The sequence below is a fragment of the Tenrec ecaudatus genome, chromosome Y (assembly GCF_050624435.1).
Source record: "Tenrec ecaudatus isolate mTenEca1 chromosome Y, mTenEca1.hap1, whole genome shotgun sequence".
NCBI classification, from domain to species: domain Eukaryota; kingdom Metazoa; phylum Chordata; class Mammalia; order Afrosoricida; family Tenrecidae; genus Tenrec; species Tenrec ecaudatus.
Window position 1 is genome coordinate 17,323,714 of NC_134549.1, and position 144,179 is coordinate 17,467,892.

The window sequence follows — 144,179 nt, forward strand, 5'->3', positions numbered from 1 at the left end:
AAATGTAAAAAAAAAAGGCATCTGTGAAGAATCTGGCATCAGAATTGGAGGAAGGTGTAAGCAACCACTGGCACTACTTTGCTGCTGAATATGAGAGTTTTGAAGCCCTTGCGGATGAACATGGAGGATTGGAGCCTTACGCATCTATTGATTACAATTCAATATAAATAAAACCAAAGTTCTCACAAACTGTTGAGAAGGATGTCATCCGTCGTGGCACCACATTCAATGCTCATGGCAGTCAAGAGAGAAAATGACTCATTGCACAAGAACCCCCTAAAGTTTGGGAAAGTAAAGATGTTCCTTTGAACACTGAAGTACACCTGACCGGAGTTAACACACTGGGGACGGATCTCTGGTTTCTTGTGTTTAAAGCCATCTGTTATGGCCGGATCACGAGATAACTCGTGATTTCTACATGCTGTCTTCAGATGCCATCTGCTTGGATTTATTTTAACTATTTGGTCTGTTTAGGTGTTTACATCAGTAGTGAATGTATCAGACTCCATTGTCTTAATTTTTTTGTTTATTTAGCATTTTAGTGCATTTTTGTTAAATACTCTTTGTTTGAATTATTTAGCAAGGAGCTGTGCACCTATCATGATCAAAACTCGGTGAAATGTAAGACATCACCTAAATCGCTCAAGTGGTCTCCCGTTACACAAAAAGACATGAAGAAATTCTTAGCTGTAATTCTTCTAATTTTTCAAAGTGATATAGATTATGTTGATTATTCTTACAAGAAGTTTATAATTTCATGAATATTATAGTTCATAAAAGTAATTTGCATTGCAAAATATTGTTTCACAATGTGAGGTTTTATATTCAAAAACTGAAAGTTATAAATAAATATGACAAAAAGTTGTTGAGATGTGAACCCATTTAAGGTTTAATGCAAAAAAAAACCCAACACTCTAACAGCCAAAAAAATACATGACCACTTGGACAAGGTGGTAAAAAAAATATCCGGTGTTTAATGTGTTAACATATTTTCAATTTTCTCATGTACTTGGAAAGTTGGACATTGAAGGAGGAAGAGTTTGAGTGAAGAAAGATAAATGGATACATTTGATCTCTGCTGTCAGTGAAAAATAATGAAGGTGTCATGCAACGACAATAGAAGAAACAATTTTATATTAAAAGAATTGCAGCAAGAATGTTCCTTAGAGACCAGGATGGTGACACTTCATCTTTCATACTTTGGATGTGTTAGAAGGAGGGACCCTGGAGAATGACATCATGCTTGTTCAAGAGCAGGTGCAGTAAAAAAAGTAGGACCTGAATGAGATAAATTAACACAATGGCTGCTACTAGTTAGAGTGCAATTCCCATAGTTGGCAGTTTTAATACATGAGCAGCTCCTTGGGAGAAAGGCTGGGTTTTCTACTCCCATAAAGAGTTACCGTCTTGGGAACCCACAGGACGTGGTATGAGTCCGCATTGGCTGGTTGGCAGGGAGTTTAGCCTTTGTTTTTCCCAAATTGCGTAGCTCATCTTCTGATGATGTTACTCCATTCTTCATAATATATCTGTTCAGTGGTTCATCCCTCTGAGTTGGACAATTTCTTCATCATCTTATGTGAGTCTGGAAGCTGACCTGAAACCCAGCATTGAAAGTTGAGTTACTGCTTCTTGTGATTCATTCTGTCTTTAACATTTTTTGGAAGGAGGGTATACTGATCTGCTTTGATGTGCCATATTACCTCTCCATCCATTCCTGACTGCTTCAGTTTCTCTGTGTTCTCTCCAAAAGTCTTTGTTGGTTGGTTGTTTACTATCCTTCTGTACTCTTGCCCATCAACTTTCCTATCTTCCTCCCGTGGTAAAAACCATCCAATTGTTGGTGTTCAAACCTAAAAACACATTAGGCTCTCCTTCAGGCCCTATTGAATGAAAGATTGAAGTACTTTATCCATCTATCAGGGAATAATTTTTCATCCATATGATATATGTGAGTTGCGTCTGTTAATGTACAGTTATTTAGCTAAACATATCGATAGCCATTGGTGTTGTTAGATACTTTGTCCTACTACAGGCAACGCTTTATGAAAATCCTTGGAAAGATCTGTTTAGACATTTTAACTTTGGCTTAGTTATTTAACTATTAGGTGTGGGAAACAAGGATTTCTCCCAAATTGTCTCCCCCAAATATATTCCAAACTCAGCTGCTTGCGAATGACTATACACCTGGAGGTCATCAAAAGTAGATCAGGGGTCATTCTCCCTGAGAGCTATCAGCCATCTAGAGCAAGCAGTCACCACTGTTTATCCCAGAACAAGTAGGGCCCACTCCCTTCTGATAAGGAGAGTATTTGTCTGTTTCCTTGTAGGAGACCCCAGAGAGGTAAAACCCACCCAAGGATTACCAAGGTTAGGCCGTCATCAGGAATCTAGGATCCACCCATCTTGTCACATGTTTACCCCTAGACCTTCCCATTCCTATGGGCACACCCCTAGCTCAGCCCCTTCCTGTCATGCTCATGCCTGTCATACGTCCCCTTCCTATGATGTGCGTGCCTGTTGTACTGCCCCTTCTTGTGATGTGTGGTTACCTGTAATCAGGATCCCCTAAGGAGATATAACCGTTGTTTAGAAATAAAGTTGAGGCTCTCTCCTGCTCTCGTGACGCAGGCTAACTCCACGAGGACCACCAAGCGGGGCTGAGGTGAGCATGCTACCATTAATTGTGTCAGACTCCATTATTCTAATCTCTCCTCTATCTCTCATGTTCTCTATGACTTTACTATAATCTTTACTTATTATCGCTTTACAATTGCGCCTCCCAGACCTGTGATGATTTGTGGGGGAACCTCCTCTCCCCACAGATGGCGCCCATCACGTGTGGCCTTGTAGGAAAAGAACTCTTTTGAGTTATATCCCGTGTAACAATTGTACGGCCTCATCGGACAGAGAGGGTGAATCGGGAAAACTTTTTTTCAGTTTTTTTTTAAGTGTGTTTTTATTCTGAGTGATAAATGGGTCAGGCAAATCGCAAGGATACAGAGTATGATATCACGCTTTGCCACCTCTTGAAGAAACAAAATGTAGCGGTAACAAATAGAGAATGAAAGGGTTTCTTCAATTGGTAAAGAAATTTAATCCTTCTTTTCAGGAGTCAGGGACCTTTGATATGGAGATCTGGGACAAGGTAGCCATTAACTTAAGAAAAGCTCCCGGGGCAGGACAGAGCATACCCATGGAGACCTGGGTTCTGTGAGTGCAGATTAAAGCAGTGTTGGAGCCGCTGCAGGGTGAGAGAGTAAAAGAGAGCAAGTCCAGCAGAGCAATGAGAAGCCTCTAAGCGACACAGACTTAAATCAGGTGAGAAGCAGGCAGAATGAGTATCAGACAGATGAGAAGATGTAAAACGGAGCTGAGAAAACGAAGTCTGAATCAGAAGGCGATATAAGACTGGAAGCATCTGTGTCAACACCAGAGTATAGCGCAGGGAATCACAATATTATCAAGCAAGTCAGTGCCAGAGGGAAAGATGAGATTAGATCCAAAAAAAAGGCAAGTGGAGAGATTCAACGTAGAAGGTGAGGTTCGGGAAGCAAAAAGCAAAGAGGCAGGTGTTGGAAGGCACCTTTGCTCTCATAGGTAGAGAAGAGCATAGTCCAGGAAGCAGATTCAGAATTTAGAGTGGCTTATCCCATGAGAGTTATAGACAGGGAGTCCGACGAGCAGTACCCAAAAGGGATTCACAGTGTTCCCTACAGGGAGCAGGGTACGCCATTAGATCATTTTGGAATATGCAGGAATGTAGAGACAGATGAGTACAAGGGCAACCTCATGGCAGCTGCCCTGGCAAATTACACCAGGCCTAAAAGAAAATGCTTTAGCCTTAGGAAGACAGGTCATCTTCAAAGAGAGTGCAGACAGCAAAGGCCCTTCAACCTGACCGTGAAAATCAAACAGAGCATGGCCCCGGGCCACCGCATTTGGGTTTAAAAGTATCCAGACTTTGCACCCCTTGTAGGAAGGGAACGCACTGGGCGAGTTAATGTCGCGCTCAAGATTCAGCAATAAAGGATTGTCATCAGCAAATGCTTCCCAGCAGAGAAAATAGAGGAAGGAGCCTGATACAGAGCCCGCCCACCAGAGCTCGGAAGGCAAGGTGTCTGCCTACAGGAAAGGGAAATCTTACAAAGAAACTACAGGTGTCACCCCGCCTCACTGCAGGAGACCAGACCTAACCAAGTAAAGGCTCAGAAACTCTCACAGCAGTTTGCTGATTCTACTATTAAGAGAGTAATACAGTTTTTATCAGGAAGTTTTAACCTAAGTACTCAAGGAATTAAAAATAATACTGGAGTTGGTCAGACTTGTAAGGAAAAGCCTAAAGCTGTGATTAAATGAGGAATTCTTAAGAGCGATAATTGGGGTGCGCTACCTAAAAGAACTATGGGATGTTTATTAGGAAAATCCAACCTAAATTCTCAAGGTGTTGCTGGAATTATTGATCAAGATTGTGAAGAAATTAAAGCAGTGATGAAATCTGATATACCATGGTTTATAAAAAAGGAAGATTGGCCCGGCTATCAAAAGAGATAGTGTGTGGAGTCTTAAAGGCTTGAAGATAAACAAGTGGCCATCTACCTGAGAAGCAACAAAGCCCACATGGAAGAACACACCAGCCTGTATGATCACGTGGTCCCGAAGGGATCAGTTATCAGGCATCAAAGAACAAAAAGTCATATCATTGGTTGCACACCATGATATGATCGCCGAGGACAAACGAGTGCATAAGCAAATGTGGCGAAGAAAGCTGATGGTGCCCGGCTATCAAAAGAGATAGTGTCTGGGGTCTTAAAGGCTTGAAGGTGAACAAGCGGCCATCTAGCTCAGAAGCAAAAAAAGCCCACATGGAAGAAGCAAACCAGCCTGTGCGATCACGAGGTGCCAAAGGGACCAGGTATAAGGCACCATCATCATAAAAAAAAAAATGTTACCATAGTGAATGAAGGGGGAAGTGCAGAGTGGAGACCCAAAGCCCATTTGTCAGTCACTGGAGATCCCCTCACAAAGGGGTCTAGGGGAAGAGATGAGTCAGAATGTGATGTAGCACCGATGAAGAATACAGCTTTCCCCCAGATCCTGGGTGTTTCTTCCCCACCCAGCTACCATGATCTGAATTCTACCTTGCAAGTCTGGATAGAGCAGAGGATGTACACTGGTGCAGATAGGAGCTGGAGGCACAGGGAATCCAGGGTGGATGATACCTTCAGGACCAGGGTTGTGAGGGGGAGATACTGGGAGAGTAGAGGGTGAGTGGTTTGGAAAGGGGGAACTGATTACAAGGATCCACATGTGACCTCCTCCCTGGGGGATGGACAACAGAGAAGTGGGTGAAGGGAGACGCTGGATAGGGCAAGATACGACAAAATAATAATCTATAAATTATCAAGGGCTCATGAGGGAGGGGGGAGCGGAGAGGGAGGGGAAAAAAGAGGACCTGATGCAAAGGGCTTAAGTGGAGAGCAAATGCTGTGAAAATGATGAGGGCAAAGAATGTACAGATGTGGTTTATACAATAGATGTATGTATATGTATGGATTGTGATAAGAGTTGTATAAGCCCCTAATAAAATGTTTGTTTTTAAAATAAAGGAAGATTGATTAGGACAATTTTTACTTCCTTGCATTTCTAGAGTTAAAAGTTACAACTGTCAGGAAACAGTACTTGAGAAGTCTGACCACCCTTTAAATCAAGGGGTCTTTTGGAATTCTGTTGTGGGGAAACAACAGCGCCCCCACCTGGAATTAGAAATTGAAGGGGAAAGGTTTTTAAGTTTGGATATGGGGTCATTTCTTTACGGCAATCGGAGGGCCAGAGACCCGCCCATTACCTTCCTCTAAATCCAATATAGAGGGAATGAGAGAAGTTAACCAGATCAGAATATTGCAAGAAGGTAAAATCATACACTGTAGAGCCGGTAACCTTATTGGTAAGCTTGGAGAAAAAATGTCTGTTTGGTAAGTTACTTCAAGAACAGTTGAACGAATTTGTTAAGAATTGTTTAAGTCATTCAAAGTATGGTAAGAAGTTCTCCCAATTAGTCAGCTCTCTTCATTCGCTGAGAGCTGAAATTTACATAACAATGAAGGCTATCTAACTAATAGTTTTACTGATTCAAAACCTAGCAAGGTAACTGAGACTGCTAGCAATGCTTTAATATTTACATGGTTAAAACAGAAGGGGGAGAAGAGGAATTTTATGTATGATGAATTTCATTTGGTCAATTTAACCCCCCAAATTTTGTCCTTACTAAAAGATTGTAACAAAATTAGGGCAGAGAAACACATTTTCACTTTTACAGAGAAAATTGACCCTAAGAAAACCCAAGATGATGGAAACCGTGTTTGGGATCCAGGTCCATTTGTCACCTGGAGAAAGGGCTATGCATTTAAGTTTCTGCAGAATAAAGCTGATGGACTCCCCTTAGAAGGACACAATCACATTCGGAGAAAGACAGACATGAAGGGCACAAGGGAACCACAAAAGCTTAATCATAATTCCTTTTTCAGGTTAATGACACCCAAAAGGGAAGGGTTATTTGTTTATGTTTTTACAGGCAAAGGAGATAGGTGGATTCATCTTCAGTCAGTAAGGCCCAGAAGAAATGAGGGACGAGGATCTTGTGACGTGACCCCGTCCTGCTTAACCAAAATGTCGAGAAGACCTCATAGATTCCTGAGAGTGGTGATTGCTGTCTCTTGAGATATTTCTTCCATCGTTGATGCTAAGGGGCACTCTGGGACTCTATCAAAGCTGAACATTTTATACAATAGTGACTGGCCTATTACTACAAACTGTTGCTTTGCTGAAAGATCAAGATTTTGGACTTTTCAATGCTACAATGTGATTGGAATGTAACTGATTTCTGTGTAATTCCTTACCTATATAATGTAACATTGCATCACTGGGATTGGATTTGGAAACATTTGAAAGGGTTTAAGAGAAACATTTCATTAGATGTTGATCCGTTTAAGAAGGATATTTTCTATACATTCAAAGACAAGATTGAGGCGTCGCCTGGCTCTGATGTGATTAAGCAGTTGGTGAATGGCATGGAAGGGTTGGACCCGAGAGCTTGGGAGCAAAGTATCTCACACAGCTTAAGTTCCGGTCTGACTGTGCTTTTTTATCATCATAATTGTGATGCTTGCAGTCTCCTGTCGCTTCTATAGGAAGCTGAGAGATATGAAGAGAGACCATGTTGCCTCCGTGACTCTATTGAATCTTAAATGTAATGCAGAGAGGGGAAATGTGGGATACCAGCACCAAGGGAAATAGAACTGGGACTTATTCCCTGACTGGTACAGAGGAAATCTGGAAGACTTGTATTCCATGGCGGGAAGACCGCCACTCTGGTAGTTGGAGATATAGTCTGAGTACATTTTCCTGAGATAGGCTACCATTTCCAGTTTCTCCCTTCAAGCTGTGCTGCCTTAAGGTAAGGAAATGGTTGTGATTCATTCTAAAGAAGCAGACATTCCTATTTGCTCGCTTTCTTCCTGCCGCGGCATCCAGGCCCTCTCATACCTTCCTCCAATAGCAGATGGACATACAGGGGGACTTTATCCTCCATGCCTGGATAAAAAATGATTGCTATAAGCCTGAATTTTTGGCTGTATTAATTGGATCATGAAGTTTTTCCTTGACAGCTTTCAAAGTATAAAAAATAACCATGTAGCCACTGTGGGTCTTTTGAATTTTTTGTATAAAACAAAAGGGGGAATCTTGGGAAACAAGGATTTCTCCCAAGTTATATCCCCCAAATAGATGCCAACCTTAACTGCTTGAGAATGACTATACACTTGGAGGTCATCAGGAGTAGATCAGGGGTCATTCTTCCTAAGGGATATGAGCCATCTAGAGCAAGCAGACACCACTGTTTATCCCACAACAAGTAGGGCCCACTCCCTTCTGATAAGGACAGTAGTTGTCTGTGTCCTTGTAGGAGACCCCAGAGAGATCAAACCCGCCCAAGGATGACCAAGGTTAGGATGCCATCATGAATCTAGGGTCCGCCCATCTTGTCACATGTTTACCCCTAGACCTTCCCATTCCTATCGACACACCCCTAGCTCACCCCCTTCCTGTCACGCTTATGCCTGCCATACATCTCCTTCCTAAGATGTGTCTGCCTATTGTACTGCCCCTTCCTGTGATGTGTGGTTACCTGTAATCACGCACCCCCCCCCTTAAGGAGATAAAACCATTGTTTAGAAATAAAGTTGAGGCTCTCTCCTGCTCTTGTGGCCCGGGCTCACCCCACGAGGACCACCAAGCGGGGCTGAGATGAGCATGCTACCATGAATTCGGTTATAATCTTTACTTATTATCCCTGTACAATTGTGCCTATTGGACCTGTGATGATTTGTTGAGGACCCTCCTCTCTCCGCAATTAGGTGAGTCAGGGAGTCCACAATTCTGAATTTTTTGTAGTTTCAAGGGCATTGGTAATTATCTGAATTATTAATTGGCTAAGAGTTTTGTATAGTTTAAATGGCTAGTCTCATAGCAACCCTTTGGTTGATCGATCTTCTGAGATACTCAAGTCTTAGTTCTAGATTGGACGTTATCCCAAACCTCTCTGAATCTGTTCAAGTACAGAGTATGAATGATTAATTGATCATAATGCTTAAAGTTATTGCTGCAATTTATGGTCCATTGCAAGAATATGGTTAGCTCTGACTGAATTCAACAATAAAGAGTTGTGCTTCATACTTTGAGGTCATGAAGAAAGTTGTTTATCACATTTTGCTTTAATAGCAATTGTGACGTGGTGGGGACAAACAAGTATCGCAAGAGTAATAGAAATGAATGTTTGGAATTCTGAAAATTAATGTACAAACATCACCTCACAGCTACAATGACAAGATTTAGATCCTTTGAAATATTTTCCACACAATTATCTATTTTCTAAGTACCTTGAAATTTCCAGGTGAGGAAAGGGTAAAATTCCTGACAGCAAGTTGTCTGTTGGTCTTCCATGTTGTCACAATGTGAAGCCGGGCTCGGACTGCCTTATGCTAACTTTGCAAGGATGATTGTAATGGAGAAAGCCTTGGCAGAAATCATGTCTTCATGCAGAAAAAATGTCAAGTAATTTAGTGTTCCGCTTAAAATGGATAAAGTTTCAATATAGCAGAAATCAACCAGCTAAAGATTTGTGGTAGACCTCCAATAAATATTAGTTAATAGAGACTCCGAATCGATCACTCCTCTGGTTAGATACATATTAACAGAGAAGAAAACATTAAATACTATGAAACACATTTTTTTTCACAGCGGTCAAAAAAAGTAAACCAATATTGACAAAATTAAAATCATATTCTTCTTTGACCTCCCTTTGGCTCCTGGAGGCTTCAGCCCTTCGTGATTGTACTATACAAAGGATGGAGGGGCAGCAGTCTCTGTCGTAGCGTGAACAGTTCTCCCCTTGGTTAAAATGAGCAGGAAATGCGGAGGTTCTCAGAAGTGAGGGTACAAATGTAAACAGCTGGCTTTACTCGCAATAATGCGTGCCGAATGTGGTAAGCTCAATGTGCTCATATCAGGAACGATAAAGGGCTTTCCTGATGAAACCCACTGACAGACCTACTTCCTTTCCAGGATTGTCATTTGCTCACTGCCTTGTAAAAATCACATTGTTCACAGAGAGAACAACATGGCTGGCCCCACTATGAGAGATGATGCCCCTCAGTGACTAAGGGCAATACAGGGGACAGCACCGGAGACACAGTGTGGGAATTGCACCTGACCTGATCCCACCACACCGAGGCAAAGCACTGGGGGAGTGCAACGGAACAGCAAGGGAATGGAGAGGCAAGGTCCCCAGGGAATGCTGAAAGTGGACTTTGGGGCCAGGGCGTGGTGCCCCAACAGACTGGACTGGAAAATGCTCCTAAAGGCCAGCAAACGATCCCTGAACTAACTACAAGCTTTTCTCTTGGGAGAAAAAAAAAACAACCACATTGTTCTAAGTCCGGGGGTACTAACCTATTAAATAGTATCATGATATGTGTTCTCTTTCCAATCGGATATGCAGATTTTGTAGTGTCACCTGAGCGTCCACAGAGAGCCAATTTCTTCTAATAAATCTATGCTACAGCCTCTGGGGCCCCACTGGTGTAGGAGTCTATAGTTGCACTTAGATCTGCATGGAAACTCCCGCAGCAGACAGACTGAACTTTCTGTGCCCATACACAGTTGCCATTTGAGAAACTCACAGGAGATCGCTTTGAGTCAGTATTGACACAATGGCCACTAGTGACGTTGAGACCCCTGCAAGCCAGGTAATTAGGAAGACAGCTGCTTAGCCAAGTAGCTGGAAAAAATACATATTTCTGCTCATTGGAATGAAAGATGGCCTGACCAAATGCTCAAATGACAGAGTGTCAGCGATAGTGCATGCAAGTGACATTTTGCTGAAGATGACCCGACAGTGGTTGTAGCAGTTCATAGGCAGGGAGCTGCCAGAGGTTCAGGCCGGATTCAGAAGAGGATGCAGCACCAAGGGATAACATTACATATGTCAGATGGACCTTGACTTCAAGAAAAAGGTATTTACTTGTTCATCATCGACTAGGTCAAGGCATTCGAAAAATGTAGAAAACCTTGGGAAAGATGGGAACTCCTGAACAAATGATTGTCAAGTTACCTCCCTGAAGGCACTCAGTTGCCAGACTACAGGTAAGCTCTGCTCCCTGCTTCGATGGACAATGAGCTACTTCTCCCTAAAGGCTTGGCACCATCAGCTTGGTCCCTGTAGGTGGAGTTCAGACCCTATTGATTATGGTTTCTATGGAGATCCAGAGAACAGATCAAACTAATTCAGTGACATCCAAAGTTAGGCTGCCACCCTGAATCTAGGATGCCCTTCTTGTCACATGGATACCCCCAATCCCTTCTCTTCCTATTGCGTGTATATCCTTAGATTGTCCCCCTCCCATTGCTGTATAACCTATAGTTCAACCTCTTCCTGCGACATATGTCTTTATCTGTAATTAGGGGCCTTACACTACCCACAAAAATATATAGGCTTGGGTTAGCAATAAAGAGCTCTCTCTCAGGCTCCCCTAATGGCCTTTCTTGGGTTCCCTTTCTCCTCTTCCATTCTAGCTCCCCATTTCCCTTCTCCCTTGTCCTCCTTCCTCTCCCCCTATCTCCACATGGACCACCAATTGGAGCTGAGGTGAGCATGCTACCTTGAAATGTGTCTGACTCTATTATTTCAATCTCTCTTTTGTCTCTCATGCTCTCTATAACTTTACTATAATCTTTATATATATTACCATACAATTGTGCCTATCAAACCTGGGATTAGTGGTGGGAGGCCGGCCTTCCCCCAAAAGGAGGTCCTTATGTCTGGCAATAAGCTGCTGGAGTTGGGCATTACTAATTTGAGAATAATTTCTGGAAGCAGTATCACTTCATGAAAGATTTTCAAGAATTCTAACCCCATACTTTTTCCCAATCAAAGGTTTTCTTGTTCTCTGTAGCCAACACATCATTACAGGGTATGCAAAGAGGGGTTTTGACGTCTTCGTTATTAGAATTAAATCCATATTGCAAAAGTTCTTTGACATATTTTTCTTTTCTTGTTGATACTATTTCACTACAACCTGGTAGATACGATTCTACACCACTGCCATCGGGATTCTTACATCTTCTGTTTATATTTTACCACTTATCCCAAACAGGAAAAAATTTTGTCCTATGATATAGATAAATACAGCTCATTATTTCTCAAAGAAACAACCCCAAAACCTTCTTATGAGAAAGCCCTGGCAAGGTCAGCAGTTCCAAACACCTGCAAGGTCAGCAGTTCCAAACACCCAGCCACCACTCATGAGAAGACTCAGCTTCCCACTCCCAGGAAGAGTTACAGGCTGGCAAACCCACAGGGACAGTTCTACCCTCTCCTGCAGGGTCACCATGAGTTGGCATTAACTGGATGGAAGTGAGTTTGTTATTTTGATTTTCTTGGTTTAGGATGAAGTTACATTCCTTTAGCCTAATTTAAAAAATTACTTTTCACACTCTAGTACACTGGTTCTCAACCTTCCTACTGCTGCGACACTTTTGTACAGTTCCTCGTGTTGTGGTGACCCGCCCCAACCATAAAATTTAAAAAAAATTTTTTTTCCTTAAAAGAATTTCATTTTATTGAGGGCTCTTACAGTTCTTTTTAAAAAAAATCATTTTATTAGGGACTCATACAATGCCTATCACAACTCAGATTTACATCAATTGTGTAAAGCACATTTGTACATTCATTGCCCTCATCATTCTCAGAACATTTGCTCTCCACTTAAGTCCCTGGCATCAGCTCCTCATTTTCCCCCTCCCTCCCCGCTCCCCACTCCTTCATGAATCCTTGATAATTTATAAATTATTATTTTGTCATATCTTACACTGTTTCATGTCTCCCTTCACCCACATTTCTGTTGTCCGTACCCCAGGGAGGAGGTTATATGTAGATCCTTGTAATCAGTTCCCCTTTCTATCCTACCCTCCCAGTATTTCCACTCTCACCACTGGTCCTGAAGGGATCATCCACCCTGGATTCCCTGTGTTACCAGTTCATATCTGTACCAGTGTACGTCCTCTTGTCTAACCAGATATGTAAGGTAGAATTGGGATCATGATAGCGCTGGTGGATGGAGGGGAAGGAAGCATTTAGGAACTAGAGGAGAGGTGTATGTTTCATCTTTGCTACAATGCACCCTGAGTGGCTCGTCTTCTCCCTGCCATAAAATTATTTTTGGTGATACTTCATCACTGTCATTTTGCTACTGGTATGAATCGGGTGACCCTTGCGAAAGGGTTGTTAGACCACCAAAGGGGTTGCCACCCACAGGATGAGAAATGCAGTTCTATTATATATGTAGCCAGGATAGGGAAGAGGTTTATGAAATTATTATTGCGTGGTCATTCTTACATAAATTGAGTCAATCAAAAAGTCACGAAAGAACAAACACAATGTCACCAAACAGATTTTTATAAATGTATTCTAAGAACGTAGGAAAAGATACAACGGCACAAAATTGTATTTCTATTGGCACCTCGTACCTCTATAACTATCAATTCCAAGAGAATTTCAAGAAGGCCTAATAGACAAATATGATATGCCTTCTCTACACATGTTATAGTGGATAGTAAAAAAACAGTGTTTTATTAAAAAAGAAATGTTTTGTTATTCATTCTAGAGAACGAAAACTTTCCCATGTAATGGGGCAGAAAAACCCAAGGTTTATTGATTATCATTAAAAAATTTTACTAACAGCTGAAATTTCCATGATTTGGGGCATGGGATATAGTTACATTTCTACCTAAAGATTCTTCACTCCTAAAAACATTGTCTTTGACATCTTACTTCTACCTTCCAAAAATGCCTGCCCTTCTGCCACTATGAACCCCCTCAGAAGCACACACGCACACACATAGTTTTAAAACATTTCCTTTTAAACGTGTCCTATGCCTTGCAACGTGGGAGAAAGAGGGGGATTTCTCAGAGGTTGGCAACACAGATACGGAACACAGATAGAATTTAGCCAGGAAGGTGAAGTTGAGAAAGATTTTATTGAAGCAGGTAAAGAACTCCCGGGAGGGAGGGGAGAGCAGAGAAAGGGACAGGGGCATAAGCCGGTGTGCGGTTCCAAGACTCAATGAGTTAGATCAGGGAAGTCGCAGCTTGTGGGTGAGGTGGCGGGAGATATATAGGGCTCGAGCTAAGGAAGTATATATTGACAGAGGAATGGAAATTTTTATTGCGTGTATCTGCAGGGCTTTGAGTCAGGATGCCACCCGTGGGAAGTCATCTTGTTTGAAAACCTGCTCTCTGTAGTGCTGGAGAAGGGGCTACACAAACCCAGCCTGGAGAGATAAGCTCTTTGGGGTGTTGATGCAGGAGCTGCATAGTTCAATAGGTAGCCCATCCTCCAGAGAGGCAGGAAACAGGGACTTTGAGGTTTCATCTTCCTGAGGAGGTGGGGGCTGCCCATTCCAGACACAGCCCAACCAATTTCTACTTCCATAGAGTGAAGGTCTTGGAAACCCACAGGGGCAGTTCAATCCTTTCAGTATGAGTCCACGTCGATGCTTTGGCAGTGAGTTAGGTTTGGTTTATGTCTCTCAAAGGGATTCCTGATGGCACTGTCTTTAGGTTTGGGGCTGTTAACTGCCAACTGTCAGCTGTCCATACCCACCATCTCTTCTTCAGCAGACTAGGTCGTCTGTTTCTGCAAAGTTGTACAGTTTTGGTTGTTCTCCATTGGAATTGCCTGGATGGCAATGAATATGGTTTTCATTGGTTTAAGTTTTACACAAGTATTGACAAATTATTATTATTATATGTTTTTTATTATGATCTGTTTTGCATAATTAGGAATAGAACAAAGACAAAGATTAGCAACAAATCAATGGGAAAGACTTTAAAAAATGTTTTAATTTACAACCAACCTTTCTTTATCATTCTCTCACGTGGCTATCTTTATATTTTGTGGTTGTATAAAATCTGTACTGGTTGTTGAATTTCTTTTTCTTGTTAATAAAGGCTTCATTCTGACTGACTTAAAATAAAAAATACATTGAGCCCAATGGAAACAGAACTTTAAATTTGGGGAAATTCAGCTGTAAATCTAAGGAACCTTGGCCAAGAATGCTCCCTTATAAAATGATACACAATCTTTTTTCTTTTTAAAAAAATTTTTTACATACACAATTTTTTGTAAAAGGTTAAGCCAGGGTTGGTGGAACTAACTACCACAGCAGGAAAGCATTAGGTATCTGGGATGGGTTTCTCCACTTCCTGCTTCTCAATGCGAAAAGAATTCACGTGGCAGAAGTACTTTTGTACACCCAAGTAGCTTTTAGGAGGGACAGGGAAGGTACGGGTAATACAGTCTCAGTTAGTACACCCTATCCCTGGAAAACATGCAAGGTAGCATGGTGGGGGCCGTGAGAGACTTTGTGATAGAAAGTGGACACTGTAGGGGGCGGAGCACGTGGAAAAATAGTCTGTAAGAGAAGGTCGGGAGGAGCCAAGCCTGGCAGGAAGCCACAGCACGTGAGGGGGTCTCCTGCGACCCTTGGCCTCGCAGGGAGCTACCCCCATTCCCCCTTTTTTTCTCCCAAATCCCTGAGTGGCGCCACCCTCGGGCCTGAGCCCGGCACTGCACTGCTCCCTCTGACTTTCAATGCTCCACACTCCCAGGTCAGAGCCTCCATGGCTTCTTTTTTCCCTCCTCACCTCCCCCATCCCCCAGCTGCTTCCATTTCCTTAAGGAAGCTTTTTTTATCAGTCTCCCTCCCCTACACCATAGAGGCATGCGAGCGGGCCTGGCAGGCAGCCGACTTTTCCAAGAAATAACTCCACCAAGATGTCCAGTGACAGGCTAAGGTCGGAAGACAAGAGTCCAAGCACCCGCAGTGGAAGTTCGGTTGCAGACCAGCGAGACCCAGTCGCTCTGGAGCCTGAAGAACAAGAAGAAAGAAAACCTTCTGCCACCCAGCGGAAGGACAACGCCAGCTCTCCAGCAAAACCACTGCTAAGTTATCCACTTGTGCTGCAAGAATCCAGAAGGAGCTCTCTGAAATACCTCTTGATTCTCCTCCCAACTGCAGTGCTGGGCCTAAAGGGGATACTATTTACGTATGAATGGACATCAGCTACACTTGGCCCACCAGGTGTGTTTTTTCTGGATGTCACATTTTCATCAGATTATCCGTTTAAGCCACCAAAGGTTAGTTTCCGCACCAGAATCTATCACTGCAACATCAACAGTCAGGGAGTCATCTGTTTGGACATCCTTAAAGATAGCGGGAGTCCTGCTTTGACTATTTCAAAGGTTTTGCTGTCTATTTGTTCTCTTTTGGCAGACTGCATCCCTGCAGATCCTCTGGTTGGAAGCATAGCCACTCAGTATTTGACCAACAGAGCAGAACATGACAGAACAGCCAGACAGTGGACCAAGAGATATGCAACATAATTCACATAATTTGTATGCAGTGTGAAGGAGCAGAAGGCATCTTCTCACTGCACTGCAATTCTTTATAGCCTTTACAATACGGACTTCTGTGTATATGTTATACTGATTCTACTCTCGGCTTTTATCCTTCGGAGACTGGGAGACTCCCAAAAAAGGTAAATGCTATCAAGAGTAAAACTCTGTAGCTGTAGAATAGTTATGTTTAAAATGCCTGCTTGCAAGTCTTGCTTCTTTGGGATATCAAATGTATTTTGTGATGTACTAAGGATGCTGGTCCTGAAGTCTACCAAATATTATAGTGCATTTTAGCCTAATTCATTATCTGTATGAAGTTATAAAAGTAGCTGTAGATGGTTAGGAATTATGTCATTTGTATTAAACCAGATCTATTTCTGAGTTTGTGGTATATGCTGTTGTGAAAATGTTTTACCTTCTACCTTTGACAGTTTGTAATGAGAGGATTTCCTTTTACCCTTTGTAGCTCAGAGAGCACCTGATGTATCATCTCAGACACAATAAACATGCTCCTGAAGAAAGGAGGTGTGCTGGAACGGAAAAGAGCTCTGGAGCTCAAAGAGAACGAGAGAGTCTGGGGGTAGAGGGAGAGAAAGCAAGCTACACAAAGCTTCCATAACTGGAAAGGGGCCGAGCTTGTGCACAAGCCCACCCCAGGAGCAATCCCACCCTCTGAACTGAAAAAGGGAGCTTGCCAGTACTGGGTCTCTGTTTTTAACCCCTCCTACTCCCACTTGAGGGGAGGTGTGGTTGAGGGTATTGGCCTTTCTTACTTACTGGCTAAGTGGTTTCTAGTGAGCTAGCCCAGGTTGACCTTCATCAGCATGCCTAGATGACCTTCATCTTCACCTGGGTGACCTTAGTCTGTACATGTCCAGCTTTGATTCCTGCCCAACTTTCATCCTTTTCTGTAAGAGATTAAGCCAGGATTGATGGACATAACCATCACAGTAGAAAAACCATCAGTGTAGCTTAAAAGAAGACAGAAAAAGGAGAGAAAGATATCTCACTATTGGAATTGAACAGGCAGCAAATAGGCCAAGGGGGTTTATTGGAATGGGGACAGGCAGCAAATTAGAGGCCAAGAGTGTCACTGCAGTTGTCCTTCAATGTCTAAGTATATAAATAAATGTGCCCTAAGACTGACGGTATTGGATTACCTCTACCTTGCCCGGGCTGGCAGGCAACCTAATTAAGGACAAAAGGGGGGTTGTCGACCTAATGCCTGCATGGGACCTAACAACAGAGCGGTTGCAGGGAAATCAGGCATCCATTGGACACCTATGTGCAAACCCAGAATTGGGCATGTGCAAACTAAGCCCCTATTGCAGATGAAACCTAAGCCTAAAGCTACAACCTAGCCACCTGACATCAGATAGGTGAGTCTAACTCAGCCAATGAAGTCAGTCAACTCCCTCAACCACGCCTCCCCCAGTCCGTGGGGCGGGATGGAACAAAGGCAGCGAGCACAGCCCTGCACGCCTGCTGAGTCTCGCTTCCTCTCCTTCTGGCGGCTGCACGCGTTCTTGCCCCCCGGGAATTCCCAGTTCCTCCTTTGGGGATCTCACACATTCTATGTGGTTTTCCGCGCTATGTGGGTCTGCTGCTCGGCCTGGCACGCTTTCCAGAAGCAGCGTGTATCCTTTTGAGGCTGTAATACCTGAATCTTTACCTTTCGCGCACAAAAACTCACTTGGATTACAAACGTGCTGCTGCGTGAATTCTTTCAGCGCCAGGAAGCCCAGAACCCAGGTAAGCCAATCCCCAAAGCAAACACAGGCAGCTCAGGGAAGGGCAGCCTCTTTTTAGGTCTTGCTTTCAGGAGATGTCCATCCTGGGGACAGTACTGGGCGTGTACACTCCAGCCCTGTAAACTGTGCTCTCAATGGCTGGCGTGAAAGTTCTTGGCGAAATCTTTTAAGTCTTCCATCTGACATCATGTTTGTATCGCACGTATGGGCCTGTTCCTCTATAGTCCCACGTGGAACCGCCATGTAATATTCTGCCACCATTCCTGAATTCGTGCCGGTTTGCTTGGCCATGCCGTGTGTAAGCAGCGTCCCGACTATAATCCCTGGACGCCTTGTGACCGCAGGTTATGGCCTTCCCTCGTCGTGGGGATGCGTCTGTGTTGTGGGCTTTTTTTGGGGTCACTTTAAAGCTCTTAATGCTCCCCTTAAATTACTTGTTAGCCTGGAGCGTTTCTTGCACTCCCTAAAATGATTGAGAATGCCTTCCCGGTGGGAGCTCAGGTGGGCCACATTGTGAAGGAAAGCGGGAAGCAGGATTAGCCCCATTAAAGGGCTGAGCTGGGCCTTCTGCATGTGAAAGGACTTGGCAAAGCCTTGTTCAATGGCCAACTTCGCAGCACAATGATTGGAGATTCGGGTCATTAGCAGTTTGGAGCCTGCGGTGTGATCCCCGTCATCCGTCCCTGAAATCCGCGCTGCAGTTTCCCGTCGCGGTAAAGACGAGTCGGAATCCACGGGATGGCTGCGAGTTGAGTTCTGAGGCATCAAGAGTCAAACACCGGAACCGGAAGTGCGCGTGCGTTTCCGGCCTGGCGTGACCCCTGCTCCTGGCTCTCGCTTCCGCTTCCCGGGCATCCCGCGTGTTGCGCGGCCGCCATGCGCTGCGCCGAGGAGCCGGGATGGAGCAGCGCGTCTTCGTGCGGCCGCAGTTCGGGGCGCGCCCCCGGCCTGTGTGCTTGAGTGTCGTCATCGCTCGCGGTGCTGATTCAGGGGGGACTGGGGGGGCTGCAGGCACCGAGCCCCCTTTTATTCACCGTCGTGGGCGCCGGGCGGGCGGCCTTTGCGCGGGAACCGGCGTGTTGCAACTACGCAGCCTGTTGGTGCATCGGGCGCAGCGAGGACAGGCGGGAGCGCTTGTCCAGGGCAATGATTTAAATGAAGATTCGGATCATCCGTTTTGCTTTGCTGCCTGCATGGCTGTGCAGGGCGCCGAAGGTGTGAAGCATGACGTAGTATTTCCATTGGGGAAGATGAGTTTGCACCCCGAGACGGCAGGGATCCCAGGATCAGGAATATACCTCACCTGTCGGGTCAGCAGTGATCGAGGCAGAAGAAGCAAAATGTGGGTCGTGCAACTGAGAAGTGGATGGTAGCAAGTCATTCCGACCTGTGCACCCTCGTGCCCGGGGATTTGTGAAGGCCTCGTTGCTTTTCCAGGGAAGCAAGGAAAGATCTCAGAACCGTGGACATAGGACTCATCCTGGAAAGCTAGCTTTTTGTTTCGTTTTTGTAAAGACTTGCTAGGGGAAGGATATTTACATCAAGCAGCTTGAAAGCATCTGCTGGTTTATAGGCACAACGACACATACCTGAGCTTGATTGCTGGTGTCGGCAGTGTTCACACAGGGAGGTCACCACCACGACGCTCTGGTGTTGAATGCTATGTGTGTGTTGTGTCCAACGTCTTTCTCGTTCCCAGTGGCTCCTATGTCACCTTCATTGTCAGTCTCAATGGCAGTACTTCTTGAAAATCGACTTGGCATCTGTTCCTCAAGTATTGAACCATTCAAATATGGCTAAATCTTTCTTTGATTCTAGCCGACTTCTCCACCTTCATAATGCCTCTCCTTGTTTTTGTGTATCTTGAACCTGAACTCGAATTGTGTGCTCAGTCTTTCAAAACCTTACTGGGAAATTTTCGGGTGTGGATTACCATCTCAAAAAACACACTCTTTTGGGAAATAATTCTGCCCTTTTGGGAAAGTGCAAGGCCACGCAGCTGTGGGCTGTGGGAAAAATTTGGACTAGAAAGGAACGCAAGAACCAGGTGAAAGGAACCTCTTGGACCAGGAGTGCAGAACCAGCGTGCAGAGTGGACTGCAAAGAATCCTTAATATTGGCCAAAGCTGGCTTGTGGTTTCTGTTCACTCCCCCTAATAAACCTCCATCCTTGTGAGGATCCTGATTTGTCTGGTCATTGCGCTGATCATGCAACCCCGTAGACTGGAGGAGTGTTGAACAACTGGTGTCAGAAAAGTCAAGAGCAGGTTGGAGTGTGTGTGTGTGTATGTCTCACCTCTGCTTTGTGGCAATTCACCATTGTGAAAGTGTGAAGGGTGTGCAGCCAAAGGTCAGGTGTGCTCTGCAGTGTTTGCACACATCCACTAGGTAGGGTTGTGAGAGCCCAGAATTGGAGGGGGCTAGGGTGGGACTAATGTAGAGTTAGGAGGGGGTGAAGGGAGACATTGGACAGGGCAAGATATGACAAAATAATAATTTATGAATTATCAAGAATTCATCAGGGAGAGGGAAGGAATTGGAAAATGAGCTAATGCCAGGGGCTTATGTGGAGAGCAAATATTTTGAGAATTAGGGCAATGAATGTACAAATGTTCTGTACACAATTGATGTATGCATGGTTTGTGATAAGAGTTGTATGTGACCTAATAAAATGACTTAAAAAACAATTTAAATGGAATATAGAGGGCTAAGGAAAAAAACTGGGAAAGAAACGTTTTAAAATGTGGGAATTTCTCTCTTTTGAAGGACCCTCAATTTCCCATATATTTTAATAAAATTGTACAATAATTTTATAGCATAAGAATCAAAATGTGCTACTATATCATTCAGGCAATAACATTTCTTTGGTATTATGAAATGCCATTCTTATAAGAGACAATACATATGCATACTATACCTCTAGGTGCATATACGTTTTAAATGTAAGTTTTACCAAACTCATTGCCATCAGGTTAGCGACCGCAATGTGGGTTTCTGGGATTATAACTTTGTAGGAAGGGAATAAGCCTAGTCTTTTCCCGAGGACTTGCTGGATTTCCAACTACAGACCATGTGGATCACAGCCCAACATGGAAACCTACACCTCATTTGGGAATCCTGGATAACATTCAGTATTCTTAACATGTGTTGCGGTGAGACAGTGGGCCCCTAACTACAAGGTTTGTACTTCAAAGCCATCTTCCTTTCTGTGAGAGAAAGACAAGTCATTCAACTCCTATAAAGACTTCCTCAGTAGGCAATCCACAGCGGCAGTTTTGTCCTGTCTGACAGCATCTCTGTAAGTTGGAATTGCCTGGATAGCAGTATGTTGGCTTTGATTTAAAGCTGATACCTTGGTCATGCAAAGCAGGATCTGCTTACAGCACATACACACACACCCACACACACACACTATTAAACATTTGAGGTACAAACAAGGCGGCTGATGAACTTCATGGGGAAAAATTGAACAAAAACATAATGGAATGTTTCCGTAAAGTTATTAAACCACGTGCTACAGTGATTCATAATATCTAATGGTTGCTATTTTTTTGTGAATCAAAGACTGCTAATGATGATGCTCATTAAAGATTACTAGTAGATAAAAAAATTAAGTAAGACAAGTATTTAAAAACATCTCCAGAATGACGAGGGCAACAAATGTACAAATGTGCTTGACACGATGGATGGATGGATTGTGGTAAGAGTTGTACGAGACCTCAATAAAATGATTGAAAGAAAATTATCTCCAGTTTCAAAATAGGTTCATTTTTCTTTTTAAACATTTTATCAGGGGCTCATACAACTCTTTTTTAAAATTTTTAATTTTTATTTAATTTTATTTTTTTACAACTCTTATCACAATCCATAAATACATCAATTGTATAAAGCACATCTGTACATTCTTTGCCCTAATCATTTTCACAGCATTTGCTCTCCACTTAAGCCCTTTGTATCAGGTCCTCTTTTTTTCCCCCTCCCTCCCTGCTCTCCCTCCCTCATGAGCCCTCGATAATTTGTAGATTGTTATTTTGTCATATTTTGCCCTATCCGGAGTCTCCCTTCCCCCCCTTCTCTGCCATCCGTTTCCCAGGGAGGAGGTCACATGTGGATCCTTGTAATCAGTTCTCCCTTTCCAACCCACTCACCCTCCACTCTCCTAGCCTCGCCCCTCACACCCTTGGTCCTGAAGGTATCATCCACCCTGGATTCCCTGTGTCTCCAGCCCTCATATGTACCAGTGTACAGCCTCTGTCCTATCCAGCCCTGCAAGGTAGAATTCGGATCATGGTAGTTGGGGGGAGGAAGCATTTAGGAACTAGAGGAAAGCTGTGTTCTTCATCGGTACTACATCACATCCTGACTGACCCATCTCCTCCCCTTGACCCCTCTGTGACGGGATCTCCAGTGACTGACAAATGGGCTTTGTGTCTCCACTCTGCACTTCCCCCCTTCATTCACTGTGGTAAGATTATTTTATTGTTGTTCTGATGATGCCTTATACCTGATCCCTTCAACACCTCGTGGTCGCACAGACTGGTGTGCTTTCAAAATAGGGTTTTTTTTTTTTTTTTCAAAATAGGGTTTTATGAGAAACATTAAGCACAATCTGGGAGACTATTAGAGAGACTCAGCGATATAGGACACAAAACACAAGCAGCAATCAAATAGGAAAAGTGACCTCAGTTTCGAAAATATTGCTAACACCAGGAAGCATGCACTGCCCTCGGGTCATTGTGGCAAAGTGGAAAAAAAAAAAAGCAAAGTTGTGTGCTGAAGCCAAAATACACGTTGCAAGATGGCCAATGTAAGTGTGATTTTCTTCATATAATGCAAGGCTTTGAAACGAGATTACTTTTCCGGTGTGTCTCAACACAGCAGGTCCTACTATATCCACTGTCTGTCCTAAAATCGTTCCCAGTTTCTCAAGAAATACAATTGTGTACAGGTGATAGGCTGCACAATGAAAAAAAAAGAGAGAGAGCGGTGAACACTTCCCTGGGACTAAGCCACTGCGAGTCTTCCATTTCAGGGCTTCTGCATATGAACACAGGACCCCTGGTGATGGCTGTCATCTGCATAGTCAGCCGCTTAAAACCACCGGTGATAGCTCCATGGGAGAGAGACTGGGCTTTCTAGTCCCACGAAGTTACAGTCTCGGAAACCCATAGGGGGTTGCTAAAAGTCAGTGTTGACTTGATGGCAGGGAGTTTGGTTCGGGTTTTGAAAATGAAGAGACACGTTTACTGTCGTAATCTCAAAGTAAGACGTTCACACCACCAAGGAACAAATCTCTAAGTCACTTGTAAGGAGCCTGGAAGACGCTAAATCTGTAGTTGGAACACTGTGATGCTCCAGGTTTTTAATCCCTACAACCCCTTTCTTGTGGCTCTTCCAGCCCATTTCCACTAGCCCTGGCATTGGGGGAAGACAACCCACATTTTGCCCCCTAATCTACCCACCTTTCATAAACACCGTGGGAAAGTGTAGAGGCATTCCTCACGGTAATTACACACACAAGGACTAGGTGTGTTGCACTTACAGGCGACGGGGCTAGGTCTTTTGAGTGTGAGCAATGTGGGGAAGCCCTTAGTCATTCTGCACAGCGGGGGTGGGGTGGGGGGCTCCCTCTGTGCTAGGCTGCACCCTTCCGTCCTTAGCATTCTACACTGTAAACGAGGTCCTAGTTTTTTTTCTAAAAAGGATAAGGCTACAATTCAGGATGTCGACTAATACTGGAACTGCTCTTTGAGATTATTGCAGGAGGAATTGTGGCACTTCCAGGGGAGAGGTCGTAAAGATCAGAGGGGAGAGAAACCATTTACCTTGAGCCCCAGAAGTGAAAGCTTGGAGTCAGCTCTAAGGGGAAGCAGGATGGAAAGAATAGGAACAGAGAGATGAGATTGTCTTTAAGGAAGCCTACTGTGTTTCAGATTTATTTATTTTTTGTTCATTTCTTAACAGAGGGAATTCAGTTCCGGAGGCCCAGATTTATCAAAAGCTCAGGGAGTGGGATTCCATGAGATGAAAAGGAGGTAGAACAATTCTTAAAGTGGAAGGAAGGTGCACTGTAAAATAAACAGGACCATACCAGGGACACCCCTATTATAATGTGAGCGGGAAAAAAAAAGTTTTATTGCCGCAAAGTTGAAAGAATCCACTTCCTGTCATGAAAAATGAAGACTGTTCACTGTGTTCATGCATATTCTGAGCCTTCTGGTTGTTGCTTTGAGCTTGAAGCTGAAAAACCTATTGCAGGTTTTTTTAAATGTTTGTATAGCAGGTCTCAGTCTAGTGCATTGACAGGGAGTCCAGTTCTGTCAGGAATTCCCTGACTGAATCCAGGACTACCATCTTTAACATCCGTACAACCTTTGTAGGCATTTCCTCCTCTCACTGGTGTGTGGAGCAAACAGTTTGTCTTCCTCTGCTGAAATGCTCTGCTCCTACTTTTATCCCTCTTCCCGAAGTGGCCTCATGAGCTTCCAGACAAGATTGCCCTTGACTCCCAGATTTTGCAGCAATGAAATGGGCTGCAGGGATGTTGGTATTATATGTGGGAGAGAACTGGTAGGCATTTTTAGGGTACCACCTGGTGCTGTGGGCATGTGATTGATCAGTAATGGGAGAGCTTAAAATATGGGCCAAGGACCAGAGCCACAGATGAATCCTGCATTCCTGCTCTTTGTGATGTGTTCTTTGATTTTTCCATAGGTGGCTTTAAGATTCGGATGTGTGGGTGCACCTTTCTTAGGGGACTCGGAGTTACCTCCATATAGGTTTCTGAGATCAACCTTAGAGTGTCCGAGACTTCAAATCTTTACAGGGGAAGAGACCATCTTCTTTCTCCCCCTTGGGGCTGGTGTTTCAAGGCTGCCATGCTGTCCTTGTTTCTGCTGTTGGTCACCTGATGACGTGATTTTGTGAAGGATGTGTGGACTTATGTCTGCTGAGGCGAGCCGTGGTGATTGACGTACAGTTGCTTTTGACATCTAACGTGGTAGCTGATGTGACTCCCTTGTAGTGTGTCCTGCCTCAGCTGTGGGCTTTCTCACTGCCCTGCATTTGTCTGTCAATGAACCAGGCACAATGCCTGAGGAAAATGTGGGACTCCCATATTCACCAAACCAAAACCACACCACCGTCCAATCAATTCCTATTCCTGTTCATCGCAAACCTGCAGGGCAGCACAGAGCTGCTCTGGTGGCTCTCTGAGGCTGTGACTCTGGATGGAGGCGGAAAGAATCCTCTTTCTCCCAGGGTTTCTCACGGTTGACCTTGTGGATTTCAGTCTGACTGGTAACCCTGCACCACCTGGACTCCTGATCGAATGCATAGAAATATGTAATTTTCTAAAAGATTACACTGTGCATCAGATGGATCCCTGTCACCTCCTCATACCCTAGACTCGAAGACAGTGTGAGCCCAGTGGCCCTGGGGTTGCCAGTGTATGTGGGGGGCTTGCTCCTTCCGTGGTCGTTCACTAGGAAGCACCACGGGCTGAAGGAAAATCTGCCTTGATGGGACGTGAGGATCTACCTGTCGGCTCTTACCTCCATTTTCAAACAGTGGTAGACGCTAAAGATAAGTAAGACAGCGACTAATCAGTCAAACTTTCAGAGATTGTTTCCAGTGTTGGAAGTATCTGGGGTCTCAGTTAGAAGGTGGGGGTCTCAGTAATAAATGAATGTAGGCAAGAGGGGAGGCTGTTGGCTATACTCGACAGGTGACCTTGGTAGAAGACCGAGTTTGTGTCAGATGCTCTGAATTCTCAATATCCTTGAGGGCGGATGGCCTCAAACTTTATTCCTGTTCACATGGGATACTTGAAACTTTTCCCCGAATTGTTATGATTAATAATTACATTGGGAGGCTCTTATATATCTTATAACAATCCACAGTTCAGTTGTATGAAGCACACTAATGTGTATGTTGCCCTCCTCATTCTCCAAACATTTGCTTTCTGTTTGAGCCCCTGGTATCACCTCTTCCCTTTCCCTTATCTCCCCCACCCTCGTGATCCCTTGATCATTTATGTATTGTTATTGATGTTTTGTATCTCATTCTCCATTGTCTCCCTTCCTCCACGTTTCTGTTGGAGAGCATACCTGACACCTTGCTGATCCGGAACCTGTGTGATGTTTCAGGACTGGGAGCTCATGGAGGCTGTGACTCTGGTCTTTAACCAGGAAGAGTGGGCTTTGCTGAATCTTGCTCCGTGGAAACTCAGAAACCTGGCCTCAGTTACTAAGAATGCTATCAGCTGCGTGTGTGAATGCCTTTGTTTCAGGAAAAGATGTTCATAGACTTTTTTTTTTTTCAGTCTTTGGTCTGAGTAACAGCGAATTTTTTAATAAAACAGGCATTGTCACTTGGTCAGCAGAGCTGAGTTGTGCTGGTTTCAGGAAGAACTTAAAACTACATATAAAGCGAACTTTCACTTGTTTTCTGATTAAAAATCTTGAGGGGCTCGACGTGTTCCGACTATTAGGAGTAACCCCCTCCAAAAAATGTGGGGTTTTTCCTCCCAAAAGCTATGTATTTTATTTAAGTCTTTTTAAAAAAATATAAAATGACTTTATCATTAGGTTTTTGGAGCAGGTTATACCTTGATTCTTTGCTTCACGGGATGAAAAAATTCACGCTGAAGCACACTTGTGAACCAATTTGGTTTTTGAAGGACAGGACAAGCTTCAGGTGTTACGGTATCAATAGGGGTACACTCTATTTCTGGACAGTGTGCCAAGGCCTGCTGATGCTGCCTGGCATTCACCACTGGCCACGAGACAGCCACGTGGGAAACAACACCCACACGTGTGGAACTTGGCGGGGGGGGGAATCTTGGGAAACCAGACACCCAAGAACCCTAGAGACTAAGAAGCTAAGGGCCCTGACTGGGCCTGGAGCGGGTGCATGGGAGCCCCAGCAGGGGAAGGAGACCCTCACCTTCACCTGCCTCTGACCAGGAGCAGGGTCAGAGAGAGAGGCCTTCCCACAGCCAAGCTATTTCAAACCTCTGGTTGGGGAGGCGTCATTGAAGGTGTTGGTTGACCCCCATTGTCTGAGGTGGGCCCACCTGTGTGGTATAACTAAGGTGGGTGTGTCCAGGGTGTTGGGTTTACCTGGCTCTAGGGGGCTTTTGTCTGTGCATGCTCAGTGTGGGGTCTGCATAGGTGTTGAATGGTTTGCCTGATTTCTTCCCAGCCTCCTCTATGGGGACTTTGGGAGGCAGGGAAGGGACATTCTCTCCTCCCCCCCCCCTCCCCGCGTCCCTAAATCCTGCTGCCTAACACTTAACACCTTCAAGGTCCTCTCAGCTATGCATAGTACACCTGTCAAGTCTGTGGTTCCATTCATGGGAACCTTTCTCAAACTCGTCTGGCTGGATGGCTGGATGCCCCTCCCTTGTTCTCCTTCACCTCTTCTGTGTTGTCCAAACGCTGTCCTTTCACGTCCCTCTTCATGGGAGGAAAGAACAAGAAGTCATAGGGTGCGAGGTCAGGTGAATCAGGTGCGGCCAAGAGAGGCATGCTGTTCGTAGTGCCAAAAACTGGGCTCCCTGAGACGGCAGCATGGCCAGGGGCATTGTTGAAATGCGAAAACCAATCCCCTGTCTGCCCCAAACCAGGCCTTTTTTATCACACACTATTGGGCCACCTTTTCAGAGCCTCTGAATCAGCAGTTCTCAGCTTGTGGGTCGTGAACTCTGTGGGGGTCGAATGACCTTTCACAGGGTCGCCCAATTCATAGCAGTAGCAAAATGACAGGGATGACGTAGCAGCAAAAATAATTTTATGGTTGGGGGTCACCACAGCATGAGGAACGGTGTGCAAGGTCTTGGCATTGGGAAGGTTGGGAACCACTGCCTTGGGAGCTCAGGGATAAGAAAACTGGGCAGGGGGGAAAGTGCCCCGCGCTCCAGGTGATGGGCTCCCAAGTGTGAAAACATTTTAAATGGCCAAATATGTGAACACAGTGTTTCAGTGAAGGCTCAGATCATGAAGATTTTGTTTTTCTTCAAGTTATCTTTCACTACTAAGTCTACGTTTCATTTCACATTCACATTATCCGTGAATCAGAATCCATCAGATGTCAGTGAGAGCTAGTGAGGAATTAAAAGAAAAAACACAAAAAAATCAGTTCCGGTGGGAGAGCTTTAGTCTATAAAGTGAATATGTGTGGAGAGCAAATGCTTTGAAAATGAGGCCAAGGAATGTACAGATGTGCTTTATACAGTTGATGTCTGTATATGTATGGATTGTGATAAGAGTTGTATGAACCCCTAATAAAATGTTTTTTAAAAAGTGAATATGTGGGTGAGGTTCAGATAAGAAATGAACTGTTGAATCCCATGGATCCAAGTTTAAGCACTCTGCGTTCCTGGAAATGTAACCCAGGTGCATCATACAGAATCCAGAATGGAAACGGAAGTCTGTCTTTGTTCCCTCCTCCAGTGGGGTGCAGTTCCGGTTTCAGTGTCTGCAGGGAGCCAGCTCTCCCATGTGGTGTCCCCACCCCCGCAGAGTCCTCTGGACTCAGCGAGGGGCAGGTTGTCCCATGGCGATGGTGGATGTGAGGATTCGCATCATGAGTTTAGATAGCTGCCTGTGTGGGGGGCGCGTCGGGTGTGGACAATGAAGTCATAGTACATCAATTGGGGAAAATGAGTTTGCTGAACCCGAGGCAGCAGGAACCCTGGGCGAGCTCTGCTTCCCCGCAGGTCAGCGATGACGGGTAGAGGAGACAGTACATGAGGCGTACTCCGAGGGAACCCCAATTGAGAAGTCAATGGCAGCATGTCGTTCAGAACCCTGCTTCCTACTGGCTGGGGTGTTATGGAGGTCAGGGGACATCCACCAACGGACATCAATTAACTTCCATGCTGTAAACGAGTTATGTAAATGACCACCCTTGTCGAATGGTGTTGGGCAGGACCTTCTGTACAATATCAGGAAGACAGTGCGGAGGCCTAGCCGGGGAGGTAGGTGGTGGGTGAGGAAGAGAGCTGGAGGGTGGGGTGTAAATGGCTCTAAGGCAGTGGTTCTCAATCTTCCTAATGCCATGACCCTCTCATACAGTTCCTCATGTTGTGACCTGCCACACGCACCCATAAGAATATTTTCTTTCCTCCTTTATAACTGTAATTTTGCTACTGTTATGAATCTGGCAGCCCCTGGTTATTGGAACCCCAAAGGGGTCTTGACCCACGGGTTTAGAACCGCTGTTCGAAGGGCATCCACTGACAGCAGATAAACTCCCTGATTCACAGGCCGGACAGAGCAGGGGCTGCTTCTCTGACGGTAATGTCAGTGTGGATAAGACAGCGTCTTGTGAAAAGTGGATTTAGATGCAGGAGGCCCAGGGTGAAGTTTCACACCTTACAGAGTAAACAAGCTCATACACTATAGAGAGTAGGGCTGGAAATCTGTTTGGGAACGGATAGTGGAACTACTTTTTGAGATTATTACAAAAGGAGTTACGTCGTTTATAGGAGAGACCTAGGTGTAAAGACAAGATGAGAGGGAAAAAACATTTGCTGAGACCCAGGAATGAAAGCCTTGGAGTTAATTGAAGCTTACTATTTATCAGAGCTTTTCTTCATTGATAGATGATCAGAGTTTTCAGAAGACCCTCCCAGATTTCTCAGAAAGCTTAGGGAACCGGGTGCCATGGTAGGAAAAACAGACAGAAAAACCCTTGAAGCGGGAGAAAGAAATGTGAGTTGCAAAGTAAGCAAGAAATTATCAGTAAGGTCCCCGTGATAATGTTTGATTGAAAGAACGTTTCATGGCAGCGAAGGTGAAGGAATTTAACTTCCTGTGATGAAAAATGAGACTGTACCGTTTACTCTGCATACTGGAGCATGGTTTGACAATTATATACATACCCTCTGCTTGAAGCTAAAAACCTATCACTCCTTTTTTAAACTGTTTGTTGTTGTTATGTCTTGATTGCAGGTTTCAGTGTTGTGCATTGACGAGGAAGACACACCAGTGAGCTAGGGACCCAGGATTACCATCTTGTACATCCATACAAACTTTGGAAGGATTTGAACCCCTCTCACTGGTGTGGGGACCAAACCTATGTCATCATCCTCTGCTGGAGTGCTCTGCTTCTATTCCAATCCCTCCTCCTGAAGTGACCTCATGAGCTTAAAGCCGAGATTGCCCTTGACTCCCAGATTTTGCAAGAAGGATATGGTGAGTTCTGTAGGTAACGGGGATGTTGGTCCCCTCAGTGGGAGAGAACCGTTAGGCTTTCCCCCTTTTATGGGGGGTGGGGAAGCGGGAACTTCAGTGTCCTGTGGGCTTAAATCTTGACTGGAATAGAGATGATCATCTTTCTCCCTCAATGGGACTTGTGAGTTTCAAAGAACAGCATGTGGCCCTTGACTGTGCTTTTTTCTAGGGGGGGGGGGGCATCTGTCCCCTTCCCCTAACCCCTCGCACTGGCAAGGAACTCACCTCAGCAACCCCCCACCTCCACCTGCTGTCCCAAATCGCTGCCGGGGGCCCAGGGGCTCTGCAGGTGAAAAGGGGCAACTGGGCCCCCAGCGAGGGAGGCCAAGTGTCTCCCTGGTTCACAGCCACTCACCCTGGTGACTCAGAGAGCCATGGCTTCCTCTTCCCCAGGCAGGAATTCCGAGGGAAAACGCAGAAGGCGGCAGCCCCAGGCACGTTGGGGACCAGAAGCGCCTATGGAGGGTGTGTGGGATGATGTTTGTGGAAGTCCTTGTGACTCATTAGCTTACAATTGCTTTTTAAATTTGAAGTGGGGAGCTCAGGGGGTTCTCTAGTTACTGTATGTCCCGTCTCAACCGTGCACTTTCTCACTGCTCTACATTTGTCTCTCTGTGAACAAGACACACAGATGAGAAAAAAATAGACGCTTCCCGTGTAAATCTAAACAAAACCAACACTACCATGTCATCTATTGCTGCAAACCTGTAGGGCTCTCGTGGGTTTTTGAGATTATGACTCTTTTTGGAAGGAGAAATCCTCATCGTTCTTCCGTGGGGCTGCTGGTGATTTCTCACTGTTGACCTTGTGGATTTCAGCCCAATTAGTAAACAGTGCAGTACAGGGATTCAGCAAATGTATAGAAATACGCAATTTCCCCAAAGATATTTTTCATCAGCTGGATCTCTGTCACCTTATCCCCTAGACTGGAAGAAAGTATGAGCACCCTGGGCCTTGGGTTGCCTGTTGGTGCCAGGGGAGGACCTTGGTCCTTCCTTAGTTTTTAGGAACAACAATGATGGACTGAAGAAAACCCTGCCGTTCTGCATGCATAGGAAGGGGGGGAGGTGTCTAAATGGTTGGCTTTTATCTGTTTCACACAGTGCTAGACTCTAAAGACATTTAAGGCAGTAGTTGTAATCGCTCAAACTGTAAGAGTGTTTCCATGTGGTGGAAGACTGAGACAAGGCGGGGTCTCAGTAAGAAAGTGAACTTAGGGAGGAGATTCCGCTGTTGGCTGTACTCCAGGTGACCTTGGTAGAAGACAGAGGCTTGGAATTTATGCTCTGAATTCCCAATATCTGCGAGGCTGATGGCCTCAAACTTTATTCCTGTTCATACTGGATACCTGACACCTTGCTGATCCAGACTCTGATGTTTCAGGACTGGGAGCTCATTGAGGCCGTGGCTGTGGTCTTTGGCCAGGAAGAGTGGGCGATGCTGGATCTTGCTCAGCGGAAACTCTACAGAGATGTGATGGAGGAAACTCTGAGAAACCTGGCCACCGTAGGTAAGAAGGCCATCTACATCGTGTGTGTGTGTGTGTGTGTGTGTGTGTGTGTGTGTGTGTGTGTGTGTGAGAGAGAGAGAATACTGAAAGAAAATATTTCCAAGGCTTCAGTATTTGCTCCAAAGAACAGACTGTATCCTTTAATAAAACACACATCTCCAGTGGGTCTGTGGAGCTCATATATCCTGGTTTCATGATTATAAAACTAGGTAGAAAATGAGGTATCAGCTGTTTTGTGATTAAACACCTTAAAACCTCCCAGTTCTCCAACGGGAGATTGTCTGCAAGGCTCCTTTCCAGTGATTCCAAGATTTGTTCCTTGGTAGTTCCGAGGTTTATTTTTTTAATATTTGTTTTATGATTATGACAGTAAATTTATCTTCGGTTCATATTCCAAATCACATCCACTGCCTTCAAGGCAATACTGACCTTTGCCTGCCATCTGTGTGTATCTGAGACTGTAACTGTTAATGGGATGAGGAAGCCCAGTCTTTGTCCCACGGGGCTACTGGTGGTTGTAAATTGCTGACTATGCAAATCCGTCCAGAGTATAAACACTCCACCACTGGGGGCTCCTTTGTTGTGTTAGAAGCCCTCAAATGGAAGATAGTGGCTTAGTCCCAGGGAACTGGTCACTCCTCTCAGTTTCAAGATGTACCAGGTCCCTTCTACACTATTGTATTCATTGAGAAACAGCCGCCAACAGTGGATGTAGGATTCACGTAGGAACACTATGTTGAGACACACCAGAAAGCTAATATGGTGTGAGAGACTTGTATTATGTGAAGAAAATTACACTTAAATTGAACATCTTGAAAGTATTTTGGGGGGAATAAAAAGAAATTATTTTGGTTTCAGGGTACAACTTTTTCATATTTTACTTTACCAAAATAATTGGATTCTAGTATGTGATTCCTGATGTTAGCAATGTTTTCTCAGCTGGGGGTCACTTGGCATCTTGCTCCAATTTGATTATTACTTGTATCTTGTGTAATAAATATACGTACATTTTATTTAGTTATTTATTATTTTTTAATTAAATATTTTATTAGGGACTCATACAACTCTTATCACAATCCATACATATACATACATCAATTGTATAAAGATATGTACGTTTTTAAATATTGTTTTTTAACATTATTTTATTGGGGATCATACAACTCTTATCACATCCATCCGTACATCCTTGCATCAAGTACGTTTGTACATTTGTTGCCATCATCATTCTCAAAACATTTGCTTTCTACTTCCGTCACTGGAATCAGCTCCTCATTCTTTTCTTCTACCTCCACGCTCTCCCCTTCCTCCCGAACCCTTGATAATTTATAAATTATTATCACTTTGTCATATCTTACACTGTCTGAAATCGCCCTTCATCCACTTTTCTGCTGTCCATCCCCAAGGGAGGATTTTATATTTAGATCCTGGTAATCGGTTCCCCCTTTCCACCCAACCTCAACCATGTCCTGTATTTTTCCATTTCTTCTAATGGCAATGTTTTATGTCACCATCCCTCTTGATCTACTGGATGAATTTTATATCATGTTAGCTTCAGAGCTGTCACTAAAATGCTGCCACAGTGAACGTAGCTATATTTTTCTTTGCTCGTAACAAGTCTCCCTGCTCTTGACTCCTTCTTGTTTTATATGATGAATGACTCAGTCTGTCAGAGCCTTAATGGAGGGGAAATGCTCTCTACTGAACATCTAATGCTGCGGTTCATGAAGAGTGAGACCTGGTCCTCCATTTTAGCTGAAATCTTTGCGTCACGAGTCAGTAAAGACCGGCATGAAAACCAGCGCGTAAATTTGAGGTGAGTTGTGTTTCAGTCAAAGAAGCAAGCAGTGGCCCAGGAGAAGCTCTTTTTTTATATATAACATTTTATTAGGGGCTCATACAACTCCTATCACAATCCACACATATACATACATCAGTTGTACAAAGCACATCCGTACATCCCTTGCCCCAATCACTCTCAAAGCATTTGCTCTCCACCCAATCCCTCCACATCAGATCCTCCTTTTTTTTCCTCCTCCCTCCCCGCTCCCCCCAGGAGAAGCTCTTTAAAAGTATTGTGACAGGTGTTGGAATCCGCTTCAGTATATTCCCATCTGAGAGCATCTCTCAAGTCTCTGTGTAATGGCACAGGAATGGTCCATGTACAGAGGGCAGCATGGGCATTGCAGGACAACCCAAAGTGTTTCCATCATATTTGGTCGTAGAAGAAATACTTAGCAGTGTCTCACTCAAAATTGGCCATCGTCTACACCTCCTTTAATGAGTGCCAACCTCACAGTGCTGTAATTAATCAGTTTCCTTCTTCTGCCCCGTGTGTTTCAATAGCCATATTCAATTGCTATCCTCAGCAATAAAAATATATAAGATATCTATATATGTATATACACACCATATTGAATGAAGGGGTAAGTGCAGAGTGGAGACCCAAGGCCCAAGTGTCGGCCAATGGAGATCCCCTCATAGAGGGGTTTAGGAGAGGAGATGGGTTAATTAGGGTGCGAGGTAGTACCGATGAAGAACACAGCTTTCCCCCAGATCCTGGATGCTTCCTCCCCCCAACTACCATGATCCGAATTCTACCTTGCAGGGCTGGATAGGACAGAGGCTGTACACTGGTACATATGAGGGTTGGAGGTACAGGGAATCCAGGGTGGATGATACCTTCAGGACCAAGGGTGTGAGGGACGATGCTGGGAGAGTGGAGGGTGAGTGGGTTGGAAAGGGGGAACTGATTACAAGGATCCACATGTGACCTCTTCCCTGGGAGAGGGACAGCAGAGAAGGGGGGAAGGGAGACTCCGGATAGGGCAAGATATGACAAAATAACGAGGTATAAATTACCAAGGGCACATGAGGGAGGGGGGAAAGGGGAGGGAGGGGAAAAAAAAGAGGACCTGATGCAAAGGGCTTAAGTGGAGAGCAAATGCCTTGAGAATGATTGGGGCAGGGAATGTATGGATGTGCTTTATACAATTGATGTATGTATATGTATGGATGGTGATAAGAGTTGTTTGAGTCCCTAATAAAATGTAAAAGAAGAAAAGAGAAAAAAATGATTAGGGCAAAGACTGTACAGATGTGCTTTATACAATTGATGTATGTATATGTGTGGACTGTGATAAGAGTTGTATGAGCCCCTAATAAAACATTTAAAACAAAAAAACAAAAACAAAAAAATATATATAAGATATGAACTGGATTGATTTTAATGTACACAGGTATACACACACCTCTAACTCTGTGGTTGTGTATGTAAACCTAGCTGTTACCTGTGTTTATGTAATTTTCATTATAGTACATTTAAAACATGGGAGTGGGAAACACAGTGTTGGAAACATGTTTCACGTTGACAGAATTCGTAAGAGAACCAAGTAGAAAACATATGTTTTCATCTAAGAAGCATGCAAGTTCACTGTGTTAGTTAATTTTGAATAAGGCACACAATGTAAGCCTAACATCGCTCTGCTTCCCCAGGGCTCTGAAAGCACGGAAACACTGTGAAAGCAACGAAGGTGATCTGTGGGGGAAAACCTCCAGCCAGACTCCAAATCTTCCTTTGATGCAAAGGAGTTTTCAGGAAGGAAATCCACTTCAGGGGCGTGAGTGTGGGAAGGCCTGCATGGAGGAGGCATCACGTGATCATGACATCAGGTCTCACGCAGGATGCAGCGTCTGTGAGGGCTCGGAATGGAAAGAAGCTTGTAGTTGTGGCTCTGACCTGACCACCCCTCCGAGCACTCTTCCAGGACAGGAAAGCTGCCGTCAAAAGGACCCTGGAAACGATTTCCGTTTGGCAACCCTCCAGAATCCTATGGGAGCGCACCCTGTTGAGAGAGTCTATCCGTGTTCCCAATCTGAGAAAGATTTCTGTGGTTTCAAAGCCGTTTGGGATCCTGTGAGCGGTCCTAAGTGTGATCCTAGGAAAACTTCTCATTCCTGTAGTGCTCGTACATCTTTAATCTCACAGGAAACGTTTCCTAGTTTAGATAAATATGCGTGTAAAGAATGTGGGAAAGACTTGCCGCGTGCTTCGACCCACCAAGAACATATGCGAACTCACAAGGGAGACGAGGATTCTGAAAAGAAGGGGTGTGGGGAGGTCTTTGCTCAGTCCTCACACCCCACCAGACTTGCAACACTCCACAGTGGAGAGAGGCCTCATGGGTGTCCGGAATGTGGGGAATCTTTCACTCAGTCCTCCTCACTGACCGCTCACAGAAGAATTCACACTGGGGAGAGGCCTTATGAACGCAAGGAAGGTGGGCAACACTTGTCATCTCCCCAGTGTAGATTACAGAAGCGCATTCACAGGGGAAAGGGCAATTACGACTGTAAGGAGTGTGGGAAGGCCTTCGGTAGCCCCTCCCACCTCATCAAACATGCAAGAATTCACAGTGGAGAGAGGCCTTATGGGTGTCCGGAATGTGGCAAAACCTTTACTCAGTCGTCTGCACTGAATGCTCACAGAAAAATCCACTCTGGGCAGAGGCCTTATGAATGTAAGGAATGTGGGAAACACTTGTCATCTTCCCAGTTTAGATTACACAAGCGCATTCACAGGGGAGAGGGCAATTACGACTGCAAGGAGTGTGGGAAGGTCTTCGTTAACCCCTCCCACCTCATCAGACATGCAAGAATGCACAGTGGGGAGAGGCCTTATGAGTGTCCGGAATGTGGCAAAGCCTTCAATCAATCTTCAATACTGATTACTCACAGAAAAACTCACAGCGGGGAGAAGCCTTTTCACTGTAAAGAATGTGGGAAGCGCTTCTCATTGTCTGCCTCCCTCAGAGTACATATGCGAATTCACAAGGGAGAGAGGAATTACGAATGTGAGGAGTGTGGGAAGGCGTTCACTCAGTCTTCACACCTCATCAGGCATGCAAGAGTTCACAGTGGGGAGAGGCCTTATGAATGTACGCAATGTGGAAAAAGCTTTTCCCAGAGCTCAGGCCTGAGTACGCATCGAAGAACTCACAGTGTGGAGAGGCCTTTTGAGTGTAAGGCGTGTGGGAAAGGCTTCAAATTACCTGTGACTCTCAGAACACATATGCGAACTCACTCACAAGGGGAGGGAAGAATTATAAATGCCAGCAATGTGGGGATCCCTTCACTCAATCCACACACCTCATCCGACATCCGGGACTCCACAGTGGGAGAGGCTTTATGAATCAAGGAATGTGGGAAGGCCTGTCTACTCATCCCTCACCGCACACATTCACGAGTTCATAGTGGAGAGAAGACTTACGAATGTAGGGAAGTTGGTGTTTTCTCTACAAAACTCAGTTGTGATCGGAAACATTACTGTTGGGAAGCCTATACAGGCACACAACACTTTCCGCTGAGATCAATGGAACGTTAATCCGGGGAAATGAGTTGCATGCATGAGTTACTTTGGTAATGTGCTTAGCAGCCCACCGTGTAGCCAATACACCGGCGAAGGAATGTTACGCATTACCTAGGATTTCCCAATGGGATGTAGGGGTTAAAGGCTGGGCTGTGGTCCACATGGTCTGCAGTTCAAAAACAGCAGTTTCTCCTCAGGAGATTGTGTGTTCTGCTTGTAAACAGTTATTGATGCAGAAACACAAGAGTCAGCATTGACTAGGTGGCAGAGTTTGGTTACAATATGCAAAATGTAAACTTTCAATGATACTGTGATGAATACTGCACTGTATTTTCTTTTTTTAGAAAACATTTTATTAGGGACTCATACAACTCTTATCACAGTTCATACATACACATACATCAATTGTATAAAGCACATCCATACATTCCCTGCCCCAATCATTCTCAAGGCATTTGCTCTCCACTTAAGCCCCTTGCATCAGGTCCTCTTTCTTTCCCCCTCCCTCCCCCCTCTTTTTTTTTTGTACTGTATTTTCTGTCATAAAAAATAATATGTACATCTAAAGCTAAAGTGTGTTTATGTTGTATTTTGTATCAGAATGACATTTCATAAGCTAAATAAATGTTTCAAATCCATAATACTTAAATATGATTGTATTGGTATGTCAATGATACGAGTGCTTCTTAAACATTTCTGTGCCATAAACATACCATACAATTGGATGGAAATCAATGAGAAGTTATTTGCATGTTGTTGAAATATACAATGAGAAATTCCCTGTTATCTAAATACCATTTTTTCATTGCCGAGTATATCCATATTTTACTAAATGTTTTTAATAGCAGCTTTATATATTACAAGCTTACAAAAGAAATATGGGATACTCTCCTCAGTGCCAGAATAAAGCCAATGTTGCAATGAATTGAGTCACCTGGTTTTGTTCTCAAGAACCTGAAAGTTCACCCTCCCCATTATAGATCATATTGCCCTCCCTACTTGCACCCTCAAATCCTGCATTCTCATGTATTTCTTATTGAGAGGGAATCAATAATCTCAAGTGAAGCCAAGCAGCTCTTATTTCCTGGATGTGTGAAGCATATCTGAGCGTCTTTGGCTACACAAGGGAAGAGTGATCACTTCACACTGGGCCACAGACAACTGTCAGAAGGCGGAGGTGAGACATGCCCACACACTGACCACTCTGAACTTGCTCTGACACCACTTGTACAACACTTGTCCTGTCTGCTGGGTTTGTAATGACCAGAAAAATTCAGGATACTCACAAGTATGGAGGTTATCAGAGTGGTTACTAGTCACCACAAGCCAGGCAGAAAATATCTAAGAGTATATTTTCAGTCTACAACAGTGCCTCTCAGTCAGCAGCCAAATCGCTCTCTCTCTAGGACTCAGCCCATCCACCATATGTTCCCTTTATCTCTCGTCTCCACAGGCTAGAAAGCCCAAGCACGGTCTTTGATAAAATAAGCTGTGATTGATGGAAAAATGGAACATTTCACTGTCCGCAGCCTCAAGAAGAGGAAAAAATTGGAGTATGTTAGATTCCCCAAAGTCAGCATCTGATCAAGACAAATTTGTAGGAGATGACTGACCATTAGGGAAATGGTTTTTGCACCAAGAGAAGTTGACTGAAGGCTCCTGGCAGAGGAGACATCCAGGGCCGCGTAGTGATGAGAAAAGTTTTGAGTCCTCAGCATAGAAAACAGCTCCTCAGGCCAGCAGTGGATGATCCAAGGATGTCTGGTTTAAAAGACATCGGATGTATTACACAGTGCCGAGCACAGGAGACTTGTTAACTTATTAGAGATCCTTTTTCTATGTCACTCAGATATTGTCTCCACTGATAAGTCCTGCCCTTTGTCCCCACGGGACGAGTCAGCAATCCTATTTGGCCATCTGATTTGAAGACATCGATATTTGTGCCTGTTCCAAAGAGAGAGTAGAAAACGATCTGTTCAAGTAATCGGACAGTATCATCCATATCACATGCAAGTAGCATTTTACTGAAGATCATCCCACAGTGGTTGCAGCAGTACAGCACATGGAGCTGCCAGAGGCTCTGGACTCATTCGGAAGAGGACGTGGAAAAAGGACTATGATTTCTGATGCCAGATGGAATTTGGATAAAAGTGGAGAATATCAGACAGATGTAAATGCTTTCCCCTGTGGATCATATCAAACTATGGGTAGACTTCAAAGGAATGGGGGTTCCAGAACACTCTGTTGTGCTCATGCTGAACCTGTACATGAATCAAGAGGCAGTTGTACAAACAGAACAAGGGACGACTGACTGCTTTAAATCTGTGTCAGCGTGGTCATCCTCTCCCTATATGCTGAGCACAATTAAAAACAAAAAAATTGTCTTTTGTGAAGAGGAATCCGGAATGAGAATTGGAGGAAGGTGTATCAACCACTGTCCATATACAAATGGCATTATCTTGCTGCTGAATATGAGGAAGATGTGAAGTACTTACGGATCAAGATTAAGGATTGGAGCCTCATGCATCTATTGATTACAATTCAGTGTAAATAAAACAAAAATTCTCATACACGGACCAGTAGGAAGCTTAATGATAAATGGAGAGTAAAAAGTTGTCATCCTGTGTGAACCACAATCTGTTCATGGAAGCAGCAGTCAAGAGAGAAAATGACTCAGTGCATTAGGAAAAGCAGGGATGCTCCTTGGAGCACACAGGTACCCCTGACTTATGTTAGCATATTTTGAATTTCCTCATGGACTTGGAAAGTTGGACACTGAATGAGGAAGAGTTGGAATGAATAAAGATAAATGGATACATTTGATCTCTGCTGTTTAGGAAAAATAATGACGGTGTCATGCAATGACAATAGAAGCAACAATTTTGTATTAAAAGAATTGCAACAAGAATGCTCCTTAGAGACCAGGATGGTGACACTTCATCTTATGTACTTGGACGTGTTATCAGGAGGGACCAGGCCCTGGAGATCACCATCATGCTTGCTCAATGACTTGATGCAGTATGAAATGTAGGAAAAATGAACAAGATGAATTAAAACTCTGTTACTGGTTGGACTGCAATTTCCATGGTCGGCAGTTTGAAACCACCAGCAGCTCCTTGGGAGGAAGACTGGATTTTCTACTCCCATTAACAATTACCTTCTTGGGAACCCAGAGGGCGTGATTATGAGTCAGTATTGACAGATTGGCATGGTGTTTAGCCTTTGTTTTTCCCCAGCTAAGTAGCTCATCTGACAGTGTTCCTCTACTATTCATAATATATCTGTTTAGTGGCTCTTCCCTCTGATTTGGACCGTCAATTTCTTCTTGATCTTATGTGAGTCTGGAAGCTGACCTGAAACCCAGTCAACACAGGTGACTGCTGGCAATGGAAACACCAGTGGCGTAGCTTCCAGCATCGCAACCAACCGCAAATCACCACCTGGGAAGGTCTTTACCATTCATCCTTTGTGGTTCAGAATTTCTGTACATGGGAATGGCAGGTGCACAGGGCCTCCTTAATTCCTGGCTCTTCACTCATATTTTATCCCTTTTGGGATGTTCCTAGGACTTGGGGGTCACTTGTGTAATCTCATTTATATACTTTGACAAAAGATTCACCCTTATCCTGCAGATTTTGTCTTGCTTCATTCACATAACTACAATAACCTTTCATTTACGTCATAGAGCTAAGGATGCGCAAGACATGATAGCTATACTAGATCACCTATTGAAGAATACTCCCAATTCCTAAAAAGTATGGAAAATTCTACCCTGTCCTGTAGGGTCAAGATGAGTCGGCATGGGCTCTGTGGCAGAGTGGTTTGGTTTCAGTTTGGCAGATGGGGTCCTGATGGCACCGTGACACGGTGTTGGACTGTTAGCTGCAGGCCAGCTGTGCAAACCCACCAGCACTTCCTCAGAACAAAGATTAGGTTGTCTATTTCTGTAAAGTTGGGCAGACTGGGTTGCTGTACATTGGAATTTCCTGGATGCCAGTGAATATGATTTTCATTGGTTGAAGTTACACTTCCTTAAGGGGATGTCCAGCTGCCTACAGATGGACTTTGAGTCCCCATTCTGCACTGCCCCCCATTCACAATGATTTTTTTTGTAATTTGATGCCTGATATCTGATCCCTTCAACACCTCGTAATCACACAGGATGGTGTGTTTCCATGTGGGCTTGGTTGTTTCCGAGCTAGATGGCAGCTGTTTACCCCCAAGCCTTTCAGACTCCAGACGCTATATCTTTTGATTCCCGGGCACCATCAGCTTTCTTCACCACATTTGCTTATGCACCTGCTTTGTCTTCAGCGATCAAGTCGGGAAGGTGAGCATCGTGGAATGCCAGTTTAATAGAGCAAAGTATTCTTGTATTGAGGGAGTATTTGAGTAGAGGCCCAATGTCCACTTGCTGCCTTTAATAGTAAACCTACAAATATATCACATAAATGTATTTCCCCATCCTCATTTATAAATATATTTACATATGTACTTGCCTGTATTTAGACCTCTATAAATGCCCTTTGTCTCCTCGTCCTTTCCTCTACTTCCTTTTACTTTCCTCTTGCCCCACGGTCATGCTCAGCCTTCATTTGCATTAAAGTAATACCTCTCGGTTACATTACCCTTGATCAAGCTCGGCCAGGGCTCCTACACTCTCCTCACCACCGATGTTGGATCGCTTGTTCCCTTGTCCCTGGGTTTGTTAACACCAGTTCCTTTCTCCCCACCTCCTCTCTCCCAGGTCCCCCCCGAACTGTCAGTACCATTGTTTTGTCTTCCAGATTGTTCATCCAACACATCTTATTTAGACAGATCTGTGGAGATAATAGCACACACGCACACACACGCACACACGCGCACACACGCACACACGCACACACACACGCACACACAAACAGAGCAAACCCAAGCAACAAAAGAAAACAAAACATGAACAACCAAAAGCCAATGATAAAAACAACAAGAACAACTATGAAAAGTCTGTACTTAGTTCAAGGTCTGTTTGTTGCCCTTCAGGAGTGTTTTCTGGTTGAGTCTGATGGGGTGCCACGCCCTGGCCCCAAAGTCTGTTTTGGGTATTCCTTGGGGACTTCGTTGCTGTCTTCCACTTCTGTTCTGCTGCATTCCCTTGGTATGTTGCCTCAGTGTGGTGGGATCAGATCGGGCGCAGTTCCCACACTGTGTCCCCAGTGTTGTCCCCTGTAAGGTTATGGATCAGTGAGGGATGTCCTGTCTTCTAGTGGGGCCGGCCTATGGGCCTCTCTGTGCTTGGCCGCTCTGATTGGGAATATCGTCGTCGTCAAGGCTTGGAGGGCCAGGATGTGCTCCGGTCTCTCTTCCTCCCCTTGATTTGCTGCCATGTGCTCTGATCAGACGTGTCCCTCTCCCTGCGCTGCAGCTTCAGCGCTGTCCTCTGACATAAATTCTTCTGAGGGGAGGGGCAGGTGTCCACGTAGCTGGGATTGGGGTGGGCCCCTCAAGATCTGTTTGTAAGAGGACCTGATGCAAGGGGCTTAAGTGGAGAGCAAATGCCTTGAGAATGATTGGGGCAGGGAATGTATGGATGTGCTTTATACAATTGATGTATGTATATGTATGGATTGTGATAAGAGTTGTATGAGTCCCTAATAAAATGTAAAAGAAGAAAAGAGAAAAAAATGATTAGGGCAAAGACTGTACAGATGTGCTTTATACAAGTTATGTATGTATATATATGAACTGTGAAAAGAATTGTATGAGCCCCAATAAATTGTTAAAATTAAAAAAAAATTAAAAATTTTCAGAAAATAAAAAAAAAAGATCTGTTTGTATTTGTGACTGTCATTTCATTTTATATGTGTGTGTTGTGTAGTTGAATGCGTATTGTGTTTATTTATTTTTTTCTTCCAGGATGTTTGTTCCTCTTAATTGTGGCCCACAGTTTTCTTTTTTCTTTTTCATTTATGGTTTTATTTAGCAAAAATAAAACTCGAAAATGGGCCATCTACTCATTTTCTTCACTGCGCAGCCTGGCGTTGGGATTGGTGACTCTGATGGCCAGCTGGGCTGCTCTTTCTACAATGGCTTTGCGATTCTTGGAGGAAACGTGAGCAATCTCTGCACAACACGACTTGTTGCACATCAGCAGCACTTCCAGCTCCTTGACGTTGTGGACCAGAAACTTGCGGAAGCCACTAGGCAGCATGTGCTTGGTTTTCTTGTTGCTCCTGTAACCAATGTTGGGCATCAAGATCTGGCCATTGAATCTTCTCCGAACCCTGTTGTCAATGCCTCTAGGCTTGCGCCAGTTGTGCTTAATCTTGACATAGCGGTCGGACTGGTGCCGGATGAACTTCTTGGTCCTCTTTTTTACAATTTTAGGCTTCACCAAGGGTCTGAGGGCAGCCATGATGCCGGTGGGAGATGGCTGCCTCCTCCGTAGGCAGCCGTGGCCCACAGTTTTCTCAAGCGCTTCTCGTTGCAGTTGGAATCTGTAGGTTGGTTTTCTAGCTCACTAATTTGCGTTTCCATCTCTTTATTTCCATTTCTCTGTTCCATCTCTTTACTTCTGTTTATAGCGTTGTGCTGTTCCTTTATAGTATTATTTAATTCTGCTTCTGTAGTGTTCGATTTCTGTGTTTCTGTTTGGCGTTTTTTCTAGTGAGGTTACTAGCTTCTCTATTGTTTCACTATTTCACTCGTATTTTTTCTTGAACTGTCACACGAGTGCATCTTCATTCTTTTAAATTCGTTCTTCTTCTTCTTCTGGTAAATCCATAGCCTGTTCAGTTTCAGGCATTACATTTAGGTTTGGGTGGTATTGTGATTTGTGTTTTTCTTGTGTGTGTTCACTGATATCTTGTGTGTTTCCTTGACCTCTTGGAGTCGCTATTAGCCGTGTTAAGGGAGATGGTGTGATGTGGGAGGGTTAAGTGCTGCAGTAGAGGGTGGTGGACAGTTTTCATTAAGTATCTGAGTGTGGGGAATGTTAGATGAAGCGTTCGGTCAACAATGAGAAACTGAGAGGAAGTGTTAGGGGACGGAAAGAGGAAGGAAAATGGGGCAAAAAGAAGGGATTAGATTATTTTTAAATGCCTGATTGCAATAATGGAGGAGTTAGTGGGGACTAATATGTGATTTAAAATTTTCTTAAATGTAACAGTAGTGTCAACTATTGGTTTTATGAGGATGAGAAAGAAATAATTGATTTGATGAGAAGAACAGGGAAACTTCATATTGCGACAAAATACCACGTTGGATGCTTAGATCTAAGAAAGGAAAATTGGAGGAAAGGACAGAGATGAGAATTTTAAAATTAATTTTTTGGAAAATGATAGTAGAGTAAGATGCAGGACAGATGTTAATGTATCTTAGTTTGGGCACTAAGCTTTGTCTAGGAGCTTTGTCTCTGTTGTGGGTATAACTTCTGAGTTGATGGTTGTTTTGTTTATTTTTATTTTTAAATAGTTTCATTAGGGGCTCATAGAACTCTTATCACAATTCATAATACATCAATTGTGTAAAGCACATTTGTACATTCATTGTCCTCATTCTCAAAACATTTGCTCTCCACCTAAGTCCCAGGTATGAGCTTCTCATTTTTCCTCTCCCTCTCTGCTCCCCACTCCCTCGTGAACCCTTGATAATTTATAAATTATTATTTTGTCATATCTTGCCCTGTCCAATGTCTCCCCTCACCCACTCTTCTGTTGTCCATCCCCCAGGGAGGAGGTTATATGTAGATCCCTGTAATTGGGTCCCCCTTTCCACCCCACCCACCCTCAAACCTCCCACTATCACCACTCTCACCACTGGTCCTGAAGGGATCATCTGCCCTGGATTCCCTGTGTTTCCAGCTCCTATCTGCTCCAGTTGACATCCTCTGGTCTAGCCAGATTAGTAAGGTGGAATTGGGATCATGATAGTGGGGGAGGAGGAAGTGTTAAGGCTTAATAGAATAAAATGCTTTGTCTTACGTTAGTCCATTTTGAAAAGCTTAAGGGCCATCCCCCATTCTAAGAGAGGTGTGTTATTTTAGAAAAGCAAGTCACTGTGACCTTGCTTATATTCCCTTGTAAATGTGAGCAAGAAGTTTTGCAAGAACATCTGGTCCAAGATAAGCTGAGCAGGACGTGCTGAACTAGCCACATCCCTGTTATCTTGTGTAAACACCCTTTCCCATTCCTTGCTCTACACCCTCGCCTTGCTGGTTTTAAGTGTAAAAAGGGAGAGAAAAATTTTGCCGGACGCTTCAGCTTTGGACCCTGTGTGGCCATGCTGTAGCCCCAATCCGGATTTGTCTTTTTGTAATAAAGTTTTGCTTTGTTACTTTGCAGCTGCTTGTGGGTCAGTGGTCTATGTTGGGCGTGACTCCGTAACAGGAAGCATTTAGGAACTAGAAGAAAGTTGTTATGTTTCATCATTGCTACATCACACCTTGACTGGCTCATCTCCTCCACAAGACCCTTCTGTAAGGGGATGTCCAGTGACCTACAAATGGGCTTTGGGTCCCCACTCCTGACGCTCCCCCTCATTCACTATGATATGATATTTTTTTTGGTCTTTGATGCCTGGTCCCTGATCCCTTCAGCACCTCATGATCACTCAGGCTGGTGTGCTTCTTCCATGTGGGTTTTGTTGCTTCTGAGCTAGATGTCCGCTTGTTTACCTTCAAACTTTTAAGACCCCAGACGCTATTATATCTTTGGTTAGCAGCCAGGCACCATCAGTTTTCTTCACCATATTTACTTATTCACCCGCATCACAGAATGCCAATTTAATAGAAGAAAGTGTTCTTGCATTGAGGGAGTACTTGAGTAGAGGCCCAATGTCCATCTGCTGCCTTAATAATAAATCTACAAATATATGCACATAGATCTATTTCCCCATCCTCATATATAAATATATTTACATATGGACATGCCTGTATTTAGACCTCTATAAATGCCCTTTGCCTCCTAGCTCTTTCCTCTATTTCGGTTGGCTTTCCTCTTGTCCCACCATCATGCTCAGTTTTCATTTGGGTTTCAGTAATTCCTCTTGGCTACATTAACTTTGATCGCGCCCTACCAGGCCTCCTACACCCTGCTCACCACCGATTTGGATCACTTGTTGTTACCTTGTCCCTGGGTTTGTTAACACCACTTCCTTTCCCCCCACCTCCCCCTCTCCCATGTCCCCCCATAACTGTTGGTCCTGTTGTTTTCTCCTCTAGAATTTTCATCCAGCCCATCTTATTTAGACAGACCTGCGGACATAATAACATGCACAAAAACAAGATAGAGCAAAACCAAGGAACATTATACAACAAAATAACAACAAACCAATGACAGAAAAACAAACAAAACACAACAAGAAAGAAAAGCTTGTAGTTAGTTCAAGGATTGTTTGTTGGCTTTTAGGAGTGTTTTCCAGTCCAGTCTGTTGGGGCACCAAGCTGTGGCCCCAAAGTCCACCTTCAACATTCCCTGGGGACCTCACTGCTCCATTCTCTTGCTGTTCTGTTGCACCCTCTTAGTGTTTTGCCTACGTGTGGCGGGATCCGATTGGGCACAATGCCCACACATGTCTCCACTGTTGTCCCCTGTAGGGCTATGGGTCAGTGAGGGACATCATGTCTCAATGTGCCCGGCCATGTAGTCCTCTCTGTGGACTGGCTGCTCTAATGGGGAACATCATCCTCACAGCCTAGTGAACCAAGATGTGCTCCACTCTCTCCTCCTCCCGCTTCATCTGCTCCCGTGTGCTCTGATCAGACATGTCCCTCTCCTGGACCTACAGATTCAATGCTGTGCTTTGAAATAAATTCTTCTGGAGGGAGGGGAGTTGATGGTTGTTAAGAGACTAGAAAACAAATGAGAGTAAAAAAATAAAGTTATTTGTCTATATCTATCATCTATCTACCTACCTATCTATCTGTCTATCTATCTATGTATCATCTATCATCTATCTATCTTCATATCTATCTATCTATGTATCTATCTGTCTATCTATCTATCTATGTACCTATCTGTCTATCTATCTATCTATCATCTATCTACATATCCATCTATCATCTATCTATCAATCTATGTATCTATCTATCTATGCATCTATCTATGTACCTATCTGTCTATCTATCCATCAATCAATTTATGTATCTACCTATCTATCTACCTACCTATCTATCTATATATCATCTATCTATCTATCTATGTAGCTATCATCTATCTATGTATCTATCTATCTATGTATCTATCTATCTATCTATCTATCTATGTATCTATCTATCTATCTATGTATCTATCTATCTATCTATGTATGTATGTATCTATCTATCTATCTATCTATCTATCTATCTATCTATCTATCTATCATCTATCTATCTATCTATCCATCTATCTATCTATCTATCTACATATCTATCTATCTATCTATGTATCTATCTATCTATGTAGCTATCATCTATCTATGTATCTATCTATCTATCTATCTAACTAATCTATTCTCCCCTGTCCTTAGGCATACCTACAAATGAGAATGTCCTAATTGAAGATGCATCGTGAGAATAGTGCTAATCTGTGTTTTAAAGATGGGGAGGGTCTAGAAGATATAAAATAGAGCAACAAAAAAGCAGCAAAAAGAGGAGCTTGGTCCCACACCTTGGTCTGGCAGAGAGCAGGGCTCTTTTAAGCAATTCAAGACAGTTTGATGGTTCAATACCTTCTGACAGTGTAGGGTGTCAGAGTCGACTTGAGACTAAGTCTAGGTGAATTAGTTTGGTGTCTGACAAGGCTCAGGGTCCTGTATTCTTGTTACTTAAGTTGAGAGACTATAGACGTCTGGTGAAATAGATCAGAGGGAACAGGATTCAAACTTTTGGATAGTGGGGCTTTCCAACTGGGGATTGAGGATTGGGGGCTTAACCTACCACCTACCTATGTGGCCTAGGAGGGCTGGATAAAGCAATTCCCTACTCAGAAGACTGGTGGCTTATGTGAGAGGCTTGGGGTACTCACCAGGGGCTGGTGTTCCAGAACAGCTTAGTGTGTACCCCTTGAACAGGCTCTGGGCCCATAGGCTCCCAGTATCTGTCTGAAGCCTAAACCCCCTGCCTGTGCTGCAATTTCTACTTATTTGTTATGCTAACATTTTGGTAATGAACCAGGTGTGTGTTAGCTGGAAGTTTAAAGAGAGGTTTAAAATGTTAAAAATATAACAAACTTCCCACCCAGAAGAATTGATTTCAGAGGACAGCACTGAAGCTGCAGCTCAGGGAGAGGGACACACATGGCAGCAAATGAAGGGGGAGGAAGAGAAAGTCGAGCACATCCTGGCCCACCAAGCCTTGAGGATGATATCCCAGCACAGAGAGGACCATATGGCCGCCCCACTAGGAGACAGGGCATCCCTCACTGACCCATAACCTTACAGGGGACAACACTGGGGACACAGGTGTGAGAATTACGCCTGATCTGACTCCCTGCACCAAGGCAAAGTACTGAGGGCGTGCAACAGAAGAGCAAGTGGAACAGAGCAACGGAGTCCACAGGGAATACCAAAAATAGATTTTGGGGACAGGGTGTGGCACCCATCAGACTTGACCAGAAAACACTCCTTCAGTTATCTACAGGCTTTTCTTGGTTTTGTTTTGTTTTGCTGTTTTGTTTTGCTGTCTTGTTTTTATGTCTATTATCTCTGCAGGTCTGCCTAAATAAGGTAGGCTGGATGAACAATCCAACAGTTCTGGGGGACACCGGAGAAGGGAAAGTTTGAGGAAAGGAAGTGGTGTTAGCAAACCTAGGGACAAAGGAACAACAAGTGATCCAAATCCGTGATGAGGTGGGTGTGGGAGGCCTAGTAGGGCGTGATCAAGAGTGATATAAGAATTACTGAAACCCAAATGAACTGAGCATGATAGTGGGACAAGAGGAAAGTCAACGGAGATAAAGGAAAGAGCTAGGAGGCAAAGGGCATTTATAGAGGTCTAAATACAGGCATGTCCATATGTAAATATATTTATATATGAGGATGGGGAAATAGATCTATGTGCATATACTTATAGGTTTATTATTAAGGTAGCAGATGAACATTGGGCCTCTACTCAAGTACTCCCCCAATGCAAGAATACTTTCTTCTATTAAACTGGCATTCCATGATGCTCACCTTCCCGACATTATTGCTGAAGACAAAGCAGGTGAATAAGCAAATGTGGTGAAGAAAGCTGATGCAGCCCATCTATCAAAAGATATAGTGTCTGGGTTCTTAAAGGCTTGCAGGTAAAAAAGTGGCCAGCTAGGTCAGAAGCAACAAAACCCACGTGGATGTTAGCGAGCGTGACCCTCACCCAGACCACTCACTGAAACAGATGGAAACAGTAAAGCTTTATTTAGACAGAGTCGAATCTGGGCCCTCACCAGCAACTGAGGCAGGCTCAGTCTGTAAGGCGAGAGCCCCGAACAGCTTCAAAGGGAAGTTATTATACATCCTTGTGGGGCGTCTTGCCAAGCTAGGGGAGGGGGACGGCAAGTTCTTGTGTGAAACTGGCAAAGCATTCTCAGAAAAGTGAAACAAAACAGTTTTTAAGTCTAACAAAGCAAGTTCTACATTTAAGATCAGTTTGTCCCCAGTGGTCTGCCAAACGATACTGTAGGTAGGCTAGGCTGCTTCTTGGAGCGTAAACATCCTGGGCTGGGCTACACCTGTTTCAGGCTTCAATTTAAAAATGTTTCCATTTCTGACTGGGCAGTGAGCTGCCTGTTACTGTTACAGGGCACAGTGTCACAATGGAAGGACACCAGCCTGTGTGATCATGATGTGTCGAAGGGATCAGGTATCAGACATCAAAGAACAAAAAAAATCAAATCCTTGTGAATTAGAGGGAGTACAGATTGGGGACCCAAGGCCCACCTGTAGGCAACTGGACATAACCTTACAGAAGGGTTGCGGGGAGGAGACGAGCCAGTCAGGTTGCAGTGTAGCAATGATGAAACATACAGCTTTCCTCTAGTTCCTAAAATCCACCCCCACCACCACCCCACTGTCAGGGGAAGCCAGCCCCTAACACATCATTACGGGTCTGGTAGGCGCAATTGTACAGCGATAATAAGTAAAGATCATAGTAAAGTTATAGAGAGCTTGAGAGATAGAAGTGAAGTATTGACATAAATGGGAGTCAGACACAACTCATGGTGGCATGCTCACCTCTGCCCCACTAGATGGTCCAAGTGGAGGGAGAGAGAGAGAGATCTTTAATCTTAGCCCAGGCTTTTTATCTTCTTCAGGGATATGCAAGCCCCCTAATTACAGGTGAGGACATACGTCACAGGAAGGGGTTGTCTTATAGGTAATACGGTAATCAAAAGGGGTGGTCTAGGGACATACACGCAACAGGAAGGGGAGGGATTGTGACAAGATGGGATTGTGACAAGATGGGCGGACCCTAGCTTCAAGATGAAGGCCTAACCTTGATCATCCTTGGGCGGGTTTGACCTTGCTGGGGTCTCCTACAAGGAAACAGACAACTACTCTCCTTATCAGAAGGGAGTGGGCCCTACTTGTTGTGGGATAAACAGTGGTGACTGCTAGCTCTAGATGGTTGATAGCTCTCAGGGAGAATAACCCCTGACCTACTTCTGATGACCTCCAAGTATAGTCATTCCCAAGCGGCTGTCTGGCATATATTTGGGGGAGACAGCTTGGGAGAAATCCTTCTGTATCCCACACCCCACCTCACTATCATGATCCCAATTCTACCTTAAAAATCTGGCTAGACCAGAGCATCCTCTTTATACAATTGATGTATGTATATGTATGGATTGTGATAAGAATTGTATGAGCCCCTAATAAAACGTTAAAAAAAAATTTCTATGTATAACTTCCTCCCTGGGGGAAGGACAACAGAAAAGTGGGTGAAGGGAGACGTCAGACAGTGTAAGATATGACAAAACAATAATAATTTATAAGTTATCAAGTTTTCATGAGGGAGGAGAGAGCGGGAAAAAAATGAGCTGAAACCAACGGCTGAAATGGAAAGTAAATATTTTGAGAATTTTGTGAGAGCAACAAATGTACCAATGTGCTTGATATGCAATGGATGAATATATGGATTTTGATATGAGTTGTATGGGCCCCCCAATAAAATAATGTTTCAAAAACAAGCAAAATAAAGTCTCCCTCACAGTTTCCGATAATCCCTTACACTTGAATAGTTTGGAATTTCATCTTAAGCCATCCCTGACAGTCCTATAAGGAACCAGGGGATTTTTATATTTCCTCGTAGTTAGGGATGGGTTTTGAAAGGAATATATATATATATATATATATATATATATATATATATAATCCTTTTAAAGAGTATACTAAGAAACACTGACTTATTGAATGTGTGCTTTGTGTTAAACACTGTGTTATCCATCTGGAGTATAATAATCCATAAGATGAATGCTCTTCCTACTGGGATGCAAGTAATAAATTCGTGCTTGAATGAATGGATGAAAACCAAAGGCCAAAGCCACAGCTCAAACGAATCAACATTTTCCTCTGACATAATACTCCTCCCATTTGAAAGAGATAATAGTAGTACTGAACTCCTAGACTTGTAGTGAGAATATAAAATTTGTCACAGCGACTGGCACATAGATACATTTTTAAAAAGTCACTTATGGAGCTTTTGATATTAGAAATGAAGTGCTTAGAATTATAAAATTGTTGTAATTTGATGAACTGTAAGCAAGGTTTATTTGAGGCACAGATGTCTTTAGATTTTCAATGTATCTTTATGTATTGTTTATTATCCATGAACACTATCTTCACATATTGCTTAGACTAGTTAGCTGAATCCTTCAGTTATATGGTGTATGTTTTTGCACATTAATACATGTGGTGTTTTTCTATCAAACAGGCCATAGGCTTGGCTCTTGAAGTGAAATTACCTTTAGAAACTTAAATCTATAATATATATGTACATAAACTGTGGGAAACAGAAATATTTCTCCCAAATTGTCTCCCCCAAATATATGTTAGACTTAGGACAGTGTTTGCAGCTATGACAAATTATTGTCAAGTTACTTCCCTTTAGGCAGTCAGCTGCCAGACTACTGTCTAGTCCCGCCCGGGGTAGACCTGCTCCCTGCTGCTAAGGACAATGGGCTACTTGTCCCTAAAGGATTGCAGCCATCCATTTGGTTTCTGTAGGTGGAGTTCACACCCACCTGATAATGGTCTCTATAGTGCCACCAGGGAACAGGCAAACCGGCTCAGTGATTTCAAAAGTTAGGCTGCCATCCAGAATCTAGGATCCGCCCATCTTGCCACATGTGTACCCCTAATACCTCTTCTTCCTATTGTGTGTACACCCCTAGATCACCCCCTCCCATTACTGTATTAGCGATAGCACAACCCTTTCCTGTGACATATGTTTTCACCTGTAATTAGTGGGCTTGCAAGTCCCCAGAGAATATAAAAGTCTTGGTTAGCATTAAATATCTCTCTCCATGTGGACCACCAAGTGAGGCTGAGGTGAGCATTGCTCCCTTGAATTGTGTCTGACTCCATTATTTCTCTTTCACTTCTATGTCTCATGCTCTCTATGACTTTGCTATAATCCTTACTTATTATCGCTGTACAATTGTGCCTACAGGATCCGTGATAATGTGTTAGGGGCTGGATTACCCTGGCAGTAGACAAAAAGAGATATTTCTCTGAATCTGATTGATCCCAAAGAAACAAGTACAGACCCACAAAGAATGGATACCCATTTTTCTTAGGAAAGGCAAAAATGAGGTATGGTGTGTAGTGGTACCAATTGCATCATCTGCATGGTAAAAAAATATGTTAGCTTTTTATAAAATAAACTATTTTACACTGATCATAATAGTAGCAATAATAAGCACCATTCATTAAGCAAAATTTAAAAAATTAAAGCCTTCAAATTAGCTGTACCTCAGGGAAGCTGGATCCTTTTGCCAATTTGGGCTGGAGCTCCCAGGCTTGTGTAAAGAGTTGGTTTATTCACTATTTATGCCTGCTCTTTCTGATGGAGGTGGTGACCAAGTGGGGGAAGAGGAATGGGTTCTATACGTGACCCCCCACCCCCCAGGTAGACTATTGGAGAGGAATGAAGCCTACTCAGCAGGTAGTTTGATGTTACAGTTTCTATTTGCATTGTTATGCTAATGATTTGTGAATGGACTAGGTGTGTTTTGGGTGCTACCCAGGGAATTTTAAAAAATGCCTTTCCATCTAACTGAAAAACAACAAAAGCCCACATAGAAAATGCACACCAGCCTGTGAGCTGACAAGGCATCCAAGGGATCAGGTGTCAGGCACCAACGACCAAAAATTTTTTTAAAAATCAGCATTGTGAATGAGGGGGTGTGCAGAGTGGGGACCCAGGGCCCATCTGGGGGAAATTGGACATCCCCTTGCAGAAGGGCTGTGGGGAGGGGACGAGCCAATTAGAGTGGAGTGTAGCAACGATGAAACATACAATTTTCCTCTAGTTCTTAAATCCTTCTTCCTCCCCCCCCACTATCATGATCCCAATTCTACCTTATGTATCTGGCTGGACCAGAGGATGTACACTGGCACAGATAGGAACTGGAAATACAGGGAATCCAGGACAGATGAACCCCTCAGGATCAGTGGTGAGAGTAGCAATATTGGGAGGGTGGAGGGAGGGTGAGGGAGAAAGGGGAAACAGATGACAAGGTCTACATGTAACCTCCTCCCTGGAGGACGGACAGCGGAGAACGGGGTGAGGGAGACGTCGGATGGTGTAAGATGTGATAAAATAATTATTTACAAATTATCAAGGGTTCAGTGTGAGGGGGAGCTGGGAGGGAGGTGAAAAATGAGCTGATACCAAGGGCTTAAGTAGAAAGTAGGTGTTTTGAGAATGATGATGGCAACATACGTACGAATGTGCTAGACACAAATGAAGTATGTAAGGATTGTAATAAGTTGTATGAGCCCCCAATAAAATTATTTTAAAAAATGTCTTTGAATATCCATGTTTTACTAAGCTTTGGGTTTTGTTTTTTTGGGGTATGTCTTAAAATCCAGGGCTATGCCAAACTATACTTCAGGAAAAAGGGGATTACTTTTTCATCGTGGGGCTGGCACTCACTGGGATTAGGTTTACCATTTATGTCCATCCCAGGCTCCCCTGTAGATTTATCCCCATGCAGCTCAGTAGGCTATGGACAACATAGACAGATATTTGGTGAGACAGCTATTAAAAAAAATCCTGTTCATACCAAAAGAAGCAGACTTTGAAGGCTCATAGGAGAGGAGACATGCAAGGGGCAGTGAGGAGAAAAGTACTTCCTCGTCAACATATGATCAATAAAAAAGGCTCTTAAAACAACACTGAATAATCCAAAAGTGACATCTGTTTAAAAGAAATGACATGAAAAAAAAAAGAAATGGCATGTTTTAGCACAGTTCCCATCCACGAGACTTGTTAATTTACAGATCTTTTTCCTTGGTGTGGTAGTTACATCATCTGGTGTTCACTTGTGAGGGCGTGGTGTCATTCAGGTGGCATCTTGATGAACTCATTTGGAGATATACACACTGGAGGCCAGATACACAGACTCCCTGCGAGAGCCAAATAGAGATGCACACAAGTGCTGAGATGCTTCTACCACCATTGGATCCACAAGACTTTCTATCCACTGGCCTAGCATTTTACTTCCTCCATTCGACATCATTGCATGTGCTGTGTGAATCTGAAGAAGAATTTATAGACTAGTATCGACTAGATATCAGATGTATGAACTTGACCTGGATGGGGTTGGGATGTTTTCTCACTATTCAATTGCTCTTTTATATAAAGCTCTTTCTTATACACATATGAGTGTCTATGAATTTGTTTCTCTAGTCCACCCAGGCTAACATACTAATGCCACTCAAATATTGTCTCATCCACTGTGAAACCCGTTCTCCATCCCCAAGCAACAAGTCACCAATCCTCTGACCAACTGACTGGAAGAAAATCTATATTGGTACCGCTTCCAAAGAAAGATGGCAACAGGATGTGCAAGTTATAGGACAATGTCAGTATCACATGTGAGTAAAATTTTACTGAAGCTCATTCAACAATGGCTGCAGCACGACACTGGCATTGAGCTACCAGCAGTTCAAGGGGATGTGGAACAAGGGGCATAATTGCTCATGCCAGATGGATTCTGGATGAAAGCTGAGAAGACCACATAGATGTTTACTTGTGTTTCATTGACTATGCAAATGCATTCAACTGTAGATCATAACAACCTGGATGGCATTGAGAAGAAGGTGATTCCTGAACACCTCATGGTGCTCATGCCAAAGCTGTACATGGACTAAGAGGCAGTTGTGTAAACAGAGAAGGGAATTACTGCATGGCTTAAAACCAAGAAAGATTCGTTTGAAGAAAGAATAACAAATTAACCTTAAATAAAGAAAAGCCAAACCAACTGCCATCAAGGTGATTCTAATTCTTAGGGACTATAGAAGACAGAGTATAGTTTCCATTGGGTCTCTGTACCTGTAAATCTTAACAGGAGCAGGTGTTTGTTCTACTGATTGGCTGGTAGGTTTGAACTGCTGTCATGGTATCACTATTGTGCCGCTAAAACTCAAAAGCATAGAGCACAGAAATTAGAAGATAGCAAGCCATCGCATGATTGGAAGTCAGAAGTTGGTACATTATAATAGCAAATGAAATTGGTAAACCCTTTTAGAGATGAATCACATAAAGTAATGCGACAAGTAGAGTCCTTGCTCTCACAATCTAGATTTTTTACAATCTAGCTTATTTCTTTAGGACATAAAAAAATAATGCATTCGTCTATTTGTATTATGATTTGGTGCTTTTGGATATAAACCATTTTCTATTCCCAGCACCCTACCTGCTGGCCTGGCACACAGGAGCAATTTTCCGTTTGCACTTCCAACTACATTATTACCTTCCTATGGGAACAAAGGGACTCAGATGATACATACACCCGCAATAATTTACTTTGCCAAGAAAGGATTTCCTGTAGCATTGTGTGGTTACAATGAATCACATTACATTGTGCTAATTTCTTTCTGGGCAGCACAGGAAGGAGCTGTTTGTCTGCACCATGCCCGTATGCTGGGAGGTACTTTGATGAGGCACCTTTTCCTTGTCCTTATTTTGAGTGTGGTAAAGTGGTTATGCATTGGGTTGCGAGCCCCATGGTCAGAAGTTCGAAACCGCCAGCAGCTCTTTGGGAGAACAACTGGGTTTTCTACTCCTATAAACAGTCGTCTTTGGAACCCTCCGGGGACCCTGTTAGGCAGCATTAGCTCGACGGCCATGAGTTTGGTCTTTGTTTAGTCCAACACGGGGAGTTCGTGTTCTAGCAATGTTCCTCTCGTATTAATAATATTTTCAGGGGTTCATCCCTCTGAGTTGGACAATTTCTTCGCGATCTTACGTGAGCCTGGAAGCTGACCTGACACCCAGTCAACACAGGTGAACTTGCCGGCATTGGAAACACAAGTGGAGTCGTTTGCAGCATCGCACCAACCTGGGAAAGTGTTTGCCTCCCATCTTCCTTTGGGGTTAGGAATTTCTCTGCTTGGGTGCAAAAGGCCCACTTTATTCCTGGCTCTTATTTATTGCTTTTGGGATGCTCCTGGGATTTGGGGTGACACTTGTTTAGTCTTGTTTATACATCTGTGACTGACGATAATCATTCCTAAGACTGGAGTATGTATCTCTCGCGCCTTCGAAGAAAGCCTTTTCTTTTTCTTGAGCTCGGAGAGCAGCCAAACCGTGGGAAGCAACCTGGAAGTAGAACCGGGACGGGAACCAGCGAACCCCACGGACACAAGTTGAAGCGCTCCGCGTTCGCCGACGGAGGGGTTTCCGCGGTGCACCGCCGAGCGGCGAAACCGGAACCGGAAGTGCGCGTCTCCGCGCCGTCGCCGGCCTCCGGCTTTCCTCCCGGCTGCGTCTGAGGTGGGCTGCCGGCTCCGTGTCTGCTTTCCCGCGGCCGCCCAGGGTGCTGCTGTCCACGCCGGCGGGCCACCGTGCGGCCACTCTTCACGGCGCAGCGGCGGGGGGCCGGGTATGGAGACCGGCGCGGGGCGGGGCGGGGCCTGAGGGGTGGGGGTGGTGTGTGTCCGTCCGCGCGGCTGTGGAGGCCTCCAGAGGGGCCGGGTGACGTCAGAGCACCTCAAGTGGGGGCCTGGAGTTTGCTCCCCCCGCGGCGGCGCGAACTCGTCCTCGCTTTACGTCCACGAGGCTTGGGGCCGAGGAGGCCGTTTGTGGGGCGTGCTTGGGGCGAACCCCACTTGCGAAGCCCACGGCCGCACGCCGCTCAGACCGTTCTCCCCGACGGCCGCGCTGCACGAGTTTTCCAAACGGCCGCCCTGAGGAGCGCGGCGCGTGAGGCGCGTGAGGCGCGTGAGGCGCATGAGGCGCGTGAGGCGCATGAGGCGCGTGAGGAAGCGGCCGCGACCTGGGACGAGGAGGTCGGTCCAAAGGGCACCGATAAGCACCTGGGCTGCTTGATTTGCATCCGACTACCTGAGGCTCTTCTGGACTTTGACTCCGGAGGCCTAGGCTGAGTCCTAAGATCCTGCCTTGTAAACGAGCCCCTAGGATTTTTCGTTGTTTGTTTTTTTCCTGGAAAGACTAAGGCGACCATTCAGGACGTCGCCTAAGAGTGGAAGGGCTTTCCGACATTCCTACGAAAGGAATTGTGGAACTTACAGGGGAGACGTTGTAACGATCAGGGGAGAGAGAACCCGTTTACCTGGGGACCCAGAAGTGCGAGCTGAGGCGTCATCTTCTTTTATTTTTTAAAAATGAAGTTAAGACAGGTTTTATTAAGGCAAGGAAAACCCCCCGGGAGAATTCCGCACCTAAAGAGCTAGGTTCAAGGCGTCTTCTTTAAGGGGAAGCAGGATGGAAAGAAATGGGAACAGAGGCACCACATTGGCCCTAAGGAAGCGCACTGTGTTTCAGATTTGTTTTTATTTTTCATTGATTTATTACCACAGGGGAAATATGGTTCACGAAACCTTCCCAGATGTTTCCAAAAGCTCGGGGAGTGGAATTCCATGAGGTGAAAAGGAGGGAGAGCAAGTCTTAAAGCGGAAGGAAGGTGCACTGTAAAATAAACAAGACCATAATCAGGGACACCCCTTTATATTGTGAGTGAGAAAAAGTTTTATTGCCGCAAAATTGAAGGGATTTTACTTCCTGTAACGAAAAACGAAGACTGGTGTGTGCACTCCATATAGAGGAGAATATTCTGAGCCAAATATAAACACCGTCTGGTTGTTGCCCTGAGCTTGAAGCTGAAAACCTATCCCTCCATCATTTTTCAATTCTGTGTGTGTTTTTTTTTTTGATGTTTGTATTACAGGTCTCAGGGTTGTGCATTGACAGAGTCCAGTTCAGTCGGCTGGGGATCCAGGACCACCATCTTTTACATCCATAAACTTTGTAAGGATTTGCACCTCTCACGGGAGTGTGGAGCAAACATAGCTCCTCTTCCTCTGCTGAAGTGCTCTGCGTCCACTCCCGTTCCTCTTCCTGAAAAGGTCTCGTGACCTTGCAGACAAGATTACCCACGACCTCCAGGTTTTGTAACAACGAAATGGTGAGTTCTGCGGGCAGCAGGATGTTGGTATTGTACGTGGGCGAGAACTGACGGGCACTTTTAAGAGACCAAACGGCGCTGTGGGCATGTGATTGCTCAATGCTGGCAGAGCTTGAAAAATGAGCCCAGGACCAGAGCCCCAGGAGGAAGCCTATGATCCTGCCCTTTGTGATTTCTCTGATTTTCCATAGGTGGCTTTAAGATTGGGATGCCTGGGTGCACTCTTTTTAGGTGACTCAGAGGTGCCTCCTTGTGGTTTTTTTGATACCGACCCTGGAGTCTCCGAGACTTTAAATCTTTTTTTTTTTTAACTCCTCCCCCTACTGCCCTCTACTCAAGACTTTAAATCTTTGCAGGGGAAGAGACCATCGTCTTTCTCCCTCATGGGGCTGGTGTTTCAAGGTTGTCATGCTGTCTTTGTTTCTGCCGTTGGTCACGTGATGACGTGTTTTGTGAAGGGTGTGTGGTCTTATGTCTGCTGAGGCGAGCCGTGGTGATTAATTGGTGTACAGTTGCTTTTGACATCTGACGTGGTAGCTGATGTGACTCCCTTGTAGTGTGTCCTGCCTCAGCTGTGGGCTTTCTCACTGCCCTGCATTTGTCTGTCAATGAACCAGGCACAATGCCTGAGGAAAATGTGGGACTCCCATATTCACCAAACCAAAACCACAGCACCATCAAATCAATTCCTATTCCTGTTCATCGCAAACCTGCAGGGCAGCACAGAGCTGCTCTGGTGGCTCTCTGAGGCTGTGACTCTGGATGGAGGCAGAAAGCCTCCTCTTTCTCCCAGGGTTTCTCACGGTTGACCTTGTGGATTTCAGTCTGACTGGTAACCCTGCACCACCTGGACTCCTGATCGAATGCATGGAAATATGTAATTTTCTAGAAGATTACACTGTTTGCATCAGATGGATCCCTGTCACTTCCTCATACCTAGACTCAAAGACAGTGTGAGCCCGGTGGCCCTGGGGTTGCCAGTGTATGTGGGGGGTGGGGGCTTGCTCCTTCCATGGTCCTTCACTAGGAAGCACCACGGGCTGAAGGAAAATCTGCCTTGATGGGAAGCGAGGATCTACCTCCATTTTCAAACTGTGGTAGACGCTAAAGACAAGTAAGACAGCGGCTAATCAGTCAAACTTTCAGAGATTGTTTCCATGTCTCTGAGGCAAGGTGGGGTCTCAGTAAGAACGTGAATGTAGGGAGGAGCTGAGGCTGTGGGCTTGGCTCCCAGGTGACCTTGGTAGAAGACAGAGGCATGTGTCTGAGGCTATGAATTCTCAGGATCCTCAAGGACTGTTGGCCTCAAACTGTATTCGTATGCACATAGGATACCTGATACTTAAAAAAAATTTTAATCCTTATATTGGGGACCTCTTACAGATCTCACAAGAATCCATAATTCATTTGGGTCAAGCACCCTTATACATATGTTGCCATCGTCATTTCCAAAACATTTTCTTTCTACTTGAGCCCTTGGTATCACTTCTTCTGTTTCCCCTCATCTCCCCACCCTCCCGCCCTGATGAACCCTTGATCAGTTATGTATTATTGTTGCTGTTTTGTATCGTCCACCGTCTCCCTTCCCCCACATTTCTGGTCTTTGTCCCCTCGGGGTGTGGGGAGCATGCCTGTTACCTTGCTGATCCAGCCGTGTGTGATGTTTCAGGACTGGGAGCTCATTGAGGCCGTGGCTGTGGTCTTTACCCAGGAAGAGTGGGCGATGCTGGATCTTTCTCAGCGGAAACTCTACAAGGAAGTGATGGTGGAGACTCTGAGAAACCTGGACTTCGTTGGTAAGAATGGCATCGACTGTGTGTCTGTGTGTGAGTGAATATCTTTGGTTCAGGAAAATATGTTTGCAGACTTCGCTTCAGTGTTTGGTCTGAAGAACAGAGTGCTTCTTTTAATTAAACAGGCCTGGTCACTTGGTCTGGGCAGCTGAGTTATCCTGCTTTCACCGTAAACGTAAAACTATATTTAAAACTGAGCTTTCACTTGTTTTGTGATTAAAAATCTTTAGGATCTTGAAGTCTTCCAACTATTAGGAGACTGCTCCCTCCGCAAAAAAAATAGACAACCCCCCCCAAAAAAAAGCTATATATTTAAATTTTTTTTTGAAAACAAACTTATCATTAGGTTTCTGGAGCGAGTTATACCACGGACCTTTGCGTCACAGGATGAAAGAATTCACGCTGAAGCACACTTGCGATCCAACGGAGGTTTTATGAAGGACAGGACAAGCTTCGGGTGTTACAGCGTCCATGGGGGTACACGCTGTTCTGGACAGCGTGCCAAGGCCTGCTGATGCTGCCTGGCATTCACCACTGGCCACGAGACAGCCACGTGGGAAACAACACCCACACGTGTAGAACTTGGGGGGGGGAATCTTGGGAAACCAGACACCCAAGAACCCTAGAGACTAAGAAGCTAAGGGCCCTGACTGGGCCTGGAGCGGGTGCATGGGAGCCCCAGCAGGGGAAGGAGACCCTCACCTTCACCTGCCTCTGACCAGGAGCAGGGTCAGAGAGAGAGGCCTTCCCACAGCCAAGCTATTTCAAACCTCTGGTTGGGGAGGCGTCATTGAAGGTTTTGGTTGACCCCCATTGTCTGAGGTGGGCCCACCTGTGTGGTATAACTAAGGTGGGTGTGTCCAGGGTGTTGGGTTTACCTGGCTCTAGGGGGCTTTTGTCTGTGCATGCTCAGTGTGGGGTCTGCATAGGTGTTGAATGGTTTGCCTGATTTCGTCCCAGCCTCCTCTATGGGGCCTTTGGGAGGCAGGTAAGGGACATCCCCCCCCCCCACGTCCCTAAATCCTGCTGCCTAACACTTAACACCTTCAAGGTCCTCTCAGCTATGCGTAGTACATCTGTCATCTGCGATTGCATTCATGGGAACCTTTCTCAAACTCATCTGACTGGATGGCTGGATGCCCCTCCCTCGTTTTTCTCTTCACCTCTTCTGTGTTGTCCGAACGCCGTCCTTTCCTGTGTTCATTCAGGGAGAGAACAAGAAGCTGCAGGGACCGTGGTCAGGTGATTCAGGTGCATGGGCCCAGAGGAGAGGCATGCTGGTTTTTGCCCAAAACTGGCGCACTGAGATGGCAGCGTGAGCCCAGGCATTGCCGGTGTGGCAAAGCCAGTCAGGCCTTTTTTGTCACGTACTTTTTGGCCATCTTGTCAGAACTTCTTAACAGAAAGCTTACCGTATATACTCGAATACAAGCCGACCTGAGTATAAGCCGAGGAACCTAATGATTACCTGGGAAACCAGAAAAACTGATTGACTCGAGGATAAGATTAGGGTGGGAAATGCAGGGTGTGAATTAACACACAGACCAGAGGGGAGAGACGGAGCGCAGTCACAGACACATGCTTACCAGTTCAGCTGCCAGCGTCAGTGAGTCACTACCTGGTGCTCCTGGGAATTGGAGCCGTACATGTCATAGGACAGCTCTGATTGGTTAGATGTGAGTAAACAAACATTCAAAGCCCTGCAGTGTCAGCAGGGCTTTGAATGAACGGTGGAGGAACGGCAATTACCCGCGAGATGTTAAACCTCACTGGGGTACCGCTGACCCGTGTGAAAGCCGAACCCCGGTTTTTCAGCATGTTTTTTGTGCTGAAAAACTCGGCTTATACACGAGTATATAGACAATATAACCTGTTGGAAAGAACTCGAAACGCGCTAATCTCAATCAACATTTCATTTTTTGAAATGAGGAAACCACTCGTACCCTTGCGTTTTCCCAAGAGCACTGCCCGGGTAAGGTGTTGTCAGCATCAGCAAACCGCTTTATGGGGCTTTTAGCTGGAGCAGAGACAAGCTTTCACAGCCCCATGCTGTTCTCTCTAACAGTCATCAGAAAGAACAAGGTTCGAAGGCAACTCCTGTTACTGAACATGCTCTGTGTCCAGAGAGAACCTTCCCAGGCAGGGCCGCTGGATGGACTCACTCTCAGCTAGATGCTGGATGCTCACCTGGGGGGGAAATGCAGGGTAGCTTTTTCCTGTGTTTATATGTGGGGCTGGGAGGGGCGCTTGAATATCGTGTCTTCTAGGCTCCTTTTAGATGACTTAGAATTGTTCCTTGGTCGTTTGAAATTCTTATTTTACTGTACGTTTATGATGGTACATTTGTCTTCTGTTCATATTCAAAACCAATGCCAACCTCCCTCCCATCAAGTCAATGCTGACCTTTAGGGACCCCCTGTGTGTTTTTAAAAATTTTTATTTTAATGCTCATCTTACTGGGGGCTCATACAACTCATTACAATCTATCCATCCATCATCCTTCCATCATCCATCCATCCATCATCCATCATCCATCCACCATCCATCCACCTTCCATCCATCCATCATCCATCCATCATCCACCATCATCCATCCATCATCCATCCATCATCCATCCATCATCCATCCATCATCCATCCATCATCCATCATCCATCCATCCATCATCCATCCATCCATCATCCATCCATCATCCATCATCCATCCATCATCCATCATACATCATCCATCATCCATCCATGGTGTCAAGCACATTCGTACATTTGTTGCCATCATCATTCTCAGAACATTTTCCTTCTACTTGAGCCCTTGGTATCAGCCCCTCATTGTTTTTCCCTTCTCTCCCCTGCCCTCCCTACCTCCCGAACTCTTGATAATTTATAAGTTAATATTATTTCATGTCTTGCACTGACCGATGTCTCCCGTTACCCACTTTTCTGTTGTCCATCTCCCTGGGAGGGGGCTATCGGTAGATCATTGTGATCGGTTGCCCCTTTCTCCCCCCACCTTTCCCTTACCCTCCTGGAATGCCTACTCCAGGGTTTATCTGTCCTGGATCCTTGTGTTTCCAGTTCTTATCTGGACCATGTACATGCTCTAGTCGCCCAGATTTGTAAGGTGGAATCAGGGTCCTAATAGTAGGGGGGGGGGGAGCATTAAAGAACTAGAGGAAAGTAGTATGTTTTATCGATGCCCCCTGTGGGCTTACCAGACTGTAACGGTTGATAAGATGAGAGCCCAGTCTTTCTCCCACCGAGCTGCCTGTGTTCATCGTGCCGACTGTGGGCCTCACAGCCAAGCGTGTAACTGATCTACCACCAGGGCCCCTCGGTCTGTAGTCAGAGGGCCTGAGGTGGAAGACGGTGGCTTAGTCTCAGGGAAGTGTTCACAGGTCTCCCTTCCGTGGTGTGCAGCTTGTCACTTCTATCCAATGTATTTCTTGGGAAGCCAGGAGCGACCTCGGGACAGTGCGTATTGGCTTCGCACAGGACCACGATGCGGAGACAAACTAGAAAGCTAATGTTGTTGGAAAGACTTGCGTCGGTGGAGAGAATTGCATTTAAATCAGCCATCTTGAAGGAATATTTGCAGCGCAGCTCGACATATTTCACGTTCTCTCTCCTGGTTGTGGGGGGGCCCCCACGACTAATCGCGGGTTCGATAGGTGCAGTTGTACGGTTGAGAGAGATAAAGAGTAAACTAAAGTCATCGAGAGCAGGAGAGACAGACGAGAGCTTGAAGTAAAGAATCGGACACGTTTCATGGCAGCTCGATAGGTTGTACAGCAACGAGCAGGGGCCAATCTAGGGACATGCATGCAATAGGAAGGGGAGCGAATTGGGGGCACAAGATGGGCGGATCCTAGATTCAGGATGGCAGCCTAACTTTGGATGTCACTGAGCCGGTTTGACCTGTTTTCTGGGTCTCCATAGAAACATCAGTTGGGTGTAAACCCCACCTACAGGGACCAGACTGGTGGCCTTAAGCCTTTAGGGGGAAGAAGCCCATTGTCCTTAACAGCAGGGAGTGGGCCCTACCTGTGTTGGGATGGACAGTCTGAAGGCTGAACGCATCTGACCGCCCACCATGTGCTGGCAAACAGCCTCTGATGTTTGGCGTATCTTTGGGGGAGACAAAGCTGGGGAAAGGTCTCTTTACAATCCCACCTTTCCTCCTCTTGTTTTATAGATAACATTTAAAAGATCCACGGGGGCAAAGTGGTTATTTTATATACATTGAAAGCTGTCAAGGGAAATTTAAGGCCCAAAGTAATATAGGCCCAAATTCAGGCTTCTAGCAAATAATTTGAAATCAGACACCGGGGATAACGGTCCCCTGTGCCCACCTGCTGTTGGAGGAAGGCATGAGAGGGGCTGGATGCCGCGATGGGAAGAGATCGAGCCAATAGAATGTCCACTTCTCTCGAGTTTAAGCTGTCGGCCCCACAGCATCGTCTATGTGCCTATAAGAGGCAACCTCAGATCAGCCCCAAATAGGAGGATAAAGTGGGGAACAGTACCTTAAGGATGGGCTTAAGAGTTACCTACAAGTCCTAAGGGTGCAGGTCCCCCTCCTAGCCGGCCAGGCCTCTCAGGGCTCGCCCTTAAACACGCTCTTCCCGTCTCTGCTCCCCACAGCGTTTGCTTGACGCACGGAGTTCAAAAGGGCTGTAGAGGCCGCGTGATTGTCCTTTACGCGCCTCCGCTTTCTACAGAATCAACATGTGACTGGGAGCATGAAGACGACGATGAAAGGCCACACGGTCAGACTGGAACTTAAGCTCTGAAGTGCTTTGGGCCCAAGCACATGGTATCCAGCCTCCTTCTGTGTCATCCACCATTTGTTTAATCACTCTGCTTGTGGAATGCCTTAAATCCACCCTTGAAAGTGTAGAAAATAGCCTCTTAGCTGAATCACACCTAATGGAATATTTCCCTTAAAACCCTTGTAAATGTCTCCTCATCAGATCCCAATCGTGCAGTGTCTTATTACGTGGGTAAGGGGTTGTACAGTAATCAGCTAAGTTCCAGTCACATTGTAGCGCTAATTGACAAGTCCAAGATCTTGATCTTTCAACAATGGGATAGGTTGTTGTATAAAATATTCAGTGTTCCTTAGACAGCACCAGCCGTGGAAGAAATATCTCAGCAGTCAGCGATCGCCATTCTCAGGCATCTGTGAGGTCTTCTTGACGTTTTTATTTGTTTGTTTGTGTTTTCTTCCTCTTGATTTTTGGATAAACTCAGCAGCAGGACAGGGTCCGCTTCCCTCCTTTCTTCTGGGCCTTGCTGGCTGAAGAGAAATCCACTGGTCTCCTTTGTGAAAATATAAACAAATAGCCCCTCCCTTCGGCGCGTCAGCAACCTGGAAAAAGAACGGCTAAGATTGTGTGGTTTCTTCATCTTCGTCTTTCTCCCAACGTGATTGCATCCTTCCAAGGGGGTCCCTCAGCTGCATTCTGCAAAAACATAAATCTGTAGCCCTTTCTCCAAGTGATCAATCGGCCTGGGTTTCCGTCTTCCTGGGACTTCTTAGGATCAGCTTTATGTGTAGAAGTGAAAATGTGTCCTGATTTTGTTACAAACTTTTAATAAGGAGAAAAAATTGTTGGTTAAAATGACTAAACGAACTTTGTCACATGCAAGATTCCTCTTCTGCCCCTTCTGTTAACAATGCAGATGTGAGAGCACTGCATTTCAATAAGGTTACAGGCTCAATTAAGCCAGATTGATCTTTAAGCTCTTTACATGGTAGGATTTCACCTTCCTGCAATGCTCTGATCTGCTTAATTTCTCTCATTCCTCCCAAGCTGGATTCAGAGGAAGTTAATGGAGGGTCTTAGGCCCCGGTGATTGCCCTAAGGAAATGACCCCATATCCAGGGTTTCAAAACCTTTTCCCTCCAATTTCTAATTCCATGTGGGGGCACTGTCGTTTCCCCCCAACAGCATTCCTAAAGACCCCTTGATTCAAGATAGCGTGGTCAGACTTCTTAAGAACTCTTTCCTGATAGGTATAAATTTTTCCTCTGGGAATGCAAGGAAGCAGAAATTGCCTTGAGCGATCTTCCTTCATCCTGATTCATAATTCCAGCAGCAATGTGAACACCTTGAGGATTTAGATTAGACTTTCCTAGTAAATGCCCCATAGTTCTTTTAGGTAACTGACCCCGATTTCCGCTCTTAATAATTTCAAATTTTATTGCAGTTTCTGGCTTTCCTTCACACCTCTGAATACCTCCAGTATCAATTTGAATTCCTTGAGTACTTAGGTTAAGTCTTCCTGATAGAAAATCTATTATTCTTTCAGTAAGAGGTTCCTGCTTTTTAGAATCAGCAAACTGCTGTGAGGGCTTCTGAGCCTTGGTCGGTCAAACTTATGCAGCGAGAACAGAGGCTGGGCTTTTGCCAGTTGGGTTAGGTCTGGTCTCCTGCTGCGAGGCTGGCTGATACCTGCAGTCTCTCTCTACGATCTTCCTTGCTCCTGCAGGCGGACACCTTGCTTTCCATGCTTTGCTGGGCGGGGTCTGTACCAAGCTCCTTCCTCTATTTTCCTTCTGGGAAGGGGTTGCTAATGGCAGCCCTTTATGGCTGCATCTTGAGTGACATTGACTCGGCCAATCACTTCCTTTCCTGCAGCAGGGGCAAAGTCCGCAACTCTGGGCTTGGCCCATGCTCTGGTGCAGGCCACAGCTCGCTCTTTGCAGCCAGACTGATTGGCCTGCGCTCCTTACATTCTCTTTGAAGATGACCTGTCTTTCTGCAACTAAAGCACCTTCTTCTAGGTCTGGTGTAATTTGCCAAGGCAGCTGCCATGAGGTTTGCCTTGTCTTCATCTGTCTCCACACTCCTGCAGATTCTGGGATAATCTAACAGGCTGCCCTGTTCCCTGTAGGGATGCAAGGCATTTTTACAGTGCTTGTTAGAGAATTCATAAGATAGCGTATGCACTAGGTCTCTTACCGCCTGGACGTTTTTTACACATTTAGAAATCGAGTCTTCCAGTCGGGATGCAAAGTCAGCTTAGGATTCATCATTCTGCTGTCTTACAGCTGTGTAACTTGGCTTTCTCTCTTCTCATGGAATGAATTAACGTTTTCCAGGCCCTTAAGCAGACCTCATGGTGTCAGAACCCAGGTCCAGACTCTAACCGGAACTTACTAGGGGAACAGGAGGACATCTCCCACTCCGAACCCGACTAGTGACCTCTGGCACGTCCGCCTCGGTTGTATTCTGGTCTTAATTAACGGCGTCACTGAGAAACCTGTCTGGACAGGACAGAAGTTTAGAAAAACTTTTACTTTAAGGTTGGTTCATGAGTTCGCGGCAGGGCCCGTGCTTTCAATTTCAGACCCCGGATGAGCCCCCAGATGTTGGATTGGGGAAGGGAACACAAGCTCACCTTGGGCGCACGGAAGAGTTATGACCAGTTGAGATGCAAAAACGGCAAAGGGAGTTTATTTGCTAGCTCGAGCTAGGGCTTCCCTCCCTCCACTGCCCAGCGGGGACCCAGCGTCCAAAAGGGAATCAGCCCTGAGTTCTTTGTTCCCTGGGCTTTTATGGGGCCAGGGACCAGGGGCAGTCCAGTGTTGCTGCTCTTTAAACTTATTGGAGAAAACTTCTGGTGTTAGCGTTGTCCAGTGGTGGTTGGTGAACAGTTTAGCGCATGTTTTCTTGACTGGTCAATTGGGGGTGGTGGTCGCTGCCCCCTACTGGTCAGTCTGGACAGGTGATGCCTTCTCTGCTAGAATTGCCTCAGTGCCCAGAAATCTGAAATTAGAGCTTAAGCCTGCCCCAGACTTTGTTTTTATACAACCCGTCATGGTGCTGGTGCTGGCAGTTGCAAACCAGGGCCCCACAATGACTGTTCTGTTGTCTGTTCAGTAAACTGTAGCTGGGCCTCAACTGCGATATAATTCTCATCCCCTAGCAGTCGATGAATTCCTGTGTCCCATCCTCAACATTCCTGCCGAGCTTGTGAATGGGCTGTAAACTCCTACCACACATTGTATTGTAAAAACACTGAAGAATAAAAACACGCTTGTGCCAGGGCTTGGATCCAGGCTCAGACTGCCCTAAAGCCCTCATGCTAATTACATAATGTGAGTCTGGGCCATGATCATTGACTGCCCGCTTGAGGTCTTTCAGCAACTCAAAGGAAAGGGCACTGTGAATTCCTTGTGGGTGTTTCCCGTAAGGCTGTCTGTTAGTAGCTTTAAGAAGATAAGACATTCTAAATTCTACATCTCCCTCTGTAATCCCCCTTTCTACCCTTGAAAGTAAAGGCGCGTTCCTATAATTCCACCTCTTTGCTTCTGATCTCTGAGCTGGTCTTCTCCACCTGTATGTCTTTTTTTTAACAATTTATTGGGGCTCATACAATTCTTATCACAGTTCATACATATACATACATCAATTGTATAAAGCACATCTGTACAGTCTTTGCCCTAATCATTTTTTTCTCCTCTTTTCTTTTTTTACATTTTATTAGGGACTCATACAACTCTTATCACCATCCATACATATACATACATCAATTGTATAAAGCACATCCATACATTCCCTGCCCCAATCATTCTCAAGGCATTTGCTCTCCACTTAAGCCGTTTGCATCATGGTCTCTTTTTTTTCCCCTCTCTCTCCCCTTTCCCCCCTCCCTCATGTGCCCTTGGTAATTTATACATCGTTATTTTGTCGTATCTTGCCCTATTCGGGGTCTCCCTTCCCCCCTTCTCTGCTGTCCATCTCCCAGGGAAGAGGTCACATGTGGCTCCTTGTAATCAGTTCCCCCTTTCCAACCCACTCACCCTCCACTCTCCCAGCATCGTCCCTCACGCCCTTGGTCCTGAAGGTATCATCCACCCTGGATTCCCTGTACCTCCAACCCTCATATGTACCAGTGTACAGCCTCTGTCCTATCCAGCCCTGCAAGGTAGAATTCGGATCATGGTAGTTGGGGGGAGGAAGCATCCAGGATCTGGGGGAAAGCTGTGCCTCACACCCTAATTAACCCATCTCCTCTCCTAAGCCCCTCTATGAGGGGATCTCCATTGGCCGACACTTGGGCCTTGGGTCTCCACTCTGCACTTCCCCCTTCATTTAATATGATATATATATACATATATATACATACATATATACATATACACATATGTACACATACATACACACACATATCTTTTTTTTTTTTTTTGCATGATGCCTTATATCTGGTCCCTTGGGCACCTCGTGATCGCACTGGCCGGTGTGCTTCTTCCATGTGGGCTTATTTGCTTCTGAGCGAGATGGCCGCTTGTTCACCTTCAAGCCTTTAAGACCCCAGACACTATCTCTTTTGATAGCCGGGCACCATCAGCTCTCTTCACCACATTTGCTTATGCACCCATTTGTCTTCAGCGATCCTATCATGGAGGTGTGCAGTCAATGATATGATTTTTTGTTCTTTGATGCCTGGTAACTGATCCCTTCGGGACCACTCGATCACACAGGCTGGTGTGTTCTTCCATGTGGACTTTGTTGCTTCTGAGCTAGATGGCCGCTTGTTTATCTTCAAGCCTTTAAGACCCCAGTCACTATCTCTTTTGATAGCCGGGCACCATCAGCTTTCTTCACCACATTTACTTGTTCACCCACTTTGGCTCCAGCCGTTGTGTCGGGAGAGTGAGCATCATAGAGTTCCAATTTAATAAAAGAAGGTATTCATGCATTGAGGGAGTGTTTGAGTAGAGGCCCAAGGTCCTTCCGCCACCTTAATACTTGACCTATAAATATAGACACATAGATCTATTTCCCCATCCTCCTATATATATTTGCATGTACATGTCTTTGTCTAGACCTCCATGAATGCCCTTTGACTCCTAGCTCTTTCCTCCATCTCCCTTGACTTTCCTCCTGCCCTACTACCATGCTTCATCGCCACCTGGGCTAGAGTATACCTCTTCTCTAAGCAACCTTACCCTTGATCATTTCCCACCAGGCCTGCCACTCCCCCTTCTCTACCATTTGGGGTCCCATGTTTTTCCACCTGTATGTCTTGAAGCTCCACTTCCTGAACTTCATCTTCTGTGTTAGCTCTCCTAGTTTGCATTTCTTTGGAGCTCATCTCTCCACCTCCAGCACTGGCTTGCTTGCTTGTGTTACAATCTCTAGTCCTTCTTACACTCAATTCCAGCAGGGGAGCAGATGCTTTTACTATATCCCCTTCTGACTCAGACTTAGGTTTTTCAGCTCTGCCTAAAATCTTCTCATCTGCCTGAAACCCATTCTGATTGCTTCTCACCTGATTTAAGTTTGGGTATCCTAGATGCTTCTCACTGCTCTGCTGGTCTTGTTCCTTTGCTTTCCCACCTTTGAAAGCAAGGGAGCTTCCTGGGGTTCTTGAATAGCCTCGATTTGAGTCTTGGAATGCACTCTCTCTAGTACTTTATCACCTTTAAGCCTTTAGAGGCTGCAGTCCCCCGAGGGCATGTAGGCTTTGGCCATAAGGTTTCCTTCAGAATCAGAGGCCTTGCAGAACAAGTCAGTCCCTGCTTCTTCACTCTTTTCTAAGGTTTCATGACGGAAATCAGCTCATTCACAGTGCTTTTGCTTGCTTTTCTAGATTTGAATAGATACAAGACTTCTGACTGCACTGATAATCCTCATTCTCTTCCTCCTGCCAAGGTTTTAAAACTAGCTTCACTTGAACCCACAGAGACCACGTCTCCTTGGGGATACGCTCCCCATCTCTGTGTGCTTCCTTTAAGTTTACAATGACTTCCTCCCAAGTCTCTAGATGGAAAGTGCTTTCCTCTGGGAACCGTGGATTATACCTTTTTACTACTTTTAGAAAACATTGCATCTTTTTCTTCGTTACTCTTACACCCTGTCTTTTCAGTAAGTAGATGAGCATAGTACCATACATTTCAGGTTGACTTTTACCTTGCCCCATTGTCCTCTTTAAAATACTCATTCACTGTTTCCACTACTTTTCTGCCAAGCCCCACACCGGATCCTCACTTGACACAATTTTCCGATTTGCCCTGCCTTCCAGTGGGGCCGTACAATTGTTACACGGGGTATGACTCAAGTGATCTTTTCCTACTGCCTCGCAATGGGCTCCATTTGTGGGGGGAGGGGAGACCAGCCTCATGACTAATTGCAGGTTTGATAGGCGCAATTGTACCGCTGAGATAAATAAAGATTATAATAAAGTCAAAGAGCGTGAGAGATAGAAGAAAAATTGAAATAGAGTCAGACACATTTCCTGGTAGCATGCTCACCTCAGCCCCACGTGGTGGTCGACGTGGAGATGGGAGACCAGACGGCAGGAGAGAGGGGGAGGGGAAGGAAGACAAGGGAAAGGGAACGGGAGCCAGGAGGGGGGAGAGCACCAGGATGAGGGAGGCGAGGGAAAGAGCTATTTATTGCTAACCAAGGCTTATGTATCTTTGGGGGGTGTCCACACCCCCTAACTTCAGGTAAAGACATTCTTCACTGGAAGGGGTTGCACTATAACTTATGCAACAATGGGGGGTACACTCTAGGACTATACACTCAATAGGAAGGGGAGCGATTGGGGTACACATGTGACACGATAGGCGGATCCCAGATTCAGGATGGCAGCCTAACTTTGGATGTCACTGAGCTGGTTTGACCTGTTTTCTGGGTCTCCATAGAAACCACTATCAGTAGGGTGTGAACCCCACCTACAGCGACCAGACTGATGGCCACAGGCTTTTAGGGAGAAGTAGCCCATTGTCCTTAACAGCAGGGAGTGGGACCTACCTGTACTAGGACCAGACAGTCTGAAGGCAGAATACATCTGACCTCCCACCATGTGCTGGCAAATAGCCTCTGATGTTTGGCACATCTTTGGGGGAGACTAGGCTGGGGAAAGTCTCTATAATTCTACACCTGGTGGCCTCTCTTTTCATCACCATCCCTCAGTCCTCACGGTAGGACTTTAGATCTCTTGCTAAAGTGCTTCAGCGGTGACTGGCTATATTTTTGTTTGCTCACAGCAGGTCTCCTCCTCATAATTCCTTCCCTTTTTGTTTCACACAGCGAAGTACTCGGATTTTCCAAACCTTAATGAAGAGAAAATACAATCTACTGAACATATAATGCTACGGTTCATGAAGAGTGACATCTGGTCCTCCATGTTTGCTGAAAGCTCCGAATCTCACATCAGTAAAGATCCGCATGGAAACCGGGGGCTACAGTTGAGGTGAGTGTGTTTCATTCGGAGAAGCCAGCAGTGCCAGAGGAGAAGCTCTTCCAAAGTATCATGACATTGAAGTAGTCTTCAGATACGGGAATCATTCACATAGAGAAGGGCAACATACACTTCCCACAGAACCCAATATGTTAACATTAGACCTCACCCCTGAAGAAGCCATGAGCACACGAGCTCACACACAATTGGGCATCGTCTACACCTCCTTTAATGAATGTAAACCTTCACAGCCCTGTCTCCAGTTTAGCAAAGACAAACGCTTAATAGTTGTGAACCGATTCATAGCCTGATACATAGTCACTTATAGACATGTGTATACACTTAGCTCTGACATGTGTTTCTATGATTTTCGTTATAAAACTTTTCCAAAATGGGATGGTATTGAAATCATAATTTCACTTTGGCCGAATTCGCAAAAACACGTAATAGAAAATGAGATTTTTTTTTTCTTTTAAAAGACAAAATAGTCTGGAAGCCATGCCAGTTAACTGCGTTTGGTAATTTTGAAGAAGTAACACAATGCCAACAGCAGATTGTGGTTTTTTTTTTAAACAGGGCTCTGAATGGTCAGAGACACTGTGAAGGTAATAAAGGTCATCAGTGTGGAGTCGCCTCCAGGCAGTTGCACAGAAGTTTTTCTGAAGGAAATCCAGTTTGGTGGTGTGAGTTTGGGAAAGCCTTCGAGGATCACTCATCGTATGGTCATCTCAGGTCTCACGCTGGATGCAGTATCTGTGACTGCAAGAAATGTGAAGAAACCTGTGACGCTAACCTGCCCTCTCCTCTGGGAACTATTTCAGGACAGAAACCCTGTAGTAAAAAGGTACCAGGCAAGGAGTTCCATCTGGCAACCCTCAAGAATCCTCTGAGCACACACGCCGTTGAGAAACTCCATCCGTTTTCCAAATCTGAGAAGGAATTATGTAGTTTCTCGACCTTTTGGGATCCTGTGAGCAGCCCTACGTGCGATCCCAAGAAACAGTCTAGTTCCTGTAGTGCTCTTTCATCCCCAGCCTCACACGAAACGTTTCCTAGCTCTGGTAAACATATGTGTAAGGAATGTGGGAAAGACTTCCCACTTTCTTCAAAGCTCAGAGAACATATGCAAACTCACCAGGAAGAGGGGGATTATAAATGTCAGGAATGTGGGAAAACCTTCCCTCAGTCCTCACAGCTCATCAGACACGCCAGAGTCCACAGTGGGGAGAGGTCTTATGAGTGTAGGGAATGTGGGAAAGCCTTTCCCAGGTCATCAACCCTCAATCAACACATTCTAGTTCACCGAGGAGAGAGGAACTATAAATGTGGGGAATGTGGCAGAGCCTTTGCCTGGTACTCAAACCTCATCAGGCACGGGAGACTGCACAGTGGCGAGAGACCGTATGAATGTAAGGAATGTGGCGTAGCCTTTCAGCACTGTTCCCATCTCACCAGACACATGAAAAGCCACCATGGACACAAGCCTTTTGAATGTCAGGAGTGTGGGAAAACCTTTAAGTATTCTTCATATCTCACTATGCACCTAAATATCCACAATGGACGGAAGCCTTATGAATGTAAGGAATGTGGGAAAGCCTTTGCTCATTTGTCAACACTCATTAGTCACAGAAGAATTCACAGTGGGGAGAGGCCCTATGAATGTGAGGAATGTGACAAAGCCTTTGCTCGGCCCTCGGGGCTGGCTATTCATAGAAGAATTCACAGTGGAGAGAGGCCTTTTAAATGTGAGGAATGCGGGAAAACTTTTTCTTGGTCTTCAACACTCACTAATCATAGGAGAACGCACAGTAGGGAGCGGTCTTACAAATGTAAGGATTGTGGCAAAGCCTTTGCTCAGCCCTCAGGACTGAGTAGTCATAGAAGAATTCACAGTGGAGAGAGGCCTTTTGAATGTGAGGAATGTGGAAGAACCTTTTCTGCGTCCTCCAAACTCACCCGTCATCAAAAAGCTCACAGTGTAGCCAAGCCTTACGAATGTAAACACTGTGGGAAAGCCTATAAGCATTCCTCCGACTTAACTCTGCACACCATGGCTCACACAGGAGAGCGTCCGTATGTATGCAAGGACTGCGGGAAGACCTTCAGGTGGCCTTCATGCCTGGTCGTACACAAAAGAATTCATAGTGGAGGGAAGCCTTAGGTACGTGAGGAATGTGGGAAAGCCTTTGTCACGGCACTAGTGCATTTAGAAATCATATTGCGTAGTAGGTCCGTCGAGTGTCAGCAGTGTGGGAAGGCCTTAGCTGTTCTTCACATCCTCACGCATTGAAACTCAAGACTGCAGGCTGTTGTGTGTCCAAAGTAAGCTGGTTGATCCTTATTGCTGTTTCTGAAAGTGTGTAAAAACACTGCTAGAAAACAAAAACCAAAGGGGTAAGGTAATTGGAGCTACAGTGTGTCTACCAGAGAAATGATTTTTTTTATGTTAAGCACATTACGATCTTTCTCAGTGTGTGTTGCTTTCTTATTCAAAGATTCAACATAACACAAGGTTTGTGGGATGTATCCTTTTTTCTAAAATTTATTTTTTTGGAATGTATCCTTTGAGGTGTTTTATTTCCTCAATGAAAATTACACAAACTTAAAAAAACAACAGAAAAGAGAAAATTACACAAACTGTTTTTGCTTCTTACCATTATGCTGACTTATCCATTTAACCAGATAAATATAGATCCCAATTCATTTTCTTCTAAGCCTTCAAATCTCAAAATTTTCTTTGTTGGGCACCTATCTAGAGATACACATCAGTTTGGCCCCAAGGTAAATTGAATATTCATCCCACAAAAACCGCTAAGAATAGAAGAACAAAGGAAACTTAGCAACCAATCAAGGTGATAGAATAAAATTTCTCCCCAATTCACTACTTAGCTTCCTTTATCAATCATGTCTTCTCTATATTTTGCTATCATATAAAATATGTACTATTTGTTGAGCCTGCTCCTTTCCTATTTTTAAAAAAATAAAGACTTCATCCTGGCTGATTTTAAAAAATGTGTCCAAAATTGAAATAGAACTTGACATTTTTCTCAAGCAGAAAATGGTGATGGCAACTATGGTGGTTATATAATCTGTTGTCCATTTCAGAAAATTAAGAGCGAAGGGGGTGGAGTTTAGCCTGCCATTTAGGTGGCAGCTTGATGATGTCATTTGGCGGCACTAAGGAGATAAATAGCTTTCTGCAGGTGGGGCACACGCTCAGTCTATAAGACATTCTTTTGACAAGCCACATGGAGAAGGGGTGATGGCAGCCAGAGCCTTGGAGCTAGAGAAGCCATGTGGAGACAGACCGCTGTCAGCTCAGAGATGCTTACACTGTGTCTGGATCCACAATACTTTCCCACCCACTGGCCTGTGATCATCCTGCATTCAGCATCATTTCATGTATGGACTGTGATAAGAGATGTAAGAACCCCCAATGAAATGATTGAAAATAAACTTAAAAGTTTTGGAAAACTCAGTTGTAAATCCAAGGATATTTGGCATATAGAATCTTCACCAAAAGAATGGTGCACAATCTTTGTAAGAGACCGGACCAGGATTGACTTAACTAATCAATTATCTCAGCAGGAAAACCATTGGGGTAGCTTATAAGGAGACAGAAAGAAGGACTGTTGAAATTCAACAGGCAGGAAACAGGCCAAGGGAGTTATATTGTCCTTCAAGAAAGGACATCAGATTCTGAGCACACTGTTAATCCTAAGGCTATTGTTGACGGAGAGTCCCAACTGATAGCCCCAAGTCCATGTATAGAGTCCGGAAATAACTTAAGCTTCTACTGACTTCCTTCTGGTCAGTAACCAACTATGTAAATAAGTTTGCACTCAGGCTGACTGATTTAGAGAGTGGATTACCTCTACCTCACCAACCATCACTGAGATGTGCAGAGCCTGTTAAGGTCATGCCTGGGTGTGTCCATGATGGGTATTATGTATGTAGACATGCCCTCTCAGTTGTGATTTGGTTGAAAAGCCCTGGACAAATCTTATAAACATCATGTATGTAGCCCACCCTTGTCCCTTTCCCACTCCAGGACCCCACGTAGAAAGCCTCACTGAGCTTAAGAGTCTCACAGCCCTGGTTTATATCCGAGTTTCACATTCTGAGTTATTGCTCCTTAAGCGAAAAGCACCTAGACCGGTGCTGTGTTTATCTAGCCATGAACTCTGTTGGATGGTGGTGTTCTTAAGAACAACGTGTCTGCTTTAAGACATCTCGAGCTAATAATGCATTGTAGCTATGCAGGCAGGAGGCAAAGCAAAAGTTGTAAGTGGTTTGCACAAAGGATGGGTTTATAAATGTATTCCTATTAATTTGGTCCAAATGTTCAAACAGACATAATTGTAGCAGTGCTTGTACACGTGTGCACACGGCCAACAACACACAACACAATAAACACATAATCCACACATGACACATCAATAGAACAAACTATACATATATTTATACATGATGTGGCAATCTATGTGTATATATATGTATAGGTTTAGTATTAAGGTAGCAGATGGACATTGGGCGTCTAGTCAAGTAGTTCCTTGCAAGAACACCTTGTTCTAAACTGGCATTCCATGATGCTCACCTTCCCTACATGATCGCTGAACTGGTGAATATGCAAATGTAAAAAATGTTGATGGTGCCCGGCTATCAAGAGATATGGCACCTGGGGTCTTAAAAGCTTGAAGGTAAACAAGCCACCATCTGGCTCAAAAGCAACAAAGCCCACGTGGGAGAAGCACACCAGCCTGTGTGATCACAAGGTGTCAATAGGATCAGGTATCAGGCATCAAAAATGTCATTGTGCAGAGTGGGGACCCAAAGTCCGTCTGTAGGCAACATTCCTTTACAGAAGGGTCGCAGGGAGGAGATGAGCCAGTCTTTGTACTATAGCATTGATGAAACCTGTAACTTTCCTCTAGTTCTTTAATGATCCCCCCCACTATCATGATCCCAGTTCTACCTTACAAATCCAGCCAGACCAGAGGATGTACACTGGTATAGATCAGAGCTGTAATACAGGAAATCTAGGACAGATAAACCCCTCAGGACCAATAATGAGAGAAGAGATACCAGGAGGGTAAGGGGAAGGTTGGGAAGAAAGGGGAAACTGATCACAATGATGTACACATAGCGGTTATGTCATAACCCCCTCCCTGGGAGACAGACAACAGAAAAGGGTGAAGGGAGACATCAGACAGTGTAAGACATTAAAAAGAAAATTTATAAATTATCAAAGATGAGGGAGGGAGGGTAGGGGAGGTGAGGAAAAATGTGGAGCTAAAACCAAGGGCTCAAGTAGAAAGAAAATTTTGAGAATGATGATGGCAGCAAATGTACAAATGTGCTCGACACAAATGGATGTATGTATGGATTGTGATAAGAGTTGTACAAACCACCAATAAAATTATTTTTAAAAAGAAAGAAAAGCACACCAAAACTAAAACCAAAAAAGCAACCACATACCACACAGAGAACGCTTTACACACATGACATACACACACACTACACATGCACACCACACGAAACATTCATAAGCACAAAACACATAACCAATGCACACAGCATACACCACAGAACACACAGAAGATACACGCACCACACACAAAAAACAGGCATTCACAACACACCATATCCCACACAAAAACATACAACATATACATCACACCAACAGCCCCACATGTACTACACAAAAAATACAAATACCACATACACAAAAACACATTCACAATAATCAACACATACACATCAAATAACACAACACATAGCAAACACAAAACACGACACAGATGACACATACACCACACAAAACAGACATTGGCACAAGAAAAACAATACAAACAACACCACACATACACAACACACAGCACATACATCACAATAGTCAAAGAAAACACACAACACACTCAACACTGAGAAAACCTATTGCACACACAACAAACAAAACACTCAGGAAACACACTACACAGAACGCACACATACCAAGTACCCACAGCACACACAGAAGACTCAGAGAACACACTGCCCACAACACACACCAAACATACAACACACACCAAACTCACACTCACACTTCATTCTCAACACACATACACAGCACACTTCCATAATACTCAACACACAACAGACACCACAAACACAACATGCACTACGCACATATATAACATATCACGCAACACTCAGAAAATGCTACAAGCACAACACACACCCCACCTCAATCACACAACACACACACCATATGGAACCCAAACAAAACAGTACACACACCCCTCTCACAGAGGGGTTTAGGAGAGGAGATGGGTTAATTAGGGTGTGAGGTAGCACTGATGAAGAACACAGCTTTCCCCCCAGATCCTGGATGCTTCCTCCCCCCAACTACCATGATCCGAATGCTACCTTGCAGGGCTGGATAGGACAGAGGCTGTACACTGGTGCATATGAGGGTTGGAGGTACAGGGAATCCAGGGTGGATGATACCTTCAGGACCAAGGGTTTGAGGGGCGATGCTGGGAGAGCGTAGGGTGAGTGGGTTGGAAAGGGGGGACTGATTACAAGGATCCACATGTGACCTCTTCCCTGGGAGAGGGACAGCAGAGAAGGGGGGCAAGGGAGACTCTGGATAGGGCAAGATATGACAAAATAACAATGTATAAATTATCAAGGGCTCATGAGGGAGAGGGGAGTGGGGAGGGAGGGGGGGGGGGAAGAGGACCTGATGCAAAGGGCTTAAGTGGAGAGCAAATGCTTTGAGAATGATTGGGGCAGGGAATGTGCGGATGTGCTTTATACAATTGATGTCTGTATATGTATGGATGGTGATAAGAGTTGTATGAGTCCCTAATAAAATGTTTAATAAAAAAGAGAAAGAAACCACTACACACAACACACTCCCACCACACACACAACATAGACAACTCACAATACATATTACAACACAAACTACACACAAACACACAACACATGCACAACCAATCAAATCACACACAAGGACAACACACACACCCAGAACACACTCAAGACAGAACACATACCACACACTCAGAAAACACAACACTCATACCATACACAACATAACAGCCAACACAATACACACAGCACAGATATACCATGAAAACAACACACCACCCCGATGACATAGAACACACAACGCATAAAACATCACGCAACACACACTACACACCTAAACATAACATACTACACACAGAACACAACACAATGACACCACACACCATACACACAGCATATATACACCACACAACACACATACAGAAAACATACACAATATGCGTCACACTCTCACAACAAACACACAACACATACACAACATAACACACCACACAAAACACACTGCAAACATACACAGCATAACAGCATATACATGCAAAGCACAGTTCCATGATTCTCAACACACAACATACACACCACAAGCACAACACACCACACAAACACATACAACATAAACAACACACATACACAGCACACTTTCATGACACACAAGACACAGAATACTCACAACACTCCACAAGCACACAGCACATAAAACACACTACACACAGACAACACACACTATACACTCACCTCACAAAACACACACCATTTTGACACCACTCACCAGACTTATACACAACACAGAACATACCCACAAGACACACAACACAAAGGACTCACAGAACACACATCAAATACAACACACTATACAACACATAGCATATAATACAACTCACAACACAAAACACAACATACACATCACACAACCCACGCCACATAGAATACTCAAAACACACACATAGCACATGACACACACAATATAACAAAACACACACCACAGAAAACACAAAACTCATATACACCACAAAGAGCACATGCACACCACAAACGTGATACATACAACACACATATACAGAACACTTTGACAACACACACCACAAACCACACGAACAACACGCATATGCACAAAACACAAGCAAGACACATGCAGTACATGCAACACATACACAATACACACACCATGCACCCAATGCACACGTCAGAGATAACCCACATACAAAACCTCAGACAGCACTCATTCCCCAGAACACATACACACTACATACAGAAAACACACAAAAAACAACACACCAAACACATCATATAACATGCACAACAGACAACACACACACAACACAATATGTTGGACGTTGAGACCACTGCAAGCCATGTAATTAGGAAGACGGCTGCTTAGCCAAGTGGCTGGAAACGATACATATTTCTGCTCATTGAAGTGAAAGATGGCCGGACCAAATGCTCAAATGACAGAGTGTCAGCGATAGTGAAATTTTGCTGAAGATGACCCGACGGTGTTTGCAGCAGTCCATAGACAGGGAGCTGCCAGAGGTTCTGCCCAATTCAGAAGAGGACACGGGACAAGGGATAACATTACATATGTCAGATGGACCTGGAATTAAATTAGGTAACAAGAGAAAGGTGTTTACTTGTTCATCATCGACTAGGTCAAGGCATTCGACTGTGTGGGTCATAACAAACTATGGAAAACCTTGGGAAATGTGGGAAACAGAAAGATTTATTCCAAGTCATCTCCACCAAATATGTTAGACTTGGGACACTGCCTGCATTGAATGGTAATCTATTGTCAAGTTATCTCCCTGAAGACTCCAGCCACCCAGAGCAAGCAGACACCATTGTTTCTCCCACAGTAAGTAGGGCTCACTCCCTACTGTGAGGGTCAGTGGATTGCTTCCCCTGCGGGCTTAGGCTAAATAAAGTTTCCAGCTCTAGGACAATCAAGGTTAAGCTGCCATCATGAATCTAGGATCTGCCCATCTTGTCACATATGTACCTTTAATCCCTCCTCTTCCTATAGCGTTGATACCCCTAGATAATCCCCCTCATTACTGTAGTACCTATAGCACAACCCCTCCCTGTGATGTATGTCTCCACCTGTAATTCGGGGCCTTGCACGTCCCCAGAGAATTTATAAGCCTTGGTTAGTAATAAATCTCCTCTCCACGTCGACCACCAAGTGAGGCTGAGGTGAGCATGCTACTATGAAATGTATCTGACTCTATTTTTAAATCTCTCATATTTTCTTTTTTGGTTGATTTTTGGGTTTTTAAAAATCATTTTACTGGGGGTTCATTCAATTCATCCCAATCCACACATACATCAGTTGTGTAAAAGCACATTTGCACATTCATTGCCCTCATCCTTCTCAAAACATGTGCTCTCAACTTAAGCCCTTGGTATCAGCTCATTTCTCCCCTCTCCCTTCTCGCTCCCATATCCCTCATGAATATCTCATATTTTCTATGACTTCAATCTCTATTTATTATCACCATACAAGTGTGCCTGCCAGACCTGTGATAATTTGTTAGGGGCTCTCTCCCCTGACAGGGAAAGATGGGAACTCCAGAACACTTCATTGTTTCCTGCTCCTGAAGAACTTATGGCTCAAGAGGCAATTGTGTGAACAGAACAAGGGAATACCGAGGCGTTTAAAATCAGGAGAGGTGTGTGTCAGGGTGGTTGCAACATTTCACCGTTCTTGTTCACTCTGCATGCTGAACAAATCATCAGAGAAACAGGATTATGTGAAGAAGAATGAGGCATCGGGATCGGAGGAAGGCTTGTTAACAACCTGCAGTATGCAGATGACCCAACCTTGCCTCCTGAACATCGGGAGGAGTTGAGACACTTGCTATTGAAAATCAAGGATGACAGCATCAGTGTGGATTACAATTCAATGTAAAGAAGATCACAATCGTCACAACTGGTGTGTCCTTGCTGGAGATTAGCATACTGGGGATAGTACTGTGTGTGCATAGTCAGGTTATGACTCCCTTTGGTTGAAATACCCTGGATAAATCTTAAATGTCTTCTGTCTAACATTATGTATGTATCCCACGCATGGGCCTGTAGTATCACATGTTACTGCAATGTAATGTTCTGACACCAGTCATCGATCTGTGACAGCTTCCTTTGTCCATGTCTTATGTAAGTAGTGTCCCAAATGTGATTCCTGGGACACCATTTTACCACATGCGAATGCCCTCCCTCATCCTGATGATGTGTCTGTTTTGGAGTTGCCTTTGTCACTTTAAAGACTCTTAATGCTCTCCTTAAATTATTTATAAGGTTGGCACAGCTCTTGTACCCTAAAATAAGGAAGAACGCCTTCCCTGTAGGAGCTCAGAAACTGGTCACACTGTGCAAAGGAAACCAGGAAGCAGAAGTGACCTCATTAAAAAGAGTTGAGCTCATATGAAAGGATTGGTAAACATTTTTCAATGGCCAAATATGGAAACACAACGACTTAAGGGGAGATTCAGATCATTAGCATTTTATAGCCTTCATTACTGAAATCTGCATTTCAGTTCATTATCATATTAAAGGTGTGTCAGAATCCATTGGATGGCAGTGAATGAGTTCTGAAGCCTTTAGTAAAAAGCAGATCTGCTGGGAAAGCATTTGTCCTTAGCCGAAATATGGAGAGTTCAGCATTGGATAAGAAGGGGACTTTGGAGGGGAAAATGAGGGGCTGATGCCAGGGGCTTAGGTGGAGAGCAAATGTTTTGAGAATGATGAGGGCAATGAATGTACAAGTGTCCTTTACACAATTGATGTATGTATGGATTGTGATAAGAGTTGTATGAGCCCCCAATAAAATGATGTTTAAATACTTCAAAAAAAAAGATGGCGTGACACAGTGGCTGCATCAATGGAATAAAACAAGGAAAAAAGAAGGGAACTTTGGAACATCATGGGCACAAGTTCAAGTAGTAGGCGTTCCCGAACGGACACCTTTCCCAGATGCACCATGAGTCAAAACCAGAACCGGAAGTGCGCGTGCGTTTCCGCCCTGGCGTGACCCCTGCTCCTGGCTGTGGAGGTTCCTTTTCCAGGTGTCCGCGGGGAGCGCGCTCTCCCCGTGTTGCGCGTCCCGGGGGCTCCAGGGTGGAGACGCGCCCCCGTGTGTGTGCTTGAGTGTTGTCATCGCTCGCGGTGCTGATTCAGGGGGGACTGGGGGCTGCAGGCACCGAGCCCCCTTTTATTCACCGTCGTGGGCGCCGGGCGGGCGGCCTTTGCGCGGGAACCGGCGTGTTGCAATTACGCAGCCTGTTGGTGCATCGGGCGCAGCGAGGACAGGCGGGAGCGCTTGTCCAGGGCAATGATTTAAATGAAGATTCGGATCATCCGTTTTGCTTTGCTGCCTGCATGGCTGTGTAGGGCGCCTAAGGTGTGAAGCATGACGTAGTATTTCCATTGGGGAAGATGAGTTTGCACCCCGAGACGGCAGGGATCCCAGGATCAGGAATATACCTCACCTCTCAGGTCAGCAGTGATCGAGGCAGAAGAAGCAAAATGTGGGTCGTGCAACTGAGAAGTGAATGGTAGCAAGTCATTCCGACCTGTGCACCCTCGTGCCCAGGGTTTTATGGAGGACAGCACCCCGAGGGCCATAAATCAACCCCTGTGCTGCAAAGGAGTTGAATGATGTTGGGCAGGACCCTCTGAACACGATCAGGAAGACAGTGAGGAGCCCTGGCCGTGGAGGTAGGTGGTGGAAGAGGAAGCTAGTGGGAGGATGAGATGTAGATGGTTCTCTGCTGAATTCACTTCTCCTTTCACAGGCAGGACATATCAGGGGATGCTTCTCTGCAGGGGGTGTTTGGGTGGATTACCCAGGATCCTCTGAAAGGTGGAGTTTGATTCAGGAGGCCTAGGGTGAGACTTCAGATTCTACATTGTAAGCATCTCCTTCCTAGATTTTTCTGAACAGAATTAAGGCCCGGGTTTAGCATGTGAATTAATACTGAAATGCTTTTTCGAGATAATTGCAAAAGAAATTAGGGCTCTCACAGTGTACATTGGAGTAAATATCAGTGAGAGAGGAAACTGAGAGAGGTCAGAAATGAAAGCCCATGAGTCGGCTAGAGGGCAGCAGGCTGGAAAGAAATGGGAAGGCAGCCAGTTAAAGAAAGCTTAGTACTTTTCAGATTTCTTTCTTCATTGATCTCAAGAGTGAAGTATTGTTCAAGAGTCCCACCCCGGGAGCCAGAGGCCACGGTATCAAAAAGGAAGTGGAGGAACCCTTGAAGCGGAAGAAGGAAATGTACATTGCAAAACAAACATGAAAATATCAATGCTATCCCTATTATAATGTGAATCAAAGGAAGTTGTCTTGCAGCAAGGTTGAAGGAATTCAACTCCCTGTAATGAAAAATGAAGACGGCGGAGAATATCTTGACCCATATGTAAATACTCTCTGGTCGTAGGCCTGAGGTTGGAGCTGAAAACCTATCACTCCTTCCTTTTTCAACATTGTTTTATTTGGCGGGGAGGGGGGCGCGTGGGGGCGGCAGGATAAAAGACTTTTAAAATTGTTTTATTTCTGGTAAACCGAATTAAAGAACTAAACACGGCCACGTCTTGAGCCAGACTCACAATGATTGTGAGGCTTCAGCCCTTTGTCACAGCTACTGTGTAAGTCCGTCTCCTAGAGGTTCTCTCTCTCTTTTTCCCCCCCTCAATTATGAAGCAGAATGTCCTTTTCCAGGGAATGGTTATCGTCCATGGCAATAACACGTTCAAAGTACATAAGGGGAAGTCTAGTCATCGTTAGTTCTAAAGAAGAGTTTGGCTGTGCTTCTTCCAAGACAAATTCGTTTGTTTTTCTGGCCAGCCACAGCATTTTCGATATTTTTAAAAGTTATTTTATTTGGGAACTCGTATAGCATTCCATGCATCAATTGTATCAAACATATTTATACATACATTACCAGCAATGATTTTGGTTGTAATGTTTCTATGACTGGTCTAATTGTGCATGGACAAGGCATCCTGTACAGTCAGCTGGTGATCCAGAGCTACCATCTTGTACATCCAAACAGCCATAGGAAGGATTTCTAGTGCTCTCACTGGTGTGTGGACCAAACGTAATTCATTGTCCTCTGCTTCTGTTTCCATCCCGCTTCCTGAAGTGGCCTGTGTTTAGAGACGAAATATCGCTTGACCCCCAGTTTCTGGAACAAGGAACTGGTGAGTTCTACAAGCAACAGGGATGTTCATACCATAAGTTGGAGAGACCTGATTGACTTGTTTTGTGGGACAAGTGTGCTGTGGGCATGTGGTTTGTCAATAAAGTTAAAGGGTGAATAGTGGGCCAAGGATCCGAGCCCCATGAGGAATCCTAAGGCCCTGCTCTCTGTTATTTGGTCCTTTTACATGGGTCACTTGAAGTTTGGATGCCTCCGTTCACCTACCTTAGGTGACTCGTAGGAAGCTCTGTTTTTCTGTACCTTCCCTAGAGTTTCCGAGACCTTAAATCTTTACTGGAGTAGAGAACATTTTTCTCCCTCTGTGTGACTGGCACATTCACGGAAAGGCATGCTGTCCTTGATTCTGCTGTTGATGACATCATGGCATGACTGTGCTTTTGTGAAGGGTGTGTGGGCTTGTTTGTGGAGGCGAGACATCATGAAGACATTCCCTATGGTTCCTTTTTGACATTTGAAGTGGTGGGCTGATGTGTTTCTCTTGTTGGAGTGTTTCCTGTCTCAACTGTGGACTTACTCTCTGCACTCTATTTGTCTCTCAATGATGAAGACACAGAGGATGAGGATAGCTATTTAGGGAACTCATATAGAAAGCAAAACAAATTAACAAGAGTCAATTCCTATTCCTGTTAACAGCAAACCTGCGGAGCAGAGTAGAACTGCTCTATTGGGTTTCTGAGACTGTAACTCTTTATTGAAGTGGGACACCTCATCTTTCTCCTGTGAATCCCATGGTCAGTGCTAACTGTTGACCTGGTGGATTTCAGTCCAACCGGTAACGTAACACGACAATGCCAGAACTCCTTAACAAATGTATAGAAATACATAATTTTCCAAAAGCGAATTCCTTTTTTTCACAAGATGAATCCCTGTCACCTCCTCATTCCCTAGGCTTTATAGGCACGCTGGCCCTTGGGTTTTCTGTGGGTGGGAGACCTAGGTCCTTGCGTGGTTGCCAGGAACTCCCATGGGCCAAAGGAATGCCTGCTGTTCTGCTTTGATAGGAAGGGATGTTCTACACGGTTGTCTTTCAGCTCTTTTCAAACTGGTGTAGATGATAAACAGAAGACAGCCATCGTATTCAGTCGAACTGAAGAGATTGTTTCCATGTGTAGCGTGTCTTTTATACAAGGCTTCCTAAGTAAGGAGGAGAATTTACAGAATAGATGAGGCTGTCGGGTACACTCAAGCAGTGCAGTGACCTTGGTGGAAGACCTACCCTTGGGTCAGGTGCTTTGAATTCTCAGTATTCTCAGGACCATCGCTGCAAACTTTGTTCCTGTTCACATTGGATACCTGTTACCTTGCTGATCCGGAATGGGTGTGATGTTTCAGGACTGGGAGCTCATTGAGGCTGTGGCTGTGGTCTTTAGGCAGGAAGAGTGAGCGTTGCTGGATCTTCCTCAGCAGAAACTTTACAGAGAGGTGATGGAGGAAACTCTGGGAAAGCTGGCCTCAGTAGGTAAGAATGCCTTTGATATCATGTGTGTGTTTGAATACCTTTGAGCCTGCTTCAGGATAATCTTTTCATAGACTTTGCTTCAGTATTTTGTCTGAAGAACAGACTGAAGTTTTTAGTATAACAGGCTTAGTCACTTGGTCTGTGCATGAATTCAAAAGGATTACCTTGAACTCTTGTTTGTTTTGTGACTAAAACAGATTCAGCAGGTGTCTTAATTATCAGTATTGTCTTCAAACATCAGTTCAAGAAACTTAAGAGACAAGCGGTTTGGGTTTTTTGTAGGCTTCTTTGTTGATGGCAGAATTGAAGTGCTGTCGTTAATTTATCACTTCTTTGTCTTCTGACGTGTACAGAATTGGCTCAATGACAGAACTGTTCATGCTGTCATGTCTTCCCTCATGTCCTTTATGTGTCCCATGCCAGTCTGCCTCGTTGCTTTTCCAGAGAAGCAAGGAAAGATCTTAGGACTGTGGACATAAGACTCATCCAGGACCATTGTTGAGGGACACACCTTGAAAGCTAGTTTTTTTTTAAAGACTTGCTAGGGGAAGTGCATTTAAATCAGGCAGCTTGAAAGTATCTGTTGGTTTGCGGGAACAATGTCACAGACGCCTGAGCTTGATTTGTACTGTCGGCAGTGCTCACACAGTGAGGTCACCAAGATCCTCTTCATGTTGGAAGGCTATGTGCGTGTTGTGGCCAGTGTCTTTCTCGTTCCCAATGGCTCCTATGTCGTCACCTTCATTCTCAGTCTCAATGGAAGTACTTCCTTAAAAATCAGCTTGGCATCTATTCCTGAAGTATTTAACCATTCAAATATGGCTAATTCTTTCTTTGTTCCTAGCAGACTTCATAATGCCTCTTCTTGTTTTTAATATATTGAACCTGAACTCAAATGATGGGTTCAGTTTTTCAAAACCTTAATGGAAGAGAAATACTGTCTAGGGATCATATGATGCTGCGATTCATGAAGAATGATACCTGTTCCTCCGTTTTAACTGAAAGCTCCCAATGGCAAGTCAGTACAGATCAGCGTGAAAACCAGAAGCATTTGGGGTGAGTGCCATTCTAAGAAGGAAACTGTCTCAAGATTTATCTTGATATGTCATGATATGAAAACAAATGCGTACATTCATGTGCACATACCAGCCCTGGGAACCCCTCTGCAATGGAGTAAGAATTGTTAATGTAAATGAATGGCAGTGTAGACCTTCCATAGCAGCTAAACTTGTTTCCCCATAGATTTGACCCCAGAAGAAAAAGTCCATACTGTCTTACTCAAAATTGGCTATCATCTGCACCTCCTTCAATAAGTGTCACCTATTTAGACCTTTCAGTGATCAGATTTCTTCATTGGTCCAGGATGGTTCCAAGCTGTGTGCAGTCCTGCCCTCGTTTGCTTCAGAAATGGCTCTGTAGTTGTCGAACCAATGCAAGATCTGGACGTAGGCTAATATGTATTCATATGTGTACACATATTTACATATAACTACATGTGTTAGTGTTTGTACAGCTGGCTGTAACATGTGGTTATACATAATTTTCATCATACAACATTTAAAAAAATGCGAGTCATGTTTAATATTGGAAACATATTTTACTTTGCAGTTATTATCAAAAAGTCACACCTTGAGTCGCAAATGAGACGTTTCTTGTGAAATACATGCCGTTTGGGGGCCAACTCTCTGTAAATAGAGTGTGTTTGGTAATTTTGCCTGTCACGCGATTCCAACAGCGTCTTGACTCTTTTCTTACAGGGCTTCGAAAGAACAGAAGCGCGTTGAACGTCATGAAGGCCACCACCGTGGGCAGACCATCGACCAGATTCCAACACCGACTGTGAGACAAAGCAGTTTACCTGAAGGAAATGTACTGCCGTGCTGTGCATGTGGAAAAACCTTCGTGGGCTACCCTTCATCTCCTCACCCCGTCAGATCCCACGCAGGATGTCCTATCTGTGAGGCTAAGAACTGCGCCCACACCCGTCATTGTCATTCCAACCTGACCACTGCCCTGAGAACTGACAAGAACAAAAGCCTTTCATGAGCGACCTGAGATGCAATTGTGTTTGCCATCCCTCAAAAATCCTCTGAGAGGATGCACTAGGGAGACATGTTACGGAGGTCACATATGTAGGAGAGAGTTCTGTGGCTTCTCATCCTGTTGGAAACCTGCGAGAGGTCCTAAGCGTGACTGTTGGGCACATTCTAAGTCCCATAGTCTTTGTTCATCCTTAATCCTACATAAAACATTTCACACATCTCTGATAAACATCATGCGAGTCGGGAATGTGGGAAAGACTTCTCGTTTTATTCATCCTACGGAGGACATACAAGGCTCTGCAGTGGAGAGAGGCCTGATGAATGTAAGTAATGTGGAAGAATGGGGGGGGGTTGTTTGTTTGTTTAATCTTCATTGTGCCAGGCGTGCATAGCCTTCGTAGGGAGAAGGACAGCACGCTCGTTTAAAAACTGCTTTTATGAAGGTAGAATTGGGATCATGATATTGGGGGGAGGAAGCATTTAAGAACTATAGGAACATTGCTTATTTCATCATTATCTGGCTAGACAAAAAGATGTACACTGGTACAGATAGCAACTGGAAACATGGGGAATCCAGGACATATGATGCCTTCAGGACCAGTCGTGAGAGTGGTGATACCGGGAGGGTGGTGGGAAGGTGGGGTAGAAAGGGGGAACCGATTACAAGGATCTACATATAACCCCCTCCTTGGGGGATGGACAACAGAAAAGTGGGTGAAGGGAGACATCGGACAGTGTAAGACATGACAAAATAATAATTTATAAATTATCAAGGGTTCATGAGGGAGGGGGGAGTGAGGAGGGAGGGGGGAAATGGGCAGCTGATATCAAGGGCTCAAGTAGAGAGCAAATATTTTGAGAATGATGATGGCAACAAATGTACAAATGTGCTTGACACAATGGATTGTGATAAGAATTTCATAAGCTCCCAATAAGATGATTTAAAACAATTGCTACCAGAAAAAAAAAAGATTTTAATGGATTACAAATATATAGTGGAGCATCTCTTGTGAAAATAAGGAACAAAGCATTCCCCTTTGGGGGGTCCAACGATCCTTTCACCTAGTTGGCGCCGTAATTGTGTCTTTAGGAGCCCATTCCATCGTTCTATAAAGTCGGTAGCTTCAGGATGATGAGGAACATGACACGGCCAGTGGATTCCATGGGAATGGGCCCATTGCCACACTGTATTTGCTGTAAAGTGAGTTCCTTGATCTGAAGCAATGCTATGTGGGATGCCATGCCGGTGGATGAGGCATTCTGTGTGTCCACGAATAGTAGTTTTGGCAGAAGCATCACGTGCAGGGAAGGCAAATCCATATCCAGAGTAGGTGTCTATTCCAGTAAGAACAAAACGCTGTCCCCTCCATGATGGAAGTGGTCCTATGTAATCAACCTGCCACCAAGTTGCTGGTTGATCTCCTCGAGGAATTGTCCCATATCTTGGACTTAATGTTGGTTTCTGTTGCTGGCAAATGGGACACTCAGCAGTGGCAGTGGCCAAATCAGCCTTGGTGAGTGGAAGTCCATGTTGCTGTGCCCATGCATAATCTCCATCCCTGCAGCCATGTCCACTTTGTTCATGTGCCCATTGGGTGATAACAGGGGTGGCAGAGGAAAGAGGAGGACCAGTCTCCACAGCGCGTGTCATCTTATCCACTTGATTATTAAAGTCCTCCTCTTCAGAGGTAATCCTTTGGTGAGCGTTCACGTGAGATACAATTAACTTTACTTTCTTGGCCCATTCAGAGAGGTCCATCCACATACCTCTTCCCCACACCTCCTTGTCACCAATTTTCCAATCATGGTCCTTTCAATTCCCTGACCATCCAGCCAAGCCATTAGCCACAGCCCATGAATCAGTATAGTCTCACATCTGGCCATTTTTCCTTATATGCAAACTGAACGGCCAGATGCACTGCTCAAAGTTCTGCCCATTGGGGAGATTTCCCTTCACCACTGTCCTTTAGGGAGATCCCAGAAAGGGGCTGTAGTGCTGCTGCTGTCCACTTACGAGTGGCACCTGCATATCGTGCAGAGCCATCGTAAACCAAGCATGACTTTTTGGTCTTCACTTAAAGTATGGTAAGGAACTCCCCAGGAGGCCATAGGTGCAGACTGAGAGAAAGGAGGCAATGTGACAGGAGTGGAGACTGTTGGCATTTGGGCCACTTCTTCATGTAGCTTACTTGTCCATTCAGGTCCTACTTTAACAATGGAGTGTTGCAGCACACGTCCAACTTTATGATTCCGTGGGTCAGACAATACCCAGTTCATGATAGGTAATTCAGGCCTCGTGGTGACTTGGTGGCCCATGGTGAGGCGTTCAGTCTCCACCAAGGCCCAGTAACAGGCCAACAGCTGTTTTTCAAAGGGGGAGTAGTTGTTTGCAGAGGATGGCAAGACTTTACTCCAAAATCCCAATGGTCTATGCTGTGATTCACCAATAGGGGTCTCTATCCACAACTGACACCTCTAGCACCATTGGGTCAGCTGGATCATATGGTCCCAGTGGCAAAGCAGCTTGCACGGCAGCCTGAACTTGTTGAAGAGCCTTTTCTTGTTCTGGGCCCACTCAAAAATGGAGGCTTTTCATGTCACTTGATAAATAGCTTCAAGTAGAATACCCAAGTGAGGGATATGTTGCCTCCAAAATCCGAAGAGGCCCACTAGGCGTTGTGCCTCCACTAGGCGTTGTGCCTCTTTTTTGGTCGTTGGGGGCACCAAATGCAATAGCTTATCCTTTACTTTAGTAGGAATATATCGACATGCCCCACACCACTGGACCCCTAGAAATTTTACTGAGTTAGAGGGTACCTGAATCTTCATTGGGTTAATTTCCCAACCTCTTGTACACAGATATTGTACCAATGAATCTAGAGTCTTTGAAACATCCTCCTTAGTGGGTCCAATCAGCATAATGTCATCAATATAATGGACCAGTGTGACATTTTGTGGAATAGACAGGTGATCAAGGTCACTTTGGACTAAATTATGGCACAGAGCAGAAGAGTTGATGTACCCCTGGGGGAGCGTTATGAAAGTATATTGTTGCCCCTGCCAGGTGAAGGCAAACTGCTTCTGGTGGTCCTTCGAGACTGGTATGGAGAAGAAGGCATTAGCCAGATCGATAGCTGCATACCATGTACCAGGAGAAGTATTAATTTGCTCAAGCAATGTAATCACATCTGGAATGGCAGCAACAATTGGAGTCACCACCACCACTGTCAATCTCCAGGATCCATCTGTCTTCTTTACAGGCCAAATAGGTGAGTTAAATGGGGATGTAGTAGGAATCACCACCCCTGCATCTTTCAAGTCTTTGATGGTAGCACTGATTTCTGCAATCCCACCAGGAAAGCGGTATTGCTTTTGGTTTACTATTTTCCTAGGTAATGGCAATTCTAATGGTGTCCACTTGGCCTTTCCTACCATGATAGCCCTTATTCCACATTTTAGGGATCCGATATGGGGGTTCTGCCAGTTACTAAGTATGTCTATTCCAATGATGCATTCTGGAACTGGGGAAATAACTACAGGATGGGTCTGGGGGTCCACTGGACCCACAGTGAGGCGTACCTGAGCTAAAAGTCCATTGATAATTTAACCTCCATAAGCCCCCACTCTGACTGGTGGACCTTTGAAACACTTTGGGTCTCCTGAAACTAGTGTCAGTTCTGAGCCAGTGTCCAGTAATCCCTGAAAAGTTTGATTATTTCCTTTCCCCCAATGAACACTTGTGAAAGGCCGCAGGTCCCTTTGGGGTTGGCTTGAAGAAAAACTAACAGTATAGACCTTCAGTGATGTAACAGGGTCCTCCTTCAAAGGGACCTGGCCTCCCCCTCATTCAAGTGGTTGTGGATCTGTAAACTGACTCAGGGCTGGGAATTGATTGAGCGATCTTGATGGTCTATTCTGCTGTTCACCCGATCTACCATTCTTCTGTCTGTATAGATCACGTAAATATTTAGTAGGTTTCCCATCTATTTCATTCCTAGGGATACCGTGGCTAAGTAGCCAGTGCCATAATTCCACATGACAGGTTGATTTGATTACCATGGAAACCTTGTTGTATATCATAACCACGCCTACCCTGTCTTTGTTGATTCAGTACTGACACCTGCCCTCTACCATTACAGGGACCAATCAGCCCCATTGTGGGCAAATGTTAGAGTTTGCTTAGGGCAGTGCCCACTGTTAATCCTGGTGCACATAAAATAGCAATTACAGGAGTCTTAAGAGATACTGGGTCCTACTTCACAAACTTGTTCCTTATGGTTGTGGTAAAGGGTATGTCCTCAGGACACCCCCTTTTTGGGTCTATGGGAATATCCTGATAGATCCATTCCAACATACCAATTTCTCTAAGCTTTTGGATGCCTTCCTCTACAGTGTACAAAGGTAGGTCAGGTACTTCAAGTTGGTCTAATGTAGGCCACTGGCAGTCCATGCTTCAGCGAACCAACCGAATAAAGAATTGGATCCTCTCGTAGCCTCTCTTGCAGAGACATTGAAAGAAGAGTCTGTGCTTAGGGGTCCCATATCCAGAAACTCAGACCGGTCTAATATTACATTTTGTGCACCAGTATCCCACACCCTTAGTAACCATTCCCAGGGATATTCCCCAGGCTTCTGCTCGTACGTATTTGAAAACTCGAGCAGATCTTTAAGAGTATAGCGTTTCTTCTTGGGTAATTTTCTTAACCTCACCTTTTGGAGCTTTCTGAGCCTTAATTTTAGTGACAGGTCTAGCAAAAATAATGGGTGGTGAGGGTATTTCTTGGGTGCTCTCAGCAATACCTTGTAAGGAATCTCCCTCAGGCAATGCTACCGATGCAGCCCCACCTGGCATATCAACTTGAATAGTTAGGCTAATCCGTTCAGGTGTGGATTGAGAAATAATACTTTCATCTGGGAGGGGTTGATCTATTGACTGGGGTGGGTCAATTTTTTCTAAGGGCTCAATATCCTCCTCTTCTGAATCATCAGCCCACAAGTTCCCATCCAATGTTTCAGGGTCCCAACTTTTTCCAATCCATGCCCTCACTTTGGTATCAGACACTGCTCTAGATCTGCAATTCAGCTGCCATTGTAATTCAGCCACTCACATGATGAGACTCTGGTCCTGGTTTTCAGCAATATCAGCTCTTTTACTAGAGGAGAGAAGGCTCTCCTTTGTAGCACAGATGGAAGTTTTCAAATTTGTTATTCTGCACCTGAGGCGTGCTTCTGAGGCTCTGAGACCATCCCTCTCCTTAATCACACTTTCCATTGTAAGAAGGACCAGCCAACCAGCTTCCCTATACTTGTCATCCTGACAAAACTCCTGGAAAATTTCAAACATACGATCACTCAGTCTCTCCTTTAACCAGCACCCCATCTATCGGTGTTGCCCCTGTAGGGATTATCTTTGCTATTTCACACCATGGATTAGTAAGAATAGCAGACTTATCCATGCTTTGAGGTGTTGAAATAGCATTATTTATACAGATAGATATAGAACACAAGAAATGAACAGTTAAATTATAATTCACTCCCATGTGAGAGTTGTGAGACACTAGCAGTCCTTCTAGACTCAAGAGCTGCCAGGTCGTCCTCTGCAGTGAGAATTTGGGCTATCTGAGCGCAGGCAGCAAACAGCAAGGCAGGTCACCAGCAGTCAGTCCCCACCTCAAGAGATGTAAATTCTAATTGTGTGGCAAAGCAGGTCTTGAAGGAACTTCAAATTATAGCAACACCGTGCACACGTAGTGTAGGTTGCAAATAAAGGCACAGAAAAAGCAAAAGGTTGCAAATAAAGGCACAGAAAAAGCAAGGCAGTTGCACACTGGTCTGACGATCAAATAGCAAGAGGCAAGCAAGGCAAGGCGCATTGAGCCATTCATCTCTCTGCCCTTCACTTAATCCCACATGTGTTTATGGGCCAGGCTGGCATAATAAACTAACATCAAGTACTGAGCATCTGGCAGCTCCATGTGTTGTACTGCTGCAACCACTGTTGGATTATCTTCAGTAAAATGTTACTGGCATGCGATATGGATGATACTGTGTGATAACTGGTACATATCGCTTTGTTTGGAATGGGCACAAATATCGATGTGTTCTCATCAGTTGGCCAAGTAAGATTGGTGACTCGTCCGTTTTGTGTGGATGCAGGGCAGGACTTGGCAGTGGAGACAATATCTGAGGGGCATTGAAAAAGGATCACGCAGACACTTGGGGCAGCGCCTTTTCTGACCGCCTCGGGCTGAGTTGCTGCGCGTGTACACATCAGGAGAGGAGGTGTCCATGGTTGGCAGTCACCTCCTGCGTAAAGCCCTGCTGGGTGCAGTCAGTGTGAAGGAACAAAATGAGTGCAGGTCCTTGGGCACCGCTGCCCACCCTTGACGAAATGACCAGGCTGGAGCGCAGCTACCACCGCTCACTCATTTCCAAAATTCCAGGGGATCTCTTGGCTAGAGGAGAAATATGTGCGTCCCCAGAGCTGGTAGGTGAGTGTGGGCAGCAGGGAGGCGGCCACACCCTGACGCTCCTCAGCAGTTTGTCCTCCACAAAGCCCGACCTTGCTGCACATGCCGCTCCCTCCTAGAGACAACCCTCCCCCCTTTTGTTCCTGGCTCCTGGCCAACTTGCTTCCCCTAGGCCGCACCCCGCCCCCAAGCCGGAGGCACAACCCGCCCCATTCCCGTCCCCGGTGCCCCAACCCCACCCACCCCACCCAGATACCCCTCCCCCAGCCCGACCCCACCCTTTGCCCCTCGAGCGGTTACTGCTCCCCAAGTGCATTGTGGGCGCACGGCCCCTGGATCCTTTATAAGTCGACCTCCGGCAGGGCCTGGTGGGACGGAAACGCTCCACCAGCTTCACTGCGGCCTCGTCGCTCGGCGGAGCCCCACGGCCTGACCGCCTCTCCCCTCAGCGCGTCGGGAGCCCCACGGCCTGACCGCCTTCCCCTCAGCGCGTCGGGAGCCCCATGGCCTGACCGCCTCTCCCCTCAGCGCGTCGGGAGCCGGCAGCAGCGGCGGCTGCGCAGGACTTTTCGTGCGTCCGCGGAAGGATCCCCGTCGCTGAAGGATCTCCGACCCGGAAGGTGTGTGCGCGGCGCGGGGAAGGCTCAGGACTTGTCGTGCGTCTGCGGAAGGATCTCCGTCCCGGAAGGATCTCCGTCGCGGAAGGATCTCCGAGCCGGAAGGTGTGTGCGGAGAAGGCTCAGGCCTTGTCGTGCGTCGGCGGAAGGATCTCCGTCGCGGAAGGATCTCCGTCGCGGAAGGATCTCCGAGCCGGAAGGTGTGTGCGCGGTGCAGAGAAGGCTCAGGACTTGTCGTGCGTCGGCGGAAGGATCTCCATCCCGGAAGGTGTGTACGCAGCCCAGGGAAGGCGCAGGACTTGTCGTGGGTCTGCGGAAGGATCTCCGTCGCTGAAGGATCTCCGTCGCGGAAGGATCCCCGTCGCGGAAGGATCCCCGTCGCGGAAGGATCTCCGTTCCGGAAGGTGTGTGCGCGGCGGCCGGTTCCCGCACTCCGTCCCTCAGCCTCGAAGGCCCCGCGCGCCGGGCTCGCTCCTCACGCGACGCCGTCCGCCCTTCCCGGCGCGGGACGCTGCGGGCGCACAGCGGGCGGGCGCCGAGGCGAGGCCGAGACCGGGGCGCCAGCGGGCGCGCGGCGGGGTCGGAGCGGCGGATCCCACAGGCCGCGCTCGAGCAGGGACAGCGGGCGGCGGCGGCGGCTCGATGTCGTTAAGCGAGATGACCCGCAGGGCGCCGGCGTCCCGAGGCGGCGGCCCCTTGGACAACCGCGCGGGCGGGGAGAACTCGGCGTGGCCTCACGAGCCCCAGGCGCCAGCCCCCCAGCAGCTCCGCGGACGGGGGCCCGACGAGGACGGGGGGTTGCAGGGCCCTGCACCCCAAGACCCGGAGGCCTGCACGCGGGCGGCCGCCCCCCAGGAAACCGAGGAGTCGTTGCTCCCTCAGGACGTGAGTGGACCCGCCTCGCTGGGCGGCGGCGGCGGCGCGGGGGGCCCCCTGCGAGCGGAAAGGAGCCGTCGGGCTCTGGCCTTCCGAGCGGGCCGCGGGGCTCTCGGCAACCACGGCCGTGTCCGCGGGCGCCCGGAGACCGCGGCGTGGCCCCCGAGGCATCGCGATGGGCGAGGGCCGGCGGCCGCGGACCTGCAGCTGGACGCGCTGGAGGGGCCGGAGCTGCTGCAGGACGGCGCGCCCCAGAGCGGCGACAGCACGGAGCACGAGCAGGGCGCGCGCCCGGGCGACGGCGATGGACGCGACGAGGTGGCCGGCAGCGTCGTGGGAGCCGTCCAAGGAGAGACTGTCCAGCCCTTCCCGCTGGCGCGACCCAAGTCCCTCATGCAGAGGCCGAGCTGCTCCTTCCAGAGTTCCTGGCTCCGAGACTTCCCCTGGCTGCGCTACTCCAAGGACACTGGCCTTATGTCGTGCGGCTGGTGCCGGAAGACCCCCGAGGACGGGGGACGCGAGGACCGTCCCCCAGTGGGGCAGGATCAGCTTTCGCGAGGGACCCGCTACTACAAGAAAACGCTCCTCCAGAGGCACCAGGTCTCCAGCGAGCACAGCGCCAACGCCCAGGAGTCGGCGATGCCGTCAGAGGACGCGCTGAGCCACGTGAAGAGTGAGCCAGAGGAGAGTTCCTATTGCTACCGACTCCTTCAACAACTGAATGAACAGAGGAAGAAAGGTATTCTTTGCGATGTCAGCATTGTGGTGAGTGGGCACATCTTCCAAGCTCATAAGAACATCCTGGTCGCAGGCAGCCGTTTCTTTAAGAGGTTATATTGCCCTTCAAACAACGAAAGCCCTAACCCAAGCAACACTACCCATTTAGATATTGCTGCAGCTGCAGGTTTTTCTGCCATCTTGGACTTCTTGTATTCTGGTAACCTGGTGCTCTCCAGCCAAACTGTCATCGAAGTCATGGCAGTGGCCAGCTATCTTCAAATGAGCGAAGTTGTTCAAACTTGCCGGAATTTCATGGAAGATGCCTTAAATGTCAGCCTGAAGTCGAAAGCCCCAGAGTGTGTCGTTGTGGACTATAATAATAGAAAACGAATTCACCCAGATGGTCCGCCTTCATCACGGGATCCCAAAATTGCCTGTTTGGAGGCAACACGGAACTTTACCAACTTGAAAAGTGACATAAAAATGGAAAATGATGGTTGTCATGTCAACGAGGGCCAAATAGATAACTACCAAATGAGCGTCAGTAATTGGGTCCAGGATGGCTCTCCTGAACTGGCTGAAAGTGAATCTCAAAGTCAAACAAAAGTATTTATTTGGAATGATATGGGCTCCCAGGGAATTCAGGAGACTGGCAAAACGAGGAGGAAAACCCAGACTGCAAAGCCATTTCATTTTAATGAACCACCTAATAATGAGACAAATTTAGATGATTGCTCAGTGATGCAGCCACCTGTTGCTTATACAGAAGAAGGTTTGTCGTTCATCAAGGTAAAACAGGAGTTGGAAGGGGCTCTGCTCTCAGGGCCAGATTGTGACAGGAATTTGAATGCACCTTCGTTGGTTGAAGCTGGTTCTAGTCAAGAAATAATTGATGCTGGTACTTCACAGGAAATCAAGTATGTGTTGGTGCCTGGCCCTTCAGGTGAATTCAAGGATGGATTGATACTGAGTACTTCAAATGATTTTAAATATGGACTGATACCGGGTGCGCCAAATGATTTCAAGTATGGATTATTGCCAGAATTTCGGCCAAAACAAGAGACCTGGGAAAATGGTGAATCACCTGCAACCATGGACAAGTTACAATGTCCTCACTGTAGCTATGTAGCCAAATACAGGCGGACACTAAAAAGGCACGTGCTCATTCACACTGGGGTGAGGTCATTTAGCTGTGACATTTGCGGAAAGCTGTTTACTCGAAGAGAACATGTAAAAAGACATTCCGTGGTGCATAGAAAGGATAAAAAATACAAGTGTATGATGTGTAAGAAGATCTTCGTGTTGGCAGCCAGTGTTGGAATAAGACATGGATCTCGACGCTATGGTGTTTGCGCAGACTGTGCAGATAAATCACAACCAGGAAGGCAGGAAGGCGTAGATCAGGGACAGGATGCAGATTTCTCACGGGATAAAGAAAATGAAGTAGGAGAAGCTGATGAAGTGCTGATTGATGGAGGAAATCAGAATGATCCATCTCGATGGGATGAGCCAGGAGATGTTTGTATGTCTCCAGATGATTAACTGACCTACTGTACTCGCGGATGCTGCATTTGGACAAAATATGAATCAACATACAGTTGATTCAACATACAAATACAGTTCCTCATGGGGTGGTGACCTTAACCATAAAATTATTTTTGTTGCTACTTCATCATTGTAATTTTGTGCCATGAATCATTTCAATATCTGATAGGCAGGATGTATTTTCATTGTTATAAATTGAACACAATTAAAGCATAATGCTTAATCAAAAAACAATATGGAAGTATAAATTGTGAAATATTTGTGTTTTCTGATGGTCTCAGGTCACTTGTGAAAGCATGGTTTGACCTCCTAAGGGGTCGAAACCTACAGGTTGAGAACAGCTGTCCTGCCGGGAATGCTTTGTTCCTTATCTTACCATGCAAGAGATACTCCAATCTATTTAAAAAACTCCAGTGACATTCTTTAATGTGAAAAAGACAACAGAAAACCGAGACACATCATTAGCATAAGATGGGACATATGGTCAAAATGTACCTCAAGGAGGAGATGAGCCAGTCGGTGCAGTATAGCACCGATGAAACACACAAACTTCCTCTAGTTCTTTAATGCTCCACCCCTTCTACCACGGCCTCACTTACATGATCCATATTCTATCTTACAATTCTGGCTAGAGCAGAACATGTATAGTGGTAGAGATAAGTACTTGCCATACAGGGAATTCAGTACAGATAACCCCCTCAGGATCAATAAGGAGAGCAGTAAAACTAGGAGGGTATGGATGGGGGCAGGGAGTAAGGGGGAATTGATCACATTGATGGACTTAGGATCCATCAGATATGGGATGTACAGCAGGAAAGTGGGGGAAAGGAGATAGCAGTTGGTGTAAGACATGAAAAAAGAATAATTTATCAATTAGCAAGGGAACTTGGGGAAGGCAAACTGCGGGAGGGATGGGGAAAAAGGAGGAACTGGTTCCAGGGGCTCAATTAGTATGAAAATGTTTTGTAGATGATGATGACAACACATGTACAGATGTGTTTTACACAATGGATATATGTAAGAACCCCCAATACAAATTTTTGAAAAGGAAATAAAATGATGCCTCATTTTGCGTCACATCAGGACACCAGTTACAATAGGTAACTAGATTTAGGGCTTAGTAAGGTTGTCTTCCCAGTGAGTGCCAAGACCCATGTAGGCAGGAATTGGACACCAATAGGAAAATTTAGAACTGAGCATGCTCAGTCACATTGTCCCTGGTATAATTGGCACACCCACTTTAGGTACCAGTAGATGAAATCACACAGGTGAGTCAAACTCAGGCAATGGAGTGAACCAACATCTTCAACTATACCTCCCTACCCAGAGGTATTTAATTCCTAGGCTGCAAGAAAGCCAGGTCTCTTTTCAATCTGCCTAAGGAGGGCCTCTATCATGCACGGGCCCCTTGCGCCCACTCCTGGACTACTCGGAGCCCACCTTCTCTTAGTTTCTTGGACTCTTGGTCCCCTGTGTATTCTCCAGTTACACACGCGTGGGTGTTCTTTTCCATGTGGTTTTTCATGTCCTGTTGTCAGCCCTAGTGTGACCATACAGGCTTGGCACACTTTCCAGGATCGTGCGTATCCTTTTCAAATTGTAAACTGGAGAACTTAAGATGGCCGACCGGGGGACCCACATACTCTGAGAGCCCTTACAAACAAAGTGGGTTTGGTGTCCAGGTAACTGAATGGTAGGAGTCTGGTGAGTGAAATAACCCCCTGGGACAGCACCCCAACCCCACCCAACAGATTTGTCCTAGGCTGGGGCCTCGGTGAAACAGGACCAGACTCGTGGGTCATCTATGGTCACTAGGCTGCCGCCATCACCTACACCAGCTGACCACTCACAGGACCCCACTAGAAGAGAAGCTTTCCTTTCCCGCGGTTCCCCTCCCCCCTCGAGGCAGCGATCTGCCCTTGGGCCCGCACCCCTCCCTGCATTCATCCAAGCTCCGGGAAACAGACCTGTGGGTTACCTGGCGACCCCCACGGGGGACCATACACCACACCATTGCCGCAGACCTCTCCATTGGCTCTCCGTGTGCCCGGTTGCCCACCCCCAACAGCCTAGCGCCCACTCCACTCCCAGCCGGGTCTCCCGGCGGCTGCGGCTCTGAGCTCTGAGCCTGGGCAGAGGACGGGCGTCATTGCCCCCTGCAATTTGCCGCCTAACCGCCCCTTTTCTGGTGGCTTTGAACTCTGAGCCTGGGTGTTCTATTAGACATCAGCAGCGCTTAGAGGGAAAAGGGGGAAATTTTTAGATACACACATATACACATCTTCTATCTTTCTTTTACTTTCTGTGCTGTATTCTCTCTCTCCTTCCTTCCTACTTTTTCCATTATTGCTAGTACTTCTCTTCTGCCCCTTTTCTATAGATTCTCCTTCTCTCTCTTTTTCTTCTCCTTACACCTCTATTATTATCACTGTTTGTCCCTCCTCTTTTATAGATTCTCCTTCTTCCTCTCTCTCCATTTTTTCTTCCTCTGCCCAATATTTTGTTAAAATTATTTTAAAATTGTTAACCTTTTAAATTATTTTTTATTACTAACCCCCCCCCCCCAAAAAAAAAGGGGGCTGCTAAGGATACCCTGTCAAACCAGGTCAAAGCAGCCTGAGGGAACTCACTGAGGCTCCAGCCTCCACTCCAGCTGCTGAAACATCTCACCACTGCGGGTCACCAACCTGACGGGGAACTTGGTCTACACAGCAGTCTGACCCACCCTTAGAGTAGGTCATAGGCAATCGTCTGAAAGAATCCTTAACAATAACATAGATAAGGTTACCCCGGTCTCCCAGAAACATGGGTCCTATGAAAGGATCAAGGAAAAATCAACAGACCACATCACTCCCAACACACACAAAAAAACAACAACAGAGAAATGAGACACAGTAACAGATCTAACGTCGCTCATAGAAGAAACAGATATAGATCAGTCACAAAAGGAAATCTTCAGAACTCTGCAGCAATAAAGGAGCTAAGGGAAGCAACCTAGAATAAGGATGCAAAGATAGAGGGGATGAAATGCACAATAGAGGGGATGAAGTACACAATAGAGGGGAAAAATTCTGCCCACCAAAGGGAACTGCAGAAACTAACAGAGGAGGTAGCAGAGGCCACACAAAAGGTCACAGCAGCTACGTTTAGGCTTGAGGAGGCAGAGAACTGTATCAGTGAACTCGAGGACACTCAAACAGAACAAAACAAGCGAGAAAAACAATCAGCTAGGAAAATTAAAGAAAGACAGCCTGAGATCAATGACAGATGCTATGAAGAGGAATAACATTCAAATAATCGGTCTCCCGGAGCACAACACAATTCGACAGCCAAGATAGCAAAGGAATTTCTGGAAGAAAATTTTCCCAACCTAACAAGGGAGAATCAGACACTCATACAGGAAGCATAAAGGACGCCAGGTAACTAAATCCCAAGAAGAACACGCCAAGACATATAATAGTAAAAATATCCAACTTAGAGGAAAAAGAGAAAATTATATGAGCAGCAAGAGAAAGGAAGACAGTCACATACAAAGGAGCACAGGTAAGAATATGCCCAAACTTATCAGCAGAAACCATGAAGAGGAGGAGAGAATGGAGCAACATCTTCCAAAAGCTGAAAGATAAAAATGCCTCCCCCAGAATCCTGTACCCTGCCAAGTTATCCATTAAGATAGAGGGTAAGATAAGGGTCTTCCAGGACAAGGAAGAATTCAAAAAATATACTGCAAGTCACCCGACCCTGCGGAACATGCTAGCTGACTCACTATGGCCAGAGGATCAAGCTCCAACGAGAACCATCAGGAGACCACCATATAGCCCATCTTCATCTAGAAGCCAACATGACAGCAACAAGTACCAGGACAACAGGGTCTCAGATGGAAAAGAGGACAGGATAGAAACCCTCCACTCAAACACAGAACACTGATATGAAGGGATATAGGTAAAGACCCAAAACACAAAACAGAATATGGCAACCATGAAGCCAGAGATTGTAATAATCACTCTGAATACAAATGGGCTCAATTCGTATATTAAAAGAAAGAGCCTGGAGGACTGGATTAGAAAACATAACCCGTCAATCTGCTGCCTGCAAGAGACACATCTTAAGCGCACAGACAAGAACATGCTAAAAATAAAGGGCTGGCAGAAAGCTTACCAATCGAATGGTAACTCCAAAAAGGCAGGAGTGGCTATCTTAATCTCCGACAAAATGGACCTCAAGATCCAAACCATAAAAAGAGACAAAGAGGGACACTACATAATGCTCATAGGCTCAGTAAACCAGGAAACACTTAGCATATTGAATATTTACGCACCTGATAATGGTGCGGCGAATTTCGTCAAACAAACTATTAAAAAGATGACAAAAGAAATCACGGAATCAACAATCATAGAGGGGGACTTTAACACTCCACTATCGGGAAAGACAGCTCACTGGGAAAGAAGCTCAGCAAAGAGGCCAGAGAGCTAAACAATGTACTTAGGCAACAGGGCCTGATAGACATCTATAGAGCTTTTCATCCAAAAGCAAAGGGGTTCACATTCTTCTCCAATCCACACGGATCTTTTTCAAGAATAGACCACATGCTGGGACACAATTCTAGCCTGAGTAAATTCAAACACATAGATGTCTTTCTCAGACCACCATGGCATAAAGCTGGAGATTAATAGGAGGGCATCCAGAAAAGCAAGCGCATCCAATTGGAGAATGAACAACAATCTCCTGCGACATGAATGTGTACAGGCCCAGGTCAGAGAGAATATTAAGAAGTTTCTAGAAACTAACGAGAACGAGCATACAATGTATCAAAACTTATGGGACACTGCAAAGGCAGTTATCAGAGGTAGCTTGATATCATTAAATGCATTATGAAAGAAGAAGAAAGGCGTATGACAGATATGTTAACACAAAACGTCCAACAACTAAACAGTCAACAGAACAACCCCTCCAATAGCAAGAGAAAAGAAGTAATAAAAATCAGGGTGGAGTTAAACCAGTGGGAAGACAAAAGAACAATGCAAAAGATTAACGCAACTAGAAGCTGGTTCTACGAAAGAATCAACAAAATTGACAGTCCTCTGGCAAAGCTTACCAAAGATATAAAGGAGCAAATATCAATAGCCAGGATGAGGGATGAATCGGGGACAATGACAACAGACCCCAATGAGATAAAAAGGATAATCACAAAGTACTATGAAGGTTGGTATTCTAATGAATTCAGAAACCTGGAAGACAAGGATAAATATTTGGAAAAACAGTCTCTCGCTAGATTATCTCAGACAGAGATCAAGAACCTCAACAAACCCATAGCGAAGGAAGAAATAGAGAGGGTCATCAAAAACCTACCAAGGAAAAAGGCCCCAGGGCCAGATGGCTACACAGCAGAATTTTACCAAACATTCAGGGAAGAGCTGACACCGATTCTCCACAAAGTATTCCATAACATAGAAGAGGACGGCAAGCTCCCAAACTCATTTTACGAAGCCAGCATTACTTTGATACGCAAACAGGGCAAAGACCCCACAGGTATAGAGAATTGTAGACCAATATCTCTAATGAACATAGATGCAAAAATCCTTAACAAAATATTGGCCAATAGAATACAAAGGTATATAAAACATGTCATCCATCACGATCCGGTATGATTCATCTCAGGGATGCAGGGATGGTTTAACATCCGAAAATCCATCAATATCATACACCACATCGAGAAGAAAAAGGATAAAATCCATAGGATAATATCCATAGATGCAGAAAAAGGATTTGACAACATCCAGCACCCATTCCTAATCAAGACACTCAGGAAGATAGGATTGGAAGGTAAGTTCCTCAAGCTCATACAAGCTATCTATGAAAGACCAACAGCCAACATCATAGTCAATGGAGAAATGACAAGAACAATCCCACTGAAAAAGGGTACAAGACAAGGGTGCCCCCTGTCCCCTCTTCTATTCAATATCGTTTTGGAGGTTCTGGCTAACAACATAAGACAGCGGAAGGACATCAAAGGGATCCAGTTGGGAGAGGAGGAGGTGAAACTATCGCTATTTGCAGATGACATGATCCTATACATTGAAGACCCCCAAAACTCCACAGTTGGAATACTTACAGCATAGAGGAATACGAAAGAGCAGCAGGATACAAGATCAATAAACAGAAGTCGGTAAGTTTTCTTTTCTTTATTTTTTTGTGATCCAAGTGAGTTTTTATAAAAGATAGAAGAAGTTTCAGGTTTTACAGTTAACTGAACACGGGACTGCACCCTTACACGTGGTGACCTGAGTGGGTGGGGGAGGGGGAGAGAAAGAGAGAGAGAGAAAAGGAGAGAGAGCAAAAGAGAGCGGTAAGTTTTCTATACACATCGGACAGGGCCATGGAAGAGGGGATTAAGAGGGAAGTACCCTTCACAGTAGCTAAGAGCAAACTGAAATACCTAGGAATATATTTAACAAAAAATACTAAAGACCTATGTAAGCATATTTATAAAACCCTATTACAGGAAACCAAAAGTGACCTTCACAAATGGATGACCCTCCCCTGCTCATGGTTAGGTAGGCTGAACATAGTAAAGATGACAGTTCTTCCTAAAGCACTCTACAAGTTCAATGCTATACCAATCCAATTACCACCAACCTTCTTCAAAGAATTTGAAAAACTGACCACCAACTTCATATGGAGAGGGAAGAAACCCAGAATTAGCAGAGAACTCCTCAAGAAGAAGGACACAATTGGAGGACTCGCCCTACCTGATTTCAATGCCTACTACACAGCTACAGTGGTCAAAACAGCATGGTACTGGCACAATGATAGACACTCAGACCAGTGGAAAAGAATAGAAAGCCCAGGAGTAAAATCATCAGCATATAGACAACTGATCTTCGACAAGGGTCCCAAAAACGTCAAGTGGGAAGCAGATGCCCTCTTTAATAAGTGGTGCTGGAAACAATGGATATCCACATGTAGAAAGTTGAAACAAGACGTCTACCTCACCCCATGCACAAGAATACACTCAAGGTGGATCACAGATCTAGAAGTTAAACCCCAAACCATCAGGACCATTAAGGAGGGAATCGGGACTAATCTCAGAGCACTGGCCTAGGGAGCACATGACTCACTGCAACAGGGAAGGGGACACATACAGGTGAACTGGAAATCGACAAAAGGGATCTAATAAGAATAAAACACCTGTGCACCTCGAAAGACTTTGCCAAGAGGGTGACAAGGCAACCCACAGACTGGGAGAAGATTTTTAGTAATGACACATCAGACAAAGGGCTCATTATTAAAATCTACAACACCATCGTGACCTGCAAAAAGAGGAAAATAGTTAACCCCCTAAGGAAGTGGGCAAAAGAACTGAAAAGAATTTTCACTAGAGAGGAGACCCATATGGCCAATAGCACATGAGAAAGTGTTCAAAGTCCCTTGCCATAAGAGAAATGCAAATCAAAACAACCATGAGATACCACCTAACACCCCTGAGGCTAGCCCAGATCAGTAAATCAGAGAGCAACAAGTGTTGGAGGGGCTGTGGTGAAATAGGAACCCTCCTCCACTGCTGGTGGTCGTGCAGATTTGTACAGACACTGTGGAAAGCAATCTGGCGATACCTAAAGAAAATGGAAATCGATCTACCTTACGACCCAGCCATCCCTCTACTGGGCATATACCCGGTTGAAGCAGCAAATAAAACACGACCAGTCATATGCGCTCCAATGTTTATTGCGGCACAATTCACAATCGCAAGGACTTGGAAACAGCCTAAGTTTCTATCGATAAATGAGTGGATTAGCAAACTTTGGCACATACACACAATGGAGTACTATGCAGCACTAAAAAGCACCGATGAGCACATGAAACACGTTATTTCATGGGAAGAGCTGGAAGGAATTATGTTAAGCGAGGTAAGCCAGACCAAAAGGGACAGGTACAATATGAGTCCCCTGAGGTAAGTACAATCAACATGAAAGAAATAGAATAAACATCCATCTCACAATAAATGGGGGAGGAAGCATAGATAGTTGGAGGGAGGGCAGGCGACACTTAGGGAGGCACATGAGAGCCCAGCATAAAGAAGGAGAAGTGGGGTAGGGGGAGGGAGAACCGGGATGGGGAGAATCTGAGTGGATGGTATGGATGGGGGGAAACATGGCACTAACCCACTCGGGGGGGAGTATCGGTTGTGTCCCCACAGATCTGGAACATGCATACGGACCCCACCACGACACACCAAACAAGGAGGGCAACGTAAGTACGGAGGACTACACAAAGAGACTGGATCATACGCTGGCCCAAACCAGAATTAGGCCGACACCCACATTCGAAGGGAATACCACAGAAAACAAAAATAGATTGTCTGGAGTGGGAAAGGAACTGACCCACCACACCACATCCAGAAGGAAGCTGAAACAAAAGAAGGAGAAAGGACGTAGTGGAGTACACCTGGGTCCACCAAGCCCAAAGTCGATAGACCAGCTAGAAGGGCCCGTCATACAGAGAGGACCATTCAGCTGACCACACTACGAGATACGACATCCTGCACCAACATATGGCCCTACATGGGACAGCACCTGAGACACAATGGGGCATGGGCGACTGAGCTGACCCCGCCACACTGAGGCAAACACTGGGGGGGGCGGGGTCCAATGGAGCAGCGGGGGAAGCAGAGCAAAAGAGATCCTGAGGGAGTATAAAGGATGGACTTTGGGGCAGGACGTGGCACCACACAAGTTTCATCTGGAAAACACTCCTAAAGGCCAACAAAGAGACCTTGAACTACTACCAATTTTTTTTTCTTTGCTATCTTTGTTTTGTCTTTTCTGTTTTTTTTTTTTAACCTGGTAAATTTTGTAGGTTAGTGGCTTTTTGCCTATCAGCATGTCGGTGTTGCTTCTGTCAAAGCCATGTTCTTATGTGCCATTTGGGGGCTGTCAAAGTCATCTGCATTTGTATGCACATATTACTATATCAGCAGGTCCACCTAGACAAGATAGGCTGGACAAATAATGAGAGAAGAAAACAACAGGACCAACGGTCCTGGAGGGACATGAGAGCGTGGGAGGTAGGGGAAGGGAGGAGGTGTCGTCCAACACAGGGACAAGGGAACAGCGAGTGGTTCAAAACCAGAGGAGGGCGGGGAGGGGAGGACTGGTAGGGAGTGACCAAGAGCAAGGTAACTGAGAGGAACTACTGAATCCAGAATGAAGGCCAAACATGGTAATGGGTCGGGAGGAAAGCGAAAGGAAATAGAGGAAAGGAGTAGGAGGCAAAGTGCATACAGAGAAGCCTAAATACAGACATGTACATTTGTAAATATATTTATGATTATGGGGGCAATAGACCTATGTGCAGATATTTATAGGTTCAGTAGTAGGGTAGCAGATGGACATTGGATCTTCTCATGCATAATCCCCCAATACAATAGCACCTACCCAGCTAAACGGTCATTTCATGATACCCACCTTCCCGACATGATCACTGAAGGCAGACGTGTGTATAAGCAAACGTGAAGAAAGCTGATGGTGCCCAGCTATCAAAAAGATATAGCGTCTGGGGTCTTAAAGGCTTGAAGGCAAACAAGCGGCCATCTAGCTCAAAAGCAACAAAGCCCACAGAGAAGAAGCACACGGCCTAAGTGAATACAAGGTGTTGAATGGACCAGGTAGCAGATACAAAGGAACAAAAACAATCATTGTGTGATCACCTTCCTCACATAAACGCTGACGACGAATGTGTGCATAAGCAAGTGTGGTGAAGAAGGCTGATGGTGCCCGGCTACTGAGAGATACAGCGTCTGGGGACTTAAAGGCTTAAAAGCAAACAAGCGGCCATCTAGCCCAGAAGCAACAAAGCCCACACGGAAGCAGCACACCAACATAGGTGATCGTGAAGGGCAGAGGAGACCAGGTTTCAACAACAAATGCAGGGGGAGGGGAAAAACATCTCCGTGAATAAGGGGGAGTGCGTGATGGGGACCCAATGCCCATCTGTAGACAGCTGGACATCCCTTGCAGAGGGGTAGTGGGGAGGAGATGGGCCACTCAGGGTTCAGTGTAGCAACAATGAAACTCAAAACCTTCCTCTGGTTCTTGAACGCTTCCTCCCCTCCCAATTATCATGACCCCAATTCTGCCTTGCGGACCTGGTTAGACCAGAGGATGTACAGCGGTGCAGTATGGATCTGGAAACACAGTGAATCTAGGACGGATGAACCCCTCAGGACCAGCGGTGGGAGTGGCGACACCAGGAGGGAAGGGGGTGCAGAAAGGAAGAACCGATCTTGGAGATCTATGTGTAACCTCCTCTCTGGGAGATGGTCAATGGGAAGGTGGGTGAGGGGAGGCGCCGGGCAGTGTAAGATAAGATAAAATAATTATTTATAAACAAGGGTGCAGGGGGAAGTGGGAGGTGGGGAGGGAAGGGGAGAGGAAAAAAAGGAAATTGAGCTGATTCCAGGAACCCAAGTGGAAGGCGAATTTTGAGAATGGTGAGGACAACAAATGTATAAGGGTGCTTTGCTCAATTGATGTATGCATGGATTGTGATAAGAGTTGTATGAGCCCCAATAAAAAGATTTATTAATAAAAAAAGAAATTGTAAACCTCGAAACCTCTCCTTTCCTTCATGAAAAAACTCACTTGGAACGCAAAAGTGCTTCTGTGACATGAGTTCTTTCGGCGCTGTGAACCAAGAACCAAACAGGTACATAAGATACGGCCAAGAAACTTGTCACAGATCCATGACAGGAGGCACAACAATGCATGGCAGTTTCAGGTGGGTCAACAGAAGCAGGAACAGGACCATGGGTGGGAGTCATGCAATATGCATGGTTGAAGATTTATAAGACTTTCAACAGGACATTTCAACCCAGGCAGTCAGCCAAACTGATAGGGCATGACTATGCACACCTAGTACTGTCCCCGGTATGGTCATCTCCATCAAGGACACACCAGGCAGGACCTAAGAGAGCCTGCCCTTCCCTGGGCAGGCTGGAGAGAGGTGGAGGTAATCCACACTCTAATTCCATGGGCGTGAGGGCAGAAATAGTTACACAGTATTGTACTGATAGGGGGAAATCAGTGGAGGCTTAAGCTATGGGGGACTCTGATGATGGATGTGGGGCTATCCCAGGTATCCACAGCCTTCTGGAAACCTGCATGGTCAGAATTTGACATCCTTCCTTGAATGACGACATATGGAACTTTTTTTTGGCCTGTTTCCCGTCTGTCCAATTCCCAGTCAGACAACTCTGCATCCTTTCCATCTCATTTAGTCTACACTGAGGGGTTTTCTGCTGTGGGAGTTAATTAGCTCCTTCAATCCTGGCTGAATCGCTTACCAACGATTGTGTACTGTTTTCTAGGTGAGACTCTATTTTTCAAAGGTCCTTAGATTTACAAATGCATTTTCGAAATATTTTAAGTCCTGTTTGTATTTTGCACAATTTGTTTATTTACTTTAATTCGGCCAGGTTGAAGTCTTTTCTAAAGAGAAAAAGAAAAATTAAGGTCTGCAACCAGTACATGTCTGATATGATCACAAACTGGAAAAATGAAAGCCTTGTTCCGGGATGATAAAGAAAGCTATGTAGTAAAGTAGAAAACAAGCTGTACCATCCCACTAGTGGTTGCTAATTTTTCTCTTTATTTTTCTGTTCCTAGCCATGTAAAACAGGTAATAATGATAATTTATCGGTCGTTATGCAAAACTTAAACCAATGAGATCCATATTCACTGGCATTCAGGCAATGCCAGTGTATAGCAGACCATGCTGCCCAGCTTTACATAAATACACAACCTTTCTTCTGAGGAAGTGCTCGTGGATTTGCAGTTACAAGCCCAACGCCGTGTCACGGTGCCATCAGGACTCCATCTCCCAGACAAACCAAACCACTCACTACCACAGAGTCCATGCCGACTCATCGTGACCCTACAGGACAGGGTAGAACTGCCCCTGTTGTGGGGGACCAGCCTCCCACAACTGAATGGGTCCAAGGGGACAGATGTGTAATTGAGGGGTAAGGTAAAGAGACGTCAGACAAGACAAAGTATTCACAGGCTCATCTCTTCAGTCATGACTTCAGGAGCCAGGCCTGAGCAGAGAGAGATACAACGTAATATCATGAGTTCATATTATCTTGGGCCATCAGGCCACGGTAAGCACATAGGTAACAGGAAAAGGTTGTCCAAGAGACATACATGTAGCATGAGGGGGGCGAGCTAGGGGTGTCCACGCATTAGCAAGGGGAAGCCAGTAGAGGCACAAACATAGCAAGATGGGTGGGCTCTAGAACCAGGATGGAAGCCTAACCTGGATCCTCTCAGAGCTGGCTTGACCTTAGACGTCTTTGACCTCTCCTCCAGGGGAACAATCTGATCCTTATCAGAAGGGAGTGGGGCCTACTTAGGGTGGGACAGACAATAGGGTCTGATTGTCTTAGATGGCTGACAACCTTCAGGCAGATAACCTTTAAGTAGTTGACCTTCAAGCGTATATAGGAACACCCCCACGCTTAAAAGTAGCACCTGAGATTTGGCATTGTTATGGGGGGGCATCATGGGGAACAACTTTTACTTAGGAGAATGTGAGTGGGGTGCAGTGAAGGTTTCCTCCATGGGAGCCCTGGCCTCCTCGACTCCTTAACGTATGAATGTTGACAGTTTGCCTGCATACACTCTGTTCTGGGTTCTGCTCCCCAAATTTTCCTCTTGTTTTATTAAATTCAAAAGGGCCACTGAGGAGACATGGCCACTTTCTATACATAGAAAGTTTTTGACTGTCAAGGCAAAATGAATGACAATATGTAATGCAGCCAGACCAAAACTTATGCTAAAGAATATATTGTGAATCCTGGCCAGGGGGTGGCGGAGGGGGTGGGGTGTTAAGCCCCCCAGGTTCATCCACCAATTGTTTAATTGTGTCAATGTTAGGGTATGATTGAAAATCTAAATGTATTGGAAATCACCATTTTTAGCTTTTTGATATCCCGTGGGATTTCTCCTTCACCTGAGTGTGTTAGGCAGCATTCTCTATTGAGACAAAACCAGGACAGTTATGATCTTATGTATACATTAGAGGATAGGTTTATACAGAGAGAAGGGATGTAACAACGAATCAGTCCACACAGCAGTACAGAGGGCTCAGTTCAACTCCCTTCCGTGAAACAGTTAATAGACTGGAAATCCTTCAACTCAAGTGGGTTGCCTAGTCCAAGGTCAAGGAAGCAGACAGAGGATTCAGTCCTCAGGCAATGCAGGCAGAGTCTGCCCTCGGGCAGCAAAGAGTAGGTGGGTCACCAAGAGTCAGCAACTCAGGAGCTTAGCGAAGCTGACCTGGATGGGATGGAAAGCAAGCAACACAAGGTGACAGGATCCACCAGCCTCCAGTTGAAGCAGTGTACACTCCAGCCGCATGGTGAAGCAGGTCTTGACAGAATATCAAGCTCTAGCCACAGGACCACAGTTGGCTTGTTAAGAGAAAGTGTAGCTCACAAGTGGAGTCACAGAACTAGCTAATGCAGCCACATGCAGGTCCAATCACCAGAGAGCAAGAGAAGAGAGGGGCAGGCCTTGCATAGCCATTGATTTCTTTACCCTCCGATCAAACTGAGACCTGATTAATCCCCGACATTCCTATTGGGCAGGTAGGCACAATAAGCCTAACGATTACACTAAGCTATGAGGAAGACTTTGATGGAAATTTTTCCTTTTTTAGCTGCTGGAAATCTAATGAGATATTACCTTTAAATCCCTGCCAATCGTTTAAAGCTCAATCCTATAGGGTTGGTAGGTAGCTGGAGAGGGGGCTGTTTCTCTCCAAGCCTAAGGACCCCTCACAGGTAGTTAGAAACCAATAAGGGCTAGAGAGCATGTGAAAATTCAGGCTCTGAGCCTGGAGGGGGCTGGGTGTGCCCCAATCTAGGCCAGGTGGGATAATTCAGCTAATGGATCAACCAGTACCATTGACCACGCCTCCCAGCGGAAGGCCCCAAAAGGCTGGAACTTCGAGACCACCTCCCTCTTTCCCAGCTGCTCCTCCGCCTGTTTCTCTGTCCTCAGGTTTCCACGTGTGGGTGTGAAGTGCCCCAAGGGTGCCTGTGTCAGAGCTGAAACTTCCATCCTTTATAAAATCTCACAAGCCAGGCTTAGACGGGAATTCTTTCTCATGCAAAGCCAAGAACCGAGGTATTTCCCACCTGAGAAATTGAACAGGGTTACATTATGTGGATAAGGGTTTACATAAAAACAGGCCACATTCGAATACATTGTAGCATCAAATGATACTAAAAGTCCATAATATCATCTTCTAGTAAGTGAACATTCTGTTGTACTAATCCAAAATTTTTCGCATGAAACTGTTTAGTTATGTTAGAATCCTGGAGTCTCTTTGGGGACATTGGCAATGGCGGGAGCAATTATGAGTATCAGGATGGCAGACCTCCAGAATCTGCGAGGTCTGCTTGATGTTTCAGGTAACTTCAGCAACAGAAAGCAAGGTGTTTGGATAATTTCTTATTCGTGTCACATCATCAGCTGTCACTTCCTGGATTTGGGTCAAACATGTCACCAAGGGGGGGGGGGGATCCATTTGCTCACTCCTTTGCCTGAAAAGACTCAAAGCAAATAGCCCCTCACAAGAGCGTTCAGCAAACCCAGACACCATTGTCATCTTTCCAACAGGTCTTCTCTGGATCAGCTTTTTATGAGAGGGTAGAAATCGGTTTCTCTGTCCTAATGTTAGAAGCTTCTAGCAAAAAGAAAAAAATCCTGTTAATAAAACTAAAGGAAGTTTTTCATGTACAGAATCGCCATTTGCCTCCCCCTCCTGTTTTAATAATTGAGATTTTTATAGTGCTATGTGTCCATTCACCAAGGACCTGAATTTTCGGGTTGTAAGGGATGCCTGTTACATGATGAATATTCCAATCTTGACAAAAACTGCAAAACCATTTGCTGGTGTAAGCGGGGGCCATTGCCTGTGTTCAGATGTGTTGGGGTGTCCACCACAGGCAGACAAGACAGCAAATGGCTGATGACCTGCTTTGTGGATTCAAAACCAGTCATGGCTGATGCCCATAAAAATCCTGAGAAAGTATCTATAATAACCTGTACAGCTCCTAGGCGTCCAAATGAGTGTATGTCAGAGTGCGTTTGGCTGGGTTCAAAACCACCAGCAGCTCCTCGGAGAAAGATGGAGAATTCTACTCTTATAAGCAGTCACAGTCTTGGAAACATGTGAGAATGAACCTGCCTCCCACCACAGAGTGAGTTCTGCGGAACTGTTGTACAGGGAAGAAGAAACAAAGAGACAAAGAATATGGTGTGCTCCCGTCCTCCACGGGGTAAGGAAAGCAAGCGAGAAAGAGAGAGAGAGAGAGAGAGAGAGAGAGAGAGAGAGAGAGAGAGAGAGAGAGAGAGAGAGGGAGAGAGAGAGACAGAGAGATAGAGAGACAGAGAGAGAGAATTTTATCTATTTTTCAGAGGATCAATTTTCATTTATATGATATCTGTAGATCCACTTGCAAATGTACAATGATTGATCAACTCCATTATGTGTTCACAGACATTGGAGTAGTCACACCTTCTTTTCTTTTACGGTTAGAACCAACTCTGGGGGGAAGCGGGAAGGGGGGGGGAAGAGGACCCGATGCAAAGGGCTTAAGTGGAGAGCAAATGCTTTGAAAAAGATTAGGGCAAAGGATGTACGGATGTGCTTTACACAATTGATGTATGTATATGTATGGATTGTGATAAGAGTTGTATGAGCCCCTAATACAATGTAAAAAAAGAAAAAAGAAGCACTCTGTTAGGAAAATTCTTGGAAAGGTCTCTGTTTAGAAATGTAAACTTTCCCTCAGGTGAATATTAGGTCAGTTAGGGAGCACACATTCCTTATATTTTGTAGCTTCAAAAATATTGGCATTTATCTGGTGGGGAGAGATAGTGGTGGGTTCACCTGCGAGTGATTGTGAACAGGACTACCTGGAGTGCCACTCTGCTGGTATAAAATGAGCCCCCTGAGATAGGAGGAGGGACTCTTATTTCCAGCAAGAGCCAGGATTGGAGCACATCCTCTGGGCCCAAGATGCCTGGGCAGTGAACTCCCAGATCCAGGTGACAGCTATACCATCAGAGGAGCAGCAGCCGAACCAGAGCATGGGACAGATTGGTGGACTTTCCAACACAGAGAGCAAGTTAATGTGAGTGTAGAGAGAGGTGAGGGATTGGTTATTGAGGAGGGAAAGAGGAAGAATGGAGGCATCGTTTCATGTCAACTTAAACATATATAAAAATGTCGGGATGGAGTTTACCCTGCAGTCAGGTCACAGCCTGATGGTGACTCTTCATGACTGTGGACTTCTCATAATGAGGACACTGGGGACCTCCCCTTTCTCTGTACCTTCACCTTTCTGCTGGCTGACCCTGCTTGCTGCCAGAGCCCTGGAGATGCATCCGCCGCCATTGGATCCATAAGATTTTGCACATGCTGGCCTTTGGTCTTTCTGCATTGTGCCTCATTGCATGTGACTCTGTGAGTCTGAAGAGGGACTAATGGACGAGGGTCGGCCTTATGGACTTGCGTTGAACTGGGCTGGGATGTTTGCTCAATATAGAATTACTTCTTGATATAAAGCTCTTTCATATACGAGTGTTATTGGATTTATTTCTCTAGTCAACCCGGCCTGCCCAGGGATGGAGAAAGAGAACCCATATATATAAAGAAGTTAACAGGATATTGTTGTTGATCTTGGCCTTTGATGGGCTTTGTAAGTATGTACAGTATGGGTTTTAAAAAAAATAAAATTCCTCTAGATTCCTAAATAGTTGTGTGAAGAGAGAGAGAGAGAGAGAGAGAGAGAGAGAGAGAGAGAGAGAGAGAGAGAGAGAGACAGAGAGAGAGAGAGAGAGAGAGACAGAGAGAGAGAGAGAGAGAGAGAGAGAGAGAGAGAGAGAGAGAGAGAGAGAGAGAGAGAGAGAGAGAGAGAGAGAGAGAGAGAGATTGAAATGAACTTGGAGACTTTACTATCAAACTAGGCTTACTTCACATATACATTTAAGATGAGTCGGGATGGATTCGATGCCAGTAAGAGAGTCCTAAGGTTTTTCTCTAAGGAGCTCCGTTTGGGAAGTTTTTCTTTATAGAAGAAATTCGAAGCCCCAAACCAAACCCAGGGCGGAACTACTGAACAACCCGGACACAAGTTCCATCACTCTGCGTTCCCACACGGAAGCTTTTTACTGGAACAACGAACGGCGGAGAAAGCGGAAGCGGAAGTGCTCGTCCTGGTTCCCAGGCTGCGCTCAGTCCCGCTCGGCCTCTTGCAGGAGGCCGGTCTCCCAGTGTCCACGGTGTGATTTCTCTCCTGTCGCGCGGGCTCCGTCCAGGTCCGACCCGCCGCCCCGTCCCCCCTCCCGGACCGTCTGCGCCCCGAGGCCGCCCAGGAGCCGGGCTGGAGCTGCGCGTCTCCGTGTGGGCCCAGGTCACCCGTGCCCGGCCTGTGCTGGTGCTGATCCATCCTGCTGCCGATTCAGCGGGCGCCGGGCTGCGGGCACCGCGCCTCCTCTTGTGCACAGACCCGCCCCAGGACGCGGGGGAAGCCTTTTACTAAAGCTAGCCAGCCGGGTTGCAGTGAGATCGTGCCCATCTTTGAAGGGAAGATGCAAATCGCCAGTGTCGGCTGCATGCATGGCCGCGCAGGGCTGCAAACGTGCAGTGGATGAAGTGGGAGAAAGTCTCTCCAAGAGGAACCAGCATTTCCTCCGCTTGAAACAGAGCTCAGAAACTCCTAGGTTAATTTTTTTTAATGTAGGTATAAGGTTTATTTGGACGCGAAAACAGAATCAAAGACCCAGTTAACGGAGTTTTAGAAGCAGGCTTTATTGAGAAGCTTGCGCGCGGGTTCAGCAACTCAGGGTATTGAGCTATTGAAACCGCGCCGCGTAGAAATCCTGGTGGCGTTTTTATGCCCACTGCTGGCAGGCAAGGCTGGGGAGGATCTGCGCACACAGGTGCTCCAGAAGGGAGAAGGTCGTTAATCGTATCTGTATGTCAGGGATGGGTGGAGTGACCGTATCTTCGGAAAACATTCTGGCTTTGGGACGAGCTGGGTCCAGGAATTTGGGGTTGAGCAGGGGAGGGGAGGTCAGTTAGGGGTCAGTCTGGAGAGCTAAGATGGAGGTGCAGGACTCAAAATGGAGTCTGTTGTGCCAAGACCGGACAGTAGGGAATGGCAGTGTCATGATATGAAAAAGAAGTAGTTGGAACCTTGAAGCAGAAGAAAGAAAAATGCGTTGCATGAAGAGCAGGAAAATAGCAATTGTATGTCTATTATGAAAAAATGATATGTTACAGCACCGTAGGAGGGACGTGACTTCCTGTAGTGAACACCGTATATTGGAGACAGTAGTGTACTCTGTACACTGGAACGTCTTCTGAGTTATATGTACAGATTCTCTGGTTGTAGCTTTGAGCTCGAAGCCGAGGACCAGTCAGTCCTTTCTTTCTCAACATTGTTTGCTCTGAATCCATCCATCCACAGGGCTCAAGTATTGGTCAGTGACAAGGAGTCCAGTCCAGTTGGCTGGGGATCGAAGGCAACTCTGTGGCACATCCACAGAGCCCCAGGAAGGATTGCCCTTCTCTGACTGGTGTGTGGACCGAACATAATTCATCTTCCTCCGCTGAAGTGCTCAGTGACCTGCTCCCCCTGCCATTTATTTAGTGAAGCGGCTTCTTGGGCTGAGAGATCGTGTTGTCCCCGAACCCCAGCTCCCGTAACAAGGAAATGGTGAGTTCTGTAACCCACAGGGATATTTGTACCATAAGTGGGAGAGACCTTGCGATAGTTTATTGTGCCAGCCTGGCCGATAAACACAAACAAGTAGGATTAACTGAAGGGCAGAGGGATAACTGGCTCGGTGAGCCTCACCTTGGTTGTTCTGTGCCTCAGTTTAAAGGGGTACACTACCTGTGGGATGCCTAGCCTGTGGACTGTGTCGCTGTAAGTTGAGGTCCCTTTAAGCCCACATGATTGGAATGTTTTTCTCTGGAGCTGGGGACCGACAGTTGATGACAGTTGGGGACCTGCCTTGCTGTTTGCTGCCTGGGTATATATAGCCCAGCTCTCTCTACAGAAGGGGACTGGCAACTGGCAGCTCTCAAGCCTTAAAAGACTGCTAATGTCTCACTGCTTTATAATTTAACTGTTAATTTCTTGTATTATCTATCTATATAATTTAACGGTTCATTTCTTATATATCTATCTTTATAAATATATATAATTACTAGCAATCTGGTTTGTCTCTCTAGAGAACCCTGTCCAACACAGACCTGATAGGGATTTTTCTTTTTTGGGAGGTGTCGGGGACAACTATGCTGTGGGAATGTGATTCCGCTATACAGGGAAAGGATGAATAGTGGACTAAGGCCCAGAGCCCCCAGTGGCATCTTAGGCCCTGCGCCACGTCATTGGACCCTCCCTTAGATATATGCAGCTTTAAGATTTGGACGTTTGAGTTCGCCTTTCTTGGGTGACTCAGAGTTGGCTCCACGTGGTGGTAGGATACATACCTGTACATGTTGAGATTTCACGTGTTGACTAGAGTAGAGAACATCCTCTTTCTAGTGAGTCTGGATGAAGGTGTGCTGCCCTTGTTTCCACTGTTGGTCATCTTATGACCTGAGTGTGCTTGAGTGAAGCACAGGTGGGTTTATGTTCGTGGAGCGGCACCATCATTAACGATTGGTGGGCAGAACTCTTCTGGAATTGGAAATGGTGGGCAGATGTGGTTCTGTGTCACCTGTGGACTCTCTTGCCCTCTCTGAAAGGGACGTGGAGGATGGGAAAATAGGTGACTGACATGTCAGCCCATTGACTCCACTCCAATTCATCGTGACCGGGCAGGACAGGGTGGAAATACCCCCTGTGGGTTTCTGAGCATGTCACTCTCTACAGGAGTCAAAAGTCTCATCTTTTCTTCCTGGCGAAGCTGGGGGTTTCGAACTGATGACCTTGAGGAGCACAGCCCACGGCCTCACCGCTAGAGCAGGAGGGCTCCTGAACGTGCACATAGAAATACGTCATTTATAAGAGCTGTATGAGCCCCTAATACAATGTTTTTTTTTTAAAAAGCTGTATGAGCCCCTAGTGAAATTATTTTTTAAAATAAAAGAATTAAAGTTTGTTGGAAAACACACACACACAAAGAAATACATAATTTTTCCAAAAGATTCTACATTTTCCCCCCTATCAGATGGATGCCAGACCTCCCAGACTTCTAGAGAGTAGGAGCACTTGGAACCTTGGGTGGCCAGTGTGTGTGAACTGTTGGTCCTCGCATGTGAGGAAGCAAAAGGAGAGGTTGCCATCCGGGTGATGATGGTTAGGTGGATGTGAGGACTTACTTGGTTGGAGTTCGGCTGTATTAAAATTTTTTTTTCACAATAACAATATGTATTTTGTATTATATTACAAATAAATGAAATCCATTTCACAAAATTAAATTTTGTGTTGAAGCAAAAAATACATTTTTTTAGACTGCCAAGCGGGAGAAGTAGACCGTGATTACATTCATTCAAAACACGAAGAGGTTATTTCCATGTGTTGGAAGACTGAGGTAAGGCTTCCTCTCAGTAGGGGAAGCGACTGTGGTGAAGAGTTGAGGCTGTCGGCTACGGATGCTGTCGGGAAGACTGGCTTACATCACATGATCTGAATTCTCAGTATCCTCTCAGTGCATCTCAAGCTTGGCTCTGGTTCGCATTCGTTACCTGTTACTTTCACCATCCAGTCCGTGTGTTCTCTTTTAGGATTCGGAGCTGATTCAGGATGTGGCTGTCATCTTCAGCCAGGAAGAGTGGGAATTGCTGGATAGCGCTCAGCGGAAACTCTACAAAGATGTGATGATGGAAACATTGAAAAACCTGGCATCAGTAGGTAAGACTGCCGTCGACACCGGGTGTCTGTTTGTCTCGGTGCAAATACCTTTGTTTAACAAAATATTTTCATAGACTTTGCTTTGATATTTGGGTTGAAAAGCAGAGTGCATTGTGTAGGAAAATAGGCATGGCCATTTGGTCTGTGGAGCTCAACTATCCTGCTTTTACCATAGACATAAAACTGTGTCCGAGTGAGCTTTCCTTTGCTTTTATTACAAGCTCCGCGGTTCTCAAAGTTTTAAAATGGTAAGTACTGTCTTCAGGGGTCACTTCGAAACACTTGGAGATACGTGGTTTGGGGTTGGATAGAGTTTTACTTTTATTTATTTGGTACCACGTGTGTTGTCCGTTTGTTGTCCTGTGGTGGCTCGTGTGTTGCCGCGATGCTGGACGCTGTGTCACTGGTCTTTCAAATGTCAGCAGGGCCTCCCAAGGTGAACACGTTTCAGTGGAGCTTCCGGGCTTAGGAACAGCTAAAGAGAAGAAAGTGGTGGCCAACGTTGTAGGAAGTAGCCACTGAAGACCTGTGCACAGCATGACAGCTGTCGGATATGCCGGAGGATGGGGCCCTGGGGTCAGAAGGCACTCAAAATGCGACTGAGGATGAGCTGTTGCCTCAAGTGGAGGTGGCCATGGTGACATGAGTGGAGTAGAGCTTGTGGGAGTAAAGTCTTCAGGATCTGCATTTTCTGACGGGGCTCACCTTACAGGCATTATTCAAATTCATGCACCTCCCAGGAAAGCTAGTGATGAATAAATTGAATTTTAGATGATCAAGAGGGAGAAGTAGACTGTGATTACATTCAGTCAAAACATGAAGAGTTATTGGATTCTACCAATGTCTTCAATCTAAAGTTGATCAAACGGGCTATCAGGTTTCATTGGTTATTATTGGCGCTTGGAGCACAACACCAAATGTTGGAAACAGAGAGGAAGGAGGGTTGGAAAATATGGTCTTGATAGAAACCAAGTGCCTGCAGAAAGCATGGTAGAATTTTGCAAGATGCATGACTTGTTCATAGCAAATACTTTCTTCATCATACAAAAACTGACTGTACTCGTGGGCTTCTCCAGGTGGAATATGCAGGAATCAAATTGACTACATTTCTGGGAATAGAAGATGGAGCAGCTCGATATCAGCAGCTAAACCAAGGCCAAGACTGTGGAATAGACCACCAATTACTCATATGTAAGTTCAGGTTAAAGCTGAAGGAAGCTAAGACAAGCCCCCAAGAGCCAAAATACAACCTTGAGTCTATCCCACCAGAATCTCAAGAACAGATCTGAGGCATTCAACATGAATGGCAAAGACCTGATGAGCTGTTTGGAGACACCAAGCACGTCCTACGTTGGCCTCCCAGGATCGCATCTGCAGAATAGCTTGTATTCTGCCAGCTTCGGAGACAGGAGGGAAAACAAACCTGTCAGAGGCCCAATCCATTCCCAGTTTGCTCAGTAGCTGGTGATTGGAAGATAACTCTGCGACAGTGCTCAGGTCCTGGGCAGGGAGGCCTCCTTCCAGGATTCGCTTGACCCAGTTCTGCCTCTTTCTTGAAAGCATCATGGCTGCCCTCAGACCCTTGGTGAAGCCTAAAAAAGAGGACCAAGAAGTTCACCCGGCACCAATGCAACCACTATGTCCAGATTAAGCACAACTGGTGCAAGCCCAGAGGCATTGACAACAGGGTGCAGAGAAGATTCAAGGGCCAGATCTTCATGCCCAACCTTGGTTACAGGAGCAACAAGAAAACCAAGCACATGCTGCCCAGTGGCTTCGCAAGTTCCTGGTCCACAACATCAAGGAGCTGGAAGTGCTGCTCATGTGCAACAAGTCTTACTGTGCAGAGATTCCTCACAACCTTTCCTCCAAGAATCGCAAGGCCATCGTAGAAACAGCAGCATAACTGGCCATCAGAGTCACCAATTCCAATGCCAGGCTGCACAGTGAAGACAATGAACAGATAATCCATTTGTGAGTTTTTTTGTGCTAAATAAAGCCATAAATGAAAAAAAATAGAACGTCATATGTAAAAGATGCAAAAGGTCATTAAAAAAGATCAGAAAGAGGTGATCAAACTGGATGTCAGAAGACACTGAAACTTGCTCTTACTTGTAGAGCAGTTAAAGCAAATGGAAGAAACGATGAAGTCAAAGAACTAAACACAAAAAGAAATAAAGAATAAGGTGATGCTCAAAATACTAGATTTATAAAATCCAACAAGGAAAAACACTCAACATTTCTTAAACTGAAATCACTCAAGAAAAACTCAAGCCTCAAGTTGAAATATTGAAGGATTCTGTGGAAAGAACTATTGGGTGATGTTGGAATCATCAAAAGAAGATAGAAAGAAGCCAGAATTCGTGTGCCCAAAAGTACGAGTCTGCATTAAGCCATTTCAAGACTGCATTTGAGGAAGAGCCAATGGTACTGAAAGAAGAAATCTCAACTGCATGAAAGCATTATCCATTGAGATATTTCAGTAAACTGGATGAAGCACCGAAACACTCTTCACTGCCAGGAAATTTGGAAGACAGCTACCTGGCCATATTTGTACCCATTCCAAAGAAAGGTGACCCAACAGAATGCTCATATTATAGAATACTATCATTGAGATCAGATACAAGTAAAATTGTGCTGAAGATCATCCAACAATGGTTGCAGCAGTACATTGACAAGGAGCTGCCAGAGGTTCGGGCTGAATTCACATGAGGATGTGGAATAAGATCTCATTGCTGTCATCAGATGAATATTAGGAGAAAGCAGAGAATACCAGAAAAATATGTACTTGTCTTTCATAGACGATTCAAAGGCATTTGACTGTGGATCACATAACACATCGGGATTGCCTCAAAAAGCCTTCCCATGAATCCAAGAATGTTCCATTGTGCTCATGCAGAACCGGTACGTGGATCGAGAGGCAGTTGTGTGAACTGCATGGGTTAAAAGCAGACGAGGTGTGCTCAGGGGAGTATGCTGTCACCATCCTTATTCCATCTGTAGCTGAACAAATCATCAAAGAGGCTGGGTTATATGAAGAACAATGTATGTAGCAACAGGATGGGAGGAAGAATTATTAATAACACTTTGGGAAATGCGGATAGAACACTTTCTTTGCTGAAAGTGAGGAGAACTTGAAGCAGCTGGCAGAGTTTCCATGTGTTGATTACAGGTTTGAAAATTCTTTACTGAAGTAAACTTATGAAGTACCTGTTTGTCTTCAGAGGCCCTGGAGAGACGTCATATCAGAGCGTTTTTCAGTGCTCTGTAATGTCCTCTTTTGTTTTCTGTGAGGAGCATGCCCGTTCAGATTGCTCTACTAGAAAACCAAGAAAATATTTTAAGACAGTGGATATAAGACTCGTTCAGGACCACTGTGCTGGGAAACACTTGGAAAGCTAGTATTTGGGAGAAGACTTGCCCCACAGGCAGGGAATTACATCTAGATCGCGCAGCTAGAAGGTATCTGTTGCCTTGAGGGTACAACTTTTATATATTTCTCTTTGGGACAATCTGATTCCCAAACACGACTTCTAGTTTCAGCATTGCTCTCACAACTGAGGTCGCCGAAATCCTTCCAATCTTTTAATGCTACGTGTGTGTCGTGTCCAGCGTCTTTCTGTTTTTCTCTCCTAGTGCCACCTATTGATGGCCTCATCCTTCTCAATCCCCATGGAAGTATTTTCTACAAAGGAAGCTTTCCATGTATTGCTACACTGTTTATAAACAGCGAAATGTGGCCAAGTGTTGTCTTTGTTCAAACAGGCCTTTCCCTAGTAATTCCATTTATTTTTAAAAATATTTTATTGAGAGCTCTTACATAGATCATGACATTCCATCAATCACATAAAACAGTATTGTACAAATGCTAACAGTCGGTTTCAAAACATTTTTTTACGTAGATGGCACATAATATTTTAAAAATACAGTTAAACATGAATTATTTAAGGTTAAGTATAAAATGAGGGGATTTAAAAAATACATTTTACCTCCAGGACCAAGGGCGTGAGGGACGATGCTGGGAGAGTGGAGGGTGAGTGGGTTGGAAAGGGGGAACTGATTACAAGGAGCCACATGTGACCTCTTCCCTGGGAGAGGGACAGCAGAGAAGGGGGGAAGGGAGACCCCGAATAGGGCAAGATATGACAAAATAACGAGGTATAAATTACCAAGGGCATATGAGGGAGGGGGGAAAAGGGAGGGAGGGGGGGAAAAAAAGAGGACCTGATGCAAGGGGCTTAAGTGGAGAATGCCAATTTAATAGAAGAAAATATTCTTGCATTGAGGAAGTGCTTGAGTGGAGGCCCAGTGTCCCTCTGCTGCCTTAATATATATAATATATATAATATGCACATAGATCTACTTCCCCATGCTCATGTATAAACATATTTGCATATGTATATCCTTTATCTAGACCTTTATAAATGCCCTCTGCCTCCCAGCTCTTTCCTCTATTTACTTTGACTTCCCTCCTGTCCCACTATCATGCTCAGTCCCCACCAGGGTTTCAGCAATTCCTCTTAGTTACATTGCCCTTGATCCTGCCCAACCAGGCCTCCCACACCCTTCTCATCCCCAATTTGTATCACTCGTTGTTACCTTGTCCCTGGGTTTATTAACACCACTACCTTTGCCTCCCACCTCCCCGTCTCCCATGTTCCCACGGAACTGTCGGTCCCATTTTCTCCTCCAATTATTCATTCAGCCTCTCTTATTTAGACAGACCTGCAGAGATAATAACATGCACAGAAACAAGACAGCACAACCAAGCAACAATATACAACAAAACAACAACAAACCAATGACAAAAACAAAACAAAACACAAGAAAGAAAAGCTTGTAGTTAGTTCAAGGATTGTTTGTTGGCCTTTAGGAGTGTTTTCCAGTCCAGTCTGTTGGGGCACCACGCCCTGGCCCCAAAGTCCACCTTCAGCATTCCCTGGGGACCTCGTCGCTCCATTCCTTTGCTGTTATGTTGCACCCCCTTAATGTTTTGCCTCGGTGTGGCAGATCCGATCGGGTGCAATTCCCTCACCGTGTCTCCGGCGTTGTCACCTGTAGGGCTATGCGTCGGTCTGTGAGGGACGTTGTGCCTCAGTGGGGCCGGCCATGTGGTCTTCTCTGTTGACTGGCTGTTCTAAATGGGAACATCGATCTCCTGGCCTGTGGGCCATGATGTGCTCCACTCTCTCCTCCTCCCCCTTCCTCTGCTCCCGTGTGCTCCGATCAGCTATGTCTCTCTTCCAGAGCTATAGATTCAGTGCCCTCCTTTGATATAAATTCTTCTGAGGGGAGGGGCAGATGTCCCCTTAGTAGTTGGGGTTAAGGCCGGCCCCCCAGACCTCTCCACTGATTCCCTACTCTACGCCGGCGTGTTCATCCTGATGCTCCAAGATATGAATAATTCCATTTCTTTCTGTTTTATATGTGGAACCTGAAATTGAATGGTGGGTTCAGTCTTCCAAAACAGTAATGGAGGAGAAGCACTGTCTACTGAACATACAATGCTTCAATTCATGAAGAGTGACACGTGGTCCTCTATTTTGGCTGGATGCTCCCAATCCCATGTCAATACAGACCAGTATGAAAATCAGCGGAGAGAGTTGAGGTGAGTGCCCTTCTAAGATGGAAACAGTGTCTGAGTAGAATGTCGTAAAAGGTGTCATGACATTTGAACAGATTAATATCCTGTAGCAGCCTCAAACCTCTGTGGAAAGATGCGGGAATGGTTCATGTAAACAAGGGCAGTGTAGATAATTCATAGCAACCACGGCTGTTTTCCTTCAGATTTAGATATTAAAAGAGTTAGCAGTGTCTCACTCGAAAGGGGTCATCATGGATGCCACTTTAATGTTACGTGTGTAGACATCCTTCTATCCTGATTTATGGACGTGCTTCCAAGTAACGTGAATGAAACCACACATTTTCTTTTTTTTACCGTACATTTTCTTAAAAAAAAATTTATTTTAAAACAACATAACTATAAACTTAAAAAAAAATCATTTTATCAGGGGCTCGTACAACTCTTATCACAATCCACAACTATACACTATTAGCTTCCAAATGAAATGAACCTGATATAAATTGAATTTACAATATTTAACATTATGCAATGTTTGAGATATTCGGTTCGCCATAAAGTATAATAAAGTTGGTTATGTGACGGTCCCTGCTGCGTTCTTTGTCTTCACATTTGATGTTTACTCTCTGAGAACTTTTGGACTACATTGATACCTATTGCAGAAGTCAAGCTGTCGTGAATGGAACCGATTCACTGAGCTTCATAGTCAAATTGTGCTCCTGTCAAATTGACACAAATCTATAGAGCTCTGTCCACCGTAGAGAGAATTGCAAGATTAGAAGGCTTAGAATGAAATGAAAGTGGATATGTATTTGTTTCATTAAGTGAGTAAAAGCCATCATCCATGGTAGGAGGTAAATGTTAGCAACTTCTGCCATTTTCCTTGAGGAAACTGAAATGCATCAGAAGGACATAAACCTCGTGTTAATGAGCTTAATGAGTGTCACGCTCCATACTGCTGTCAGTAATCCAACTCCTCCGTAGGTCGGGAAGTTTCATATTCCTGTATCTACAGGAGCATATATTCATATTATTCTTATATTTGCATGTAGAAACCTTGCTGCATCATTTTCATAATATACCGTATATACTCAAGTATAAGCTGACCCGAATATCAGCCGAGGCACCTAATTTTACCACAAAAACTGCTTTAAAAAATCTGCTTATTAAAAAAACAAAACAAAAACAAAAAATCTGCTTATTAAAGTAGACATATATGTGTAAAAAATCTGCTTATACACGAGGCTATATGATAAACTTTTCATAAATGCACACCGTTTAGAAAATGCTATTTAAAAAAAATCATTTTATTGGAGGCTCATACAACTCTATCACAATCCATCCATTGTGGCAAGCACATTTGTACATTTGTTGCCATCTTCGTTTCCAAAACATTTGCTCTCTACTTGAGCCCTTGGTATTAGCTCCTCATTTTCCCCCCTCCTTCCCCACTGCCCCCTCCCTCATGAACCCTTGATAATTTATAAATTATTATTATGTTTTCATGTCTTACACTGCCCGATGTCTCCCTTAACCCACTTTTCTGTTCATTCCCCAGAGAGGAGGTTATATGTATAACCTTGTAATGGGTTCCCCCCTTTTATCCCACCTTCCCACCTTCCTTCTACCCTCCTGGTATTGCCACTCTCAGCACTGGTCCTGAAGGGATCATCTGTCCTGGATTCCCTGTGTTTCAGGTTCCTATCTGTACCAGTGTGCATCCTCTGGTCTAGCCAGATTTGTAAGGTAGAATTGGGATCATGATATTTGGGGGAGGGGAGAGGGACATTTAAGATTTCAGAACTAGAGTAAAGTTGTATGTTTCATCAATGCTATACTGCACCCTGACTGGCTTGTCTCCTCCCTGCGCCCCTTTTGTAAGGAGATGTCCAGTTGCCTAAGATGGGCTTTGGGTCCCCAATCTGCACTCCCACTCATTCACAATGATATGATTTTTTGTTCTTTGATGCCTTATACCTGATCCCTTCAACGCCTCGTGATCACACAGGATATTGTGCTTCTTCCATGTGGGCTTTGTTACTTCTGTGCTAGATGGCCTGGCTGTTTGTTTACCTTCAAGCTTTATGATGCCAGACACTATATTTTTGATAACTGGGCACCATCAGCTTTCTTCACCATGCTTGCTTATGCACACATTTGTATTCAGTGATCGTGTCGGGAAGGTGAGCATCATAGAATGCCAATTTAATAGAACAAAGTGTTACTTGAGTGGAGGCCCAATGTCCACCTTAATACTAAATCTATAAATATATGCACTTAGATCTATTTCCCCATCAACATATATAAATATATTTACATATATACATGACTGTGTTTAGACCTCTATAAATGCCCTTTGCCTCCTAGCTCTTTCCTCTGTTTCTTTTTACTTTCCTCTTGTCTCACTATCATGCTCAGCCTTCATTTGGGTTTAAGTAATTCCTCTCAGTTATATTGCCATCGATCAAACTCTAGCAGGCCGCTTACACCCTCCTTGCCACTTATTTTGGATCACTTGTTGTTCCTTTGTCCCTGGGTTTGTTAACACCACTTCTTTTCCCCCACCTCCTCCTCTCTCTTGGCCCCCTGAAACCTTCAGTCCTGTTGTTTTCTCCTCCAGATTGCTTATCCAGCCTAACTTGTCTAGCGAGACCTGCAGTGATGATAATATGCACAAAAGCAAGACAGAGCAAAACAAAGCAACAAAAGAAAGCCACCACCACCACAAAAAAGCCCCCAAAAGCCTGTAAATAATTCAAGGTCTAATTCTTAACCTTTAGGAGTGATTTCTGGTCGAGTCTGATGGGGTGCCACGCCATGGCCTCAAAGTCTGCTTTTGGTACTCCCTTGGGACTTCCTTGCTCTGCTCCCCATGCTGTTCGGTTGCACGCCCTTAGTGTTTTCCTCGGTGTGGTGGAGTCAGATCAAGTCCGGTGTTGTCCCCTGTGGGGCTATGGGTCAATAAGTGATGTCATGTCTCATAGTGGGGCCGGCAATATGGTCCTTTCTGTGCATTGACTGCTCTGAGAAGGGATATCGTCCTCAAGATGGGCCAGGATGTGCTCCACTCTCTCTTCCTTCCCCTTCATTTGCTCCCGTGTGCTCTGATCAGACATGCCCCTCTCTCTGAGCTGTAGCTTCAGTGTTGTCTTCTGAAATAAATTCATCTTGGGGGGAGATATATCTTTTTAACCACCAGACATTTTGGGCCCAAAGCCATGCAAGTATGCTGTTTGTTAATTTTGAATAAGGAATTCCATTCCAATACTATATCCCTTCTTCTTAACAGGGGTCTTAAATTGAAGAACATCTGTGAAATTAGTGGAGGCCATCCGTGTGAGGCTCCAAATCTTGCTGTGGAACAAAGCAGCTTTCCTGAACAAAATCCGTTTCAATGTTGCGAATGTGGAAAAGCCTTCATGGATTACACCTCCTACACCGGTCACATCAGCTCCCACACGGGACGCGGCATCTGTGAGGGTGAGAAAAGTGGACAAGCCCGTGGATGTCACTCAAAGCTGACCTCTCATCTGACAACTCTTCCAAGAAAGGAAGCTGGTAGTGAAAACAAGCGTGGGAAGGATGTCAGTGTGCCAGCCCTTCAGAATCCCGTGGGAACACGCATGGGTGAAAAATGCTATGTGTGTCACAAATGTGGGAGGGATTTCTGTGGTTTCTCATCCTTTTGGAAACACGTGAGAGGCCCCAAGTGTGATCATAAGGAGCAGTCTGTGCCCTGTGGTTCGCTCTCACCCCTAAGTCTACAGAAAACATTTCATAACGTTGATAAGCATCATGTATCTAAAGAGTACGGGGAAGGCTGTAGATTTTCTCTGTCCCTCACACAGCAGGTAGAAATTCACAAGGGAAAGAGAAGCTACAAGTGTAAGGAATGTGGGAAGGACTTCACTCAATCCTCCAACCTCATTATACATAGAAGAACCCACAGCGGGGAGAAGCCTCATGAATGTAAGGAGTGTGGAAAAACCTTTACTCACTCATCCAACCTGATTATCCACAGAAGAATCCACAGCGGGGAGAGGCCGTATGAATGTAAGGAATGCAGGCTGGCCTTTAGATGTTCCTCACATCTCACTAGACACCTGAAAACTCACAACGGGCAGAAGCCTTATGCATGTAAAGAATGTGGGAAAACCTTTTCTCGGTCCTCAAAACTCACGAGTCATCGAAAAACTCACAGTGGAGAGAGGCCTTATGACTGTAAGGAGTGTGGGAAAGCCTTTAGCGAGTCTTCCGTCCTCAGGAGACATAGCACAACTCACAGCGAGGTGAGGCCTTACGAGTGTAAAGAATGTGGCAAAACGTTCACACGCTCTTCACACCTGATTTCACATACAAGAACTCACAGTGTAGGTAAACCTTACGAATGTAAGCAGTGTGGGAAAGCTTTTAGGCATTCCTCCAACTTAACTATCCACACAAGGACGCATACAGGAGAGAGGCCTTATGAATGTACAGAATGTGGGAAAACTTTCAGATGTTCTTCTTGCCTGACTGTACATACAAGGACCCACAGCGGAGAGAAGCTTTATGACTGAGGAATGTGGGAAAGCCTTTAGTCAAGCCAGTAAGTTTAATGCACATAGGCACAGCCACATTGTATCGGTCTTAGGAGTGTAAGCACTGTGGGGAAGCCTTTATTTTTATGTATATACATTGCATATATATTGTATACATATTAGATTGAATTCTATTACCGAGGGTTTCAAAATGTATATTAAAATTAGTATACTATAAATCATTAATAGTATTACTTTGCGTATTATATATTGTGTTTAACACAAGCCAATGAGATAAACATGTAAAATTAGTGTTTACATTATATTTTGTATATTATTGTGTTTAACACAAGCCAGAGATAAACATGTAGAATTAATGTGTTTATATTATATTTTGCATATTATAAGCCTTATGACATTTTGATATACTATACTTAACAAATACATTGAATTCATAGTAATTTAGCATTAGTATTGATGATAATATATGAATGATATAATCACATACTTTAAAATTTTTAATTAAAATACTGACCAATTTTGTTAAATTGATTAAAAATGTTTTGAGGGGGTTCTTCAAAACGATTGTTTTAAGATTTTTTTCTTTAAATTCTATTTTTCCTATTGCTTTTTTCTCACCCCTGTACAATCAAATATTACTGAATATTATTACTATATTTTATATTTACAAGCTTACCTCAGAACTATGATGAGATATCTTGCAGATCATGACAATAAAGCCAATGTTGTAATAAAAAGGGTCACACTTTTTTCCCCTCTTGAGAATCAGAAAGTTCATCTTCCCCAGAGAGAATTAGCCCAAGGTCAATTGTCACAAGGCAGAGGTCAGACATGCCTATACACTCCATTCTTCACGTAACCTGTTTGACACCAACAGCTTTTTTTGTTCTTTTAAATCATTTTATTAGGGGCTCATACAACTCTTATCACAATCCATACATACATCAATTATGTAAAGCACATTTGTATATTCACTGCCCTCATCATTTCCAAAGCATCTGCTCTCAACTTAAGGCCCTGGCATGAGGTCCTCATTTTTCCCCTCCCTCCCCGCTCCCCGCCCTTCATGAACCCTTGATAATTTATAAATTGTTATTTTGTCATATCTTGCCTGGTCTGCCGTGTCCCCTCACTAACTCTTCTGCTGTCCATCCCCCAGGAAGGAGGTCACATGTAGATCCTTGTAATCAGTTTCCCCTTTTCACCCCTCCCTCCCAGTATCGCCACTCACACCACTGGTCCTGAAGGGATCATCTGCCCTGGATTCCCTGTTTTTCCAGCTCCCATCTGTACCAGTGTACATCCTCTGGTCTGGCCAGAGGGATCATGATAGTGAGTGGGGAGGAAGCTTTAGGAATTAGAGGAAAGTTGTATGTTTCATCATTGCTACGTCTCACCCTGACTGGCTCATCTCCTCCCCGAGACCCTTCTATAAGGGGATGTCCAGTGGCCTAAAAATGGGCTTTGAGTCTCCACTCTGCACTTCCCCTCATTCACAATGATAAGAATTTTTGTTCGGATGATGCCTGATACCTGATCCCTTGACACCTCGTGATCGCACAGGCCGGTGTGCTTCTTCCATGGGGGCTTTGTTGCTTCTGAGCTAGATGGCCACTTACTTACCGTCAAGCTTTTAAGACCCCAGACACTATATCTTTTGATAGCCGGGCACCATCAGCTTTCTTCACCACATTTGCTTATGCACCCATTTTTCTTCAGCGATTGTATCAGGGAGGTGAGCACACAATGAATTTTAGTTCTTTGATGCCTGATAACTGATCCCTTCCGCACCTCATCATCACACAGACTAGTGTACTTCTTCCATGTGGGCTTTGTTGTTTCTGAGTTAGATGACCGCTTGTTTACCTTCAAGCTTTTAAGACCTCAGACTCTGTATCTTTTGATAGCTGGACACCATCATCTTTCTTCACCATATTTACTTATTCACCCACTTTGTCTTCAGCAGTTGTGTCAGGATGGTGAGCATCATAGAATGACAATTTAACAGAAGAAAGTATTCTTGTATCGAGGGAGTACTTGAGTGGAGGCCCAATGTCCTTCTGCTACCTTGATACTAAACCTATAAATATATGCACATAGATCTATTTCCCCATCCTCATATATAAGTATATTTGCATATGTGTATGCCTTTATTTAGACCTCTATAAATGCCCTTTGCCACCTACCTCTTTCCTCTATTTCCTTTGACTTTCCTCTTGTCCCACTATCATGCTCAGTCTTCATTTGAGTTTCAGTAATTCCTCTTGGTTACATTGCCCTTGATCATGCCCTACCAGGCCTCCTACACCCTCCTCACCACCGATTTGGATCACTTGTTGGTCCCTTGTCCCTGAGTTTGTTAACACCACTACCCCCCCCCCCCATGTCCCCTTTGAACTGTTGGTCCCATTGTTTTCTCCTCCAGATTGTTCATCCAGCCTATCTAAAGATAAAATGCACGAAAACAAGACAGAGCAAAACCAAGGAACAATATACAACAAAACAACAACAAACCAATGACAATTAAAAAAACCACAGGAAAGAAAACTTGTAGTTAGTTAAAGGACTGTTCGCTGGCCTTTAGGAGTGTTTTCCAGTCTGGTCTGTTGGGGCACCACGCCCTGGCCCCAAAGTCCACCTTCAGCATTCCCTGGGGACCTCACCTCTCCATTCCCTTGCTGTTCTGTTGCACCCCTCAGTGTTTTGCTTCAGTGTGGCGGAATCAGATTGCATGCAATTCCATACTGGGTCTCTAGTGTTGTCTTCTGTCGGGTTATGGGTCAGTGAGGGTCGTCATGTCTCATAGTGGGGCCGGCCATGTGGTCCTCTCTGTGGACTTGCTGCTCTAATCAGGGACATCGTCCTCAAGGCCTGGTGGGCAATACCAATGGCTTAACACTTAACTTTTCTGGTGGGTTTGCTAAATAACCATTGCAACTCCTAAATAAGACTCTTAGAATACTCACAGAGGGAAGTTGATAAGCAAAATTAACAAGTTACCACAAGCCAGAAAATATTAAGCATAGAAATTTTCTTGTCGATAGCTTCTCCATAGCTGCCAGCCAAGTCTCTCTCATTCTTAACCTCTCAGCTATGTGGTCCTTTGACCTCTGATTTCTAAGGGTGAAGGGAGTTGCCCACTGCCCTTGGATAGATCAACTGTGATACATACATACATTGTAATATTAGACATCAAACTCTTCACAACATGGACAAATATGGTTATTAGGCACTAGAGAGGTGCATTTGAGGTTGCATGCTTGGAAAGGTATCGGGGTGCTTACCATCAGGTCACTGGTTCAAACCCCTCAGTCCATCTGTGGGGTTTGATGAGGCCATCTACTCCTGGAGAGATGACAGTCCTTAGGAAGCCAAGGAGGCAATTCTCCTTTTTCCCATAAGTTGGCTCTGCATGGGAAGAGACACAGAGCAAGTGATTTTGAGCTATGGAAATGAGTTACACAGATGAAAATCCATAAGGACAAAGCTCTGTTGCACATAGGAGAATCTGGGCTTCAGAGCCATTCCTGTAAGCAATTCCTTAATCCACTCTCAGCAGCAAACACACTCCTCAAAGTTTTCTGTGTTGTCTCAATCACTGTGGATAAGGTGTGGTGGCTGAGAGTTTGTGTCAACAGGGCTGGGTGAGGAATCTACGGGATTGGTTTGTTAAGATGACATCAAGCTGCTCAATGAGATTTCATAAAATGCCATCACTTCCATGCCAGGACTTTCTGTGAACAGCCAATGAGGGAGAGGATAGCTATCTTGTGGGTGTGGTCTTATGGTTTAAAAGGGCTCTTTGAAAGCTCTGTAGCTTTGTTCTGGACCTGGACCCTTCATCTGACCTGAAGGTTGGGGGACTGTAGACAGAATTGTGCCATCGTTCCTGCTTCTCTGGAAGTTGTCCGTCTCAACACCCTTGAGGAAGAAGGCTGCCATTGGACCTGCCATCTGGGATTCATCATCCACTGGATCTACTTGATCAAGGGTAGAGGTCAAGACTGAAATCTGAGCCTTGTCAGCCTCTGCAAATGGGGAGAAGCATGAAAATTCTAAATGGTTCCAAGGGAAGTAGGGAGAGATCTAGGTGTTTGAGGGCTGGTTCCAAGCTCGGCTCTCTCGGAAGCCTATGTGAAGTGAGTACATTCAAAGTGTTGCCATTCTTGTCTGTAAACAGCACCTTGGCCGTGTGGGCTCGCACAGTCCATCTTAAGAGGGACTATAGGGGATGGATATTTAAAAGCCATTACAGATTTGATAAATAACTTAAATGACTGAATATGAAACTGACGATTTCAAGGATAGTTCACCACCTAATTCACAATCGAGATTCATTTCACAGCGGATATTTAAAAACAAACTATTTCTATTATGTGTTCTGAGACAGGCTAGCAGTGGCCACAGTAATGCTGTCTTGTGGACTGCTGAGTGACCTGCCACCTTCCCCCTCCCATCACGGATAGTCCCACTAGTGATTGTTTATTAAGTGGGCTCTTACGTTCTCCAGATCAGAACATTGTTATCAATGATGTTCATTTTGATGTTATAACCAGGATATTATTTGCTTTTATTGACCAGGGTGTTATATCAGTGCTGTACTCTATAAGGCTCACTAACTCTACAGAATAATAACATTCATTTTGCTTTCTGCTTCTGTCCATTCTTGCTTAGGTCCTAGACAAAGGATAAGTGAGTTTTAGCCTTTAAAGATGGACTGAAATGTCCACTCGGGACTGCAACTTTTAAATTCTAGCACCCGTGATAACGGAATGAAGATTCTTCTAAATCATCAAAGCATGAATGTGGCGGTCATTTATTTGAAGCCACAATACTTCTGCCAAAACTCTCATGTCTGAAGCACAAGTTTAAACTTTGGTCCTCAACCTCTCATCCCCCACCCCACAAAATAAGAGGTTTTCAGGAGGGCAGACTCTATGTTAACTGCTCTTTGTATAATTTTCATTGGATAATGTCAGGCAAAGCTTTCTGTGGAGTCATGCTATTCCCCCTCTTTTCTATACCACGTCTACAGAATGACATTCTCTTCTCACTGTGACAACTTCGCTGATTTCCCCCTCAGACAGCATGTTTCACTTTAATACGTCGATTTGTCATTTTAATTTTCTCTTTGAAATGTTCTGTCCAGCTCTTTCTTTCATCACTTTGTCCTGCTGCAGTTCCCCCAGTGGCAACATTCAGCGACTCTTTGATGTCAGCCTTGGTCCTTCTTCCTCTTCTGTCTTGTGAGTGATGTCGCTTTCTTCATCCGTGATGTTATTGATGTCCTTCCTCAGCTGGTCCCCTCTCCGGTTGTTGGTGTTCAGTTAGTCATATCTGTTCTTGAGACGGTCTTGTCATTCATGTGGAATCTAAAGTTACATCTGTGCTCTCATGTACTCGATTCATTTCTTCAGCTTCATGGTCTCAGGTTCATTTTTGATGGCAAGTAATAAACTCCTCTAAAATGCCTTTTCCGTTAGGGCTTATGTCTGAACATTTCATTTTGGGGAAAGTATACATTACAGTCAAATGCAGAAAAAAATCCACTTTAAATTCCTTTATATCATGTAACAATGAAGTAGATAATTTTCCCCTCAATTACGGTGCATTGGAGAGTGGATTACCTTCCCTACCCCCAATGCAGTCAGTCCAGGGAGGAGCGGTTCCTTAGAGGATTGACTGGTGTGTCCTTGATGGATTGTCCTGTACTGGAGATTTCCCAGTCAAAAATGGTACCCTGGCCATCTTGCTCAGACTGCCTTGTTTGGAAGGATCAATCTTCTAAGTGATAAGGAACCTAAAGAATGTGTTGCAACTTTGGCCCTCTTCGAGCTTCCATAATCCCCCCTCCCCAATAACTCATGGGTTTGACAGTTTCCTGTATTCCATGCATTAGTGAGGGCACATCCTGACTGTGAATCTTTGGATGCTATCATGACTTCATGCTAATAGCATTCCTCATCCAGACCATATATCTTTAGTTTGGGTTTGTCTTTATGTCCTTTATGTCTGAATAAATATTGTCCTTAATTTATATTTGGGATTGGGTTTTCTTCTGTACTCTAAAACATTTGCTCCAGATGCAGTCGATTCGATTTCTGTGAGTCACGTCGGCATAAGGCTATAGGTACAGCTTCCATTTGCATTGTCAAGGAAGGTGTGTGGTGATGAGTCCTTGTCCTTACAAGATATGCTCTGTGATTTCCAGATCTCTTTCTATCACTAAGATCGTATTTTCCAACTACTCTTCCTTCCTCTCTCTTTCCTAATTTGTTATTGCAATTACCAGTAATCATCTATGCCTCCTGACTACATGGTTGGTCAATTTCATACTGACGTGGTTGGAAGAATTCTTCAGGTTCTTCATTAGTGATTGATCATTAAATTTGAATTTTCACTGTGCTGGCAAGACCTTCTTTTACTTCCATAGGTATTATTCCACGACAGAGAGCGTTGTAGTTCAGTCAAGATCTCAGAATTCCCATGTGAGGGATGCTCAGTCATTCCTCTTGAATTTGTCTCTCCTGCATAGTAAGCCATAGGATTATTGAACGCAATATTCAACCACCACATTTGCTACTGATGTTCGATTCGTGTATCTCCCTCGCTTCTGAAGCACTGCCCACCATGGGCCTTCCCATCTTGGATTCCACAATCTCAGGACTCACTTGAGTCAGAGAAAGTATCCAGTTGGACATCTGTCTCACATGGTCCTTGTGAGTTTTTAAGAGGAGTATCCTAGCCAGAAATCTTCCCTCTTAGAAGCAAAGGTGTCAGGGTCTAGATTGTGGAGTGCTAGGACAACTGTCTTGGATATTCCAGAGCCCTGAGCAGGCCCTTCCTTTTATTCACACGTCAGGACTCCCTTTGTAGCAGATTGATCAGCATGAGTAGCAAGAAATCACCCAGGCTTCTGGCCCTTGCCATCCAGCATGTGTTGCAGAATGAGGCATCAGCCATTGCCAGTCTGGAGTGGCTGCCTATACAGATCTCTTCCCCCGCCCCCCCTTTTCATGGCAGTTATTGTTGGGGGACACAGAGAGGCAGTGAAAGCCATCGTGTGGTCTTTCATCAGGCTCTCACTAGGGGCTCTCCTGGAGTCTTCTTATTCTCACCAAGACACCTTAGAGGCTTCCCTGGATGGTTTTGATAGTCTGGCGGTCCAGAATGTCCCATCAAGGAGATGATGCAAACTGAGAGTGCTGGACCGAGGTGTGAACACTGACACCAACTTCTGGAAAGTGTGCTCTGGAACCCAATCCCTTGCCTCTGTGCTCTTAGCAGATGATTCAGGGACCACCCAGTCAAGAACTAAGACTCAAAAAGGGAAGGATTTCAGAGCAGGGGGGAAGTCTCAGCCCTTGGCCTCCATGGTGTTGGTCACAGACCTGCGTTTTCTTGGAACAGGTCCAGATGAATTGCTCACCTGCCTCGTGGAAAGACTCCAACAGGGGTCTGCCACCCCTGGGCTGTAGGAAGTTAGAATTTATAGGTCTACCAGAACTTCCCATTACTGAGGGGATCCTGAATGCTGTGCAGCTGGACTCTGTCCAGGAGGTGGTATTGCACTGCAGATGGGACCTAAACACCCTCAACTGGTTTGTTCCGTACCTGGCCCAGCTGCGTCAGCTGAGCACACTCCATCTTTCTGGAATCATCCTGGACCCCCTTGGGTCATGTAGCAGGGAGGAAGAGAAGTTACTTGAAGAGTTGACCTCTCAGCTGCTCAGTCTGCATCAACTCAGGCACCTCATTCTGGAATCTATTCCATCGACGAACAACTCGACCAGATGCTCAGGTTTTTGCCAGCTCCCTTGGAGACCCTCACCTTAAAGTACTGCTTGCCAGTGGACTCTGACATTGTAGTATGTGCTGTGTCCCAGCACCAGGAGCCTCAGATCCCTGGATTTGAGCGGAGTGTTCAAGGCGGCCTTAAGACATGAATTTCTCCCACATCTGCTAGAGAGGGTCTCAGCTACCCTGACCTACCTCAACTTAGCTGACTGTGGCATCAATGACTCTGAGCTCACTGCCTTGCAGCCTGCTCTGGGCCAGTGCTCCCAGCTCACTACCTTGCTGCTGGGTGGAAACTCAGTCTCCATGGCTGTGCTGCAGGACCTGCTTGAGCACACGTGGCCATTGTGCAATTTCTGCTTTGTGGGGCTCCCTGTTCCTCAGCATTGCTATTGGGATCATGGAGGTCCAGTGTATCTGAGTACTCTTTCGGGGGCTTTGCGGGAGCTCGAGATGACCCTGAAGGCCTATGGGCCCCTCTCTGTAAGATTCTCTCCCAGCACAGGTAAGAGTACTTGGAATGAAATCATCATACATGTGTAAAGTAAATGTGATGACTGTCTTTACCAATTCTAAGCTCTGCTCCTGGTTTAGCATCTCACTTATAAAACATTCATATTTACTTTGCTAATAAGATAATTTGGAGTGAGGTTCTAGAGGATTAGGTTATCTTTGCTAGCACAGTGTGGTCCATTGGTGTAGAAGACTACAGGAAGCATCTGACATTAAAAACCATACCCCAGTCATTCCTTGCCGGCTTCAAATCTCTTCTACAAGACATGAAAAGAGAGGCCAACAGACAGGAGCAAAGAATGTCTTTGGAACCCAAGGTCCCTGCCCTGGGAACATTATAGACTCAGAGGAACGTGGACGCCAACACTCATGGAGTCTCCAAGGAATGCACACAGATGTTGAAAAGAGACCAATCCCTTCCACTACCAGATAATCCAATGACAACCTTTCACATATATGCCTAAATCTTCTGTAAACTAACATATCTTGCCTAAGATCAAATAAATGTCTGTTTGTAAAGCCATCCACTTGTGGTGTTTACTTCTCATCTACCCAGAATAGAAAAAGTATGTCTTCTTGACTTGGGATCTGTGCCCTTGAACCAACAGAAAAGGACATGGAAAGATGTCACTTTGGGAGCTGTGCACAGGTAGTTGGCTGTGTTGATCGATTAATCAATAGTTGGAAGCTTCAAAACCACTATCTTCTACAACGGAGAATGATGAGAGCCTGCCCCCACAGAGACATAGAGCATTGTTAATCAATATAGCTCATAGTGCCCTGAGTGAAAATAGAATGAACCCCATGGGGCAAAAGCAGACAAGTGTATATGGGAGAAAGATGGGGCTTTCTACTCCCACACAGAGTTACAGTCATGGAAACTCTTAGGGCCAGTCTCCTCTGTCCTGTATGTTCTTTTTAGTCATCAACAATGGCAGTACGAGTTTTTATATTTTATTCTGGATTATGGGTTATAGTACATACACATTCAATTACAAGAAGGGTGTGAGTACCTTTTCTGTTTTCCTGTTAAAGGGCATGACACAGAACATGTAAGTGAGGGAGCCTATGATTAAGATTCATGAAGGAGCTAGGGGGGAGTTTTAATTTGATCTACAGGTTGCAATGAGGAAAATGGGACATCAGGGCACTGAGGTTGGTTTAGTTATTTTTTATGATAGAATGTGGTTTCCATGAATGGATCTGCTATGATGGAATCCCGTATGAAGACTTTCCACAGTTAAAGGAATCAGGGTGGGATGGCATTCCCTAATCTTTTCTCAATATTTATCAGATTGAGGTCAGCAGAGTTTCCTAAGGTGTGTATCCTGATCCTGTCTTCTCTCAAGGGATTTTTGAGAGGTGAGCAGAGAGGAGCAGGATCTGCCTGCAGCAAGACTGAAAACTTGGAGGTCAGATGGCCCCAAGGCAGATGTGTCTGGGATATGGAACAGTTCATAGATTCACAACCGGGAAGAAATGCATACAAAGGGAGTTTCTCTGGGCTGTGGATGAAGAACTTTTCTTCTCTCATGGGATTTAAGGAGAGAGTTGCTTGAACCTGGAGCAGGTAGCTAACTACAGCCAGGAAAAGTCACCTGGATCAGGGTGTGTCTCTGGACCCACAGGACCCACAAGGTAAGCCTCCTAGAACCAAGGTAAGACTGATGCCCAGACACCTGCAGGTAGAAGGGAGGTCTAGGATTCAGGTGTTTCATGGATAGAAGGAAATGACCCCAGAATCAACAGGGAAAGAGCTTTGTCCTCCAGCTGAGGCCCTGGATTTGAAATTCCGCCAGCTAAACAATGACACAATTACTTTTGGTTGTTCATGCTTCTATCACAAGAGCATTTGAGAATTAAGACAGTGTACTGGACCATTCTCCAGAGGTCAACCCTTTAAAAACTCCCAATGTGACCCCGTGATGCCTGCTATGCTCTAGAGACAAGCAGTTGAGGTGGTATGTTTGGTAAAGCATTGCGGTGTTTACCACGAGGTCAGCCAATCTATGGGGCTTGGTGAGGTCATCTACTCCTGCAGAGATTGACAGTCCTTAGGAAGCCAAAGAGCCACTTCTACTCTTTTCCGTACATTGGCTCTCAGTTGGAAGAGACACAGACCTAGTAATTTTGTGGTATGGGATATGAGTTACACAGATGAATATCCACAAGGACACAACTATGTTGCCTCTAAGAGAATCTGGGCACTAAAGCCATTTGTGTAACCAATTCCTTAATCCACTTTCCTCTGCTACACACGCCTCTAAGTTTTCTATGTTGTCACAATCACAAGCTGAGAGTTTGTGTCGACAGGCCCGCGTCGGGATTCTCAGGGATGGGTTCATTATTATGGCATCAGTCTCGTTGATGAGATTTCTTAAAATGACATCAATTCCTAGACGAGACCTACTGCGAACAGCCAATGAGGGAGAAGATAGCTATCTTGTGGGTGTGGTCTTATGATTTTAAAAGAAACTCTGCAAGCTCTTTAGCTGTGTTCTGCATCTGAGCCCTTCATCTGACCTGAAGGTTTGTGGACTCGGGAGACATTCTTGCCATCGTTCCTTTTTCTCTGGAAGTTGTCAGTGTCGGCGCGGTTGAGGAAGAAGTCTGCCTTTTTACCTGTCATCTGGGATTCATCAGTCACTGGGTCTCCTTGACCAAGGATAAGAGTCAAGACTGAAATCTGAGCCGTGTCCGCCTCTGCAACTGTGAGTTGATATAGGGAGTAACATGAAAACTCTAAATGGTTCTGAGGGGCTGAGTGGGGAGGGACCTAGAGGTGGGAAGGCTGGGTTCGTAGCTTGGTTCTCTTTGAGGCCTAGAGGAAGTGAGTGTATTCTATATTCCATTATGGATATATAGATGTACTTGCTCTACTCAGTATAATCAGGGTGCACAGATTAGGGGGTCCTGCTTACCCTCTATCTCTTTCACAGCTCAGTACTGTAAAGGTCATTCTGAGGTTCAGGGAGGCAGGCAGATATAGCTTACAGGACAGGGGAGAGCAGAAACAGAAATAGCTTTATTAGGGGGAGACCCCGGATCAGGTTCTGTGACAGGCCAACAGGTCAGGGAGGTCGTACCCAGCAGCTGGGAGCAAGGGTTTTTTAAGGGGAGGTGAGGAATGGATGGCAATTATGGGAATTAGCATATGGGGTCTGGACACTCTGAGAATTTCTTGTCGACTCCTTGTTGCATTCTTTAAACCCGGAACATCTGGTTTCACTGGTTATCTTATCTGGCGCTGTCTGCTGCTAACCTTGGGGATGTGCAGGGACGCATGTGCCTCTGAGCCCTGACCTGCTTCAGCTTAGTCCAAACAGGGCTGCCTAGTTCAGACCCGGCCCAAACAAATACCTTTTCAGGGACTTGATGTGTCTAAATATCTTCCCTTTGTGTAATGGTTCAAGTCTATAAACTTGCTGTGATTACGACTCTCCTCAGTCTGTCAGGTATGTAAAGAGGTCAGTTTGGAAGCTGTGCACTAGTGTGGACTTATCCGTCTATTACTGTTGGAGGCTTCAAAACCATCAGTTTTTCCAATTCGGAGAGATGAGAGTCAGCACCAACAAAGATAAATAATGGTGTTTCCCCAAGTAGGTGATCCTGCACACTGACGTGGAATGGAATTATCCCTTTAGTGATTCCTATATTTTATATAGGGGAAAGAGATGGGCCTCTTTTCCTACTAAGAATTCCAGTCTTGGAAACCCACATATGGGATGTATCTCAGGTTATATTTGTGCTCTCTTTATTTGATTCATTTCTTCAGCTTCATGGTTTACTGCACCCAACAAGCCCCTCCACAGTCTCTTTTATGTTAGGGCTTAAGTCTGACCATCTCCTTTGGGGGGTGGGGGTATACATAACATTGAAATGAAAAAGCAAAACAAAAAAAACCCACTTCATTAAATTCTTTGAGACCATGTAACAATGAAGTAGATCATCTTGTCTGCAGGTAGTGTGCATTGGAGAGTGGATTACCTTCACCCTCCTACAGGCAGTGCAGAAAAGAGCAGTTTCTTAGCAGATTCACTGGGTGTGTCCTTGATGGACAGTCCTGTACTGGAGGTTGCATAGTCAAAAGGCGCACCCTAGCCCTGTTGCTTAGACTTCCTTGTTTGGAAGAATCAATTGTCTAAGCTATATGGAGCCTAAAGTATGTTCCTTTATTTTGGCCCTGTTTGAACTTCCCTAATTCCCGCTCCTATTGTGAGTGATGAACTTCCAATGACTCTTGAATTGGACAGTTCCCTGTATTCCGTGACTTATTGATGGAATATCCTGACGGTGAGTCTTTGAACTACACCATGATTTCATGTTAAGAGCATTCCTCCTCCAGCTCATGTATCTTTGGTTTGGTTTTGCTTCATGTCGTTTATGACTGAGTGAATGCTGTCTTTAATTTCTATTTGGGATTGGGGTCTCTTCTGTACTCTAAAACATTTGGCATACATGTATGTAGTCGACTTGATTTTTGTGAATCCCATCGGAATAAGTCCACATGGATAGCTGCCATTTGCATGGTTGAAAAAAGGGTGTGGGGGGGGAGGAAGTCATTGTCCTTCCAAACCCTAACCTGTTATTTCCAGGTTTCTTTCTATCACCAAAGTCATATTTTCTAACTGCTTTTACTTTCTCTTTGTTTCCTAATTTATTATTGCAATTACCAATCATCATCTATGCCTCTTGACTACGTGCTTGGTCAATTTCATACTGACATGGATGGAAGAATCCTTCAGTTTCTTCATTAGCGATTGTTGAGCAAATTTGACTGTTCACTGTTTTGACAAGATTTTCTTGTCCCCACACAGATATCACGAAACAATGAGCATGGTAGTTCAAGATAGATCTCGAAATTTCCATTTGAGGAATGCTCAGTCATTCCTCTTGAATTTGTCTCTTCTGCATAGTGAGTCATAGGATTGTTGGATTCAATATGCAACCACCATATTTCCTACTGATCTTTGATTTATGCACCTCCACAGCTGCTGAGGCCACTGCCCACCATTGGCCCTGCCCATCTTGGATTCCACAACTTCAGGACTCACATGAGTCCAAGGAACTATCCAGTTTGAAATATAAGTTTCACGTGGACCTTGCCAGCCTCTATAACTGTGAGTTGATAAGTGGAGCTTGCCAGCCTCTATAACCGTGAGCATATCCGGGAAGCTCCCCACTGATGAGCTAAGGGGGGCCAGGTCCAGATTTTGGAGTCCTGGGGACTCTCCCAGACATCTAAGCACATCCCTCTTTTCATTCACACGTCAGGACTCCCTCTGGAGCAGATTGATCAGCATGAGCAACGGGAACCCATCCAGGCTCCTGGACCTGGCCATCCAGAGTGTGTTGCAGAATGAGACCTCAGCTATTGCCTCTCTGGAGTGGCTGCCCACAGAGCTGTTCCCCCCCTTGTTCATAGCAGCTGTCAGTGGCGGACACAGAGAGACAGTGAAAGCTATGATGGGGTCCTGGCCTTTCATCCGGCTCCCACTAGGGGCTCTCATGGAGTCTTGGCATTCTCACCAGGACTTCTTAAAAGCCACCCTGGAG

General features: G+C 45.1%; 3 protein-coding genes, 1 non-coding gene and 1 pseudogene across 11 annotated transcripts; 4 read left to right on the forward strand and 1 right to left on the reverse strand.

Annotated features, from left to right (window-relative positions):
- Positions 1-15,392: 15,392 nt before the first annotated feature.
- On the forward strand, positions 15,393-16,001 carry LOC142435597 (ubiquitin-conjugating enzyme E2 E3 pseudogene; annotated as a pseudogene).
- A 26,809-nt stretch (positions 16,002-42,810) lies between these two features.
- On the reverse strand, positions 42,811-43,315 carry LOC142435559 (large ribosomal subunit protein eL32-like). Its single transcript, XM_075539786.1, has one exon. The coding sequence runs from the start codon at positions 43,276-43,278 to the stop codon at positions 42,874-42,876; it is 405 nt and encodes a 134-aa protein (XP_075395901.1). The 5' UTR covers positions 43,279-43,315; the 3' UTR covers positions 42,811-42,873.
- A 13,468-nt stretch (positions 43,316-56,783) lies between these two features.
- Positions 56,784-100,012, forward strand: LOC142435714 (zinc finger and BTB domain-containing protein 10-like). Of its 8 annotated transcripts, none has more exons than XR_012781594.1 (6): positions 56,784-56,929; positions 58,235-58,471; positions 86,857-88,039; positions 88,741-89,348; positions 92,090-92,294; positions 95,469-95,599. XR_012781594.1 is itself a non-coding variant. In XM_075539900.1 (1 exon), exon 1 carries the CDS (start codon positions 96,770-96,772, stop codon positions 99,248-99,250), a length of 2,481 nt encoding a protein of 826 aa, XP_075396015.1. In that variant the 5' UTR covers positions 96,760-96,769; the 3' UTR covers positions 99,251-100,012. The 8 variants fall into 8 exon arrangements, 1 of the variants encoding a protein (XP_075396015.1); XR_012781596.1 differs by lacking the exons at positions 56,784-56,929; positions 58,235-58,471 and adding exons at positions 83,338-84,949; positions 85,447-85,504 and having other exon boundaries at positions 87,989-88,039; positions 95,182-95,566; XR_012781597.1 differs by lacking the exons at positions 56,784-56,929; positions 58,235-58,471 and adding exons at positions 83,338-84,019; positions 84,487-85,504 and having other exon boundaries at positions 87,989-88,039; positions 95,182-95,566.
- Positions 100,013-116,534: 16,522 nt separating this feature from the next.
- LOC142435546 (uncharacterized) lies at positions 116,535-131,035 on the forward strand. Its single transcript, XM_075539769.1, has 6 exons — positions 116,535-117,061; positions 117,795-118,043; positions 119,792-119,871; positions 120,065-120,191; positions 125,649-125,799; positions 129,062-131,035. The coding sequence occupies exons 3-6, from the start codon at positions 119,854-119,856 to the stop codon at positions 130,329-130,331; spliced, it is 1,566 nt and encodes a 521-aa protein (XP_075395884.1). The 5' UTR covers positions 116,535-117,061; positions 117,795-118,043; positions 119,792-119,853; the 3' UTR covers positions 130,332-131,035.
- Positions 121,545-121,683, forward strand: LOC142435723 (small nucleolar RNA SNORA7). Its single transcript, XR_012781604.1, has one exon. It is a non-coding gene; the product is annotated as a small nucleolar RNA SNORA7 (small nucleolar RNA).
- Positions 131,036-144,179: the final 13,144 nt, after the last annotated feature.

Bases quoted from the DNA above. Each gene is read 5' to 3' on its own strand.
- LOC142435559 (XM_075539786.1), bottom strand. From the start codon at position 43,278: ATGGCTGCCCTCAGACCCTTGGTGAAGCCTAAAATTGTAAAAAAGAGG.
- LOC142435714 (XM_075539900.1), top strand. From the start codon at position 96,770: ATGACCCGCAGGGCGCCGGCGTCCCGAGGCGGCGGCCCCTTGGACAAC.
- LOC142435546 (XM_075539769.1), top strand. The intron at 120,192-125,648 runs GTAAGACTGCCG...TGGTGGGTTCAG, and splicing joins GAAAAACCTGGCATCAGTAG to TCTTCCAAAACAGTAATGGA. The intron at 125,800-129,061 runs GTGAGTGCCCTT...TCTTCTTAACAG, and splicing joins AATCAGCGGAGAGAGTTGAG to GGGTCTTAAATTGAAGAACA.